At 42.1% G+C, this 129,233-nt stretch overlaps 4 protein-coding genes and 2 long non-coding RNA genes across 15 annotated transcripts in view; 2 read left to right on the top strand and 4 right to left on the bottom strand.

The window, feature by feature from the left end:
• The first annotated feature begins 8,701 nt into the window (after positions 1-8,701).
• On the top strand, positions 8,702-10,694 carry LOC119004872. Its single transcript, XR_005070335.1, has 2 exons — positions 8,702-8,808; positions 10,224-10,694. It is a non-coding gene; the product is annotated as an uncharacterized LOC119004872 (long non-coding RNA).
• A 15,814-nt stretch (positions 10,695-26,508) lies between these two features.
• LOC119004686 lies at positions 26,509-27,963 on the bottom strand. Its single transcript, XR_005070269.1, has 3 exons — positions 27,873-27,963; positions 27,345-27,518; positions 26,509-27,177 (listed from the first exon to the last, which is right to left on the bottom strand). It is a non-coding gene; the product is annotated as an uncharacterized LOC119004686 (long non-coding RNA).
• Positions 27,964-35,411: 7,448 nt separating this feature from the next.
• fndc5a (fibronectin type III domain containing 5a) lies at positions 35,412-64,515 on the top strand. 3 transcript variants are annotated; one of them, XR_005070311.1, is made up of 7 exons: positions 35,412-36,258; positions 51,462-51,577; positions 53,376-53,574; positions 61,403-61,492; positions 61,628-61,761; positions 62,176-62,680; positions 62,867-64,515. XR_005070311.1 is itself a non-coding variant. In XM_037072013.1 (6 exons), exons 1-6 carry the CDS (start codon positions 36,201-36,203, stop codon positions 62,230-62,232), a joined length of 654 nt encoding a protein of 217 aa, XP_036927908.1. In that variant the 5' UTR covers positions 35,412-36,200; the 3' UTR covers positions 62,233-64,515. The 3 variants fall into 3 exon arrangements, 1 of the variants encoding a protein (XP_036927908.1); XR_005070312.1 differs by having other exon boundaries at positions 61,628-61,827; positions 62,176-64,515; XM_037072013.1 differs by having other exon boundaries at positions 62,176-64,515.
• A 4,857-nt stretch (positions 64,516-69,372) lies between these two features.
• LOC119004796 lies at positions 69,373-75,020 on the bottom strand. 3 transcript variants are annotated; one of them, XR_005070309.1, is made up of 8 exons: positions 74,848-75,020; positions 74,120-74,165; positions 72,120-73,021; positions 71,883-72,022; positions 71,439-71,539; positions 71,226-71,326; positions 70,565-70,664; positions 69,373-70,444 (listed from the first exon to the last, which is right to left on the bottom strand). XR_005070309.1 is itself a non-coding variant. In XM_037072011.1 (7 exons), the coding sequence occupies exons 1-7, from the start codon at positions 74,926-74,928 to the stop codon at positions 70,315-70,317; spliced, it is 1,500 nt and encodes a 499-aa protein (XP_036927906.1). In that variant the 5' UTR covers positions 74,929-75,017; the 3' UTR covers positions 69,373-70,314. The 3 variants fall into 3 exon arrangements, 1 of the variants encoding a protein (XP_036927906.1); XR_005070310.1 differs by having other exon boundaries at positions 71,226-71,323; XM_037072011.1 differs by lacking the exon at positions 71,226-71,326 and having other exon boundaries at positions 74,848-75,017.
• Positions 75,021-84,913: 9,893 nt separating this feature from the next.
• Positions 84,914-118,763, bottom strand: ldlrap1b (low density lipoprotein receptor adaptor protein 1b). 4 transcript variants are annotated; one of them, XM_037071773.1, is made up of 10 exons: positions 118,403-118,763; positions 102,849-102,991; positions 101,926-102,038; positions 99,086-99,200; positions 97,834-97,906; positions 93,695-93,790; positions 91,175-91,308; positions 90,746-90,780; positions 88,324-88,355; positions 84,914-86,565 (listed from the first exon to the last, which is right to left on the bottom strand). In XM_037071773.1, the coding sequence occupies exons 1-10, from the start codon at positions 118,485-118,487 to the stop codon at positions 86,519-86,521; spliced, it is 873 nt and encodes a 290-aa protein (XP_036927668.1). In that variant the 5' UTR covers positions 118,488-118,763; the 3' UTR covers positions 84,914-86,518. The 4 variants fall into 4 exon arrangements, with proteins under 4 accessions (XP_036927668.1, XP_036927669.1, XP_036927667.1 ...); XM_037071774.1 differs by having other exon boundaries at positions 91,214-91,308; XM_037071772.1 differs by lacking the exon at positions 88,324-88,355 and having other exon boundaries at positions 91,214-91,308; positions 118,403-118,762.
• A 3,559-nt stretch (positions 118,764-122,322) lies between these two features.
• maco1b (macoilin 1b) overlaps positions 122,323-129,233 on the bottom strand; it is a 12,735-nt gene continuing 5,824 nt past the window's right edge. The window contains exons 6-11 of one of the 3 annotated variants that reach the window (XM_037072610.1): positions 128,427-128,985; positions 126,712-126,870; positions 126,107-126,289; positions 125,850-125,970; positions 124,671-124,845; positions 122,323-124,565 (exon numbers count right to left, since the gene is read on the bottom strand). In XM_037072610.1, coding sequence (XP_036928505.1) covers positions 124,363-124,565; positions 124,671-124,845; positions 125,850-125,970; positions 126,107-126,289; positions 126,712-126,870; positions 128,427-128,985 — 1,400 coding nt within the window. In that variant the 3' untranslated portion in view covers positions 122,323-124,362. The remainder of the gene's footprint in view (positions 124,566-124,670; positions 124,846-125,849; positions 125,971-126,106; positions 126,290-126,711; positions 126,871-128,426; positions 128,986-129,233) is intronic. The other 2 variants (XM_037072612.1, XM_037072611.1) reach the window with 2 other exon arrangements.

Raw genomic sequence — 129,233 nt, 5'->3', positions numbered from 1 at the left:
AAGAAAAAGAAAGTGACCAGTGCCGAATGGAAAATATCTGCAGCGTGATATTGCACACATTGAATGACCAGAGCCTCCTCATCTTCTCCTAACTCCTCCATTATTAAAGCCAGACCTCCTACATGTCCCTGCGCTACATGGGAGCTAAAATACCATTGTAAAGGTTAAGTTAAGAGGGGTAATAATTCTCAGGAGGGGAGCTCCTGAGCTTACAGTAATGTGTCCCAGGAGAATGTTGCTTGCATCGCTATTTGTCACAATGTGCAGTTCAGGTGATGTGTTGCAGCTGAGCATTGTAGTAGAATGTTATTGTATAAACACTGTAGTTTGATTGAAGATTACTGAAGATTATTAAGAAATACTTGGATTTGTTGTACATACTGAGCAAAGACACACCTTTTGGTCTTTGCTGATTTAATTGAAGACGTTTCTTTTCAGGGTCTTGTTTGTGTCCTTTAATGGAGGAAAGTCAGCTTTTAGAAGCAGTTCAGTTCTGTTTAGTTCAGATGGGAGGCAGCTCAGAGTGCTTTAAACATGTTTCTGGCATGAAACTTCACCTCTTTCACATACATTACTTCAGGGTATGTAAAGGCACACAAGCATATTAAACTGGGAAAATGTCTACAGTTACAGGCAGAGGAGCAGAGGAGTGGGAGTAAGTGAGAAGCCCTATGGAGAAATCATACATAGAGAAACAACAGAATATCCCACAAGAGATTTGGTTAATTGAATAAATCAGCCCTGCAGCCAGTGTTGTGTGCTAACAAAGGAACCTTGAAGTTTTGTTTCTGTATAAAGAGGTCACATGTCCCACCAAGCCTCAGAGAAAGATTGCATTATATTTTTTAAATGTTTCTTATTTTCAGTTATAAAGTAAGACATTTCAAGTACAAATGGAGAAAAGTTGCCAGAGTGGTGCAAAAAATATAACAAAAACAAGTTTCAAAGCTTGAATTATCATCAAACAGCTACATTTACAGAACATTACCAGCTAGAGAGATTATCAAAAAAATGATGGTCAATAATACTGTGAATTGTCCCTTTTCCAAAATAAATGAACCAGCTGAATGACACCATTAACGCAGGTGATAATAATGCAGTTTTATTGGTGGATTCATGCTCAGAACCGATGTCTGCTGGGAGCAAATTGCTCGCTGGGTCTCCACGGTGATGAGAGAGAGTGTTGAGGTATCCATGGGAGACAGTGGGCGTGATGGGATCCCAAGGGAGCCTTGTGGAGGAGGTGAAGGAGAGCATAACGTCTCCACTGTGAGAGGGGGGGACATCATTCTTGTCAAAGAATGTTTTGCAGTTTTTTGCAGGGTTAAAATACCTGTCAAGATTTCATTAACACTATTGGAAACTATTGGTGAAAACCAATAAATGCAACCATTATAGTCATGTATGCGAGCCCGGTGTTGTTGTCCTGAACCATCCATTTCTGTTAACAGGTTGCTATTCCACTGCCAATCACAATTTCTGGATTGGGTAGCTTTACATTGTTTACAAGTTTCTAGCTGTTTAGCCATTTGATATTTGAACATGTTCATGTTGTGTTGTGCTGCTGTGCTTGACATAAGGCAAAATATGCCTCCAAATCTTCACTATGCATCATCTTTCCAGTTGATGATCAGTTGGGAAGTGGTAAAATGATAAAGATGTGTCAGATTTCTTATGTTTATATGACAACCCATAAGCTAATAGCAGCATTCAACCACTTGATTGAGTACAGTGTTGTCTGATAAATCACTTCTGTTGATATCTTAGAGTGAACTTATGCCTTTCCTGTATTGCATTACACTCATACCCATAAAACACTCATAAAATAACATTAGCTTGGAAGTGGTTGAATGCTAACATCAGCAATTGTCTAATGGAAGCTAATGGTTGTCAAATGTGTTGCTTTATCTTGGGATAAAACCAATGTCCTACCCTGAGTGTCATGTGGCCTCCAGGTGAACATGGTTTAATGGTCTAGTTTGTTAAAAAACAAAATCTCACCCTTGGGATTTAAAACATCTATCAAAAGCTCAATTCTGAGGCTTTTCAGCCTCTTTTACAGAGACAGATAATCTAGCTGGTTGAAAGGGTACAGAAACAGATTAAAGTGTGCTCGCTCACTCCCACTGATAATTCTCAGTAGGTTTGTCACAAGAAGCTTACATATTACATATCAATCAATCAATCGACTAGTGCAGCTTTAAACTAACACTGCCATTTTCAGCTGCACATCCACTGTGTAGCTTATCTTGCCTCCGCCTCATACCGACACCATCCCGCCCCGCCTCACAGCACACGCTCATCGGTGGCTCTGTCAACTGCTCCCTTGGAATCTTGTGTGTCTTGGTTGCGAGTCGGGTCTAATTGGCTGCAGTGTGTGTGGCTGCCTGCACTCTCTGGAGCCCAGAGAGGTCAGCGGAGTCTGGGTTCATTAGCAGCTTATCCACTGCCATATTCCCTCAAGTATCTGTAGGTTCTTCCACATTTCTTCATTTACACCTCACCAGCCACTTACGGATCATGCAGGCAGAGAGGAACATAGCAAGACAGAAGACTAATCTCTGGTTGGTTTCAGAAAAAAGGTAAGGATTTATAAAAATGACTGTCAGTAGCAGTGGTTACTGTGTCGATTGTTCAGACCCTGATCTTTGACCTACCTCAGTGAACCTCATCTAATCTCTCAAACACACTGTACCTGGCTCCATCAGGAGAGAATCAGTAATCACTGTGATACCTTCTGCGATAACACCCAGCCCTGTCCTATTATTAGTTTTCTCATTTTTAGAGATTGGGATGGAGGGGATCCCAGAGGTCCCTCACTTTTCCCAAAGTCTCTCACTGATGAGCTTCTAGTGATGGATGGGGTGAGCCCAATCCAGAAGCAGGGAGAACGAAGCTTTCATTAGGCAATGTAACCAAGCAGTTATGAGCCATCTACAGAGCCACTCTCCCTGCACCCAAACAGCAGTGCCTTTAAGGTGGAATCAATGTGTTGCTCTCTTGCAGCCAGCCCTGCATTTTCACAAACTGAAGCTTTGAGTCAATTTCCAGGACTGTCTGTGATTGAGGCCTTTAAAGGTGCAATTCGGAACCTTTGGCCACCTTTCAAATTCAGACTTAACAAACAGGGTGCGGCATATAACCAGTGTTACCATTAAATGTTGCTAGCTGTAGCTACCAGTAGCTAGTTAGCCCAGTTAAACGTGAAACTACAGTAGAAGTCCAAATTGGGAGCTCAGGGAGCAGCTGGTGCACAGGAGCTTTGAACCAGGACATTACATTTACGTCAAAATATCAAAAACTTTGCTTCGCATTGGCCTTTCAATTAGTTTATTCAGTCATGAAAACTCGGTGAGTTTGTTTGTTTAGTTTGTTTAGGCATAAACAAATGACTCAATAAAGATCTTTCTCCTCTGGTTAACATTTTCAGAGTGCAGAGGCTTGGTAAATAACTGGCTCTCTGGTCTATGATTACTGATGTTAGGAACAAGATGTCCCTTGGGGATACAATCAATAGGAATCAGGGAGTAGGCGAGGTGTTGTTTACCTCCACACATGTAAATCTGATGTGAGAAAGGGGGCTGAACTTCATGTGTCTCATATTGTCTGTCAGGATTTGAATGCAGGGGTGCTGTATCCTAGTTAGAGGCATTCACAAGGATACAACTGGAGATTTCACCCTCTGTCTGGCGACATCTCCGTGCCCAGGGCTGTTTTTGTAGCTCAGTTTTAGCCACTCATGGTCCTCCCTTCCCTTCCTCTGTGCTTAGTTTGGGGTCCTGTTTCATCTCAGCACAACACTTCATGAAAGAAAATTTAATGCAATTTTTTTTTCCTCGACGGCCTCGCGGAAATGTTCCTTGTGCCTCTATGCCAGGCATTTGTAAGTGCCCCACGAGTTCAAGGAGAAGGAAGTGTTTGGCAATATTTTCTAAGAAGTGGAAGGAAAAGGCTTGTATCCTCTTGCAATGTTTCTGAGAAGAGAAGAGAAGAGAAGAGAAGAGAAGAGAAGAGAAGAGAAGAGAAGAGAAGAGAAGAGAAGAGAAGAGACTGTAATGTCACTGGACATGAAAATGATATTGTTGTTTAATTGCTATGGCTGCAATAAATTATTCAGCATACTATAAAAACATTAAAACCACATTTGGAGAATGTTTTTACTATTCTATCTCTTCCCCCCTCAGTCAGACAGCCAATAAGCGCTACTTAAATATTGATGATAATTTCCTGGGATTTGCTGGGTTCATAAATACCTTTGATCTTCTCTCATTTGCCCTCTCTTGGGTTCCCTCATACATATTTCTTGAGGGCAGCTCATGATGCAATTTTGCGGCTCTAGGGCATCATCTCCCACATGTATGAAAGGTCAACCAACCTGTAGGTCATGTTGACATTTTGCTTATATGGTGTTGCTGTAAAATACAGACAAGTGTGTTAGAGTGTGCGGGGGGTTAGGTGGTTGAATTATGGTGGGTGTTGCAGAGGCAATGAGGCAGCGTGGACCTGCTTTATAGGTCAGGCCCGTCGCTGGGGACGCATTTCAATCAGAAACATTTGATCGGTGAAACGATCACAACGGCGGACTCTGCCTGTCAAACACAGGGTTTCATGTAATGACCTGATCATAGACAAGACACCTCACGCAACCATCGATAACGAACACGGGTGCCAGACATGCGGTCTTTACTCCAGGGCCATAAATAATGACTAATAAACTTTAGAGACACACACACACTGCGGTGATGAAAGTGTCATAAAACACACCCTCAATGAAGACTGCATTTAGTAAACATGTAATAAATCTTCGTAGTGCATAGACATACTCGGTTGTATACTACGTGGAGGTAATAAAGTGTTTTATTTATGTTATAGAGCAGAATATAGGTCACCTCTTCGGACACTAACACATTAATGCATCCTTTTTAGTAATTGCCTGAGGAAAAATGTTAGAGACTCTTGCTGTAATAAAAAGTATCTTTCCGACAAATCAATAAATTGCTGCACGCGTATTTATAGAACAACCTCTCTGTCCTCATCGTCTCTCTTATGGACCAGGTTGCAAAAAAGAGTAACTGTATTACAAAGTTAGTGTGTAAGGACCTTCTAAAGTGACAAACGTCTAGCTAGTTTCATACTCATAATTCCTTCATTGGGTTGCACTGTTAAAACTTCTGACATGTCTTTATCTAGTTAAGACTTTAGTTATGGTTGAATTGTTTGCTAGAGGAAAGTCTCAACGTGCTGTCAAATAAAACATACACACATTGTTACAGGTGAAGTCACTGTGCACCACCTGTAAAGATAACTGTTTTATGTTGCCAAGCAAATAAATTAAAACATGTATACTATACATGACAATATAATATACAATGAATTTAAAACATATAAGTTAAAAATATAAAAAACATAAAACAACTTCCTCATAGCATCATTTCCAGCCATAGCAGGCAGCTCTTTGAGCAGACATGTTTTAAAAAACCCACTATGCCCAGCACCAGACATCAGACAGACACTAGCTGTTGAACATATGGAGCGTTTAGCAACTAAAGACATTAATATTTCCCTCAGGAGCTGGTAGAGACCAAAAACCAAAAAAAAGAGAGAGGGAGCGCTAGATTTAAATTCATCAGGTGGACAGAAACATGACTACATTAAATAATGGTGTTGCACCATAAATGCTGGATGTTTCTATGAGCAATGTTTACAACTTGTTTCAGTGGTTAAAAAATCCTTCGGCAGAAAATATTTTATGATGCTAGCATACCAACTCACTTAATTTATCTGCATAAGAGTTATATATCACTGAATTGTACTTGTTTAGCACCAGTCTCTATAAGAAGTCATCTGTGTGGCACAACCAGTTTAAATTTGTGAAATATATGATACATCTAAATTTTGTGTAAAACTGTCACTTTAAATAGGCTAAAATAAAAAAAAAGATGGTGCAGCATGCTGAATACTTAAATTTTCTGCGTGGGCATGATTTACAAAAGGTGAGCCACGAACTGTTTGTTAGCAGTTTTCATGGCGCAATATGTCGCCCAGCTCTGTCTTTCTTTCTAGTGTCTGAACTCTGGTGGTTGTTAGATGCAAGCAGCTGGTGGAGTGTTAGACTGATGAAAGAGGGATGACAGCGGGATGGAGGGATGGGAGATGACTGTGCGGGGGGGAGGTGTATCAAACGCTAGTCTAATGAGCCATCTGTAGTGGCAGTCTGACCTGCTCACTGCAGAAATTGTTAGCCACCTTCCTGCCGCCACATGTATGTCATTCTTGGGTTTCGGTGCATTATGTTGAGCTAGTGTTACCGTTATGGCTCTGTCCATGGCGCTGATGTAGCAGACGGGTTCGGGTCATTCACCTTTTTCCTTCTCCCACTTCTGTCTTTCTGTCAGTTTCATCTTAGATCTAAAATATTCTCTGCCTGCAGACTTCCTGTAATATTCCTATGAGATTTCTATAATTACTCAGTAGGATGTGTGCTGTTGAAAAGACCCCCAAAACCAAGAAACCTCTGTAACAAAATATTTCGGGGGAGACATGACTACGGATAGAGTTTTTATAATAGGTTGACTGTAGGCTGTAGTTATGTCGATTCTCCTCCCCGGTCCACTCCCTCGTGCAGCCCTACATGCAGTATATCCATCAGCCTAAGTGAAGCAGGTTAACAACCCACTGCCAGAGGATCATTTCTCCATTAAGGTCTTAATAATCATCCTCTCGGACATTGATCTGACAGAATGTGATATAGAGGGAGAGACAGTTGGTTCTCGATACACATACGAGGCTCTTGTTCCTCGTCAATCATAGCAGCACGAGCATAACTTCAGGGACTGATGTGCATGTAGGTGACTGAGTTGATGGATGAGGTCAGCGGGTTAACTTTAGACAGTCCAAACTGGCAGCGAGTGAGTGTATGAACGTCAAAAGCTGACTAGAAGTTTGTGGTAGAGCGCAGCCCCATGAACCCATGATGCATCTCCCTAAATATCAGCTGTATCTATGGTTATCAGCCATCCCTGCTGTGCACGTGTACACAGGCAGAACTAAGCATCTTCTCCCAGGGAAGCACAATGAATAGGAGGAAGCAAATGTTCGGGTTCTGTGCTGATGCAGAGCTGAAAACACTTAATGGAATTATTGTGCTTGACACCCTCCAAGAACAGCCTGCAACTACATTATCAATGCTTAGGTTGAACAACCCGGTGCTATGTTCTGTCCAAAGGCTGCATACCCCAAAGCTATGGAAACGGGGGGGGGGAGGGTGATTACACACAATGTGGCATAAAAGGATGCTGAGTCTTTTCTACTTTCATCTCGAGCCAGGAGTACAGAGAGAGGGAGGAACGGGTGAGCTGGAGGCTAAGGAGTCGATTAGTCAACTGGAGCACTGAATGGACGCCTCATCGATTGAGGAATTGTGATGATTACAGGGTCCGCTGCTGTGTGCTAATGCAATAGGCAAAGCCATCACGGCCTCTACCGTTGCAGGCCGAATGATTTAGCTGCCGCCCCGTTAATGACAGCCATCCATTCTGTTCAAATGGCTGGGAATTTATTAACATGACTCACACATGAATAAACAAGGACGCACACACACACATCCTTAGAGAAGGTATGAGTGGGTGTATGTTTTGTGAGTGCTGACGCTGCTTCTTGCATCCAAAAAGGCAATCCAAGAAGTCGCCATCGCCCCGCAGTTTCAAATGATAATAGGCACTGAGGGAAATTTACAGCAGGCAGGCTCAGGCCGTGCCTGAACATCCACAGTGCAGCGGCTCTGCTGCTGGCACCATTTTATCAGGGTCAGTAGGAGCGCTGAGTTGGTTTAAGAATACGATGAACGATGATTCCGAGCAGCCAAACCTTTCACACTTTAACATGATTAAACACACATCCATTTGTTAAACAGCCCCCTCACAAATGAATTACCTCGACCGCCAAACAGCGCAAGCGCTCCCTGAAGAAAGACGAAAGAGAAAGCAGAGTGGAGGGCGTTCAAAAAAAATGACGTATCTGCGGCATTGCTATTCACGGTTTACACCCCGTCCATTAATTATGCTCCAGAGCGGCTCTCCAAAACCGAGCCTGTGTGAAGAGCTTCTCCATGTTTGACAAAAAAAAAAAAAGAGTCCTTCTCAGTATAAAAGCATCGACTCACCACAGTCCACAAAGTAATTAGGGCTCAGACATTAATAACTCTGGCGAGGGGAAGAAATTAAATGAAACACAGAGAGGATTTATTTCCTCATTCTAGAGTGAATCTTATTTAATCTCTTTCGTAACAGTGTCCATTCGAAAAATTGCTCTCTCTCATTCTGTAGTGCCTTTAAGGCACAAACATTCCTGATCAATAATGTGCCAGCAGATAAAAATTATTTATTCTTTCTTTTTCTGTTTTTTGCCTTTACTTGCAGTTTGCTCAGATCAATGGAATTCAATTGCAGAGGCGAGGCATCTCTGTCTGGGGCTGTAACACTCCCACAGCCAGGGCAGAAACACTGGACTACAGTGGTGGTCATCTGGATAAATGACCACGAGGATGATATACAGCTCCATATATACTGTACTGCCCTGGGTCTGAGTAGAATAAGAGTGTGGTTAATAGTTTTGTCCTGAGGGTTAATTTACTCACCATCAACACAAAACTCCCCTCCCAGCTGAAGCACCTTTATTACTGCTGCTGTAATAAGTGTATAGTGAGAATAATGCCGGTGGCGATGCTCTTTTGTCGCTGCCAGGAAGCGTGGGGAGTCGGTTATTATTTTGGGGAGCTGTCAGCTTGGAGTCCTCCCATCACAGGGCACTGTAAGTATTCCTGCGTTGGCAGTGATTATAGGGGGAGTGAGAGGGTGGCCTGGGAAAATGCAGGGGCAGCCCAGAGAGTTAATAGGTGCTGACTTACAGCCAATGATGAAGAAATTACAACATTAGCTGACAGAGGGTCTGGGACAGATTCCAGCTTGATTGGATCAGGTACACACATTCGGCTTCTTTAAACAACTGGTGCAGATGACGATTGAGGAAGGTTTGTTTACAATTCTGCATTTCACAAATTTTGTCGAAAGCCATCTTTGCGTGACGGTGCAGGTAGTGGCATGGCCTGCAGCGGGACAGGAAGCACAGGTGGGAATGAGCATATAGCATGTCAGATTTCCAGGCAGGAGACTGGAGTTAATCAAAGACTTGTTATTAGCATTTCCTTTTATATCTATTAAAATCACTAAGTACAGTCTAGAGGTACTTATGCTTTACTTGACCATTTTCATTTTCTGCTACTTTGTAACATTAACATTTTTGAAGCAAATATTGTACTATTTACCAAATACATTTCATTCATTTGATCATTCTAATCAGTAATTACTTACAAAGCTGCATAGTAATTTAAATGATTCATCTAAATGATTTGAGTTTATTGGCAATCAAATTTTTGAAAAAAAACACACAAACAAAGAAAAAATTATAATAATTAATCTCAAAAACCCCCAAAAAGCCCTGCTGATAAATCCATTGCTAGGCTACAGACAGACGACATTGCCATTGCACGACCTAAACATTACCACCTCTAAGCGCTTATTATACCTGTTTACTGGAAACTGGCTGTGTTGATTCACTCTCACTGCTCTCATAAGCACAGTTTCAACAGTTGCAACAGTTTTCAACAAATAAAAAAGCGACTACCTGGTGAGCTGTGGAGTGTTTAGCAGCTGAAGATACAGATAATTCTTTTAAGAGTTGGTGGAGGCCAAAACATAGGTAAAAAAGGAAAGTGAATACTGGACTGACATTCATCAGATGACAAAAACAGGATTCTAGGATTCATCTTAATAGGACCCCAGTTGTTATGTCAGCTTGAACTGTATGTCAGTGCTATGTAAAATCTTTTTCCTATTCAGAAGAAAGTGACTTGGAAATCATTTTAAAGCCTGTTTGCACCTCGGACTTTGACTCTAGTGTGCCATGTGTTCAGCCTGAGTGTAAATGTGTGAGTGGGATAACACAGTGTTGCTCATAATCTCTATCACTCCTTTCCAAGAATCATGTAGTGTGGATAAACAGCCATTCAAATACAAAATGTTTGAGGGAAGTGAAGTGAGTTAGCTCAGTTAGTTAAGTTCAAGGACACAATAAATCAGTTAAGATTCTTGAGTTAACAGATAATGTTATGGTTATGGACTCCATTTATTATTCATTTGATATTATTTTCTGTGTGCTTGGCTGAGTGTCGGTGTCTGTTCTGAGTCTCCTGCTGTGGCTGGGCATGGCGTCCTTGATTGGCGTGAGCTCCTGCGGCTCACTCACCTGCAGCTCGTCTCCTCATCAGTGCCAGCTCAACAGAGCCGGTCTTCTCTTCCCGGGCTGCCAGAGCATTCATCTCTCTACGTAGTGGTATTGATGGCTTCACTCTTCCAATAACCTCCAGCAGCCTTCTTGAGATTTATCTTGTTTTTTCTGAGACTAAATTGTACCGTTCCTCTACGCTCCAAGAGTCTGTCACCACGAGCTCCAGCACATCAGTAACCAGCAAAGCCACCTCAGGGATCCCCCTCCTCGCCACACGCTCACCTGAGCCACCACCAGAGCCCCCTGCTGAGCCACCACATGGATTCCCAGCGAAGTCAGCAGTCCAGCCACACGCCAGCCTCTGCTCTAACTACTTGCTTTGTTTTTACAATAAAATCCCCTAAATGTTTCCCCTGCCTTGGTTTTCGATTTTGGATCCAACCATCACCGACACGAATGGTAACAGATAACATACAGTAGCACTGTGAAGTCCCACAAAGTTCAAAAATATTACGAGATCAAAAATTTGTATGTAGAGTTGTATTTGATGTGCCTCCTGCAAAGCCACCTGGGTGTAATTCTATTTCCATTATGCTGTTCTATCTTAAAGATATGTCTCCCCTGTTAGTGCACATCATAAAATGAAACTTCTTAACATGCGCATGCAGGCACGTGTTTATGAGTACATCAGTCAAAACAAGAATTAGAGTCGCACAGAAGTGTGCACACGAACAGATGTTCACACTGACAGAGCCGTAATTTACTGAAATAACATGGCAGAAGGTAAACTCCACTGGGTTGCAATACAGAAAACGCATACACACCTACTCATTATATATCGACAACAGACATGGTCAATTTCATAATATTTTCCCCGCTGCTTCATAAAATTGCACCAATGATCACAGCTGCTGCAGTTCAAATCATGTTAATCATTCTACGAGGTGCCTAGCACACAGAACAGCTTCAAGTCTAACAAACTAATCCTCTGAAGCACAGTGTTAAACACTCACCTCTTAATATATAGCAGTAACGTTACCAGTTACTATTGTGCAAATGACATTTTTGAAGTTCATGTTACTACAATCTGGAACATCCTAGATACACACACCATTCACTGTTGTACTAATGCGAAGAAGTAAACGACTCTATTCCTAGACAGTGCTCGGTATCAGATCACTTAATGTGTATGCAAGTAATTTCCCCGAAAGAAAATGACCTGACTTATATAGGCTTTTTTCTCTTGATACTGCTTCTCCTGACTTCCTCTTCTCCAGCCCCAGTAGTTACCATAGTCGCAACAGGCGGTCACCGAACAAGAAACATCAATAAGCTTGTAATATGCTCCTTTCATAGCAACACTTCCATTGTTCAATTCAACCAACCTTTTTTGGGGTCATTAATTTCTTATTATTTAAGACAAATCTGCCCCTTTTTTTTAAAAAAAAAAAAAAGAAGACAGAAAGAAAGAAAGAAATCTAAACAAAAATCCTGCTTGGACGCAAAATAATCCAATTTAAGAGGTCCCACCGCCTCCAATTATTTATCGCTTGTCACTGTGAACAGATACAGTTGACACACCGACACCTCTGTATGACTGCCATCAGCAGCAGCATTTTCTTCAGGCAGTGGCCACAGCACAGCCTTCCTCTGGACTGCAATACATAAAGCCAGGCAGAGTTGCGGGCCTGGTGGAATCATTAAACCTGCTCTCTTCTAGCTGCTAATATGCCATCAGGCTTTGCCAGCTAAATATGGGCATTACACAGCTGGCTTTCACACAGCTGGCACATGAGTGTGTGGAAAAGGGAAAAATTTGCACGCCACTCATTCACTCACTCGTGGCAGCTAATATTCATGCATGTCACGTGGGTGCAGGTGGGTGCCGCTTGTTTGTAGTCAAAGCCATGGCAAATTCACAGCTGAACTCCTTTTTCGTCTCAATCGATCCTTTCCCCTGGTGTGTGGGGCCCATCAATAAGGAACCACCCATCAGGTCTCCATCTGGCCTCGTGGCCTTTTGACGTGGTGAGGAAGAGGCTCCTCCATCAGTGACAACCGCTTCAGTGTCACCTGCCACTCCTCAGCTGAAGCCAACAAGTGGACTGGTGTAGTAGAGTCAGAATCAGAATACTTTATTGATCCCCAGGGGGAAAATTGTTTAAGAGACGTTGCTTAATAAATAACTAAAATAGACACAGAAAAAGCAAGATGAAGAAAAAAGGAAAAACGTTGCAATCTTTGCTCCCTCTGAAAATGCACTATAAAACATGCTTCCATGACCATCATCCTTGCAGCAGCAGAGAAAAAAGGTACCTAGAGTAAAGCTACTGCCCTCTACTTTGTCTCTATCATCTACCTTTTTAGATGTGTTCAAATGCAACATTCTCATGAACTTACTTTGAAACATTCAGAGAATGAACCCTCAAACTGGCATCTTCACTGGGAGCTGGCTCCCACCATAATTCGATGTCACTGTCCAGGCAGATATCTGTCCACTAATAGGGCCACTTAGCTCCTAGCTAACAGCAGCAATGATAGCTACAGCAAAAAAGTGAGCAGCAGCAAGAAGTTACTCTGCCACTTGTATGTTTAGTAGGGGTGTAAAGATTCACTGATACGAACCACAACTTGGCCACAACTCGGCAAGGTCCAAGGTAATCACGGCATCTATAGCCCGTTTTATCGCGAAGGACTTCCGACCTTACAGTGTTGTTGAGAGTGATGGCTTTCGAGACATGAACTGCTTATTTTAATTTATAATGGAAAATGAATGTCTACATTTAGCAAATGTTAAGAAGTGTATCAGATTGCATCATATCGTACCGAATCGCATCAAATCGTTCCGTATTTAAAATGTATCATCCCTGAATCGTATCGTAGCCCATGTATCTAGATGCGTATCGAGTCATCTTATGAGGGAGAGATGCACAAACACCCCTAATTTTTAGAGCTGCCTTAGAATTCTGTTGTCAACGGGCAGAAGTGACTGTTTTAAGTTTTTTATATTGTTTTTTTTTAATTATTTGTACGAGTTTGTTTTATTGCATGGTGTTAATGCTACTAATTGGTTTGTCTGCACTTGTCACTACTTGATGTCTGCACTCCCCCTTACTTCACTCGATTGCTTGATGATCTGCACCTGGAGACCTGATATACAGCTCAACCTACCCCATACACAGGGTAGGTTGTTCCATAAATCCACTTTTTATGGACATGCTATATTATCAAAATCAGTTTTCTTTATACTCATTCTGTTTGTTTGAAGGGATGCACAACATCCTGAAATATATGCAGATATATTAATTAGCAACAAATCTATGATTGCCTTGATGTAGTGATCCTAAATATGAAAAATGTCTCATCTTACCCCAGTCTCCCCTACAGATTTAAACACGGAAGCTGGACTGCAATGGTGGTCAGTGACCATCAACAAGAATGGAAATACTAATGCATAGATAACAATTCTTTCCATATCTTTAAATAGTTCAGATATTATGAGATGAGGGACTTTTCAGTGTGTGATTACTGCACACAGTAATGCTTATTGTACCTTCTGGACCTCATCCTTTCTCCAGAGACGCTTCACCCAGCTGTCAATCAAGCCAACCTCATTTTCAACTTCCTTCTCATTCCCAAGACACTCTGCCACGTGCCTTCTCCACTGACTCTCCCTATTCCAGGCTTTTCCCTCCCATAAATCATTTTAAGCATGAGAGAAAAGTCTCATCTGCCTCGCAGACAGATATAGTCTATGCCGCCCCCTCCGTGTAATCCCCTCACTGAACAGAAAGGCACTAATCCTGCTATTGTGTCACATGAACTGAATAGGGAATAGTCCATACTATCACATGTTCAGCCCTGTTTCCTGTCTTATACAGTTGATTTGGATGAAACTGTGTCAAGACAGTTATATAAATGTATTTGCATTAAATGCTTTAAAAGTGAACAAGTGCCTGTTGCTTCAGCGGAATTTAGCTCATAAAAGTTCTTTGTTGATCTTTATTTGGCACATTTGTGGATGTCTTCTAGTAAATGTTGCCTTTGGTGTTCATGTGGATCATCACATTCTTCTGAAAATACCACAGCGTACAGATGTTACACGTGTCAAATCTCCCCTCTAGCATTACAGACATGTTAATACACTCTTGCGATACATACGTTAAGATGATAAGAGGCTGGGGAGGGGGAAGTATGACAGACAGGCCCAAATGATATGTTTTGTTTGAGAAACATTTTCGATGAGTTTCATTCATCTCCTCATGGGTGATTTATACTGCAACTTCAGGATGAAAACAGCAAAAGCTGGCAGTGCTTCTGACTATGGCATTCAGATTGCAGTGGCTTTGCTTTGTATATGGTATGGGCTGAGACATCATATTCCCCGAGCGCAGAAATGCCTCATTTGCAAGTGAAAAAACACATAAGGAAGCAAGTTTTGGTCCTGTAGAGTATGTCATTAACACTGCCAGGGTTAGTGGCTCACCTCTTACTGGGAGCAATCACACTAAAAATGCATGAGTTATGGGTTCTCTGATGTCGTAGTGTAAGCCACATTATAATCACACTAAAACAGTCCCAGTTGCTGTTCCCTTGGTTTAAAAACAGCAACCCAGAAAATGGATGTTGCTCCCTCCGCATTTGCATTAATGTTTTGACAAAGACTGTCAAAGTGAAGCATCATGCATTAAAAAGCAAGATTGTGGTCTCGTTACAGTTGCCGTCTTCCTACCTCATTGGCCTTTTTTTTTTTTTTTTTTGACAGGCAGGGGTGCCCCCAGCTTGGAAACATTGCTTTTGTTACGTTTACTCATCATTTTCCAATTTAGATAGACCTACTTTTACATAATAGTCAGAAAAAGTGTAGCATTTGATGCCAAATAAAGAACAAGAACTGGAAAAGACTTTGCAGCACAACACATTAATTATTGTGGATTGGACATCGTGCTATGCCTTAATATAATCTACACAAAGCCGTATGGATTCCAGACTGTTTGTCAAATATGTAAGGCCACACGTGTTCAAAACACCGTGTGCGTGTCGAGCTGCATTGTGCTCCACTGTACTGGTAGTTAGCGTGAGCTCTGTGTTGTACTGAGCACAGTACAGTTTGTGCTGCTTGGGGCTACCAGATGGAGAAGGCAGCACAGCAGTCTCCCTGCTCATGAGTGCAAAGTAGCCAGAGGACACCAGCAGATGCTAGATTCCGATTTTTTTTTTTTTTCGGATGCTCTGGGTTACCCCCTGTCATAGCCAGACAACACTGTTAAGCCTCATTTCACAGAGCTCTGCTAACGCATGTAAGTCAACCACAACCGCTGTGATCTCGAAAGTTTTTGCAAAACTTTTTTTCCTCCCGGTTCAGAATATGCCTCAAGAAAAGCATGTGTTTTTGTTGTGGATTTTGTATGCAGTGCTGTGCAAAATCACATTTCACAAGCGCTTGCTCCAAGTTCAGTTCAAGTTCAAGTTCACAGATTAGGAGGAACTAGATGCAGTGGTTAGTGCAGTTTCCTTACAGCAAGTAGGTCCTGAGTTTGAAACCTAGCTGTGAGTTTGTATGTTCTCCCCTTTTGCAGCTTCTCTATGGGTACACAATTCAAAGACATGCAAATGAGGATAATCAGTCTGTCTAAATTGCTCCTAGGTGAGAATGTGAGTCTGACTGGTTGTTTGTCCCTGTGTGTCAGCCCTGTGATAAACTGGTGACTTGCTATAAAAGCAGAAAATGAGCTTCTCCCTTAATTTAGCTGTGATGTTTTTATTCATCCATTATGAATTAAATAATCAAACTTGATAGCCCTGTATCACTCTAAAATTGAAATTAAAGCAATGTTGAAGAAAGAGAGAAAAGATTCCTGGATCTATCCAGATACATCCACATTTTCTGGAAATCTGCTCAGTAGGTTTTGTACAATCCTGCTGACAACTCAACCAACCAACAATACACGGGCGAAAAGATAACCTCTTAAGCGAATGATTGATATGAAAAATATTGATTATAGGTTGTACAACTGTAAAAGAATCAGATCATCATAAAAATTCACCAATGTCAACTGGGATGGGCTCCGGCCCCCCAGCGCCCCTGCAAAGGAGAAGCGGTTACAGATGGTGAATAAATGAATGGCTACACACCCAGCAGGTCGTCCTCCTCAGTTATCACCACTGTAGATTTCAATCTGTGATGCATCCCGCTGCCATGTTAAAGTGTTCATACTCAACACACAAAACCTTTTTTACATCACACACTGTTCTCATCTCCTTTCACTATCTGCAATTTGCCAAACTGCCCTCTTACCTCCTTCAGACTGAAGTCAGCGGGTTCCCCCTCCCTCTGCGGGATTAGATTTAGCCTGGCATGTCACTCCCGCTCATAAATCATTCGCTTTATCATTTCGACCGCCTCAATAAAACTCCTCTAAATGGAAATGCACCGCCATCGTCGCCTGGGCTTACTTTACGAGAATAACCATATAAATCAAGTTTGTTTAAAAACCCAGCTTCATAAGTTGGGGTAAGGTTCCACAGCCTAGAGATGGTCAGAAACACGGACACACACACACACACACACACACACACACACACACACACACACACACACACACACACACACACACACGTACATATGTCGGAGGGGACAGCTAGTTATCTGATGTCCCTCTGGCATCTGTCCATACACAAGTGTCACAGTATCTACTGGGAGCTCAATCAGAGAGACAACATATGGCTGCAGGGAAGGACTGACAACTCTGACAACATTAATGTGTGTGTGTGTGTGTGTTTGTGTGTGTGTGTGTGTGTGTGTGTGTGTGTGTGTGTGTGTGTGTGTGTGTGTGTGTGTGTTTGTGTAGAAGAGAGAGAACATGAGGGACTATATTTAGAGCCACAATCTGGCATGAGTTGGGGTAAGGTGTGCTGTGGATGGGGGTTACATAAATGATTAATAAGCTCGATTATCACATTGAAACTGCGGTAAGTAACATTCTTCAAGGCCACTTCTCAGAAAGTTTTCCCCTCATTTAAAAGGAGACACATCTCAGCTAATCACTGTGTCTGGGTAACTCATAGGTTCAGTTTATTCATTCTATGGTTCTTTTCGTACCTGTATAAAAGAAATGAAAATAATCTTCCATACTGCACCTGCAGCAGTGACACAGTCCATTCTTTGATAGTGAATGAATGTGACTTCCCCAGGTGACACAGAGCAAAACAATAGCTGCCTGTGCAAAGACGTATACATTTTGCATACATAGGTGCACAGGCCTCGAAGCACAAAGGAACCAATCAGTTAAAATGAGAGCTTCATGCAGAGCTGGCATACGAGAAGAAAGACCTTCCGGAAGGGAGGAATAATTCACTGCTTGACCGTTTATAACAGAGCTGAACGTCAATTCTGCAGAATGCCTGGACCGACGTGTCCTCTGAGCGTGCCCGAAGTGGAACAAAAGAGCCACTTTCATCAGGGAAAGAGTCTCTTTATTAGTACAAAGGGCCCGCGCTCATCCACGCATTCCCCTCCTTCTCCTCTCGCTGCCCTCCATCCTTTAGTTCATTAGCTGCCGGGTGTTGATGAAATGACCAGTCTGGACTGAGATTTGGCCTGCGGATGCCACCAGAGGGGCCAAAGCTTTTTTCTGAGGCTGATTAGGCCAGTGTGGAGGTGGCGTCTCCGAGGACCTCAGAGAAAGACAGGCTTCATTAGGAGCACTGAAGCAGATGGCTGGGCGGCCAAGCGGTGGGCAGGCAGGGTCGAGGACTTTAGAGGTAGCCAATCACAAGCAACTCAAATTGAAGAAGGTCTTATGTCCCAAAATGAAGTGCAATCATATTTTTTGTATCACAGATGAACTGTATCAGGATCACAGTTGAGCTTTGGATTTTCGAATGATCCTTGATGGACGGATTTCATAAAAAAAGATGAATCACTGTAGATCAAATACGGAAAAAAACAAACTTCAAGTCACCACCAAACTAATGCAGCTTTGATAAAGCTGTCAGAAGACAGGACCACCAGGCATCAAAAGAAAATCCTTTTGTTTTGACAGACACCCTCATTAAACTCAGTGAGTCACTCAGCCACGAGACACCGCCGTCCTATTGAAGTTTTCTGCTGCTCCCCTGTGCTTTAAAGAACACAAAGAATGAGACGCCCGGAGCACCTAAACTGACAAGACAACACCACGATGCCATGAAGAAGATTGTTTTCTTGTTCTATGATCAGCAATCCTCTTTTCCAGCCCCAGCGAAGCCCTTCTTGGATGTGGCCTTCCGCTTGGTTCAGTTACAGTAGCAGCCCTCTCGGTGGTCGGCAGCGCTCTCTTTCAGCTGAAGAGCCAGGAAAAAAAAAGAGGTCACGCGGGGTTAACGTCGTTCGACTGCCAAATTCCACTTTGCAATTGTGTTCCTCATCAGTCACGCAGTAGTCAGAGTGCACTACAGTATATTTTAGCAGCGACGACGACAGGTTGACAGTCTCGCACACTATTTCAGCAGCGTGCCTCTTAGTCCTCCTCAGAGGGTTCAAATGAATGACAAATTGATCGCCTGCCTGCCTGATGGATGTCATATCCGTACTGTACATAGTTTATGACTCATATCAGGCTGAGATGTGCTGTGATGGTTAAGAACAGCCTTTGTTATCCATCACCTGCTAATGAATGCTTTATTGAGCTCGGACACATTAAATAAGAAGTACTTCATCTTTGCTCTGATCGATCTGATCAGACTGAGTTACTTCACTTTCTTAGTTGCTTCAGCACTTCTATGTATTTGCATATTTCTGAAGTGCATTTCTTCTCCTAATGGACGGAAGTGTGTTTACAGCGCTAACAGGGTTCAAATATATTAATGCGACAGGTATTTAGACTAAAGGCCTGCTGCCAAAGAGAAACTCCAAACAGTGAATCAAATTTTGGGCAGCATTCTGTCACTCTGGTTTAAAGTTATATTGACGTTTCCTGCAGGGGAGGACATTTTTTTATTCACTTCTGTCTTTTCAAGGTTCAGTTACATTTAGTACATTTAGGTTATTGATATTATTATATGATAATTTTTCCATAACTAAATAAACAAGCTGTTCTTGGAGGGAAATAAGGTTCCCAGAACACTATTTGAAGCTGGAAAGGTGGCAGGGTCCACTTTATATAAGCAAAGTAAAAACATTATGAAGTGTGTGTGTGTGTGTGTGTGTGTGTGTGTGTGTGTGTGTGTGTGTGTGTGTGTGTGTGTGTGTGTGTGTGTGTGTGTTGTCCTTTAAGGTCAGTTTGTTTATTCAGTCATGAAAACAAAGATAGTTTATTTAGTTTGTCTGGTCAGAAAAAAAAAAAATCGGTGAATGAAGATTTCTTCTTCAGATAAAAATGACTTCCCCCAAACATAGTGCACTTTTAATTATAATCTTGACTTCACTACAGTAGTAGAAAATGCATATTTACATTAACACTGCACAGGCATATGCACACAGATCCATCTAGTATATACAGTATTTCTAGTCTACTTTTTCTATTTGAGTAGATTTTATTTCAATCTTTCAAGTCAATTCCTTCCTTGCACTGCTTCTTTCTATATTATTTCCACATTGTGTATTCTCCTTTTGCTGCTGTGCCAAATTGAATTTTTCCTACTGGGAATGAATAATCTAATCTAATCTCATTTTACTTTACCTTACCTTACCTCCAGAACTTGTAGTCTTCAGACCCAACTGATACTGACTCAAATGACATCACTTGAGGCAGTTTATCAGAGGTTGCACTGCCCACTCGGGAGAAAAAAAAAAAATCTGCAACAGTATTCCAGAACACCTGTAAAATGAAATAAAGTTCCCCTTTAAGACATTTAGTCTGATTGCTCTCACACACATATCAAAAAGGATCACCAATGGTGTTGAAAAGGCAACAAAAACGGTGAAACTTGGTCCATCACTGTCTCTCTCCCTCCCAGATAACACACACACACTCATGTTGGTAGTTATGTTGCTGTTTCACTGCATGTGTAAGTCCTTTCAGTGCTGATAAAGCTGTGCACGTTGTGTGTTCACATGTCAGACACACGTGCTGCACAGAAACTTCCGCTGACCCGACTGCTCAGGTTCATCTTCCACACCCTCTCCATCCCGCTGTTTTGGTCATCCCTCACTTCCCAGCTGCCATCATCAGTATATGTCACTTCAAGAACAATTGCCATCCGCCCATTTTTCATTGTCGCCCACTGTCTGTGTTCATCTATCACTGTCTGCTGCCCTTCGTCTGTCTGCACATGTACTGCCATCCTTTTGGTCGTTCAAATCTGTGTATTTGTTCCTTTGCCCACTGAAGCTCTTTCGGCCCTTTGTTCTCTGGCCAAGCAAAGGAAATTATTTGTTAATGCTTCCATTCTTTCTGCCTTTCCCAGTTTGTGCGCACATCATCCTGCTCTAAATATAAAGATCATTTATTGTGTGACGTCTATGTGCGAGTGCATGGCGTTACATCAGAGAGAAGGGACTGGAGCAGTGCTCTGTGGCTGTATCTGCATGCAGCAGGCAGGTCTTTGTCAGCCCCATGCTGAATAATGTTTTGTATGAATGACCTGGGAGACACAAAGACAATGAGGGACAAATAGAGGATAGAATGAGACTGACAGAGGTAGAGACAGATACAGAAAGTGTTTATTTGGCCTTGTAGTCAATTACTACAACAATGGCTTTATTTTTTACATGAAAAGCAGGTGTTTATTTTGAGTAGATTTTGATGCAAATGTAGGGAAAAAGATAAAAATAATGGAGGAGAATTGGGACAGAATGTAAAAGAAAAGAAAAAAGAAAAGCTGTTAAGCTAGTAAACAAAAAAGTGTGAAATAACTCTAAATATGTTTCATATTTTAGATTCCTCAGAGTAGCCACCCTTTGCTTTGTTGACACTGCAAACCCTTGTCCTTCTCTCAACGAGCTTCATGATGTAGTCACCTGAAGTGGTTTTCACTTTCACAGCTGACAGTCCTATTTGACAACTGATAGAATTCATGTTATGGCAAGAACCAATCAGCTAAGTAAAGAGAAACAACAGTCCATCATTACTGAAGAACTAAAGGTCAGTCAGTCTGGAAAATTGCGAAACTGGTACACATGAGGACCACCCCAGGAAAGGAAGACCAAGAGTCACCTCTGCTGCTGAGGAGAAGTTCATCCATGACACCAGCCTCAGAAATTGCAAGTTAACAGTACCTCAGATTAGACCCCAGATGAATGTCACATAGAGTTCTAGTAGCAGTCATATCTCTACACCAACTGTTCAGAGGAGACTGCGTGAATCAGGCCTTTATGGTCACATAGCTGCTAAAAAAAACACTACTTAGGAAAAGCAACAAGCAGAAGAGATTTGTTTGGACCAAGAAACAAGGAATGGACATCAGACCAGTGGAAATCTGTGCTTTGGTCTGATGAGTCCAAATTTGAGATCTTTGGATCTTTGTGCGACACAGAAAAGTTGAACGGATGGTCTCTACATGCATGGTTCCCCCCGTGACACATGGAGGAGGAGGTGTGATGTGTCAGGGTGCTTTGCTGGTGACACCGTTGGGGATTTGTTCAAAACTGAAGGCACACTGAACCAGCATGGCTCCCACAGCATCCTGCAGTGACATGCCATCCCACCTGGTTTGCGTTTAGTTGGACCTTCATTTTTTATTCAACAGGACAATGACCCCAAACACACCTCCAGGCTGTGTAAGGGCTGTTTGACCAAGAAGGAGAGTGATGGAGTGTTGCGCTGGCCTCCACAGTCACCTGACCCAAACCCAACTGAGATGGTTTGGGATGAGATGGACTGCAGAGTGAAGGCAAAGGGGCCAACAAGTGCTCAGCATCTCGTGAAAAGGAGGAAAAACCATTAAATGAGAAGGTGTGTCCAAACCTTCTACAGTGGTACCTTTTGCAAACCTTGCACAAAGCACGCATAAGTTTACCAGGAAATGTGGCATTTGACTGAGGTTCATCTGGGTATAAAGCGAAAATACATGGTAGCTGCTTCGGAAGGGTCAATCAAAATGTTTCATCTTGCCAAAACACTTCCATATGTACAGCTTGTATCACTACTAGTCGTACAACTGTGCGATTGTTATCATCGTTAGTTCAATGAACAAGAGGGTGTAAAAGAGTGTAGGTGTGTGAAAGTGACCTGTTACATCAGTGACTGGACTGTGGGGGCGTTCAGCTTTCGATTAGAGGCCAACGTTCAACTCACATTTTGAAGTGAGGATTAGTGTTTCGCCCGCTGCCGCTCCCCAGTGGGCTGGCATCCTTGAATACGCAAATGCTCCTCCCTCTCTACTATACACAAGCAGAGACAAACGCATACACACTGGTTTCTGCACCTGAAAGCCACAGAAGGAAGGAGAAAAATGAAAATGAGGCGAGGATGAAAGAGAGGAGGTAATATCAAGAGGCAAATCATGTTCAATCAGTTTGAGGAAGCCATCCAAGACAAGTCATCTAATACGCATGTCATTTTGGATTCGAACAGTGTGCCTCAGCTCAGCTGTCGGATGATTTCACACAGGCTTAAAATCCGGATGTTCAACTCATTGGCACAAATCTAATTAACTCTTCATGTCTGCCTAAGCAAACACACAGGGAGTGAATGAGATCAAATGAGACACAGTTGTATACCTGAAAAGGCAGGAAAACAGACAAACAGAGGAGGTGGAAATTAAAACATGACACACGAGGAAATACTTTCAACATGAAATCACAAAAATAAAACCCCAAACCATGAGACAAAATTAGAGTTCAACTTAATAAGACTTGCATTATTACATGTTGTCACCTCTGAGCATCTAGATGGTGTTTCCAATTCAGAATTGTGAAGAACTGAATAGAAGAACTCACGTAGCTATGGCAAGGGTCCTTTTTCTGAGATCCCAACACACATCCCACACACATTCATTTAAGCATGAAATTAAAACGTACAGGATGTAAAGCTTGCAATGTGATGCCTACATGAATTATGTAAATCCCAGATGTCACGTCAAGAGATTTCATGCACTCCCTAGACTTTCCATAAAGCCTACACGTCAACAGAGTTGTAGATCTCAAAGATCATCAACATTGTGGACGTCCATGACGTGGCAGATCTTCAAGAAAATCTATCATTTTTGAAGAATATGACAATGAGACATAGGGTTAGCACTGAATACCTCTAATCATTCAGAAAGCATCTGAGAGAGTGGAGAGCTGATGTTTAGTGCTTGGTTGAATCAAATACTCCAATGAAAAACAATGGTAACGGTTTCTATTTTGCACTCATACTGAGTTTGTCTGTCCAGGTTGAATATAATCACAGACTTTGTGTTCATCCTGCACCAAGACTGTATCCACACCGTCGACCTGCATGTTGTGTTGCTTATTGCTGGCATTGACCTATGTGTCGTCTTTCTGGACACAGTATATGCGCCGTATGGACCTACAAGTTGTCTACGTCATAAACGCCCATAGACCTTGTGTATGTGATAGTCAGCATCATTACAGGATGCACTGTTTCACGATAAAGAATGGATGTTAGTTATAAATGAATGGTCAGGACGAGTGATACACATCTTTGGGATGAAGCCAATAATTGATTAAACTACTTGAGGATTCAAGCAGTCAATACATTTCCAAGCGGAAAGGGATGCCAGAGTTGCTTATCTCGGATTCCTTCTGTGTGTGTCAAGAATATTTGATCGTCATCAGTGATGTTTGCTCCAAATGAAGATCCGATCAAATATGCTGCAGTTGGGCCTGTTTCATTGTAACCGCTGTCAACATGCAACATTAAGAATTAGCAACAAAGGAAAAAACATTATGCATGCAATCCTTCCCCTACTTTCCATTTCCCCCCTTTTAAATTTCTGCCCTGGGCAAACTTACACTTAAAGGTGCTGCAGTAAAAGTGAAGCATCAAAAAAAAAACGTGTCCATGGTTCTTGTTTTATTTCTGCCTCTTCAGCTAAGATGATTGTTGTGGCCACTGTGGAGGAACACTTGGTGCATCTGTCTGTGCTAATGTCATAACATCAGTACGAAGCACAAACCATGACACAATGCAAGCTGAAACCATTACTGACTTGACAAGTGAGTGTTGATGGGTTTTCTTTGTACTGTAGATTCCCATTTCTTCCAGAATACATTGTTCAGGCTATGCTTTCATGAATTTGCAGCTGTGGTTGAGGCCTGTGACTTAACACAAAATGTCAAGTTTTGAAAAAATGGACCCAAAGGCAAGACACTAACTCAGAGGCAGGTTACGGATACAAAGTGGGCTAATTGCAAGCAATAAAAAGGACGTGAAAAAGAAATACAACGACTGAAGACGAACCAGAAGGTCAAGGAGAAACAAACCAGGAACACAGGGAATACATGGGAACAGATGCTGGAGACGCAGGATGACGACAGACAAATCAGCAACGGGTGAGGTGAAGACACAGGCTTAGTCGGGGTGAGCCCACACAGGATCGTATTTTCCCATGGTTAGACAGCCGTGAAAAGATCAGCGTCACCAAGGCTTGTAAGTCAGGTCAGCTGCTCCTGTGTGACCGCAGCTGTAGACAAATGCAAAAACACATGATCCAACAAGGCAGACAAACATACACAGCATCCCTCCACCCTTTGGCTCAGCTCTGCTAACCCTCGCCTTGGAGGAAATCACTCCACACAGATGAGCGCTGGTGCTTAGTGGTCCATTTAATTGAGAGAGGCGCTGAGTGACAGGTGAAAAGGATGATGGGGAGGCGGCTGCATGGGTAAGGGTGGATATGTGGGGATCCTGCTCTGTCTGGATGCCCTCAATTTACTGACCCGCCACAGCCACAAGGCAGGGAGGGAAATGGCAAACACAGAGGCTGCTCCTACAGCTTTTCTTTGAGGAAGAGACTTGTAATTTGAGCCATGCACAACTCTCATGCAAATAAAATTGCTTTTCAGTGTCTTTCAATCATAAAATGTATATGGTGGGTAATAACTACCAGTGTAAACTGATTGATGGTAAATCCATATGTGGAGGCTTAACAATGCTACCGCTCAGCGTTTCCATGCCTGAGATGGACACACACAAACACACTCACAGTTAAAGGGCAGTGTTGCTTCGAGTTTGTTGGGCAGCTCAGCAGGGAGACGAAGCATGATTTTGAGAGAGAGGCAGAACACGGCGGCCGATGCACCGTTTCAGGAGGCAAATGAGCGCTGTGGTTAGTCAGTGATTGAGCTATTCGAGCCAGTGAGTGCGCCCACTCAAGCTCAGTGTGACTGCTTTACAGTGCAACACGAAGGGGGCATTTCTATTCTCTTGTTGCTATAATTTGTGCTGATGCCTTCTGTGTGAGCCCCCAGTCCCCGCCTCTAACCCTCAGCTTCTAGTGTGTGTGGAAGTCAGTACTGGCAAGGCTGGGAGGAGCCTTAAAGGAAATTCCAGTTTGTCACATTTAAGGTCTTCTCAATAATTAATTCCAGCCCTATCAGTGGTAATTGTACTTTACTCAACGAGTAAATTGCAGGAAGCATGGTGACAAATGCTGCAACAAAGTCAGGAGCACATGTGTTTGTCATCAAGCCAACAGTTTAGATTACCCAAACCACGTGGGAGGTATAACCTGTGAAATTGTGAGAAACAGTTGACAGAGCCACCGGCGAGGTCAGCCATTAGTTTCTGAAGAGCCTCAAAGTGGGTGACTCCGGCCATCTTGGTAGGCAAGTTTGGCTGCAGGTTCATTGGCCCAAACAACCAGAATACCTGACTCCACATTTGCAGTAAGCTAACCAGGATTTCTTGTTGGCGATACCTGTAACTTGATTACCATGAAGTCATAATTTACAGAAAATGATGGCTGACCAAACTAGTGTCAACTGAGAATTTAAAGATGTACTGTTGTGTCTTTTCGTTAAATTGAGCCATGTAGATTTGCCATTCCATGGTGCTTTGTTTGTGGTGACTCCTCAATAGTACTGTTGGCATAGAGTTAGAGTCAAGACAAACAGTCATAAGACACAATAGTGGGCTGCAGCACAGAGTCAAACCAAGACAGAAAATGTGAGGGGGAGGGGGAAAAAAAAGTGCCATATTTAGTTTTGTGGAATATAATTGAGAAAGATCTTCATCGACTAAAGACTGATTGTTATGATTAAACTGAACTCTTTGCATTCATGGCTAAATACACTGAACATGGCAAGTGTAATGGGTTTGGTTTGGTCCCAGTGGCAGCACAAATACAGGCAGGTATCGTTGGTAACAAACTTTATTAGCACATGTGCAGGAAACAGTGACAGTAGGCAAAACTGACTTCTAGCCGCTGGCCTTTAACAGTCTCTGGTGGGGGTTGGCATTCAGCTGAACCAAACCAGGACACTGGTGAGTAATGTCCGTGAACCTCAGTCTCGTACTCCCTCAGTGAAGGAATAATCAGAGTCACAGAACTGCAGGAAGAGACAGGAGTAACACTCTGTAGAGATGAATCAGGTAATCACCAGATAGCCAAGGGAGCAGGCAGGCAGAACCCAGAAAGGGACAGGTGAGGATTGTGGTCGGGTACGGAAGGCTGAGGTGATTTCCAGGAAATCGGTAAGGCAGGACAGTCGGAGGCAAGCATGGTCAGAACCGGGAGATCAGGCAGAGGAACGCTGGAGAGCCTGGTGCAAGCATCAAGAACAATCTGCCAATGAGTGAGTGTGGAGCTGCAGCCAGAGCAGCGCAGAGAGCACAGGTGAGAGGAGTTGGCTTGATGAGAGGGGTGTGTCTGATTGGCAGACTGAAGCAGGCAGGTGCAGAGTGGTGAGGCAGAGATGAACTGTGACAGCGAGGAGCACTAAGGGCAGGAGGAGTGGGGGAATTCAGGAGGGAAGCCGAACAACACCACCTGGGGACTTGGAAGCCCGAGAAATATTTGAACCTTCGAGTTTGGTTGGGAAATAGAAAAGGACACACAGGGTGTTATGGTTTTATTTTAAACAATAATCAGTAACTAACTGCTGAGAGGGAAGCAAGTGGCAAAGAAAAGTGAGGTAAACCAGTTGGTCTTAGCAAATTCTACCTTATATATGACTAAGGAAAACTGACCTAAACATGGAGGGCAGGAAGCAGAGGCAGAACAATGGCACACAGGTGTCTCACGGCTTGGCCCTGATTCGGGAATTTATTGGTGGAGGAGTCGATTCAACGCTGCATTCACCAACACTACACTTTGCTCTGTACTAGGGGAGTATACCCCACCACATGAATAAACCAAGTGACCTGAAAGGACAACACAATTTCATACTTTTTACTTTGTTCATATTTGGCGGATGCTGCCACCTTTCTAGCTCCAAATGGATCATATTTTCCTCTGAGAACAGTGTGTTTGTTCTGTTATAGAAAAACATTCTGAAGTTTTATTACTGATACTGTAAATATTTAGTTCTGTTCTGTGTTTGAATTTATTGCCCAAAAAAATTGTGCCCCTTTGACATAAAATTGTGTCCACATGTGTACATGTGTGTCTTTTCCTGACTGAAGACAACATAACTAGTGGTCTGATCGGCCAAAGTGCATTTTTTGAGACGCGTGTGAGGGTGTGTGTGTGTGCCTGTCGGACGCAGGTTCAGTTACCTCAGATCCAATGAGGGTTTAGTGGCATCTCTTCTGTCACAGACCTCTGAGACATTTATCAAACGTGCACTTTCATCATGTCTTCAACTTTTTTACCATCCCATGGTGACGCCCACTCACAAATAACACCTCTCCTTCCACACCACTCCTACTTAATGAATATTCATCAAACAGCCGAAGGTGATGTCAGCCTTTTTTTTTTTTTTTTTTTTACCCCAGCAGCCGCAGTAGTTTTCCTGAGTGCTTTCTTGGAGCGCTGGAACTTCAATGACATTGCAGATCAAGAGTCGGAGTTGCAGAAACCACATGCAGGAGCAGCTTAGGGGATTTTTCTCAATCAATCGCCTCTGTTTCATCTCAGATGATCTGTGCACTTCGAGCTTTTAGAAGTGGTGGATTTCTATGGTGCTTTGATTAACACGAGGGGGGAATTTGCAAATGCCGATTTCAGTTTGGATGTTTGATCATCTTGCAGTGCTGCATGTAAGCAGAACACTGTAGCCCAGAAAGTGAGAGGTTTACTTATTGGGCTATGAATCAGAGAGATCGGTGCTTGCACGCCTACAGAGAGTTACCCAATCTGTTCTGTTTTTTTGTTTTTCTTCCCCTGCTCCTCTAATGATGATTCTGGAACATCTCTGTAGGAGACTACAAAGTCCTACTCACAGATGCCAACAAAAAAATAAAATAAACGGTGAATGAAATAATCTCGGATTTTGGTGCAGTTAAAATCAATAAAAAGTCCAGAGCTTGTCTACCTTTCCAGACAGCACATTACAAGTAATGGTTTACTATTTTTCTCTCTGATACACAGCAGGCAGGTCATTTCCCTCACTTCCCAAAGTAAACATTAACTCCTCCCCAGTAATGTAAAGACAGCAGTCTTGATGAATAGGTGCCGCAGCAAGAGTCAGAGAGCTTTATTCCAATGAGGCCTGCAACCGCCTCTCATGAAGCAGCAATGCAATTGTGCTCTATGATGCAAAACGTGGCCAATTAAATTGACTTCTCTGCCGAGTAAAAGAAATGCTCCCTCTCCGCTGTAACTATTCCACCAAATCAAATCATTCAGCTCAGGCTAACCTGAGAGCCGGCGCCTGTGACACTCATTTCAACACAAACAGCCTCCACTGTGGTTTTATCTTCCTCTCGTCGCGTTAGTTAAAGGGGGAAGTGCTGACTGTAGTGCTAAATCCAATGGTTGTCTCATTCATGGTTTGTTTTATGGCGGCTGTTATTTGGATGTTCAGCCCGAACAGCCCCGACCCGTAGACATTCACTAAATCTCACAGTCTCAAATGGGCAAACTATTAAAGATTAGCATCAAAAAAACTGTTAAAAAAAAAGATTAGGAAACCAAAACTGAAGACAAGCCGGGCAATGAATAGATGACGCAGGAGGAAAGACTGCATCGAACAAAGACTAAACCTAAACAATAGCTGGAGAGATCTTGTGGTCAAGGGGGAGAGAGACTGAATGTCATTAACCAGCCTGTAATTCCTAACCTTCACCCCTGTTCAGCTGTTCACACAGCGGCTGCTAGTGCCCTTTTTTTTTTTTTTTTTTTTTTTTTACCACTTCCCTATAGACAACCTGAGTCAGCCGCTATTTGTTGGATTGGACAATTACAGTTCAGGGAGTGAAGTGTATGTAGAACTGAGCAATCACACACATAACACTGACTGTATAGAATAGTTTATAGATCCATCTGCTGTCTTTAAATTCATGAAGTAAATGAATGTTACTATATGGTATTTTTCCTCCATTCAGCAGTCAAATTTGTAGTTTTAGCACATTACTTTGGATCTCAGCACCTCTGTGAGTCCTTGCGAAAGGCGAGAGAGAAGGTAAATCCAGTTTTTAACCCCGAAAGTTTACAGAACCGACTGTACTCTCCCTGTGTTTTCCTCCAGAAGCTCGCAAGCTCTTAATAATTAATTAAGCATAATCTTCGGTCAGTGGAAAAGCTTCATCTTCCATTTTCTGCCATAAGAAGCTTTGAGTCAGTGAGCCGCTGCCAGTTCAGATTTACCCTGTTTTCACATAAAGCAACAAATGAAGTCTGAATCCGCAGCGCTGTGATGGGATTATGAGCAGGAACTCAATCATCCAACGTGTCAACAGTGGGTGCCAATCAAAATGTTCAAGCTAAGACTGAAGAGAGGGAGGGAAAGCAAATGCGTTTTTTGAACTTATTTGTGAACTATAATTCTTCTCTTCCTCTTGAAGGTTTAATCACACCTTCGCCTGCCGTCACAGCGCCGTGTTTTGTTGTGTGTCTTCTCCCTAAGCAAGAGTCCCAATCCTATCAAGTTGAAACAGGAACAAAGACTGTGTTCCCTTTCTTCCCTCACCATCCATCCCTGCTTCCACCACACACAGATCTCTGAAAAATCCCCTCTTGGTCCTGGTCCTCACCTCTGAGCGACCTGCCAGAGCTCATAATCCAAACTCATTTGGAAAGATTTTGGGGGGGATTTTTCATGTCACGGTCACGTTGCTGTTACAATCTGTGTTAAAGAAAGAAAATGCTGCTTCAGGTTGTTGATTTTTGCAACTGTTTTGGTGTTTTGAGTTGTATCATCCTCTGTGGCTGTAGAGCTAAAAGTGACTAAAAGTGATAATGGCTGAGCTTCATGCCTCAGCAATTTAAAATTAAATGCGGAATGCAAAACGTCTGAATTGTCTAAGAAAAACCAAAAAAAAAAACAATCTGTGCCTCCTGACTGCAGTATACATGGGATTTTTATTTTCCGTGTTATATCCATATTAAGTAAAAAGTGAACGTATGCACTATTCTAAATGTATGATTGAGATTATTTGTTGACATTTGAACAACCACCTCGTGATGTTGCCATGGTGGCACAAAATGATTTCAGACAGAAAATTATTTCTGTGCTGGTTTGCCCAGAATAAGTGCCCAAGGTCGTTACTAAGATCGCTGAAGAGTGGCACGACCAGGACTTTGCTTCTACAAGCTTAGACTGCAATATTCCACTTGATGCCCAGCATCCCATCCCTTTTTCCACTGGCAAAAAAACATGATTACATGGACTAGACAGATCCTTTTCCCTATTCAAATAACCAAAAACTGTTGTTATCTTATTTATGAAAATAAAAGACACTCCCAACCACACACTCCCTGAGATAAACACCATCTTCCTGCACTGTACTGAAGCTCACAAAATGATACATGAAGTAAACATCCATAAACACATCAGATTAATTGCTGATATTCTGTTTGATCTGAGTTTAATGTTGAAGACTGTTAAATATCGGTGAGGCCAACTTCCAGAGGCAAATTACTCACTTGGGCTGAGTCCTTTATGTGTTTGCTGAGTGCTGAATTTAAAGACGATTATCATTCTGTCAGCCCAGTAATTTGAGAGATCGCTGAGAGAACTACACTATTGAAAAACTGTTGACAATTCAGCGGGCTGTTTTCATGCTGCCTGGGCATTGATATGTCATGAGACAGACAAATTCTCAGCTATGTGTGCTTCTGTTCTTCGTAGACATTTTTGAATTGGAAACACTGTCTTGATGCTCACAGGCGTCTGACTTAATCCAGCACTGGCTACATGCAAGTTAAATACAGGGCAACAGTCACAAAATCTATTTTCACAGGTTTTTACAAAAGAAAAGGTAAACAACTGGCCCCCAAACTGTTATGTGAGCAAAAACTCCCCACACAGTTAGTAGAGCACCAACACCAGCACTCACCAGCTGACACATGAGAGTCTTCACGGGTTGACATTACTTTATAACAAGGCTGGTGGTAGCATTCATTTTAGTTACTGCAGTATGTTAATAATAAATCAATAAATTGGTGCTACTGCAGTGTATCTACCGGCTAAATGCATTCCTGTGAGCCGTTCACTGTCCTGTGTCCTCAGCCATTTTCCATTTCTCCAGTGAAACAGAAGCGCGTGTGAAGTGGCTATAGGGTCCAGCTTGACCGTGCAGTGAGGGTGGATTTGGATTTCGCAGGACGAGCATCGTGTGTGTGTGTGTGTGTGTGTGTGTGTGTGTGTGTGTGTGTGTGTGTGTGTGTGTGTGTGTGTGTGTGGATACACCAACCTGCCTAGCCAGCAATTTTTTTTCCAGTGTTTCCAGTTAGTCAGTGGGCACACATGAATACAGGGTGAATGCCTGTATACTCTTTGCATAAATTGTAAGCAGAGCTGTACTCAGATATTTACATATGTGTTTTGGCCAAATGCAGCTCTGCATTCTACCCATGAGTAGAAAATATCCATATCCAAAATCCATCAGATCTCTTAAGGTCGTATTGATCCTGCAAAATACTGGTTTTCCTGTTGAGAGCCAAGATCGACAATCCATGTAACTAGTGAATAAGTAGGTGTTGTGTGTCTGTTTACGTTAAAAGTTTCCAATTCTTCTTTCCTTTCAAACATTTAACTAGGATATGGCTGTGCCCTGAAGGATACTAACTGTTTATTGAGCTCACTGAGTCAGTGAAGCACCAGTAACAATGGTCTTCATATTGAATGCCATCTTGCCACCATCCTCAAGACCTAATATCAACAAAGTCATGCGGCTGACCTTAGGAGGCTTGATTAGACATTTATAAGAGAATCTGGGTGAATATGCATCTTCCTCTTGCCTGGAACTCATCAACCTGTTCCAAAGGACAAGAGATGATCACGGTCATCGTTTGGTCTCATAGTCATAACATACAATCTATAACAACCTCACTCCGACCGTCACTGCAGTCTTCATATTGGAATTGACAGCACACCATTCTTTCCACCTCCTGCAGCTGAGAGGGCAGCAGGGCCCAGTGGTGCCATGGTTGCCACACTGAACCTGTAGAACTGAGAAAATTCACATGGAGCACTCCTGGATGCTACCGCACAGATCTCTGCCGGTGGTTCTCCCCTTAAAGCAGCCTAGGAGGTAGCCATACAGTACCTCGAGTGAAGTGTGCTACCAAATGAACAATCTGTTTGCTGTAAGTTTGGGAAATGGTGTCAACAGATGTTGTTTGGATACAGGATGCCACAATTTATTCCAACCACAGCAATCAGAACAGCTGTGAGTGTGAGTGTGTCAGTGTGTAGTGTGAGTGTGTAAGGTGTGTAGTGGACACAGTGTCTGCAGGTCTTCTTCCTCTGGGTTAAATGAGTCTCTTAAATTACAGCTTAAGTACCAGGGGACGATCCCATGTATGGAGCTCACAGTTTCCTGCCTGCCAGAAATGGCCACTGTAAACACTTTAACAGTGCTTGATGCCATATCTGAGGCCAAAAATGACTTAAGGAAGCATAGAACCATCTGGATAGGCCATGTGGCTGGATGTGGCAGAAAACACCTGGCTCTTCTGGTTGTAGCTAGCACATGTAAAAGGTGCTCAAGCATTTTTAATGGTCAGCACTACAACCTTTTTGATCTTGCAAAAAAAACTGTTTTTGTTGGGAGCCAAGATCAACCATTTAACTAGGTAATTGGTGAGTGCTGTGTGTCTGTTTGCTTTTAGAGTTTCCATTTCTTCTGTCTTTTCACACATTGAACCAGGCTTACCTGTCGGCTTCAGCTGCCCTCACAGGTGTGTCTCAGGCCCAGGTAACCTGCCCACACCTTTCTGTGTGAGTGTGTAGAAAGCAACACACCACATACCTCATCAGCCTAACAATAATGATAATGATGATAATAAACTTATATAATAATATAACATAACAGTTTACCAATTGCTTTGAGGAACAAGCAAAAGCAGGAACACCAGGAAGACAATATAGCTAATAGATAATAGATAATAGCAGATAAATAGATTAAGAACAGTAGAAAGAAAGAATGATTTTGAATTAATTAAAAGCACTTATAGATGGTAAGAAAATCACATACAGAACTGGGCTCAGGAGCCTCTACGTCATGACGGAGGCAAAGAAGTCAAAGAGGACACTTGGCGGAGGAAGCAAAAAAGAGAAAATAGGAGAGTGAGTGAGAGGCGGGACATGAGTTAATCCCAGCATTTGTCATTGGTGAAATCTTCTCAAAATAAAATGAAAAGACAACAAGATGGATGAGTACGAAACATAAACATAGTAACACAGTATAAAGTGAAACAATATAAAACCGTGTTCTCCTTTAAGGGCTGTTGTTCTGTTTATCCAATCATGAAAAATAGTTTGTTTTTTTTACCCTGTTTAAGCATAAAAAAATCAGTCAATTTAGATCATTCTCTTCTGATGAAAAATTAAATACTGCTCCTTTAATCAAAAATGTCACATAGCCACCAGTCAGATCATTGCTACCAATCAGTCACACACCAACTACAGCTAGTCTCACCACAAGGCGGTCCGTTTAAAATACTTCTCATTTACACCCTTCCAGTGCAAATGCTGCCACACACTGCTGCTGCTGGCCAGCTCGCCGCCAGCACCACAGCCTCCACCTTGTCTAGTCCGCAGTCCCATCAGGACTCAAGGTTAAAACATTACGCTTGCATTTATGGTCTTGCTCAGAGCTCCCTCTTGTACACCCTGGGGGGGTCTTCTGCATTGCACTCCCTGTTTTGGCTTGGCATGCTGCTGGGTCAGTTCAGGGAGCATCCTTAGAGTGGAGCCATCAGCACATCTGTATAACTGTAACTTTGCAATAAATGGTTAATACTATGAGGTTAGTGTTCTAAAGTGACTAAAATCGGCTTATCCTGGATATAACTGTATGCAACAGTTAGCTCTACTTTAACATTCTTTAAATGCACAAATTGTTTTCACCTGTAAAAAGGTGCTTTTGCTTTATTACTACATTAGCTCAAGTAAAGGGTGTGAATACTTCCTCCACCTCTGCTGCTAAAGGATGGTGGGGATAGAGGTGTTTGATAATGGCTGCACAAACTTCCCTCTCTCTCACTTGCACAAACACACGGAGGGGAGAGGAGTAATCGTACAGGAGAGCGCAGAATGCATACAAAACAGCACAATAACCCCTCCACCACCTCCAGCACCACCAGCAGCACATCTGCAGCACTTCAGAGGCAGCAGGCTGGGAATCGAGGTGCACGGCAGGGTGAGGAAAACACTTCATGGGGACACAGCTAGGGGACGGTACCGGGTCTCCTGAACTTCTACTCCCCTCGACGCACACGGACACACACACACACACACGCACACATCCCGGAAAGCTTCCAAGTCCAGAGCGCGCTGCGGGGACACCGTCAGGTACTGTACCCAGACTTTATCTACTTTTGCGGCCGCTTCATCGTGCGCGCAACGCCTCTGAAACAGTGTGGCGAGGAGCCGGGGTCAACTCAGAGCTGGAGTCAAGAGGCACGTGTTTGATGTTTTTTTGTTTGCTTGTTTTGGGCTTTTTTTTTTTTTTTTTTTTTTTTTTTTTTTTTCCAAAAGCTGAGACTTCATCTTTGAACGGGCGACTGTTTGCGTGGGCCGGTGTATGCATATTTAATCGAGGAGTGGGCAGCGAGAATCCAGAGTACTTCTCACCAAGTGGGCAAGTGAAGCAGGGGGATGAGAGAGAGAGAGAGAGAGAGAGAGAGAGAGAGAGAGAGAGAGAGAGAGAGACGTGCTTGGATTTTTCTTTTTGTGTGTGTGTGTGTGTGTGTGTGTGACAAATTTGATCTGGTGAAAGAACTTTGCATGCTAAATAATTTCAGCTGCTATTGTTTTGATCGTGTTTTTCATGTGAAATATGGGACTGAGATGGTAGAAGAGAGAGAACAGTGGAATCAGGCCTGTGGGTACAGAATAACAAAATCATTTTGGAATATTTGTATTGGATATTTATTGACTTATATTTTACGGGTTATCGCGCCAGGTTGTCTTGCACGCCTTGCCGCCCTGCTCCCTCACTGTAAAAGCCTCCAGGAGTCAGTCAGTGTGGCAGGCAGGGACTCACATCCAGGCGCTCATATACAAAGCCAGCACGTTTCACTCTGCAGCAGCAGCAGCAGCAGCAGCAGCCGAGCGGTGCTGAAGCTGAGCACCACCTCCAGCATCACACCAGCGAGCAGCAGATCGGGGAGGGTTTGTCAGGCACAGTTGGAGGGACCGACGGAGACAAACCAAACAAGCTCCGGACTCGAGCTCCGGTCGACGATCATGCTCTGTGGCCGGCGGCGGCTGCTCGCTGGTCGCCGGCGGCTCGCGGTCAGTCGGGGCTGTTGTGTGAGCGGAGGTGTCGCTGAGCAGCGCTGTCCGAGGTGCTGAGCAGCCGCCGACAGAGCGTCGTTCTTCCGTTACCTCCAGTCCAGACAGATACGCATGAACTGACGTGAATGCCGAGCGGCTCAACGAGGCGCAGCAGCCCGCCGGTCAGAGTCAATGGGACCGGGCGAGCGTTAGAAAGATGGAGAGGTTCGTGCTGCTCGTCCTCGGCGGTCTCTGCGTCTCTAGAGTCACAGCGGGTAAGTTTATGTTCGTGTGGAATCAGAGTGGATGTTTTTTTTTAATGGGATCTGAAGCTTGCAGCGGCTCACAGACTCGCATCCTCTCGACTAATTTAAACGAACCGTGGAGGGATTGCAGAGGCATGTGTCTGCGGGAGAACCTGCTGTTTTTTAGGGGGGGGGTAACATTAACCGGTGTTGTTGGGAGACGTTGCGTAGTCTGTGGTGTTTGTGGAGAGGCTGGCTGTGTTTCCATGCTGCTGGAAGCATCTCTGTGTTGTCAACACTGGGTGGCAAACGGTGGTTGGGACTGTTCACCTGCGAGGCAGTTGCAGTGTGCAGTGATCGAGATTAGTGGGGCTAAACTGACCTTTTAACAAAACATGTTATTGTCAAGCAAAGCAGTGTGTGTGTGTGTGTGTGTGTGTGTGTGTGTGTGTGTGTGTGTGTGAGAGAGAGAGAGAGAGAGAGAGAGAGAGAGAGAGATAGAGAGAGAGAGTAATGGTGTGATGTGAGCCTAGCTGACCTTTGAATCTCAATTTCAGGCAGGTACTATAAACTGCTCCACAGACAGGTGCATATACACGCACAGCCTGAAGCTCGATGCTGACCTGAGCCATGTCCCAGGGTTGTCACCTCACTCCCATATAGCTACCTATTACCTGTTAAAAATGTAGTCTTTAACATAATAAGTGTCACAATATTAAAGTCATGTAACTTGATTGCTTTCCTTTACTTTTGGATTACCTCGACACCAAACATAGACATATAAAAACAAGAGGAAAAATCAGGAGGTGATTTTATTTAATCTTAATATTTCGCCCGAGACCAGAGTGATGTTGCACTGGGACTCACTGGGAAGTGTTTTCACTAAATGTAATCTGTAATCAAGTTACATCCTTTTTCTGTAACATCAACAGAATACAGTTCCCTATTTTTGTATCCTCATTATGTGATCCCATTACATGTATCCAGCTACTCCCCAAGACTGTTACTAACACAGTCTGTCAGTATTGAAAATCAGATTTAAAAAAAAAAAAAATGGAAATTTGTTATCTTTTTATCACTACCAGATGTTTTTGTCCATAAGTGTTTATAATGTGACTGTAATGAACTGCCGCTGGCTGCTGGGAGCACATGACTGGACTGCAGAGGAAGGACAGTGGTGGTCCTCTCACATGCATCCATGGAAAGGCCACTGGATGTACTGTGTGTGTGTGTGTGTGTGTGTGTGTGTGTGTGTGTGTGTGTGTGTGTGTGTGTGTGTGTGTGTGTGTGTGTGTGTGTGTGTGTGTGTGTGTGCGCGCGCACGCTGATGTCCAATATATACTGCACGTGTGCATCTATTAAGCATGCCTTTTAGAGTCAATACTACACCCGCACCACACACTCCTGCTCTCATAATGCACCTCTGGTTTGCTCGGCATCCTCCCACTCCTCGGCCTTTCCACTGACGAGGGATTGCTGCGCTGCACACTCACACACACACACTCACACACTTACCCGTGTACAGTTTACAGACACGCGCAAGTGACTTGCACACACTCTGTGCTGTGTGCTCTCTTTCTTCTACAGTAAACAATTCTGCTCTCACAACGTAAAGAGGCTGTGTTACAAAGCGATGTTCAGACACAGCGTTTCAACTGGCAGGTAGTGGCATATTCATAGTGAGCACCGGCACTTCATTGTAGCAGCTCCACTGTGTTGGAGAGGTGAAGAGAAAAATGTCGATCATTTATTAAAATAAAGCAAGGCTGTCTAAATGTTTTTCAATTTTAACTGTTTTTCTTTTATTGGTAACACCCTATTCTAGCTATTACATCAGGTCATAGTAATGATACCAAACAGTCCATTTAGTAACTATTCCGATGTCAATTTATCTTAATCGTGACCCAATCGTCAGAATTAATTTTGAGAGAGAGATATGTACAGTTAGGGTTAGGGTTTGCTGATTCAGACTATTGAGTGTTGATAGACTATTGCTTGTAAACAGTCAGAGTGTTGTGGGTGGAACAGTTAGTAAAACCATGGAACAAATACTGCTGATTGGCCTCAGATGCCTGGCCAGCGACCTTTGTCACATCTTGCTTTTCATTTCTCTTTATCTCTTGAATCTTGTATCTGAATAAGAAATGTAAAAAAAAAAAGTTCATGACAACCAAGTTTCCCATCATCTGCTGATAAAGACCATGTGAAATGATCAAAAGCTCCAGAACAGCTACTCAATGGACTTTAAGGGGAGATTGTCAACTGCTGCATTAAAGTTCCAGAAAAGAAAGATTAGGAACCTTACCGAGTTCAAATGTTTAGAAGATACAATCAGTTAAGAAAGATTGTGTTTAACTGCATCGCTTTTAGATTCACAGTTCATCTCGATTTAAGTTTTTGTGTTTATTTTAGCACTTAGTCAGACACCTGCGCCAAGAAAACCAGGCCAATTTGATGTCGAGGCGGAGAGGTGGACTTGTAGAAGTGAGTGGGTGCGCACCAAGGCAACATAAAATGTACACTGGGCTGACGTCTTTACAGCGTCTGTGTTTATAGAGACTCATAAACAGTCGGTTGATCCTGGGAAAGGAAAGGTAATGTTTCCATTTAAAATGTAAATCGACTCTCTCACACATTCAATTAAATAAGGCCATAAATCCCTGCAAGCAATTTTCTCCGGTCCCCAACAGTTCTGAGTTTTAAGAAAGGAAATAAAAGGAAAACATCAATGAATCAATAAGCATATTGAACAGTGATGCAAGTGATGCTAAAGCTCCAGGCTGAGGACGGTGTATTATGTGTCAAGTGTTAATAATACCATCCATAGAGATTCCAGGTTCCAGGCCTCAGTTGTGAGAGCCAAAGTTTGTAAAAGCTACTCATCTTCTCCTCTCTATCATTAAATTCTCATCAGACAAGAAAGTGACTCACAGTGGATATATTTCTGAACCGACCTCTGATAAATCAGAGAGGCAAAATCAAAATGAACATGGTTTCATTCCGTATAATTTACTTATTTGTGCTTTAAGAAGAGCTCGGTAGACATACTGCATTATGCATTTTATAAAAACAGCCTTCAGGTCTGTGATGTTATTGTTTCCAGATGGCAGTTTGTTACATGCACAAAATGAGTGAACAGCACCGAACGCATTCCATCACTGGTGTCAGAGCACGAGCAGACACTGAGGGCTCGTTTCCATGGTCCCATCGTGAAACAATCCAGTCATCACCGGCAGTGTTTTCAGTCATCTAAACGCAACACTTCTGCCCTGATTTTATTCTAATGTGCGTCCTTTAGACCTGCTGGGTATCTGGGGCAGCCTCCTGATTGGAGGACTGAGTCATTGCTCTGTAACAGGGCGCAGAGAGGCTGAGAGGAGGTGTGAGTCATTGGGGATGCATAATTGTGTGAGTGCATGATTATCTGTTCATTATTTTCCCTCTAGTCAATTGTGTGAGCACATTAAGCTCTTTGTAATTATTAGTTTGTAATCTCGTTTGCACGTTTTTTAAAAGAACATGACTGCACTTCTGTTGCAAGAGCCTATTACAGTACGGTTACAACTCAGCACTAATGTGTTGCATAGGATAGACCAGAATTACAGTATTTTTTTTTACTTTTACAGCATTTGTTTATTTGACAGCACTATTTTTAACACATTATTTACAAGAAGACATAAATACTCTTTGGCAAGCTGCCACTGCAGTAGACACACACTGCAAGGAAGGCTGCGTCCCATAAATTCACCAATGCATCTCTGCCGCTCTTTTAAGGTGCACTATGTAGTTTTTGGGGAAACAGTTATAATCATAAGAGAAAGATCTTTATTGACTGATGCTTAAAGACGCTAAATAAGTAAACTGACCTTCAGTGACAACAGAATGTTGTTGTACTTTGTTTATGCTTGCAGACCGGGTCACCATTCCCCTGGGGACCTTATTTTCCTCTGAGAACAGCTTGTTTATTCAGTTGTGGAAAGTCTGCATTTCTTCTCCAAAACTACGTAGTGCCCCTTTAATGAGCAAAGCAAGTGATGAGTGATGGTGATCTTTATTGCTGCTGTACAACAGAATCTGAGGGCAAAGGTTTCTAAATGTACAATGAATTAATGAATTAAGTTCTATATTATTGTTACATGCCGAGACACCAGAAAAATCACAAAAGCCAGATCCGAACTTCTGCTCATACATTTTAAAACAACATTAAAAAGGTGAAAAACATAAAGAAACACACATTTTGATACTTTTCCAAATCTTTCCAAATATTTTCACTGGCACAGATACATCCTCCTTGAATATTCTTTATTCAACCAAACTCAAAAGCCAGAGGAAGAGTATCAGCTCTCAGCTTTTGTGTAATACGAGTTCACACAGTGATATGTATATTGGCATTCTATTTTTGTTTGTTTTTTGGCTGCTGGCACATAGGTATTTTTGTTGTGTGTATGTAGATATGTGTATAAATACAGAACCAGCTTAAAACACAAAGGTGAAGCTAAAGCTAATTTATAAGCCTGACTCAACAGAGCAGGTGTATTTCTGGAACACAGCGCTGAGGCTCAAAATAAACAAATAACTACATTTAAAAAAGAGTAAAAGATAATGTTTGGGAAGTCAGTCGTCTCTGTCGCTGCGCTGTCATTGTTGTGTCAGCGCTGCCCAGATGATCTCTCTTGATCTCTATCGCACCCTGTCACGTTTTAATTGTCACCTGTCGTCTTACGTGAACGTCATTGCTGCTCGGTGTTATAAACAGCTGTGGCGCCGCTGCTGCTCTTTCCTCTGGCACCTGTCTGCCTCTTCTTCATTTCAAAAAGCCTCTTCAAGTTCCACTTTGAGAGCTCGCCAGTGAATAAGAGCGATGGCCTTGTGGTTGATAGCGAGGGCTCATAGATGCTTACGCTTTTAGATCTTGTGTATGGGAGGGGGGAGACACAAATCAGTTTGCAACAATAAAAGCATGCAATACAACTCAGGAGCAGCAAAACACAGCAAGCAACAATGTGAAATACTTAAAAACTGTCACCTCTGCCCTCTGACACTTGTGGCAACACTGAACTGCAAGCAGAAAGAAAACCATTTTGATCGTTTTACTAAGAAATTGTTGTTTTTTTTTTATGTAACTGTTCTCAGGAGCGACAAGTGATTGCAGGCTGGTCTTTTTTTGTGTAGAAAACAGAATGAAACAGGCTTTAGAGGACAGATTGGAGCAATCATCTGGACACCAGGCATGTGGGAGAAAGAGACGGGATGCCAAAAGACTGACGTGGTGGCGGTGGCTCGCTGACGCAGTCTGTCATCTGTCCAGTTCCACCTCTGTCACGTCATGTGAGCAGGTGGAGGACGGTCTGAGCTACCATTTGGAGAAAAAAAAAAAAAATTGGCATGTATGTGAAGGAGTTTGTGGGGTTATTCAGTGTTCAAGACTTGTTTGTCTCTTCTGGGATTTCTCATCTATTAAAAGCATGTTTAAAACAAGTTCTAAAAGTTCAGCTGTTCTTAATCCACTCCAATCTAACTCCTTGTGCACGTATCGGATCTTTTACATGCAGAATCGCTATCAGATGTCATGTACTGTACCTTTCAGTCCAAATACTGATGTTTTTATTAAAACATGCAGGTGCTCTAAACAGATGCCCCTGACAGTTTGACCAGAGTCAGCAGTTCATAACTCCTCGCAGCGTAAACTTCTGTAATTAACACAGAATGAATAGATTTTATTAGCCATAGTTGTACCCTTCCTTTAAACATTTAACTCCAGAACTGTTCAGCCTTTTGCCCCTTTATGGCTATTTTACATTGCAATGATGGAATGCGTTGAAGAGTTGCCGTCACTTTTATTCTGTTTTTTACATTATTTCATCTAATTGATGTCTTAGTTGGTGAAACTGATACTACAAGGCAGTGAATAAATACATAATTCCTTTATTTTGTATCATTACTTTTCAGGGATGTTTCTGTATTCTTCAGTTAGACAGATGTGGTGATGTTCCATTAGATGATTGTCAGTTCTGTGGGTAAAACATTACAGTAATATATTACTTGACAGTGACAAGGTAATTTTACAAGTTTCTAAGGATCTGCAGTAATATTATTACAGTCACTCAGTCCTGTAATGAGTTACCACCTGAAATTAAGACTAGTTAAGACAGTGGCAGTCCGTTTAAGCTTGTTCATTCAAATTTGAAATCATGGTCAGCAAAAGAGATGGAAAAACGTGGTGACATGGAGCAGTCATGAAGCACTAATTTGTATCTGATCTTTGTATAGGTACGTTCCTTTAGTCCATAAGAGAGCACTGGTCACTGGTTTTAATCAAGTTAATCCAAGTTGTGAATACCATCCTGTGAAGTCCATCGCTCACTGTCTGCCAACTTGGTTCATGAAACGTAAAAACACATCTATATTCTTCCCTGCCCTTGTGTTGGGCATGTTAACTATCTTCATGTTGCTGCCTACAACATGAAAGCGTCCCCACCTCTTTCTGGACAGTTTTCACCCCAGGACAGTCCATGCAGTCCTGCAAAGGCTCCCAGTTTGGAAGGCTAGTTGGCTCTGTTCAGACAGAGTTCCGTTTTCTCAACGCAGCTGAATGCAAAACATAAGGAAAATAAACTGAAAACAATACGTTCTAAAATGATATTGACTGTAATGCAGCAGTTCATTATCAGTGCAAGAGGAGAGCTTGTTCACCTGTTTTCCAAAGACAGAAACAGTCAGTTTCACATGATTGACCTTTGCTGGGAGTGTGCTCGGGTGTGGGACCTTGGTATTCAGTCAGGGGCCAGTAGTCAGTCACACAGCATGTGTTTCTCTCAGGGGACTACTTGCTGGAGGGAGAAGGGGGGGGTGAAGCAAGGGATGGATAGAGAGAAAGCAAATGGAATGTAGGCAAAAGGGAGATGGTGCTGGTGGCAAAAGAAGACAGTGAAACATGGAGGAATCACAGAGAGAGTGTTATTCACGTCCCGTCCCTCCTCACGCTCCCACTCCTACTCCCACTCCCCCTTCCACCTGCCTGCATGTGAAAGCAATCCTCCCAGGCAGCTACTGTAGGCGTCACATTACCAGCTGTCCCCAAGTCCTCAGCAGGACTGTGAGACCTCCACAGAGAGACGCTGCAGTCAGTATGAAGTGAAAGACAGACAACAGAGGGAAGTTCTAATATCATATTCATAACCTTAAATCAAGCTGTGAGCCCCTTTAGCATCGTCAGCCTCATCCCATATTACTGCTGTTTCCCTGCCCGTGTGTGTGTGTGTGTGTGTGTGTGTGTGTGTGTGTGTGTGTGTGTGTGTGTGCTTGGGAAGAGGGCTGCAACTGATGTGAGAGTAGATATCATTAGCAGTGGGCTTGTCAAATAATCAGCCTCATGGCGTTCCTCCCTTGCCTTTTCGAATTAGCTGGCTTGCATTCTGTGTGCACACAATGCTGCATTGATTTTCATACCGTGCCTTTTGACATTTAATTAGAGAAATGTGTTGTGTGTGCGTGTGTGTGAGTGCGTGCATGATGGAAAGAAAGAGAAAAAGATTTCGCAGCGTTCTCGTTGCCAGTGGGGTTGGAAAATTCATTTCCTTGGAGTAAATAACTCATTTCTCTACAATGGGACAAAAAGACCCTCAGGTGTGATTATTTGACAGTGTTGCGCTGCTGTGCATGGAAGCTGAGCGGCCCACGGAGAGCACACGGGCTCCATTCGGCATGCAAAACGTGCAGAAAACACGCACGCCTCCCACACACGCAAACAGGCGCTCTGTGACAAGAAGGCGTCTTTAATGAATTTAGAAAATTAAAACCTATAGAACAGGAGGCTCAAAACTGTTTCAAGCAGCTGATCAGCAGCCAGAGTGTGAGTGTGAGTGTGAGTGGCGTGAGGCTTATCAATAGCAGAATAGTACATGGGTGAGTCAGAGCTAGGCTCCTGTCTCCCCCTTTCACCCACCATCGCCTCCCTGCACCCAGATTCCCATTGAAGTGCCACTTACAGGCAAGACCGCTTTACACACCAGGCTGTGGAGGAGCTGCCAAACAAGCCCCAGTGTGTAGAAGCTATAGAGAAATATATGGCGAGACGCGTCAGTGAGACAGCGGATGAGAAGAAAAGAGAAACAAAAACAGATAGACGGCGTGTGTGTGTGTGTGTGTGTGTGTGTGTGTGTGTGTGTGTGTGTGTGTGTGTGTGTGTGAGGGGGAGGTTTAGCACCGAGTGTCCGTTACAGTCACAAAGACAGAAAGTGAATGGAAGAGGAAATCCATGAGGTGGATTTCCTCTGACAAAGAAGAGGTAGCGGATCCAAAAGTTCTTGGAGCCGTATGAAACAAATGGCGGAGCAAAGATAAAGGAAAGCAGATCTCCGTAGGGGAGCTCCGTTTTGTGGTTGTGAACAGCAGGCAGTGTTACAGTGCAACTCCCATGTGAGCACATACGTTTCGCTGTGTTTTCTAAATGATTCCCCAGATGCTCTGGCCTATAAATGAGGCACATTACTGCCTCATGTTTGTGTGTGCAGCTATATGTACATGTGCACCACGTGCAGAGGTCCTGCCTGACACATGTAAGGGCGATCTCCAGATCAGCACAAAGTCCTAATGGCTCTACTACGGTACATTAACTATGAATGGGGGGGGGCGCTAACGTCCCTTTCGGCTTGTGTGTATGCTAACCCCAGACAGCCAGTCGTAACCGCAGATTACATGGCTGCGAGGCTCCATGACAATGACAATGTTGGCAGGGGAAAAACAAGTGCCGGACAGTTATTATTGCGCCCGAGAGACCGTCGCGCTAATCAACATGTGCACATTTGTAGCCGCTATCCCCCGCGTGGCCCCTCAATTTCTTGCTGTTGTGGCTTTAGCACAAATTTTTAAGTGTTCCTTCAAACGCACACCACTTTGATATTCAGCCCACCTGCTGGTTATCACGCCACACCTTCCATACAAAGTGACTGTGGGCTTTCTATTAGCCGTGAAATGTGCTAAAGCTGCTAAACATTAATTAGCAGGAGCAAAGCGTCCAAAGGCACTCAAAGAACAGGAACAGGAGGTAACAAACACCCAGGGCCTGTGTCCACAGCTAGTACCAGAAAACAGAGGAATAAGATGTAGCTTACAGGAGCTTAGTTTTCATATTACTTCACAGGCTTACCAACTCACTCACAAGTATCCCAGGTGGAGGAACCAGTTGAGGGTTCAACGGTTCTATAAAAAGCTGGTGGAAACACAGACTGGTTTGCTAGATGGCACAAGGGTTCCAAGAACCAGAGCGAATTTGATTTTTCACATAGTATTAATGTTGCCCCTGCTGTTATAAAGCCAACTGCATCAGTTCTGTTTTCCTGGATTATTGGTCGGTCGGTGTGTCAACAGGATTACACGGGGGGGGTGGGGGCTCTCAGCCAATATAATGAGTGGACACAATTTGATGCAGATCATAGATTTGACATGCTAAGATCATGGTGAAGCAGTTATTGGTGGTGTTAAATTTAGAGTAATGTTGGGCTATTGAGTTTGATATTGGATTAGGCTTGATTCAATTAAGGGGGACTGTTGGGCTTTGGTGGATGTTTGCTCTCTGCTGTGGGCCGTTACAGTTTATTCATTAAATCTATAAAAAGGCATGAATTCAGATAGAAATGAATGCAGACTGCCAGCCTGACTGGATCAGTCAGCTTTCATTTTCCTGGGAGATTTTGTGCCTGATGGCAAACTAGCATTGTAGCAAAGTTCACAGGAAATCACTTGCTGATAGTGTCATTATTCTATAGCCATTACAATGTGCAATCAACATTTTCAGCAAAAAAAAAAAACCCTCACATCCCACACTGTTAGCAAATTCTGCACCACTAATGCACAGTATGAACTAAACATTGGAGACCTTAAAGTGAGCTCTGCTTATTCATCTCACCTTCAGGCCCAATTGTGTAAAAATGGCCCTGTATCAAAAAGGTATCTTTGATACCTTCATTGTTTCAGCTCTAATTTTGCTTACGTGGTGCATAAGCCTAAAATGATTTATGTTTGTTTAAACTACCACAATCTAGCAGATGCACTCAGGAGTACAAGTTGTTTTTCAAAGCTGCCGTGTGTAGCCTTACTGTGTGCTCTTTACCTGATGATCACAGTGCAAAGAGATGGGGACCCACAGCTCAATCGCTCCCTGGGGCCCTCTGGTGGGTGAAGCTGTAACTGCCTCGACCCCACTTAGACCTGGAATTAACGTATGGTCATTATCAGGATACATTTGCATTTACAACTCATATTCAACATCTCATGTTACCTGAAGTGGTTCCCCGTCTATAATTCCACTCAGAAAATTCACTGCCTTGAAAGCAGTGAAGTGCTCTTTGCCCAGCTATGGGGAGTGTGTGTGCACGCAGAACAAACTGAAAAGAGATGCAGAGGAAAAGGAGGGATGACAGCAGGCCTGGGGGAGGTGTGGTGGGAGTGATCCTGTCTTTCTGAGGTCGACGGAGAGATGAGGAGGACGTTCATTTAATAATGACAGGCTTTATGGCACAAGACTCCTCATTGCATGTGTCTATGTGTGTGCGTGCATGTGTGTGTGTGTGTTCGCAACATGTCCATGTTCTGAAGCAGAATCTTGGCTTCCTGTCCTTGACCTTATGTAGTTTCACACACACACACACACACACACACACACACACACGCTTTCTCCCTCCCAATGAGTTCTCTAATGAACATGGATATTAAGGAGCTGTCACCCTTTGCACCTCTCAGCATGGGACGGAAAACTAGCTGTCAGTCTGATCATCACTGGGCCAACAAAGACACACACACACACACACACACACACACACACTTGGGACATCCGTCAGCGTCTCCTCAAAGTCACCCCTATCTCTCCGGGTGAGGCCAACTGTGTGCCACTGCAATGGGAGAGAGTTTACGAAGACATCTGTCTGGTGTTTCATTAGAGCTGACTCTCATGTCATGTGGATATTTCAGGCCCACGGTCGTGGCCAGCGTCCGCTCATGTCGTCCCTCGGCGCTGTGCAGTTGTACAGGGGGAGAGGAGATGAACGAAGACAGATAAAAAGTGACTGGAAGCTGCGGGACGTGAGGACACTCAGAGAGAGGGTCCAGCTTTTGTTTAGCAGAGGGAGAAATGAAAAGGGCGTGTCGTTCCTTTAAGCTCCGATCCCTAGCTCGTCACAACCTCCTGCTTATTTGATTTTGCCGTCTCAGAGGGATCAAGTTCTGTATTCCAGGAGAGATGATAATTCACTTAGACATTCAAACAGGCAGTCAGCAATATAAACAATAAAGGGAGAAGAAAACAACAAAAAAAAAGTGCTACACTCCAACGCACTATACAGAGTGATGAAATATCATATTTTAAGATCATCCACTGGGAAAAGTATTTGCAATTTCAAAGGGCTTTGCAGGAGGCTGCTCCATTTTAAGGCGCAAAGAGAAAGTGCTCTCAGCAAGATCACAAATTTAAAGGCTTCAAAAGCTAATTCAATAGCCAAATTATAGGATTTCAATAGGATTTAGGATTTAAAAGACATGAGGTGTGTGGCACAGAGCTTCACAAGTACAGACTTATAGATCAGACTGTGGTGTTGAGAAGACTGAGCGGAGTGATGCCAGACTGTTTCTATTGCCACCTCTTTATGTTAGAAGTCAAATCAGCTCCTCTTTCAATTACTAACTTCTTATTCTCTCCTTTTAAAGTCTATTAAAAAGGCAGCTCAACAATTTTATAAATGAAGTCGCAAGGAATTATGCCGCCCTGAACATAAGGATCTGAAAAGTAAATAAAGCTGTCAAATTAACATAATGATAAAAAGTGTGAGCTTTCCCTCTGAGACACAGTGTGAAGGGTGGCACATAATCAACACACAACATAAGTCAAAGTACCTCAGAGTTGCACTTGAGTAAAATAACTTGTCAGTATGACCTCATAATTACTCCTCTTGGTTCATTTACCATAGATCAGTATGAACAGGAATCAGAAACTAAGAGACAAAATAGTTATTTTTTCTTTCCTTTTGTCTGGACCAGCAGAATCAAACTGCAGGTGTGAAAGCGACATGAAACTTAGGACATCTCACTCTGCTGCACTGAATTTGACCATTGTTTTTACTTATTTATTTTTATCCAATGTCCCCCGAGTTCATGGAAGTGTAATAGTAAGTCCCTGGAATGAGTACCTCTTTATTATGCTCGCTATTTAGCTTCTGGCTCTTTTACCAGTGCTGAAAGAGAAGAGAGACAGATATTAGCAAATATAAACAACATATAAACACATGCAGACAAAGCAATGGGCTGATGTCAGAGTCACCGAGTTCACTTCCCATTTACATCTAAATGTTAACTGTCTCTGTGTGTTTGAGAGCAGTGTCAACACATGGGAGAATAGAGCCGACTAATAATGAGGTTAATTTGTGACTACTTCAGTCCCATTACCCCCCTCCACCTAAGACGCCGTCCCTCAGGCTTCTCAGGAAACAGCAGCCGGTAAAACAAAAGCAAAGCCACTTCAAACACCCGAGTACCCGCTGATGAAGAGATGCAGCAGGTCTCCACCCTGTCGTCCCCTGTTAGTCAGGCCATTCATCAAAACATCAGCGGCAGGTGGGTGGAAACGTAACACCGAGGCCTGCGTGGATACGGCGCGCTGGTTTTGAGAGTACATTATGTCAGTGTGTACACAAGTGCTCCAGAAGCCCATCATCCTGTAATTAACCAGCTGTGTGATTTGCACCCATCGAAGGGCAAGTGAGCATTGACCTGTTCAGCAACTCATTTTCTGCATTTGGTGGGCAGAATTAGATTTATATTCCATTAAAGACAGAAGAGTCGCATCACTGAGAGTGACAGAACCTCCTCGTCCCTATTCATCTCTCTCAGTTCTGCTCCAAGTTACAACTATCAATCGATCCCAAAGGCCAGTGTTAGCTGCAGCATGAAGGTGTGACCAGTCTGTCATGGTTCAGTGTGATACAGGATACAGGCCTCTGTGGTTCAGCACACCGACAGTATATGAACCTAATTTGAATAAAAGCAAACTGTAGCAGTGTTTTTAAAAAATCCTCGTGTTTCCTACATGATAAACACATGAAAGTGTCCCAGTATACTGATAATACAATAATGGTAATAATAATACTGACGATAACCGTGATATTTAAAAAACAAATATTGATATTGTGCAAATTATTCATATCAGATATCACCTAAGTGATAACATCATGTGAACAGTGCATCCTTTCTTAAAACATTTCCATTTCTAGATTTTTCAAATTTTTGATGGATATTGTGATAATCTCGTCCTTATAAAATCTTTTGGCCACACTAATGGAGTAGTGAAAGTTTGATATTGTGACAGCCCGACTTAGAGTTATTCAGTTGTTTAATATTTTAACAAAATCTGCCAGCTGGTGTTTCTTGCCCTTCTTTTCTTTGTGCAATATAAATGTCAACATTGTCCCTTTCAACAGTTAAGACCTCTGATAACTTACAGTGTATAACATTTCATAAGCCACTCAGGCATTGATTGCATCTAAAGAAAACAAAAAAGTCCACGTTGGAAGTCATAATAGATAAGCTTCACATCAAATTCTGATCAGTTTTTAGCTTGATGCCGAGTATAGAGTTTCAGATATTGTTAAGCCTGTACTGCAAAGCTGACAGAGGACAGCCAGAACTTCTTTGTCCATCATGGCTGACACAGTTTACATTTTGAATGATTTTCACAAGAAAAGAAAACATGCAGAAGATGAGATCATCAGCATGGAAGAAAGATCCATTTGATTTAAACTGTGGTGTTTTCCTCTGCTGCACTTGGATCATCTGATCTGCAAACGCAATTATGTAAAACTGTAACAATTAGCTGCATGTGTATGCGAACTTGTGTGATAATTATACAATAAAACCAAGTCTTTATTTTCAGATCTTGCATTTCATTCTCAATCAGAACTTCCCAAAATATTTCAAAATGTTAAAACAGGTCAGTGCACTTCCAGGAGAGGGTCAGCAGTAGTGTTTAATGAGGACTCCCCGTCGTCAGTTTGAAGACTTTCATTTTGTTCAACTATGAATCAGCCCCACCAGTTTCCATTAAAGTGAGGCGATGATCAGCTGATGAAGCCATATTACTTTGGATACCACCAGGGGTCTCGCAACATGAAATTAAAACTAAGATTTGAAATGCTGAGTTAAGTTAGAGTCTATGAAATATTCAGGGCTATTAGATGAGTTCATACAGAAAGACAGACCAAATATCAATGAGAAACTGATGAATTCAGAGTACAGTACAATGAAATGTCATTGTTTTTCATCGGCGCAAGGTGCCTGAGAGGTGTTGTGTTGAATGTCAAAACAATAAGACTTTATTGAATTCCAATGCATAATTCACAAAGCAACTGAAAGCCAAATTCCATGGCTCCTAGAACTTAGGCACAACATTGAGCTTAATGACGTAAATGCTAATGTCAGCATGTTATCACACAGCTGAAATGTTAACAGTGTTTAACAGCTTAGGTTAGCATGTCAGATCAACTAAATATTTGTTGGTTATCACTACACACTGAGTACAGCTGAGGCAGATTTCATAAACCAAAGTATCAGATTTTGTCAGACAATCTCCAAAGTGATCACAGTTCACCCTGAGGGGTACAAGAATATCTGCACCGCATTTGACAGCAATCCATCCAATTGTCATCAAGATGTTTCCCTCAAAACCACGAATGTCGACATCATGATGGAGCCCTCCTTAAAAGTCAGGAGAGCAACAAGCTCTGTTGGATTCATCATCTGGGGAGAGTAAATTCATCCAATAATCGTTGAGATATTTCAGTCTGGATCTGACAGGTGGGCTGACAGACCAACATTCCGATACATATAGCCACACTGTAAGAATTGCCTTATCCTACTTTTAGACTTCCAAATACTATTTTTAAACTATTAAAGATTTAATTTCATGAAAGGCGAGACAGACCTGATCCTGCAACTCCATGCTAAGCCTTGGGCACAACCACTGTAGCACTGAGGAATTGTTTTGTGTGTCTGTACTCTACCACTGCTTCCACCTTTCATAATGGATTCAGCGGAGCCATTTACTCACACTGCTGAACTTGGCTTCCTGCCATTCTGGTGGCAGTATCTGCGCTCCGGCAGAAACACAAAGGAGCTGATCTTCTCATTTGGTTCATTTGGCAAAAGATAAAACAAGCTTTTTGTTTCTCTCTCTCTCTCTGTGTCTGCAGATAGCTTGTCGCCTCCCGTCAATGTGACCATCAAAGCGGTGAAAGCAAACTCTGCCGTGGTGACATGGGACATCCCCGAGGGAGACCCCGTCATTGGCTTTGCAATCACACAGCAGGTGAGCAGTACACACACAATGACATATCTCCCATTGCATATATATGTAAATGTGTATGTACCAACCGGGCGAATGTAGATGCATATGCAAGTATACACAGACATCGACATAAACAATAATTCAATTAGGTTGTGGTTCATCACTAGTTGTGGATGCCATGTCCAATTTTGCTTATGTTGTTGTTGTTGTTGTTCCCCTGCTCAGAGTCAGTTGAGCATAATGGGAATTATCCGAGGGTGCTGCATCCCGTTAGACCCGTCTGTCTTCTCCATGACAACAGCAGACTCTGACAGCTCTGTGGAATGGGGGGAAAAAAAAGTGATATTATGCGCTGCTGTCAGGCTCAAATAAACATACAAACTCACACACACGGACGTTAATCACATCACTTTACAAGCATGGCTTTACGGACACAAACACACGTACGCGCTTGTTCACAGGAGAGGGGAGTGAGATGAGTGTGGAGGACAGCTGCAGGGTCAGCGTGGGTCACTTTCACACAGCGGCACCAGGGTGTGTGTGCAGAGGAAGTCGCTTCTACTCATTCTGCTGTAGAATTGTGACATTGTGAAAGTGCAAACAACACATGTCAATAATTTCTTTTAACCAAACTAAAGTAGCACAAGAAACATACATCTGCCTGTTGTAATTATTGTTTTTACTGATTTTACTGATTTCCCTCATCTTTCCTTGCTGTCTGTTGCAGTACTTTTGTCAGTATTTGCACAGTAGTAGATCATATTTTTAAAGAAATAGTTTGACATTTTAGGAAATAAGCTTTTTCACTTTCCTCACAAAGAGGTAAGGACAAAAAGACTGATGCCAGTTGTGGACATGTATTGATCACTTTTATACTGGCCATGCGTGGGCGAGTTGTATTGTGACGTGAGGTCTAGAACACACTGCTTCTAGAGCCCCTCTCAAAATGAGGCTAGTTCAACCTCGCATAAAGCCAAAGAAGGGAAAATTAGCCTGGTTCTGTGCACAGGTAAGATAAACAAATAGCTTTCAGCCCTTTGTGCTAAGCTAACAAGATTCTGGCTCCAACCTCTTCGTCAATCTTTGCATTTATCTCGAGGCAAGGAAGCAATTAAAGGGGCCCTGTGGAACTTCTGCGTTGTGCTGGGAGCAGGTTTACGTTCTCTGACTCCATTTGTTAAACTAATGTTAGTTTCCTTTTGCTTTCTGTCAGCGGAGCAGATACAGGCACTGAGTTTAAAGTACACAAGAATGTTCACAGGCTTTTATAGGCAACCAAAAGAGATTGGGATGGTGTTTTTATGTTACCTTACAATCCGCTCACATATAGCTGATTAATAAATGATTAAACATGTAAATTGCTACAAATTGTTACATAGAGGCCATTTAAGCATAGTTTATAACATGCTGAAGAGTGCTTGGACAGGGAGGTGTTTATGAACAACAGCATGTACAACAATAGCATTAAGCTCAGTGACAAAATACCTCTTTACATGCATTAATTAGTTCAACCAGGACTCCCTTTGCTATAAAAGGACCCATCAATAGCTCATTTTTCCTCAAAGTTGCAACAGAAGGCCTCTTGAGCAGCCAAATGCCCAGTCGTCCCTCCCAAATTATCATGTTTGTGTGAATATATGCCAAGAATCCTCTCAATGGTTGTTGGTGCCTTCTGTATTCTCACCATTGAGTCGTCACCAGTTTTGTAGAGCCTGCTAGTTGACCACAAAACATCTGTCCTTCTGCAAATAATATTAGATAAAAATATATGTAATGTAAATAATTAACACATGACGTTTCCCATGTCACACCCTGACAGAAGAAAGACGTGCGCATGCTTCGATTCATCCAGGAGGTCAACACCACCACACGCTCCTGTGCATTATGGGACTTGGAGGAAGAGACAGACTACATAGTGCATGTCCAGTCGATCAGCATGTCTGGTACAAGCCCGCTGAGCGAACCCCTGCGCTTCCGAACGCCGAAGGAGGCCGAGACTCAGGCCTCTAAAAGTAAAGGTAAAGTAAAAGTGCCACAAAGAGACTCACACAGACAAGTGCAAACACTTGCTCAGTCATGCAACATATCTGCACACACTCCGATTCTATCCTTTTCAAGACAGTAAGTGCAAAAGGGACTTGGCCTTTTGACAATATCTTGACTGATTTTGTCTAAAGACCAATAGAAATCAATAAACACAAAGCGTGAAATGAAATTTCACAACAGAGTGCATCTGAAACTCGCCCCCGCTGACCACACCTCGGGAATAAAACGTCCAAGGGGGGTTGCATGCTTTATTGTTTATTGATATGCCTCGCCGGGCCTCTCCCTGCAAGTACCCAGCGCAACTGCACGGCAAACCAAATTGAGGAATGGCATTTATCGGTCACAGAGAGAAGGTAGTCAGAGGTGGCAAATCAATGTGCCTCTGGCTCAAGCCCTGCTCCGTTCCTCTCAGTTACACTCATCTCTCATGTGAGCTGCTGTTATACTGTACTTCAATGTGCTTCCAGGCTGTGGAGCCAGAAGAGTCTGAATTTTTGTTATGGTGGCGAGTAGGCCGGCAGAGGCATGTAGAATATAAACATGATCATTGCAGTGTGCTGAAGACAGGATCTTCTCACTATTGAGGATCCTGCAAGGGGAAGAATGTACAGAAATCAATAACTCACAGGATCAAGATGAACAAGTGATTTTTTTCAGGATTCATCCCTACAGTAAATGCACATATTTGTTTCCTTGAGGTTGCAGATACAGTTGAAGCCACCTCGATTTTTCTCTCCTATCCAAAGGCCTCTCAGTTGATTCCCAGCCACTGGGAGTCAACCCCACTTTCTGGGGGTATGGCTAGATTCCACTGTAAACATGCCCATTCATTCAGCTACAGGGTTCCCTGACAAAACAACACATATACAGGATACATACCCTTTAAACTTAAACCTTATTCTGCTTACTCTACTCTACTCTTACTCTACTTATACTTTATTCCAATTTGTTTTAAAGCTCCAACTCATGCCCATTTCAAAAAAAATAACTGAAGTGGCTCAATACCACTAACACACACAAAAAAAAGACACAGATATAGCAGAGGGAGACTTGTAGCCAATTTTTTATGACGGAAAAATCATACATTTCTTAGAGGTCCAGACTGAACCAACTGAATGTCCCTATTGTGGCCCCTTAAAACATAAAATATTACAAACCGCACTTGTAAAGCAAAAGTTTGGCATTCACATTCTTGCCAAGAGTTACTGTTACCACCCTAAACATGGAGTTACAACCAGCTGCTGTTTAACTTTTTTAGCAGTAAGGTTGGAAACACCTAGCCTAATTCTATCCATAGGTTACAAATCCACCTCCAAACAGTGCCAGACTAGCTTTGGAAGTGCTGGAAGGCAGATTTTGTTGCCTGTCTCTCATGTCTGTACAATTACTATGAAGCTACAGTCAGCCGCCAGCAAGCTTAGCCTAGCATAAAGACTGGAAACACGGGGAGTGTGGGAGTGTGACAAAATCGGGGTGTACCAAAATATCAATACTATGATATATCGCAATATTTTAGTCTCGAGGTATGTTATCAATACACTGGTGCCAAATACTGATATTTAATAACAGTCAATTTGCCGTCAGTGTGTGAGCGTTAAGAATAGCCACTTTGCAGTATATACTTTGTTTTACTTGGCTGTCATTCATGTGAAATTGATTGACAATGTTTTGTAACTCCTGTGAAATGGATTCAGTACAGTCAATAAATTCTGAATTTCCTCAGCGACACAGATATCGTGATGTATCGTGGATGAAATTTCTTGCAATTTATCGATTATCGCAGAATTGTTGTATCGTGATATTATCGTTATCGTGGACAAAATATCGTGATCGTATCATATAGCAAGGTACCTGGTGATACCCAGCCCTACAAAAGCCACCTACCAACTACTTTAAAGTCCACTCATTTTTATGCTAGAAATAAGTTTAATCTTGTTTGTTAAGTCTGTAGAAAAACCAGGTTGTAATTTAATTTGCAGGGATTTTTTTAGCATGGCTCTGTCCTTCTGATGTTAATCAGTTTTGCTCCAAACAAACAAACAAGACATAATGCACTAATTAATCAGATTTAAAGGTGCTGGTCAGCAGATTTTGTTACTTTGGGCCAGAGTCAGGCTACCCTTGCTTCCTATTGGTAGTAGCTTCACATTTAGGCGCGAGAGTGGAATCATTCTTCTCATCTAACTCTTCAAAGAAGAATAACCCTACCAAAAAAGTCCTTTGAAATTACTCGAGGAGTTTGAGCATTCAGCTCTTCAAGACAGGTTGCTGAGTCATATGAAAGTAAATGCTTTTATGAATGTCTGTTTGCCTGTTTTATTTGGAGGGCTGTTAAAGGAAGCAACGCTCTCTCTCAGCTCACTCACACACAAAAATGTAAGATCCTCACATATTGGCAGGCTCTGCACCCACACAAACGCACACACACGCACACACGCACACACACAAAGCAAGTGAAAGTCCTTATTCAGTGAAAAGAAGAAATGATTACCCCACTCCTCCACACATTTCCCACCATGCACACGCTTTTACAAAGCAAATCTCCACAGAGAGCAGGTCTGTGATTCATCATCCTTCACTCACACTCAACAACTTTGCAGTTTAGCACAACAGCACACATCATTCTCTTTCTCATTTGTACCACTTGCTCAAGGATGTCGGTTTAATTAGCTTAGCTACGTCGAAACAATGAAACCTTTTGATGATAGATGAGCAGATAGTCTCCAAGTGAGTAATTCCATAAGAGACAGTCATTTTTTTGAATAATTTATTGCATGATGTAGTCAAATAATAGGCGATTACTATTTCAGACATTTCTGACATTTTAAGAGATTAATACAGCGATTCAGAGTGACATTACTCGCTCATTGTTCTGTGAACTGCATCAGCAGATTTCATATAAAATAAGGTAGAACTTAGTCTGAAGGGAATTCTTTCACAAATAGAGTAATGATATAAAGTGTCAAGGGAGACTGACATCAGTGCCCAATAGAATAACAATAAAAACAGATTCAGGAAGCAAGATAAAACACATTTTAAATAAGACATTTGGGAAAATAAGTCAACTGAACAAACTTTGAAAATGACCATGAGATAAAATAATAATAATAATAATACTGTCCATGATAGATAATAACAGCAAGATGACAATATATTTTGAACTGATGCAAAATTGGTAAGATTACCTTTCATAAACATTAAAAACAGATAAGGTACATTCATTAACAACCAACCCAAATGGTGGGAAATGAGCTGTGTGGTAGTGTAAAGGACCGACACGCAAAAGACAGAAATGGAGTTTGTCTTTCACTGCAGATAATTCACCGGGCAGAGAGTGTGGGAGAGAGTCTTTCAGCGCGGCTGTTATTCCATTGTCTGGATATGACAGGCGGATGTCTGCAGAAGAAAAGGGAGGCTTTCACCATCTTCGCTTAACTGCTCAGCCCTTCTGTTCTGCCATTTCATGCTGATTTCAGTGGAAAGGATGAGCCTGAAATGCTGGATTATTCCACATTTTTTTTATTTCCTCTTGCACAATGGGTTTAAACTTCAGGAGATCAAAGGAAGCGAGAGAAACGGAGGGGGGGAGCGCAACCTATCCACAAAAAAAGGAGGGGAAGACAAGGAATCCGAGCGAGGGAGGAAGTGAGAGAGAATGCAGAGGTACAGGACAATAGGAACGCCTGTCAGTGAGCAACAGGCAATTAAATTCAACAGTTCACTTGAAAATAGACGTACACTATCTGTTACATGAACCTTGACACTGTGAACTTCTATAAAAAGGCTCATTGGTCTCCTCAGATCTGATGCAAGGAGAACTTGTGTCTCTTTGGCCCAGAGGAAAAATAAAGATGTTTCTATGTCCGTCTGTCACATAGCAGTTTCATCTCTCTCAAAACAGGGCTGCAATGAAAAACTGTAACACATCATCCTTCAGCTCTGCTACGTCCCATAGGATGAACAAGTAGAAGTAGTAGTCACATAATGACAGAGGGATGATCCTCTGTGTATGACTGGCACCATAAAGGAACAACTAAACATTTGGGGAAATACACTTATTCCCTTTCTTTTTGAGAATCAGGTGAGAAGATGATTTTTGATCTCATCTCAGATCTAAGTCAGGACACATTCAGCCTAGCTTAATGACTGGAAATGGAGAAACCCCCGGCGGGCCCATGCTGTAGCTACCACTGAATATTTGAGTACCTGTGTGTTTGCAGCCATGTCACTCACTAAACTCAGCACTCACTGGACTCTACAGTTCTCTCCCTTCATTTGCCCTCTTATCTCTGTAACTTTATGCTTATGAAGCAAATTACATGTCTCATCAGATGGCTGCTGGAGTCAGGTTAAACACAGGATTGAAGCAGAATTGGATGGAAGTCCAGGTGTTTATACCTCCAGGAAGTTTGGCTCTGCACCCAACACTCAATAACATCTTCATTTTGATAGAGTGACCCCTAGTAGTACTAGTACTCCCCTAATAAAAGAAAAAGTCCTCAGTATCTTTTGTAGGATATGGGGACCTGATGTGCAGTATGCATTTTGCAATCTTTAGCTCCACATAGTGGGTTTTTAAAAGAAATGTTGATTTGCTGTAGATTTGACAATTCTCACCACAAGGAACATTTTGAAAAAAAAACATAAACCATACAATTTATTCCTGGTGGAATGGAAAACACTTTCACATAATGTAGAGAAACTTTTGTTTATGAATAGTGGAATAAATTATAATAATTAATTGAATGAATTAAACAGGGGGAAGCATCCAAATGAAAGGAAAAAAAGAAGACCAAAGAATTTCCAGCTGAAATGATAATTGATCTGGAGGTGGAGGGACCTGCATGCATCAGAGGTGTAACATCTGACCAGCGTGCCCGCTAGCAGCAGTGTCAGGCACCCTGGGCTGCTGTGCTTTGATTAGTTAATAGAGGGCAACAGATGCCGATCGATCGGCAGAATTGCTTGTTGCTAAAAGCTACTGGGGCGTTGGGTTCCTGCCACACTGGGCCCTCCAAATGTCACCCACTGCATCTAACAAAAGGAAAGCGTTCTCTACGCTGCAGTGAACTTTAGATCAAGCCTCCGACCTCCACAACCCTCAGTGGAGCAAGAAAAGTTACTACAGGTTGTTGCTCTGCTTGATAGAAACCTGCAGGCATCGGCAGGCAGACTGCTGCATCTGCAAACAACAAGGAAACACTCGCAACTCTCTTTGATATTCCTGATATCTCCTGACAGCTTCAAAAGTGATGATGGTGTTTTATTTGACCTGATCCTGACCGCTGTGATTAATTTGTTCTCTCTCTCCATCGTGCTCTAGTAAGCACGATCTCATGTGGCCTAGATTCAGCTTTAACTATTTTCTTCATGTTCTACCACTATGTGATATTTTGACTCCAACAGCTGCTGGCAGAATCAGGCCTATTAGCGATCACGCAAAACCAGCTCTATACCTATTCATGTATGCATGTGCTGCCTGCGTTTTTAAAGATACAGTGCCTGCTGTGTGAAGGCTGTCTTGTGAAAATCATGCACCAAGGTTTCTATCAGCACCTGTGCTACAGCTCCCTACTTTCCTGCACCTGAAAGTTACTGTAAGACTGACATCTGGACGAGGCAGTTCAAGATCTCAAGAGTAAGAATACAGACTTTAAACGGCAACTGTCTGGTATAAAGAAGTGTGTCAACAACAACGCAACTTTGATAAAAATGATGTAGCAGTGTTATAGTTTAGTCAAGTCTGCTGGTGCTCAACAACAACATGCACTGAGAACATGCAAAAAAAGAAGAAACTTATCCTCACAGGACCAGCAGAAAACACAGATTAATGATAAAAGCATAGCTTTGTGCCTTATTTGTGGAGATAAGTACAAACAGAAACAAGTGAACGCTGTGCCCGCTCCACACCAGGGATAATTACCAATACTTCAGCAGCAGTGAAAGCAATATCTGAAATGTTAAATAATTTATCCAATTATGCCCCAATATCTCAAACTGTAGCACGCAGCCATTACAAGTATCTGAACTATTGGTAGAGACACATAAATCTGACTCTCTGATATCAATAAAATTCCATGTCTGTTATGTGTTTGGGAAAATCCAACCTTGAAACAGACAGGACTGTTGTCCCTCTGCATTTCTTCAAGTTTGTTTTTACAGTGAAATATAACAGAATAAATTAACTTAAGTACTGTGCCTAAGGACAAATTCAACTTCCTTCTACTTCACTTAATTATATCCACCTCATGAGACTTTATACTGCCATGACACTACATTTGTCTGACCACTTTAATTACTTGTCATGTTTTAGATTACAGTTTTTCACATCCTTCCTGTCGAGGGAAATGTGATGATTTTGAATGTTTGCGAGAAACTGAAGGATGACGTTTTCCTTCATAGGTTGAGCCAATCCCTCTCCTTCTCAAACAGAGTAAACTATTTTAAAACCCTCCTGGATTAACTGGAAAATAAATGACCACAAAGCTGAAAACAGGGTCGACTGTATGCAGGACCGCTATAAACATATGATGATGTTATAGAATATGAGGCATGCTGTAGATAATATAAATATATATATATATGCATGTGTTTGTGTGAGTGTGTGTATAAATTTATTTGTATTTTGGAGAGGGTTAACAAGGTGGTAAAAAGTTAAAACAAGTTCCCCTGCTCTCTTAAACGTCAGATTACTACTTCAGCGAAAAGTAAAACCACACGCCCCCCTTTCTATTAAGACCCCCTACTTCTCAAATTGTTGTCAGACAGTCCTTTTTATAAGCATAAGCAGAGGGAATAGATATTATAATTTGTTTACTGTGTGATATCTGGACTGTATATCAGCAGTTTCACACATTTTAAAGTTATCTAAAATACAATCCTCTTCTCTGACACGATATCCTGATCTCTCAACCGTGTCATGGTGGATGCAGAGTTGTTGATGCACGGGATTGTGCTCATTCTGTGATATATCAACCAGGCAGCTCTTATTACGAGAGACCTGTATTGCGTAAACACACTGATGCAGACTCATTTGCCTCCGAGCACGGCGCACTTTAAGTGTCAGTCATTAGGGTCGGTGAAAATGCTGATTTTATAGTAAAGCATTTTTGCTGATATTTTGTATGATTTTGCTTTTTGGCAGCCAGTTAGCTGCTGTTCGTCTTCCAAACGATGGTTTGCCTCAAGACTCAGAAACTCTCCTCAAATGAATCTGCAATGATGCAATAACTTTATGACAGGCTCTTGGGTGTGAAGCGGAAATTGTTCAAACTCCAGGTCAGGATAGGCCAGCTGAGACAGTGAGACAGTGGACATCACTATCATCAAATCAAGAGAGATTTTAATTGAAAAGCTGCAGGTAATTATGGGTTCTGATGAAGCTCAGCAGCACACTGACCTTGGCTCTTTTACAGTTGTGTGATAGGACATATTAAAGATCCCATATTGTAGAGAGTGGGATTTCCATGCATGTATGAATTAGGTCCAAAGAAACACTAAAACAGTATGTAAGATGGAGTGTGACTAGAGGTGCTGCAGCAATTGACAGTATGAGAAATATAATGTTAAAGCACACACACATTTTCTTGTAGATGCCCAAAATAAAGCAATTTATCTGAAAATGTATAATAATGGTCCTTTAATGAAAATGGTGAATGTGTTTCATCATCTTATTAAATGATGAATAATGAATAATTGTTTATTTCTCTGCTGTTTTTCCACATATCACACAGACATTTCTGTTCAGTCCTAATCTCCTTCCAGTAACCGATACACATGTTGCACTTTGACTCCTTTCAGACGAAGTGACAATGGAGGAAGTGGGCCAGACCACCCAGCTGAGGGCAGGGGAGCTCATTATCATCGTGGTGGTGCTCATCATGTGGGCAGGTGAGCTCAAATCTGTTTACTGAACCAGGACCACACAGCTCCACACATAGCTCTCCTGTCATTGAACCCCTGCAGTGCCTTGGTTTGTGTTTGGTGGATGACCAGAGTTTGAATATCACCCTCTCCTCCTCCTAGGTGTGATCGCTCTTTTCTGTCGCCAGTACGACATAATCAAAGACAACGAGCCCAACAACAACAAGGACAAAGCCAAAAACTCCTCAGAGTGCAGCACTCCTGAGCATCCGACAGGGGGGCTGTTGCGCAGTAAGGTATAACCCACCCCTCTCCTCCTCCTCCCCCCCCCCGGGTGCCTCCCACTCAGCGGTGCCGGGCAGGTGAATGGTCCCGGCCACTTCTAGACTTTTTCCATGCAAAATCATAGCGTCATCTGAACGTCAGCTAAACTCTGCATCAACATGACACCCATACGTGCATGAGCCTGCAGCACTCACAGAGCAAACACACAAGTCATGGCTTCTAATAAGTTACCGTTTGATTAATGCACAGAGCCGCGCACCATATCCATTTCTTGTGCTGCAGAAAACAAAGGTCAGAGCAGATGCATTCTGTTGACTCTCTTACTGTACAGGGGCTTCCTCATGCTCATTGAAGATGCTCATCATGTGATTCCTGTGAGTCCTCCAGCCTTCTCACACCTGTCATCTTCCTCTCTCCTCCCGCAGTTTCCCAAGAACAACCACAACAATAGGATGCCATCTGTCAACATCATTGAGGTGTGACTGCCAGGACGTCTTTTCTTTATCCGAAAGACTTTGCGTTCTCACAAACATGTGAGCTCCTTTTTAAGCCCATCGGCTTGTCAGGATGAGGCCGGGCCTCCGGGCCCCTCGGCTGCAGCCCTTACTCCCTTTTGACACGGGACCTCGCTCTGAGGCAAAGCTGCAGGACTCCGGGGGAGGGGTGTGGCACTGCCTGGCCAGTGCTGGTCAGAGAGCAGAGTTGGCAAGAGCGACTGCGCCATTGTCAATGACTACTGTACCATGGGGCAGCAGAGATAAGGGCCAAATGGCTCCGGCTAGTGAGGGGTCTGTAGATAAACCAACCCATGGGACCAAAGAGACTTTTTTTCTCTCTCTCTCACGTCGGCTGTCTTTGAGGGCGTTATCAGCGACCACAGACCAGGATCATCCTATTTTTCTTCACAACCTGTTTTCTACTCTTTTCAAGGTAAACGCTGTAGATCATTCAGTTCTAGATTTACTTATCAGACTTTTAACAAGGTGCCACCAGAACAGTCCTGCTGTTCTGTCCCAATTTTTTTTTTCCATTGTCCCCTCGGGCAGAAACTCTTGTCTCTTGTCTGCCGTCCTGCGGGAAATGTTTTCATTCTGACGAGCTTGTTTCCCCCCTCAGGGAGTCCAGACTCCACCTGGCTAATGCAGGAGCCACTGCTCAGATGTGCCGCGATGACGCCAGAGCAGCTTAGAGGGATCACTCAGCTCACCACCGGGCATGAATCATCCAGTCTAATCGGAAAACACACTCACTCATAGTGAAAGGAACACATATATTCATTAAAGTCAGCACTTGTGAAACTTATTTCTTGCTTTTATCACATAGCAGATTTCTGAAGTGTTACATTCCACATCCTGGACAAGCCCTTTAGTATTCCCTTGTGTCTTTCTCTGTGAGGGTGTTGGATTTCAAAGCATTCTGGGAAGCAAAAAAAGAACTTCACTGATGGAGTCCATTGATCTACTTAATGAACTTTTTAAAAAAAGGGGCTGGACTCTATGGTAGTCTATGGAGATGTGAACTTGCCTCTGTGGAGAGATCCCTTGTATCAGCAATAACAGCCTTTGGAGGAGCAAGGACTCAGACTCTGTAGCCTCTGCGTCTAAAACTCCACCTCCCAGCATGCAATGTTCAGACAGCTGAACAAATTGGACATCCAAAACGAGGAGAATCCTGAGCCTCGTTTGCAGGTGATCCATTCTCCGAAACATTCGGAGAAAAGCCTTTCAGCGCTGTTGTAGAAACTTTTATTTCTGGTGGAAAGCATGGAGAAAAAAAAAAGCCTTTTTATGAGCCCAACTTTCAACCCAGAGACATCCGTCTGACATCCTGAACAGAAGGGCTTCTACCAGAACTTTTTTTCCACAAAGTTAACATTTGTGTTGAAACCCTGTGGCTAAAAACAATGCTAAGGTATCAACATGTGATACTGTGCACTGCATACTGCAAGGATTTTATCAAGCAAATGGTGTTTTTGAGGGCTGATTCAAACTCAGTAGTGCTGCCTTAAATATATATCTGACGAGTTATTTAACAGGACGGAAGGCCCTGTGTCTCACACTTCTGTCACATTCATTAGCTTTCACGTGATATTTAAACATGTGTGTGCAAATTAAAAGGAAACATGACAGATTGATGACATGTAGAGTGAGCTGAGGTATCTAATGTGTAAATACATTTCATATTTCATTCAGCCTTTCATGAAACAGGAGAAGGGTAATGTGGAAAATGTATAGACGGCTGATGTAAAAGGGTAAAAACGTGATTCTTAATACAATGCTTCTTTCTGTAACACTCATGTACTATCATGTATTTCTATTACATCATGCCATTGTGTTGTTTATACGCAATAAGAAAAGACTCTTTTTGATGAGGAAACTGGAAAAAAAGAAAAAGATAATCGTTGAAAGCCATAATCTGGCAGATAGTTATTTATTGTCAACTCAAACAGGCACTGAAGATGGTTAGTAAGTTTAATCCATGGTCTAACACAGTGTGACACCAAGTAAAACGCCCCCTGGAGAGATTCATTTTTCTGACCGCTAGCTTATGTAGTCTTAGCAACCTCAGACAAGACTGCATGATAACAATAAACTGTAGTCTATGCCTCCAACCAAGAAATCGCCGTCAAAAAGCCACTCACAGCCACAAATAATGCTCAGCACCAAAGCACCAAACTTCAGCAACAGTCCCAGCACATAGTTTGAGGCATCAAACATCTGCTAGCATAGCCGGAAAGTGAACACAGCTCACCACTCTCCTGCAGCAGCTTGCTCATTGTTGAGAAGCCCTGTGAGTCGAGTGCAGTAGAGTTTCGCAGCTCAAGGATGAAATTGTGTGATTATTACTCCATGGAAATGCAATCAAAGTTCATATGTGTCTTGCCTGCCAGTTTATAACACTTATTATCGAGAGCAGACAGGGAAAAGAACGGAATTGAGCATTTCTCTGTAATCGACTCGTCAGGGCTTCCCCTCAACGACCAAGCTGCTGCAGGAGAGCGGTGAGTTGTGTTCTCTTTTCAGTAGAAATCTGGCTAAGCTAGCAGATGTTTGATGCCTTGAACTATGTGCTGTGGAAAAGCTCAAGCTTCGCTCCTTCAGTAAGCACTGATTCATGTCAGAGGGAAGGGCGGCTTGAGAGTAAAGTCATGGAGTGGGGAAAGGGAGAGTTGCAGGGGCACCTCTCCTCTGACTGATTAACACAGACACTCAAGCTGTTGCCAGGACAAACTTGGTGAGGCATTGAAGCATTGTTCTGCTGCGTTACACAGCACTTCACTGAAAACTTCTGTGGCCAAAAGTTGAATCAATTTCTCCACAAGAACACTGCACCAGTAGCTGGCTCCTCCGATCAATAGGCTCCTGTCCACACAGTAACAGCTCATGATGACTGTCTCCCCAGGTGATTTCTCTGACCCAGGACCACATCTTCAGTTTGCCAGCTATTTATTTCTCAATAGCATTCCCTGTATGCAGTTTAGTATTTACATCACTCTTTTTTTCAGCTGCTTAAAGGAGTGCAACTTTAACTAAGCGATATAGTGAATTAACTTTTAAATCTGAGTGTTTCCAAATTATGGCTCAGTCCTCTGTGCTGCCCCTGTACATAATGTGTTCCTTGTTCATTTTTTAAATGTAAGGCTGTTGCGAACATCTACTTTCCAACTTTACTGTTAAAGGAATAGTTTTACATTTTGATAAATATGCTTTCTTGCAGAGCTAGATGAGAGGATTGATACCACACTCACATGTGGCTAGCGTAGCGTGGCATACAGACAGGAAAAAGGGATCTTGTTACCTTTGGGCAGAGTCAAATTAGCTGTACATTAACTATCCCCACTTCAAGTCCTTATGCTAAGCTACAACTTTGTTACTGGCTTAGGCTTCATTGTGTACGTGTGAGAGTGATAGCATCTCTTTTAACTCTTGGCACAAAAGCAAAATGTCAAACTAGTCCTTTAACTGCATAGAAATATTGTGTTTGAGTGAGCTCTCCTATCGAGCTGTTTGGTTTTACATGGATGTGTGTTTAACCATGTTCAGGACTACACAGACATCTTGCATGTTGGGTGAATTATCTGGAAGACGTTCCACAGCCCTCACATTTTGCCACTGGTGGTGGAGTGAGACCCATTTCAGACCTGAAGATACATCTGTCCTGAGTGATCTAATCACAGTCGGACAGCTACAAGTCAGCAGCTCCATATGCAAATAAACATGTACATCACAGGAAGAAACAGACCAAATATTTTTTACACAAAGAAATAAAGAAGTATAACAGCCAAATGTATACAAAAGCCCAAATAATTAGGAATTTGTCCTAGACACAATCACCAATTTTGCAAGTTTTTCCCAACTAAACAAGTCACAAAAGGGAGTCTGGGGACTATATTGACTATTGTTTATTTATTTTTATAAATAAATTTGCCATAAAGCAATGCCACTACAAACTGACACATTTTACAAGGAAAGAAACAATGTATTGTGTTGATTATTAATAATAATTCATTATTGCAATGTATTGTATTGTATTGTATTGTACTGTATTTAATGCAGAATTTACAAGAAGGTACAAATGATTTACATTTGGTTGTGTCCATTACGAAGCATTTTTTGAAAATTTCTATTCATGCAAAAACTCAAACTTGCCTGATTTGTTAAAGGAGTCTGGGGATACATCGAATGGTTAGAGATGTAGAAACAGTGTGTTCACAAATGTTTGCCACTAACATCGCCAGATTTACAGAACCAAACATGCAACTCCAAATATAGTGAACCAATTGGAAGTCGGACCATTCTGCCTGTCGTTGTGGCCTCTTGTTGTTTTACAAAGGACATCAGATGAGCAGGCAGTCCTTCAGTGTAGCCCAGGACACATGCGCACACACTGTTAAGAGGATGTGGTCACAATCATCACAACGATTGGATCTCTAATGCATCCTCAATGCTTGTTGGAGCGCTTAAGAGTTGGCCACTTGCAATCGGATCACTCAGGACAGATGCTAATACCAGGTCGGAACAGGTACTGCTGTACACAGACCTAACTGTTCCTGCTGCTAAAGAAACAAACTCATAATTTGGATTCAAGATGTTTCTAGCCGAGGACATCCAGGCACATTTGGTATCTCTGTTTAGAATAGGTTAAGCTGTCAGTCACACATGAAAACCTTTTCCTTAATTAAACTCGACTAAATGGTGACGACTGTATGAACTCAACATTCCACTTCCGCCGGGTGGTAGCAAACCACTTTTAACACACTGCAGACTTCCTTTCAGTGTGACGGGCCCAAGACGTTTCCTCATGATACAATGCCAGGAAATACTGTTTGCTTGGTAGCAGTGATGAACTATTTTACACTAACACAGCAGGACAGAAGGGATTCTGGATTTTTCAAAACTGACATCATTTGCTTTGTATAGAAATGTGCCTGGAAACCAATAAGCATCATGGTGATATTAAAGAAGTTGGACTTTTTTCCATTATGGTTTCTTGAAATGTAGGAATGAGATTAACAAAGACGCATGGTTTAGATAAACAAACTGCTTTATTAGTGCTATCATGTTTATAGTCATTGTATGAAGTGTACAACAGTCATTGCTTAATGAGGGCTAGCATGGTTTAACTATTATGCACAAGGTTACTCGACTTCAATTCTGAGGGTTATGGTGTGTTATACTTGTGTTTGCTTAAACAAAATAAAAATATTTTCCACAAAATTCTGCTTAAATATAGTTGTGATCAAAAATGTTAAGTGGAAACAGTCGAAACAAAATACAATATTGTCTAAATCAGGTGTGTCAAACTCAAATACACAGTGGGCCAAATAAATAAATAAATAAAGTTGAGAGCCGGACTGGTTAAATGTTGATTGAAAACTTACTGAAATGACCTTATTGCACATACTGAACATGGAACTAAAAAAGCCTATAAGTTATTGCCCATAAAACAACAATAATCATTAAATAAATGAAATAAAAACAAAGAATAACTAAAATCAGTTGCATTTATTTTTTATGGCTCTATTTGCAGGGTTTTTTGTTTTGTTTTGTTTTGTTTTTTCAGAGTAGATTCAAATGAAAACATTTTTGTGCAGGCAAACAACAGCCAAAAAACTCATTTCTCTCAAGGAAAAATCAAATATCCTGTAGTAGCGAGACAAAAAAAATGCAAAAATGAAATTGCATTAAAAATTGAAAATGAGTTAAAGCTCAGTTTGCTGTTCTGTGATGCTCACCAGCCTGAGCCAGATACTTGGTGTCTCATCTTAAATACATGTTCACCAGTGTTTGGGGTCAGGCTCTGAGCTGAAGATCCTCAAGAGTGACAGTGTTCATCAGTGAGACGACTCCTGTGTGATGTTGTGTTTATCTTCATCAAAGAGAACAGATGTTAACACAGGTATGTGCTGCCAAACATAGCGAGCGTTTGAGCTGCTGGGATGAAGCGTGGAAACTCTGCAGTGCCCACAGACTCATATTTTGCCTGAAGTGTGTCACTACACTGGAGCTCAATCAGCTCCAATTGGAGGTTTGATGGTACTCAGTACATTTACATGCACAGCTTAGTCGACCCAGCTGCAAAAGGATTACTGAGCAGTTCAGAATGTAATTTTGAATATCCAAAAATACATTGTGACTAGTAAAAATGTCATTACAGATATCTACAGTTCGTATTATGACTAGTAAAAATGCAGTTGTTGTACATCTGTATATATATTGTGGATATCCATAATGAGTTTGACACGTGGTCTAAACCGTTCTGGATATTTAAAAATTAAAAATTAAAAAAAAAAAAAAAAAAAAAAGCATGGTAGTGAAGTAGTTTTTATAACAGTAAGTTTTACAGACCTCAGGAAGGCAGGTATTCTTTTTAGTGAATAATAAATGTGCATGTCAGACTTCAGGTTTCAACTGTCAGTGTTTTCCAACAAAAAAAATACAAAATCACAGACCTAGAATTGGTCCTCTTACTGTTACTGCTGAGGAATGGAGTTTAGCCTGTCCTGAAAAATTCACCCAACAACATGGTTTAAGGCAACTAAGTACATTTATTGTCAAGTCAGCACCTTGTTTAAGAAAACGTGACTGACTTTGTAATGACTTAGAAAATCAATGAGACCTAAATAGCAAAACACAACAAATCACTTCGATCTCTCTCTAGTCTCACATTAGGCCATGTTTGTTTTGGCCATGCATCAATACAAGAGCGATCGTTTGCTTGAATGCATGGCTGAGCAGCAGAAATGAGGTGCAGTGGATTCTGTAGCCGACATGCGCGACATTTGTCTTGCAGTCCTTTGTTTTTTTGTAAGTGCAGACTGTTTTGACAAAATTCAACACAGCCGCTGAAGAACTGTGAGGCATGTCAGATAAACAAACGCTGTGGCTGATGATCCAGCTCATCGCTCCAGAGGGGAGGAGGAAAAACTATTTTGCAAGGTAGAGAGAAGTGCTCTGGCTGCTCAGTAGCACACGTGCCCTGCAGTCTGCACAGCATGTGTCACGAGGCCATCACTGACACCCACGCACCCCTGCCTTCTGCATGGCTGGCCAGGGACAGCATTACTTTAACAACCTGCATTAATTAAATGCGAGCCATGATGACAAACCTGTGCACAGTACTCAGATACTGCAAAGCTGAAAAAAACAGCATTATTTATTGAACATTAATACAGCAGTAACACAAACATTGCTGCTCAGACTCAAAGTAGATAATTAGAAAGAGATAACCAGTCAACTTATCTGGGACTTTTCTTACATTGCATAAGACTGGTGCACAGAGGACGTTGTGGTCACTGCTGCGCTACAAACATTTTTGCAATCCAACCACCTAATAGTAGTGTTTTGTAGTTTTAGTGGTCAGGTTTTGAAATGTTGACCAAAGCCATCTGCTGAAACCAAACAAAGGAAGATGACATGAGTTGTCTGTGGCCCTACTAACAGGTTTTTTGAAGACTATTTACAGACCTTGTTGTGAACAGTTTTCCCATTTTTTTCCCCCCAAAATGTATAATTACAGTAACTGACTTATAAATTCTTACATGACGTGGGTGAATCAACGTTTATCACCTTCTGCCAATACAAAACGTGTATATTATACCACAACATGAATTACATAACATTAGACTGCTTTACAATGAACTATTAACTTAACCATGGATTTGACCTTAACACTTCAACATGTCTGCTAAATTTTTATTGCAGATTCCCCCCCCCAATACAACTACCCATAACATGAGTGCTTAACTTCTTTGAAATGTTCAAAATGTACTTAAATACACAATAAAAACAGACAGGTTCAGATAGAGTAAAAGGCAGGGTGCTTGAAACCCAACAGTGCTTGCTCCTCTGCATAATTCACACAACACCAAAACCCCTTAAAACATGCAAATATTCACACACAAGAACATGCATAGTTTAAAGAATTACATGGAAAACCCAAACTGACAAAAAAAAAAAAACTACAGACCAACAAGAAAAAAAAAACAGTACAAACACTGATGGAGCCCTCTATGAGGTGAAGTGCAATTGGTTAACAGTAACAGAAGAATTACAACTCCTAGTTTATGGAAAAGGACTCCGTTGGAAAATCGCTGGAACCTTTGCAAAGCGCTTGTGCATTTTGTTGTTCTTGGCCTGCCATTCATGGAGGGTCATTGTTGGCATCATGTTTCCAAATCGTCGCTGGTAGTTCCTGAAAGTAAGCACAAATCGAAGGGACACATTTTACATCATTCAAAACAATTCTGTTTTAAGACTACTTTAAATCCACACATCTTCATAACTAGAGAGAAAAACGATCTGAATGAAGTACCTGCTTGTAAGGTCAGAGGGATGCTGCCACTGGGTGCCATTAGGGTTTTGTGTCTGGTCAGCAACATGGGTCATCAGGTTTAGCAGCTCCGTCATGACATCTTCAGGACACAAATGTGCTTTTGGTAAATTAATGTATATTTACAATCAGTCTACTAAATGTTGTGTCACCCCTAAACCACAAGAACCCGAGGACAAAACTAAACACGATTCACAAGAAAACAAACATCATCGGGCGCCATTTTCACATTATCAGTACATCATGTAAAATCCAATTAAAGATGTAGCCTGTAACAATTTTTGTTATATTTGCTAAAATTGTCATTATGATCTGGCAGTAGAATGAAATACAAGTCAACTGTCTGTGGCTCCACCCAGTGGATTTAATTGATTTGGAAGAATCCACTGCTCCACAATCAAAACAACCAATTAGAGCCAAAGGGAGTGTCTGAGAAGTGTCAATCATTCTCGTGCATATGCTGCCTCCCTGCCCCACGCCTTCTCTTACCTGGTCAGATAGGTTCAAAGCTCAAGCCCAAATTGTAAACAATGGCGGAGAAGCACCTGAGCAAAGAAATGCCCCACCACTGCCAAGTCAAAGAAGAAATAAGAGGACTGACAAAGAAAAGCAGTGTTACAGAAAAAAAGAAGAAGAATTGGACCTTGCCAGAAAGAAATCTTGGATAACTTTCGGGGCATCATATCAGAGGTGGAGGGAGCTGCGGGACTTGTACTCAGGGATGCAAAGTTGGCCGCTTTTCTGCTGGAGAAGTAAGGCCCGTTGCTTGATATATGCTTATTTCTGTTATTCAACCACAAGGCTATGATGGCAGCAGTTACAGTAATACTCAAAATAGCGCATAACAGGTTCATACCTTGATCTGCTCCAGAATTCTCATTCACGTGTCTGGTGACTGAATGGAGATACATCCGTTTATAACGCTCCAAATCAAAGTCTCGGTCCAAGTTCACTGGCCTGGGTAACAGACAAAAAGTAAGTAAGTAAGTAAGTGAGACAGAAAGAAAGAAAGAAAATAAAGAATAAATAAATAAATAAATAAATAAATACCTCTATATGTGCACTGTTGACAAAACTAAGCCAGTCACAAATCTTTCCATGAATGTAGTGAAATCAAAACCAGTCATATACAGTTAATATGGGCCTATAGACAATGACAAAAGAGGTGGACTGGTGAAAATATGAGCCTCATCAAGGACTGATAACCTTACAACCACTGCAAGCCACCACCAAAACCTCAACATTGGACTTTACATGGCCAGATTGCTCCCCCTACAGTTGACAGACACCACTACAGTACCTTTGTCTCCTGGCACTGTTGACACATTGGTTGGTCCGGCAAACTCTACCCGCCTTTGGGCTTTGCTTGGCTGGCAGAAGAGGAGCTGCAGTTTTACTGCCAGAAGGCTCCTGACTGACAGGCACGACAACTGACTTCACCTTGAAAAAGCAGGGGTTGTGTGTGTGTGTGAACATTAAGCATGCACACTACTGTACAAAATGAACAAGACAAAGACAACTGCTTGTAACAGCTTACCTGTACATTAAGAGGTAAAGTTGTTTCATAACTGGTGTCCAAAGAGGTCTCCTCTTCACCAAATGTGGCCAGACACACAGGTAAAGGTTCCACCTCGCCTCCTTGCACCTCCTCTGACACCTCCTCTGACACCTCAGTAGTCCGCTCACCGGCAGCATTACATTTCACAGTGACATTGTGACACAGAGAAGACTCGAAGATAGGGAGACCAATATTCCACACTTCAACGTCATCCTTTAAATGCTCTACATTTGAGTGCACTGATGGCAACACTGGCCCACTTACAACAGGATCCAAGTCATTGATTGCGAAGGAGTTGTCTGATCCAGACAGCGCAGCTTGTTTATGACAACTTGGCAGAGATGAACTTTCAGAATGGGACTCCTCCAGTTGAGGCAATATTGACAGAGATAAATATCCCTTGTCATCTCCTCTATCCAGCTCTTGTTTGTGTTCTTCTGTGACTAAGAGTGCCTTTTGAACCACGTTGCTCTTTGGACTTTTGCATTCCTCTGGATTGTCAGACGATTTCCCAGAGGAACCAGTGATACAGGGATTGAGGCACAAGATGCTGTCAACGTCACCATCAAAATCAGGCTGTGTGTGGAGATGCACAGTTGGTTCCGTCTCAGTAGCTTCTCTCTGCAGTGCAGGCTTAGCGATGGAACTAGGAGAGGCAGATTTTTCTCTGTCAGGGGGGCTGCAATAGTCCATGTAACATCCCATGTCAGGGGACAAAGCCTCTGGACTAAAATCCTTTTTGGCCGGTGTCAGGAAACTTTCATCAGCCTTTCTTTTCTTTGCATTGTTGTTTATCAGCTCGACTTTGATATTAATGAAAGGCTCACTCGGATGCACACCAGCATTTTGATCACATGTGATCGTCCTTGAATACATCGGGTCTGTTAAGAGGAAAAAAAAAAAAAAAAAAATCAGATCAGTTAACGACATTCTATAATATATGAGGCTACAACTAACAATTATTTTCATTGTCAATCTCAATTCTTTTCTTAATAAATCAATCAGGTCTCAAAAATGGTTCAAAAAATGTTGATCAGTCTTTCCTAAATGTCAAGCTGAAGTCTTTAAATGTCTTTACTTTTACAGAGAAATAAAGAAACCAGGAAATATCAACATTTATCAAGCTGAAATCATACAATATTTACTTTTCTTTAATAAATAAATAAATAAATACTGAAACCAATTATTCAATTATCAAAATAGTTGATTAATGTGATGTATAACAACTTGGGCCCTTGTTCATATGGCATTTCTTTCTAGCAGAAAAACACTAGCAGTATGCTTGGGAATGCCAGGTTTACGTGCTTGTGCAGTCAGACAGACAAAAAAAGAAAAAAAGAAAAGAAAACACTGCTGGTTGGTTTCGAGGGACATTGACAGTAACATTATGGTAACGGCGCAGACTACACAATTTACACCAAGCTCAAAATGCATGGGGTGATAAAAGCATAGAATTAATCTGCAACAATTAATGCCTGATCAATCTGATCCCACAAATAAGTTTTTATGTCTCCATAAATTGACAGAAACAGCCAGAAACTTCACGTCAATATTCTGGGTTAACAGGTACCAGTGTGACAGATGACAAGTCCCACCCCATGTACTATATGATTGGCTGCCTGGAGAAGACCAACAGCAAGACAGTTTTCTGAATAATTTAGAGATTTCAGACTAGAAGTGCTCAGAGCAGATGCGCAGCACTGTCTCTTGGCAGTCACATTCTGCCACTTATACAGCCTTTCCTCATTGGGAACAAGTGAAAAAGACTACAGTGCTCATAAAAAACATCTTGTGGACATGCAAAATCTTATCTTTTTAGTACTATTTTAAACTAAGCCACTGATAAGATTTTAATAGTAGCTCAAAACCAACAAGTTCAAGAAAAGAAAAAAGGATATTTCTGTTCACTACAACCCACACAAGCCTCATCAACATTTTCCCCCAATAACTGAAGGCATCATACAGCTTTTGCTACTCACCCTGAACTGTTTGTGCCATGTCCATCATGTCCCCGCCACTCAGCGCCTGAAACAGATCAGGAAACCTCACTCAGTCTCACAACGTGTCATCTACTGAGCAACTGAAGGGGTGTTTACTGCTTCGTAAAAGGGGTTTTCTAACACCATCTTGCTTTTTATCGTTCTATTAAAATGCATCTTCAGACAGACTAAGTAAAATGCACCGATAGTTTAGGTCACCAAGTTATACATGGACTAGTACTCATTAGTAGCAGACCTCCTTAATAAGTACATGACTAACCAAAAGACATTTGGCGGCCCATTTGAATGACAACAAAGACTCTTTGATTTGAAAATTGTCAGCAGGAACTTGCAATGAGTTACGCAAAGCATTATGTTCCACAACATTTTAGGACACAAGAAGTCCGCAATTTTCTGGAACAGAGCTAAAAGTCACAAGTTAGCTAACTTTCCAGGGGAGTTAGCCGACTGGTTTTTAGCTTAATTAATTCCCTAAATGTAGCGTTAGCAATTAAAAGTGATGAAAAACATCGAGTTGCACTTTATAATTACAATAGCTAGATAATATTATCACTCTCCAACTCTCAGCTAAGCAAACTAATGGCTGTTCTCAACGGAAGTGCTCGGCGGGCATTTACGCTAACCTTACCTAGCAGCAGCGTTTCCTTCAGAGCTAACGTTAATGTTAGCTAGCTACTTACGGAAAACTGTACGCTATGGTTGGTTACCTTAAGTCGACGCCAGCCAGCTGAAGTTGCCAGTCCTCCACCAGAATGACACACTGCCGACCAGAACAGAACTGCTGTCATTCATTAGAGAGCCCTGCTGCTCCCTCCGAGCCGGGGTCAGTCGGCCACGTGCTCAGGTGCGTCAACAGCGTACGAGCGGAAGTTAAAACGCGGTGGGGGCGGGGCACCGTTCAAGTTCAAACCGCAGGCTCAGGCTTTATCAAGGTATTGCCATCTTTGTTGTTATTTCATTCAGTTCAGCGATTAGCGACCTCTGAGTTCACTTATGAAATCATATTTATTCTCTTAAATTGAAAAGAAATATAATCTCTGCCTCATTAATCTTATTGGGATGAACACGGTCTAAAACAGATCACACAGTGGTACCATTTTATTCAACTTGACAGGGCCTGAACATATGCTGGCTTGAGCCTGTGATCAGATCAGTCTATTGCCAGCAGATGGCAGTGAAGTCTCTCAGTGAAAACATAAACTTGCCACACAACATATTAATGGAGCCATTGCTGCTCTCATATTAAAGACAAGGTCCACAGAAATGACAAAGAAAATTTGAACTGATTTGAATTGGTTACAGGCAGTGAGGCTGAGTGTAGACTTTCAGCCTACTTCTTATGACAACTACTTTAGCACTGTGTCTAATTTTGAACACGTGATCTTAAGTTTACTTCAGTGTTACTGAATCAGAAACTATTCCCTCTATTTAAGGTTTATGTAATAACACTGTTTGCATGCCTGAAGGATTACAGGTGAGAGATTTAGATTGTGTTAATATTTTGAGAAAGTACCAATAGTCATCCCAGCATCCCATATTTTCACAATAGCTTTATCTTCGTAGTTTAGGAAGTTTATTTGAGGAGAGTTCAAAATATAGAGATACATACTGTGTAACCTAAAACTATTAGAATACTGCTTTAAGACCATGTTAACTAGCTCTTCCCTAAACTCAAACTACAGAAGGTCTCACATGACCTACAGTAACCCTGACAGAGCCATCTTGAATTTCACTGCAAATGGAAGTCCCCTAAAATCTGAACCCGTTGTGTTCTGGTAAATTATGAGACTGTTGCAACTCTTGTTTGTCACATGACAGGACCCATTTTGATGAACAGCAACACAATACACCTCCCTCACTAAGCTTAGTCACCCCTGAATATATGATCATACGTCACAAGGCATGGTCGTGTGAACTGTATGCTTCATTAAGAAACATGGTCAACAGCATCCTGTGTGCTGTGACCTGTTTGCTCCTGTTTAACAAAAGCTTCAGTGACCCCAAATCCAGTTTATTTACACACGAGACTGATCACCATTACAAAACTTCCCATAAAGGGTTTCATTTCACTCATCTTAAATGTGTTAGGATACTAAAATAATTGTGAAATGAGGGTCAAGATACATACAGTCTGCCAAGCTATTTAAAGACAGCCCAGGATGAAAAGGGGATAAATTCTTCAGTATGATCATTGAACACCGATAACGTGCTTTACAAGCGGAAATTCCCTTTGCACTGCCCAAACTCCTGTTTTGTGGATAAACATTGGTGTTGTCTTAGCAACCAGCGGTAGACAGTACGAGCAAGTCTACAGTTCACTCTGTGCTGTACCTTGGCTTTATCACACGCACTTCTCACAAGCTGGATCTTACTTTTTTCTGACCTCCCCCTACCAGGCTCTTTGTGTTCCTATACTGGCCCAAATAAACTGCACGACCCGGGCTTATCTCTGTCAGCGGCTTGTAGTGTACAAGCCTAAAATAATGTTGGCGTAGCTCCAGAATCTGCATAGAATCATCGATGAGACAACACAGCTTCAGAAGTCAAGTCCGAGCTATAGCGCCAGAGCTGAGTCAGCCCTGGAAATCGATGAAACACAAGGCTACAAGATGCCGGTGTGAAACAGGGCTGAAGTGAATAGAGTAGTCACGTTATTCTAGAATGTAACATTAAGCCATATGTTTGAATGGACATTTAACCCAGGGCTGGCAGAAATACAGCATGAGTCTTATGTCCTTGGGTTATGGTTAATGCTGTGTTAACAATTTCTGTGTAAGTTATACAAGTTAAGTTATCCCAGGTTACGCAGGGCACTGGCCCCATGCTTCATGTCCATTCATTAGGATGATTTTTAATCAAAAAAGCTGTGTTCAATGCCAACATCTTACTTGCTGCTAAACCACTATGATGGTCATGGTAAACATTTCACCTGCTGACCATCATCATGTAAGCACTACCACTGTCAACATGTTAGCGTGCCGACATTAGCATTTACATAGAGTGTTGTGCCTACACACAGCCAAACTATTGTCATGTGTAGTTAACTTACTGTTTATGATCAGAGCCACATAATCGCAGCAGTTGTAACGTTGATTGAAAACTGAAAATTATACGTACTAAACACAGTCACCTTCTGTTGTTTGAAATCCAAATAACAATGTTAGGTTTATAACATCTGCATATCTGATCACTTTCCTTACTTTGAGTGACAGATGACATCATCATCATGTTGTTTGTGTTAGTGAGGAGTTCCTGTTCTCAATGGCTGAATTGGTCACACCATCATGTGAAAGTTTTGCACACCTGATCACCTAGTAGGTGTCACACAACTTGCTGCTAAACTTCAGGTCATGACCCCAGTGAAGCAGAAGGGGAGACATTTTTCAAGTAGTATCTTCTTGTTTCCTCATCCCACCTCATTATTGTTCACTGGCTGAAGGATATCCAACAGATTTTAGGACACACTAAAAAACTCTACACCTACTGTTATATTAAATCGGACAGCATTAACAATAAAAGCAACAGGGACTTTCAAATTTTAGCATTTTATTGTTTTGTTTTTTTTTAAGAAAAAAACAAGTAACAGTGAAACAGCTTATACACAGTATTGATTGGATGAATGATTATGATTAGTGAAATAAAAAAAATCATAAAGCAGTTCATAGAAGGACTCATGATGAATAATTTCAGACTAAAGGGTGAAAAATGACTGGACATGGCCTCCTTACAATTAATGCAATCAGTCAAAATATATCTTAGCTGTATGAATATACATACTATAAATACTAGGTATCATTAAATGATTTATAGTCTGTCTTTTACACAACATTATGAAATATAAAGTGTATATAACATATGTATTACAATATAAAATAATAAATAAATATGATATACATCTGATATATTTTAATAATACATTATCTCTGATAATCATCTGCACCTGGCAGAATATATATATAATACCATCTATATTTCTCTGTGCAGGGAATGAGTGAGGTATGTTAAGGCTTCAGGTTAACATTACGAGGGGTGCTGTAATGCTGTAAGACACTGAAAGGGCACTCCCTGGTGCTGCATTACAAGTTCCACAGCTTCCACAGCTTCGTTTCAAGTAAAGACCAATGAGGGAGTCCTGACGGTTCCTGGGGAGGTTACTGCATTGCTACTGGCCCATGGTCCTCAAAGTGCACTCGCTGGTGCAGCAAAGAGTCTGAGAGCTTCCACAGCCTCGAGAACAATTCAGCTGTGCACCAATTCAACTACTGGCTGTGAATTTTTTTTATCAAGGCTGAACCTGTTAAAATACTGTGCTACTGAGTTTTAAGTGCTTATATGTTAAGTGTAACCGAATTTTTATCTTGAAGGTGGGCAGGTAAAAGTGCTCTAATGCTTTTTTCTTCTAAACACAAGTGGACAAAATTAGCTAAGGAGAAAACTTTTTGGGGCATTAAGTGTCTCATATTCAGTCATATCTATGGTCAGGCGACTGAGGTGGATCAGGCCAGGAAAAACAGTGAATGAAGCATACAGTGCTAAGCTATATGACAAAGTGTCACTGACAGTCCTTCACAATCATGTAAGTCTCTGCTTTGGTAAAGTGGTACACCATATATATTCCCAAATCACATTACTACATATGCTTGTCCAGAACTGATTATATTAATGAACCAATTGTCAAATATATATGTTGGCTATCTAATAAAAGCGGTTCCCTTTAACTGTATCCTACAGCTGTAGCTTGTCGACATTAGGGTGGTGAGGTAAAAAGAACAAAGTCTTTCTACTCATTCACCAGCTACACACCAGGGTCAGCAGTCTTCGCAGCAGTGTACATGCACCCAGATGAGCTCCTGCTGCTACAGCTACAAATAACAACAGAGCATTATTACAATCATGTCACATGAGGGCAGTGCATGTCATTTTGTAAATCATTGAACTCAAAAATACCTGGGAATTTTATCTCTGAATATGCAGAGCAGGACAACAAGAAGCAACACCAACACCACCAACAGGAGAGGGAGGACTACAACAGCAGCAGTCGGGAAATTGTAGCGGGAAAACTCTGTTAGGAGCAGAGAGAGTTTGACAGTAAATCTACAGTACTACATCTACAGTAAATCAGACACACTATTTCACCTGAAAATGTATTTGTGTACTCAACTAATGTCATTATTGCTTAAAATAATTATAGTCTGTAGGTTTGAGGGGGGACACCATCCTGCTTGTTAGCAAAACGACCAAAGTACATCCCTCTTGGTAAACACACAACTCCAGTGTGTCCTGTCACAACTTTGGTCCCCTCAGCTTTAACCTGTTGTCTTTGCTGTGGAGTAGGATTGTAGGATTCTACAAAAGTAAGAGTAACAGTTTTACCTGATAACTTCTTAAATCACAACTAATTGCTGTCTGCTATTTGTGAATGGAAAGTGCTGTGTCTGTGGTGAGAAGTAACAGGAAGTAAAGACGCATGATGTAATGTAACAAAGGCACTGCTGGCCCTTTTGCTCACTTGACATCATGTCCTATGTCTGATTCGTATCTCCTCAGCTATTCATGTGTTTTACACATAATAACATAGCCAAAACAAAGATTAATTACCATTTAATGTACAACTTGCACTGTATTCCTACCTGTGTTTTTCCATGAGTGCACGTTTTCAGTGTTGGTGACTGTAAAAAAAAAAAAAAGAAAGAAAGAAATCCTCACGTCAATACGTTGGATAGATTGGAAAACATATTTCAAAAAGGAAGACACTGATAACATCAGAGGTACAGCTGGATAAGTGACTGAGACAGAAGGTAAATGTGAGAATTAAAGAAAAAAAGATAACTAACTTGGACAGCGAGCGGTGTAAAGGTCCCCCTGCAGAGAGAAAACATAACAGTAAGATTATTATTGTCTGGAGACTGGCGGAAAGCATTTTCAACTTCCTATTATTAGCTCCATACTCAATCTGCTCTCTCTCTCTTCAGTCTGCTGAACTCATACTATTATTTAGACTGAAACAGTTCACCTCACAAAATCAAAATAATGTAGTAATTAACTGAATCATTTTTACAGCTCTAATATTTATGCATGAAAACAGTTTAATCTCTGAGTTTGTTAGTGTAAACCGTGCCATAATATAGTTTTAGCCTGTTATAAGTGTAATACCGTTGAGGCAATGAATCCTGTGAAGATAATCCCTTCAATGAATTTAGAGGTGCGGAGGGTGGTGTTGGTGTTCTTCAACACCAGTCCACCGATTTCCTGCCGGTTATTCGCAATCACGTGATTCTAAAGTCAAAACAGAGAAGAAAATCAATGAACCGCACAAACCAAACTAAAACAAACCCTCAGGGACATGACTGGCCCAGTGAAGGCACTGGGACTTAAGAGCAGTCGTGTTGTTCATCATCAATAATGGCCACACTCAGGTGTGATAGTGAAGGGCCCTGCTGTGAGAAAAAGTAAACTCATCTGGACTGTCCAACTTACAGTTGAGTTGGACCATGTGTAGTCCCAGCAGCCAGCTGAGTCTGGAGGCCAGTCTGAGATGACGTACGTTGTTCGGCCATTCTCCCCAGTGACACTGCAGTTGAGCGCATCGCTGAGTATTACAAGGCAGCCTGGGGACGAAACAACACACACGTCACCAGGAGCCAAGGTCTGTGGGACTTTATAATCTATACTTGTGATAACACGATTATTTAAAATGTTCAACCAGACACTTGTAAACCATGACAAGAGTTCACAATTCAAGGGAGAATGTGAGTGACATACACTATATTACCAAAAGTATTCGCTCACCCATTCAAATGATCAGAATCAGGTGTTCTAATCACTTGGCCTGGCCCCAGGTGTATAAATTCAAGCACTCAGGCATGCAGACTGTGAAACAAGACATTTGTGAAAGAATGGGCCGCTCTCAGGAGCTCAGTGAATTCCAGCGTGGAACTGTCATAGGATGCCACTTGTGCAACAAATCCAGTCGTGAAATTTCCTCGCTCCTAAATATTCCACAGTCAACTGTCAGCTCTATTATAACAAAATGGAAGCGTTTGGGAACAACAGCAACTCAGCCACGAAGTGGTAGGCCACGTAAAGTGACGGAGAGGGGTCAGCGGATGCTGAAGCGCATAGTGCAAAGAGGTCGCCGACTTTCTGCACAGTCAATTGCTAGAGAGCTACAAACTTCATGTGACCTTCAGATTAGCCCAAGTACAGTACGCAGAGAGCTTCATGGAATGGGTTTCCATGGCCGAGCAGCTGCAGCCAAGCCACACATCACCAAGTGCAATGCAAGGCGTCGGATGCAATGGTGTAAAGCACGCCGTCACTGGCCTCTAGAGCAGTGGAGACGCGTTCTCTGGAGTGATGAATCACGCTTTTCCATCTGGCAATCTGATGGACGAGTCTGGGTTTGGAGGTTGCCAGGAGAACGGTACATTTCAGATTGCATTGTGCCAACTGTGAAATTTGGTGGAGGAGGAATTATGGTATGGGGTTGTTTTTCAGGAGCTGGGCTTGGCCCCTTAGTTCCAGTGAAAGGAACATTGAATGCTTCAGGATACCAAAACATTTTGGACAATTCCATGCTCCCAACCTTGTGGGAACAGTTTGGAGCGGGCCCCTTCCTCTTCCAACATGACTGTGCACCAGTGCACAAAGCAAGGTCCATAAAGACGTGGATGACAGAGTCTGGTGTGGATGAACTTGACTGGCCTGCACAGAGTCCTGATATACTGATGAACCAAATAACTTAAATTAGTGTAAAAAAAAAAAAAAAGTATTATTCTAACTATTAGTGAGTATCAAAAGAAATGCCAAAAGCGGCCAAATTGTTTTTACATGCATCATAAACGGGAGATCTTGAAACATACACTCATTCACCTACCTACTGCGTGTGTGTGTGTGTGTGTGTGTGTATGGGTATTCCCCCAATCTCATGCCTTGCATCACCCCATAAGACCCGACACAAGCCCCGCCCCCTCCCACCACGTGTGTGTGTGTGTGTGTGTATGTGTGTATGTGTATCAAACAAGTCGCTGCCTCTCATTTCCATACTGTTGAGTTAAAGCTTCACCTGGTTTTTCGACATAAACGTTTAATGACGACGCGGTATGAATACACATGTACTCTAACCGCTAACTGGTAAACGCTCAGCGCTCCTCGGTCGCTACGGAATACAGAGTGGTTAACACCCGAGTGCCCAAACATCGGCGCCGAGTAAAAAGGTTTCCTGCCACAATATACAGTACAATACATATTACAATACAACATTAATTTCACGTCAGTCGTTGTTCACAGCGCATGAGACAAGCTGAGTGTGTCATTCAACTAAACTGACGCCACAGGAACTCGCTACAAAGTTCTGAGTCAGCGGAGAAACCTTTAAAACTGAAAGTCTCGAGTCTCACTAAAGGCGTTGGTTTCATTGAATCATACATGAAACACCACTATTACTCACATGAAAGTAAGACCCGCGCGTACAGCATCTCGGCACCGGCTCCTACCTCATTCTGAGCAGTCTGACTCCTCCCCTTTCTGATGAGCAGCGACGTACTCTTCCGCTTTCAAAATAAAATGCATGACTGAATCAGCAGTCGCTCCATTGCAGACATAAGTTACATCGGGCATCAATAGTCGTACCCCTACATCGGCGTGAGTGTATAAAGCGCGGTTAGGCTAGTCATTTCCTCTTTCAAATACATATTCGTCTGCTTCTACGGCTCATTATCATTTATTTTGGAATATTAAAACAGGAAATCACTAGCAACAATGCCAGATGTTGGCAGGGTGATGCAAGTACAAGTAACCTCAGCAACTGGATGATGAAATATACTTATTCTTACTATAGTAACGTTAATTATTTAATTCTGCATATTTTGAAAAATGGGCACAATATCATTATTTCCACTTAATGATTTCAACAAATATCTGATCTAATCTTCATCTGAATTACATGATCAAATAATCCTTTATTCCCCCCAGTGAAGCAACAATTGCTTTGCTACATGATAAAATCTGTAAATGTCTAAGAACTACTTTACACATTGTGACAGGCCCTGATTGTTAAGATGCATTTAAACACATAAACACAGTCCACATTAGTGTAGACACATTACTTTAACAATGTGAATGCACAGTGTCCTTGGCCGCATGACAGTACTGTACTTCCTACTCAACTGACTGTGAAAAAAAACAAAAAACAGAAGGAAGCAGTGATGACAGGAAGAATGGATGACACACTCTGATTTCCATGTTTTCAATGTAATGCTGACTACATGTTTGGTCTCTCTTAACCTGCCAGTGCTATTATGCTGAATATGCTTATAAACTTCCTGTTACATCATCAATACGACCAATGCAACGTTTAATTAAGTTAAATTTAAATCAGTAAAACAGTTCATTTCAATCATGATGTAAAATTAAACAACAGGAAAATGTGACAAAATAGTTCTCTTGTTCGCTTTGTTATAAACACATGAAAATACCATTATATGTGACAGTTTACATACACCCGTAAAGTACATGTACATGTATATCATGGCAGTCTTGAGTTCCAATGATTTCTTTTTTCTTTTTTTTTTACAGCTCTCATTTTTCTGTGATGGAAAGAGTAGAACGCATACTACTTTGTCACAAAAAACAATCACGAAGTTTGGTTCAATAACAAATTGTTATGGGGGCTGTTTTGCTGCCAGCAGATCTGGTGCTCGAAAGAAAGTCAGTGGAATAATGAAGAAGGGGGATTATCTCCAAATGCTGCAGGAAACCTGAAATCATCAGCCAGAAGTCTGGCTCTTGGGTGCAGTTGGGTGTTCCAGGGGACAAACCAAGGGACATTCATCCCAAATATTAAAAAAAAATAAAATAAAATAAAAAATGTTTGTATATTTTTGACCCAGCAGAATTGGTCACATTTTCAGAAGACCCATAATAGTGTGTTATTTAAGCAAATTTTATGAATATTTTTTTGTGACAATGTAGTGTCTGTCTTTCACTCATTCCATCACAAAACAATGAGAGTTGTAGAAATCACTGGAACTCAAGACTGCCATGTTTGTTCTTTACAGGCATATGGAAACAATTGATCACGACTCTACATACTGTATTAACACATGGCTCACTGTCACATCTCTCATTCAGTAACATGGTGCTAACACAGTGCAAATAGGATGAGGATGTGAACACGGTGGAGTGGATGACTACATCAGCTTCTACTGCGAAGAAGACGATGAAGCACAAGGATCAATCAGCAGTGGATTGAAAATCAGGGATTTTATCTAGACAAGTCACAAGTGTGTTAATGGTAAATTACCTTCAAAGTGTATGCAATAAATAAATAAATAAATAAATTTCCATATTCTTTCCAAACATGTTGGCTGGTTCCTCACTGTGCTCGACAGATACTTCAGAGGTCCAGCAGATGGCAGTGCAGTCTCTCACACTGCAACAAAAAGCTGTTCCACAGTCATCATATCAACTGATCCACACAGTTTAGTGCAGAAACTCCAGAGTAAACTGAATGTCAAGCAGGATAATAGTTGCTGAGACATTATGAGCCAAGGAAGAGGCAGACTGATGCCTTTTTCTGTATTACATTCATATTGTTTTGCAGTGTTAGCCAGACAAAACAATCTCTAGAAATGACCAGTTTTTTGTTGTTTTTTTTAAAGGAAAATTATTGTTTTTACTATTTTATGACCTTTTACAGAATGCCACCGTATTGGAGTGTCTGCGGGAGTCTCAACAGCAGACACCTCAGGACTTCAAGAAATGAAACTCGAATATCTGCATAGAAAGGTTTATTTGCCTTTGCAATGCGTGTGAACTTAGACCTTGATAGCAGAGCCATGGTGGAGTTCACTTGTTTGTGTGTACGGTTAAAAAACCCAGAAAGTAAAGAGGTACATAGAGGTACATCAGAGTTTACAAGAATTAAAATGATCTCACTTTGGAATAAACATCACACATACACACTTTGCCTTTGATTAAAATTTATGGAAATTAATGAATTAAATTAAAATTTATACACAAACAAATGCCAAAAATAACACCGGAAAAAGAAGTAAACTAGCAAAGTCAATGCAACAATATAATTTAACATACAGCGGTAGAGTGCAGATAAAAACACATTTTCCCTCTTGGACTTCATGTTTTGCTCTTCAACTATGAATTAAGTGACCTTGCTGATGTGGTCAAAGAAAACACTGTCATGTTAAAGGAAAAAAAACAAAACAACTCTAGGCTTCCTTCCCCTTTCCCATCCAAGTCTCGCCCATGAACCAGAGAGAGAATCGCAACCATCTCACTTAGATAAATGTCATGCTCTTTGGAGATTCAGTTCTCTACAATGATGATGAAACTTGTCATTAACCTCAGAGTGATGCGATTATTGTCATTCAGAGTTGTAAAACAATAGAACAGTAACAAGTCCAGAGGGGAAGTTTGAACAGAGACACTGAAGATGCATGAAAATAATGAGTTTAAGTTTACTGACATAAAATTCCCTCAAATAAAAATATGTGCTTTTAAAAATGAATGAATGCTGAGTGCAAAAATAGATTTTGCATTAGGAAAAAAATAAGATTGTCATTTTGTTTCATCTTCTCACACGCACACGCACACACTTTTTTTTAAAGCTTTTATTGCCCAACAACAGGCTGAATCCTTGAAGCACATAGGTAGTAACTTTTCTGCTTTGCCCAACACTGAACTGGTGCATCGCTGCACCGTTGAGTTTTCCCTCTTACCCAGTTACGCTTCTCCATCTGTAAGTAAATCAAGTATGTGAGAGCACCCTTCTTGACCTTTACCTTATTGACACTTAAAGTAACTGTTCCAAACTCCTCTCACACCATAGTTCTTGTATCTCACATATACTGCACATTCACACCTGCGTACGCACACACCCAGTTTTGTTTTACGCAGTGTACACGAGCACATACCACAGTAACATATTACAAAACAGTAAATGCGTAAACAGACACAAAAAAGGAAGTTATACACTGACTGTAACAAACATTAAATGACTGCATGTCGTTTCATAGAAAAGGGGTAAATTGGTTTGTATTGCTTTGGCCTGTTCTGAGGGCAGCCTGCTTATATTGTCCTTCTCTGGTTGTGTTGATGCAGAAGCATCAGAGAGCCTCTGAGAGGACCTGGCAGCAGGGAAATGGTGGGAAACCCTACTGATGTCACAAATGTCTCTTTTGTCACTCCAGTTTCCATCCATGCTTTGCCACCATCTCACCATCTCGCATCACTCCCTGTTTTTCCTGGCAGAGGCTTCACATTAGAACCCAAAAGTGTCTTTTTGTGCAGTGAAGTCTGTGTCCTCTTGGTCCCATTTGCCTGGGGACAGGCACTCTTCAGTGTTTAAGTCCTGAGGGTTTACCCCAATGTCCAGGACCTGGGGGTTAGTGCGAGACTCAGCGAGTCTGGAGGAACAAAAGAAAACAGACATTTTATTAACACTGCTGTATTAAAACCTGGTTAGTGATCAAGTGTCCCCTTATAATGCAATGGAAAGAGTCATGAGAAAAAACAAAGTCACATCCAGTGATAAAACTGATTCCTTTCATGAACTCAACATGAGACCACATTTTATATTCTAGAGGTCCCATATTATGGTAATTTTCATGCTTTTATTATGGGTACCTAATAGAAAATGTTTATATATTTAAATATTAAATATTATATTAAATATTTGCTGCAGGACCTCTATTCATCCTGTCCCTGGTTTGGTGCCTGTCTCTTTAAGGCCCCCTCCTGAAAAGCCAAGTCCAATCTGATTGGTCAGCTCTCATGGGCCTGAGAAGGCACTGACCACAGTGGGTACTTCTCATTTCGCCTAAATTGTTTCCACGTTTCCCTCACTTGCGTCCTTTCCTTGCGTCTTAGTCCCGCCCACTGTGGATACGTGGAGAGACGCAAGGAAGCCACGGGAGCTGAGAGGACGGAGGGAATCTGTTTTGAGACAAATTAGACGTCCATTCCTCTATAGCACCACATAAAGGGACATCCGTTTCTCATAGCGACTGCAGCTGATCACAGCTAGATCAGCTGTCAATCACCTTTAACAGCTGTAGAGATATCAGATAAACGTATGCCAAAAATGCCATTATCTATACATATTTACCTTATAAGAACTAAAACTTGGAGAGATTTAAATGATCAGTTAAGATTAACTGATGTGCCATATGCAAAGTTGAGCAGAACTCTGTTAACGGAGAGAGAATATTGTTTCTTATAGTGCAGGTAATGAAATGTTTATCACTCATTAGACATGGATGTGATTTCTTCTGATATCCTGATGATTCATTTTCGTGCAAACAAAGCTTCTGTCTACACATTACACTCACTGATTTTGAAATCATCATTTGAGATTAGTAGAATGAGATTATGGTGTCTTTTGTTGTGATTGTTGTGCGTCCAAATAACTAAGGGGCCGTGTCGGCAGGAAAAAAAACTTCCAAGAAGGCTGCCCTCGTGTCCTCTCTTCTCCAGCCAAACAACAAATAAGAGAAATGAGACGTACCCTCTTTATCTGCATCAGTTCTGCTGGTGTTTTTGCAACCACAGCTGAGCTGAAGACGATGACTGCACAGACGTCAAAACCGTAAATGGCTTGTTTAAAGGCACTGTTGCGAAATATGGGCTGTGTGCATTTCTGTGGATTGGACTCATTACTTTCAGTGTATTTATATAGCATCTAGACCTGCAGCATAACAAAAAAAATGACTTGGAAAGGAAATCTCACTTTCTGAAATATGGGACCTTTAAACACAAACATGTTAGATCTGCATGTGAACACACACACCATATTCATTCACCATGACATCTTTTATCCAGCGTCACAGCGCTAGAACAGTGCACAGCTGACGGATGTGAGGCGGACACACATGAAACATTTGTGATGAAGACGTGGACACAGTGGTAGACCACATCAGGCTCTGTGGGTGTTGTCTTATGAGGCTCAGGGATGGATCACACGGTGACAATGACAACAAGGAAGTTTTGCCCTCTGATGTAGCTCTTGACTTGTTAATGGAATATGGCCATATAAGAATATGTGAAAGGACATGAGTCTTAATAGATCTGGTTGAACACTGATATCCAGACAGATGAGCAGGTTTGAATAGTGGGCTGACTTTGGGAGAATGGAAGTCACTAGATCTGGTGAATGACATTGTTACCTGAGTAGGATTCAAAGCTATCCAGACTGCGGCTGGGGGTGCAAAGGAAACATCACAAGTCAGGCAACACTTAAAGTCTGAACTATTCTGTACAGCATTATAGAAAAGCGAATGGATACAGTTAACTTCCAAATTCTTATGCTTAAAGCTACGCAAGTAAGGCCATAACATTAATCTTCACAAGAAACCTAAAAAACCAAATTGCACATTACACCAAAAAAATGGACACAGCCACAAAAATGTAAGTTCCACAAATATTCTTTGTTCCTCTTTAAAAGGGTCTTCGTGTTGTGCTTGAAGCCAGTTGTTAGTTTATGTTAGACTTCATTTCTAAACTAACATTAGCTACTGTTGCTCTCTGTTAGCTGAGGGAGAGAGGCACTGAGCCGAGGCACTCCAATACATGCATGAAGTCACATACAACCAAGAGAGACGTGGGTGGGCTCATTTTTCACATCACGGTATCATAGAGAATTATGAATTCACATGTAAACTGCTACACATTATTACATACAGCCCCTTTAAATATTTCACAGCTCTAATATTCCATCTTGGACTGTTCAGCATTTAAATTTGGTCAGATCAGATCACCCTTAGAAAAACAGTAATGCCACAAATGACAGCTGTAATGTTTATATTCTACAACATGTGGGCTGTAGTTAATAAAAACAAAAGCCATATTTACTCTAAAAATGCAATCAAGTAATATCTGTCATTTCTAGCTCCAAATGACTGTAACAGTTTTCAAGTGAAAATTGGTTTGAGTATAATTACCTATTTTTGTCATCTAATTATGTTTTCCCTGATACGTGTTGTCTGCCTCTACCAAACCCTGCGCATGTCATACTGGTCTTCCTCTGTTATCAACAGATACTCTGCGTCCTCAAGCGTTCAACACTCTACCACCAGCAGATGGCAGTGCCGTCTTTAAAAAGCAACACAAATGATCTCAACATGTGAATTTATCTGCAGTTCATAGTGAAGGGCGGTAAAACTGCTAAATCTAAGAGAATTTAGATGGCACTCGTCAAGAAATGAAAATGAATTTAAAGTTAGGAACATTCGCTTTGAATCACAGGATTGAAACGTTGTAGTTGCAGTGAGACCAGATTTTTCTGTCACATGTTGAGAGACAGAGAGGTGATGTTAAGTTTACAAAAGGAGAACCCTCATCAGATTTAGGAGTTGCATAATCTGTCACTTGGGAAGCATGAAAATAAAACAGTTTATGGTATATGTGTTTCTCAAGATGAATAGAAGTTAAACCCTCTGAGCCCTCCGCTGTTTATAGTCTTTTTTTATCTAAACTACTCAGAGGGACAGTCAGGACAATACAGGGTTTTGCAGCTGAACTATAAACAATCCATAAATCAAGCGCTTATTTTAATCTTCAGACTAGACTGTATGTGCCACACACCAACTATCAGGGATAGCGAAGATAACGCAAACACCTTCATTCTGCACTATTCTCATTAAGAGAATGTGACCTCAAAGTCAACCTGTGCAATCAGCTTTCCCTGATGGCCATCAACCTGTCCCTCAGGCCCCTGACGTTCCTTCAAATACAGAAATCTTCATGTGGGTGCATCTCTGCTCTGGGAACATCCTCATTAATCACAGAGCAGGGGGGATTAACGGCGTCAGCGCGCAATTACAGTGTGTAGTCAAAAGAATTGCCTGATAATAAGGCTAAAATGGCCTCTTAGCACTTGATTACAGTGACTGTAGAGTTCACTCTCCCATTCACTCAATGAGAGTGAGAGAATAAGAAGCACCACTGTTGAATTAGCAGGGGCAATGAAAAGCAGAGCCAAAGGAAATAAATGCACTCGTAAAGTGCTGAAAGACGGTCCCGAACAAACAGCTGTAAACAGTTGCACTGTGCAACCTGACAGTGGACCACCGCAGCTCATCTGAGTGTGCTGCTGATACACAGCAAATTGAAACATTAATCACAGATGACTCCAGCTCCATGCTGATTAGATTGTGGATGGCGTAGACAGAGTTTAAGGAATTCCAATCAGCACGGGCAGCTGGCTTTCCACTCTACCATCAACCTTGAACCCAGAGAGCCCAGAGTCGTGATCTTCTGTCAGAGTTTTTCTATACTTGTTTTTAGTCCACTAACACTCTCTAAAGACTATTATTTACCATAAAATGACCTACCCTCTGCAGCACCCGCGTGTAACCACAGGCTTAATGAGCTCATATAAAAATCAGTGTGTGGGCCTGAGATGATGGTAAACTGAGCCTACAAAAGCAGCATGACTCAGGGTGGGTGTTGGCTGCGACCTGGCCTGTAAACCAAGCCTGTCTCCTGCCTGTGGGAGTGTACCGGGCAGAACTAACCACAGGTGGTTATTTTCAGACCAGCAGTCTGTGTGGCTGTTTAGGGAAAACTCAAAATCACAGTGAATCTCACCTTGAGAAAGCCTCGTCCAGACCGTCCTCCAACTCCTGCAGGACAGAACATACGCATGATGGTTAAAGATAAAGTTCATGTCTTGAGGGATAAAAAGCAGAAGTGTATTTATACACAAGATGCTGAGACACAGTCCACTCTTGCTACTTTTGTCCAGTCTCAAACAGTCTTGGGAGGTTATTCTAAACTGCCTGTCGCCCCACACCCTCTCCTGCTATGTGACCATTTGATGAGGCCAGTTCTGTTCAATGGGTTATTGTCTGACTCTGCATAGCAGCTGCGCAACTGTAGAATCCACTCCTTGAAATACAGCAGGTATAGTACATCACCAGGATAACCGATCAGTGTTTCCTGCGTGGCATTCTCCTCCTCCCACCTTATCAGGCCTAAGCAAACGAAACTTCCTGACCAGCCCGGCTCTCATCTTACCCATACAGTATTGTTGTTCTCTGTTGCGTGATTATGCACCATAAAGGGATCCGATTCAGTCTGCTTTGTTCCTGAGTGGACCAGCGCCACGTTGGCTCCCTCTGCCAAATCCAGGAGTTTTGCTGTGGCTACCTCTGTAACACAAAACAAAACAAGCAGCACTTTGAGAAAATCTAACATAAATATACAAAACTTGACATGCAACCCTTCACATTCACCACTGGATTCATTATGAAGATAAATGTATTTGAATGGATCCTCTGATTATCATACAGGGAACAGGAGCGTAGGTTCACAAAGTTTATTAAGCCATGGTGAATGTTAAAGCGCACTTGAAGGCTCAAATGTATCTAATGGATACAGCCATCTGTGAATTGTCACTTTGTGATTAGTGAGCATGGAGTAACCCTCTGACTCACACGCCTAACCACAGTGACACCACTGATCTGTAATGGGATTGGCTTGTAATGGTCTTGGCTGATGATTAATGCGTGTCAATAACTAGTGCGAACACTAATTTCGGTCTACTCTTCAGGCTAATGTTGTCCATAGAGACCTGGAAAAAACGTAAAGACCCTTCTAATGATAGCACAATCCTACACTCACTCTTCAATGCTCAAACTTAGTACCGTTAAATGACCTTTTTCCTAATTTTCTACATTTTAAAGAGAGTCCCTTCAACCTGTCCTCTCAGTCAACACTGGCTTAACGGCATTTATTCTGCTGTTGTGAAGAAGGCAATATTGTGGGACTAGGACTGATATCCAAGAGGAAAGGGGGGGGGTGTCAAGGCTCATCTGTTGGTAATGCCTTTCATTTAACAGCGTAGATTTTTTGTTAAGGTGGAAGTAGGGCTATGGGAGTAAAGCACAGCTGGCACAATGTGACTAGAGCTGCAATGATTTGCAAGTAATGAATGAAAAGTAAAGTAACCTGCGTACGGATGTACTGGTTTGCTTTGTCATTTAGGAAAGTAAAAAACTGTCTTTCTATTCTGAACTCATGGTCAGACAAAAGCAATGCAAATATGTCACTTTCAGCAGTAACGGATTAATGATTAATAGTGGAAAAAACTAGCAGATCAATCAATAAGGTGAACAACAGTTGCAGCCCTGTGACGATGAGGGGACTGTGTAAAGGCAGTCACTTTCAGGCAGGCAACAATCCTGCAACAATCAGAGACTAACGCAAGAAGAAGAGTCATTTCTGTTTTCCAGCGACTGTAAGAGGCCTGGCGTTGGGGGAGCGCTGAAGGTATCATGTCTCACACATAAAAGCTGACTCACCTCTGACAACGCCACTGATCCTGAGAGGCCCTCTGACTTAGCAGCGGTGGCATGCAATCTGATCAGCCAAAGTGAAGGGTACATAGCTGTGACCTACTGATAGCTCTGAAGTCCTGTTGTCCCCAATCACTGCTTTAGAAAAATGCCTTGCTTGTTTCAAAAAGCATTCAGAAGCATCCACTATGCTTACATTTTTTTTATTTATTCATTTATTTATTTATTATAGAAATGCAATCCGCTTGCAGTTGAAAGACCCACCACACACCAATCCTCTCTGTCACCAGAGTCTGTTTCCAAGTCCTACTTAGTTGACTCTTCTAACCACGGATCATCCTTAAAATCTGTGTTGGCACTAAAACGATAAACATTCAGGGCCACGTATAGTGTCAGAACAGATTTGGAGAGATCCCTCTCTGGCTGGAGGCCACCAGCAGTGAGGGATACTCAGTACACAGCTGATGTTTTCAGATGTTTGTCTGCAGAAAAAAATAAATAAAAATAAATAAAAAAGGACTATCTCGATCTCAAAACCTCCAGCAGCAATAGGAGGTTTTTCAGTCCTACAAAGTCTGACAGGAAAATGGCCCACACAGAACGGTCTAACAAAGAGAGAGCATTATGAGGACTAAGTGTACAGCTATTGTGCTACAGGCAATAGGACGTTCAGATCTGAGGCTGTGGACAAAATGTGGAGCTAATAATGCCTTCAGGTTGTCTGGCTCACTGGATATCAACAGCATGTCTAAAAGGCCTGACCCGCGCTTCAAGCCCTGGAGTCTTATAAGTCCGATCAACAAGAAGGTCAAATGAAATGATGGTTTCATGATTTCATGACCACAAACAGAACCATAACTGGACTTCCAGAGTCAGACTGAATATGACAGGTTGTCCATGAGGAGCTCTCTATCATCATAAACAGTCATGCGGATCAGTTAAGAGAGATTTGTTTTTAATGGACCTATAACACAGGAAGGGAGCTTAATGTTTTCAAATTAATGAGAGATATTATCATCACTCATAATCCCTTTAAAAAATATCATTGGCTGCTCACTGTAATGATGCCAGTGAGAAAGAATAACCTCCCAAATCCAGGTTGTAGTCAGCTGACCCGCAGCCTCAGTGTCAGCCAACCTCTGACAAGTGGATGACGAGCCATCTTCCCCCCGCCCCGAGGATACAGCTGCTCGATGGGGACGGCGAGGGGGAGACAAAGATGTGATGATGGGTGACTCACCTCCTCCCTTCAGGCTACCCAGGCTGGCTGAGCTGTCCGACTGCGAGCTACTGGCTCCTTCCCCGTCTGAACCCGACTTCACTCGTTTCTCCTTCTCTGCGCGTGGACGACACACAAGTAGAGGAGGACAAAGAGGGAAGGGAAGGAAAAAAAAAAAGAGTCAGTGGAGACAAGCTGTTACCATGGGGTGAGTGCACTCACAGTGCACCTATAAAGGAACTGTTTACTTTTCTAGCTGCTGTAAAAAGTGATTATGACGTGTTCCGCTAACCAAGCATATAACATGTGTAAACAAATTACTCAAGCCGTCTGTCAACTGAAACCTACTGTAGAGGGCCAGGCCTTCAAACATTGTAACACGTGTTTTACCTCATACAGCACCGAGTACAGTAAATAGGGGAGGCATAGCATCTGGGTCAGATGGATAATAGGCTCGGCTCACTCCAAACACTCTCACCTGCTGGGGAGAAGGTTTTTTCTACACAATGCAACTAAGAGTTTTCTATTTGATTCTCTCAAACTCAGTGTGCAACAGAGCAGCTTCATATTGCAGTTAAACAAAAAGACAGTGGTAAAATCAAATTTGCAGGAAAGACAACTCCATTATCGTTGTATGCAAACAAGTTAATTAGATCATCTTCAAAGGTTATACTATATTGATGGGGTCCAAAAGGCTGAGACCACTAGAACGCTTCATTTTATGTCTTTCTTATTCTTCAAACGCCCGCCTACATGTTCAATAGGGTTGAGGTCAGGTGACTGTAGCCTTCAAGTAGCTCTTGCAAATGTTTGAGGTGTGGCTGGGCTCATTATCCTGCTGCAGTATCAATCCTTCTCAGCATAAGAATCAGAAGTCCTTTAATGTCCCGCAGACGGGGAAATTTGTTTGTCACAGCAGCGACAGAATATTACAAAAACATAAACATATGACAACAACAGGAACAATAGTAAAAATAAGCAATAAAATTTAAAAGATAAGGATGTTCTGATGGTGTGGTCACACTGGGTCTGCCTGAATGTGCTGTGGATAAAGTCTGATACAGCTTCCTGCACTCTGCCCTAAAAACATTTGTCTAGCCATGATCTGATGCCGTCATAGCTTAGAATAACATTATAACCTCTAACAATTTCATTTACTTTCTGAATCCTTAAACTTGTTCCTTAATTCCAGGTTTTGTTACAAGAATAGAGATTTTGGTGAGAACATTCTTTCGAAAATACTTTGGTCTAAGACTTTCAGACCCTACTGTATCTGCAAAGAATACAATGAAAAATGTTTTCAAGATATAAATAATATGCAAGTTTGTAGACAAACAAGCGCACAAGAAAATCACCCCGATAAAAGACACGTATTTCACAGGCACACAATACAAACCCTTGGTGTGCTGTAGAGCACCTCTAGATGTAAAACAAGGAATCTTCTCTTCCACATTCCAGTCTACAACAAAAGATCTTGCATTTAACTTTCCCTGACCCTGAGCAGGTGTTTTTGTGCCTGAACCGAACCAGATCTTAACCACACTAGTGTTACAATTAAACATAATTTCAAAGTCTATGGTTACTACCCAGCATCAACCCTAATCACCTCTCATCTACACCTCTTGTTAACCTACATGAGTGGTAACTATACAACATTAGTAAATTGTTACATTGCATGTATGTAAAGAATATTTTAGACCCTGTTAATATATTTGCCCTGATTAACTTGAGATGTCCTTCATCATGGGGCTGGGAGACATGATTGTGACCGAAGATGCTTCTGTCCTCTCTCAGTGTGCGTCCTCATCACGCACAATGTGAAGCACATAAGTGTCAGTTAAGTTTGATTCATTACTTCCTAAATCATTGGCTCTGACAGAAGCTGCCTTCTCCTGGTTACAGTAAAGTGAAATGCTGTGAAGACATCAGTTTCTGCAGGGACAGCAGCCTTTTTTTGGTTCAGTGGATCCCACTGCAGTCCCCTTTGGGACTAAGTGGAGTCTATACACAAATGTAAGCATATACATCTCCGCCTTAACTCAAATATCACAGGAAAGTCACTCAGGAAAACATGAGACTGCTGTGATGAAACGTGACAAAATGCTAATCCAGTCTCACTCAGACTTTCAATTCTGCGGCTACAGGCTAAAAGTCCATTTCTGTCCATGTGAAGGAAACCTGCTTACACCAAGTAGGTGCTTTTATTTCATCACCATCCTTGGGGGTCTAAAAACCTCCAAATTCTCATGAGTCCAGGTAGCTTAGTGATGGCAGAGCTACAAAAACTTCCCCAGGCACACGTTTTCCCGCATGGCCTTTCCTGCGCGTAGTCTTCCGTCTGACTTGAGGATCAAACTCCCGCTAAACATGGAAGCAACCTAAACATAACCCAGTTCAAAGCTGGCTGTAGAGTTTACAGAGAATATTCTATGAAAAGGGACAGGAACTGTAATATACAGAGGAATGTGGGTCAGGAATGTGTGGTGGGCTGTGGAGAAACACTGTGGGTGGTGGAGCAGAGTGTGTAGGAAACAGAAGCAGCAATACTAGACTAACATAAAGTAGATAGCCCCCCTTCCTGCCCCTTTCCTCTGGGTCTTCTAACTTTCATGAAACAGACTCAAAAGGATCCCCCCCCCCCCCCCAAGCTCTCTCTGTTCCTCTCTGCCACAACAGAACACCACTACTTCTATTTTGAAAAATAATCCTCCGTTCCCCTCCACAGCCCTCCTACCAGCGAGGCACTGGTTCCCCTTCATCAGTGACATCTTACCGAACTAGAAGGAAAACAGCTCGGCAAATTAAAACAGGTCACTGTACTTGGGCGAAAACGAAGACGAGCAGAAGTGAATGGTGAGGGAAGGGAAGGAGCAAACAAGGCAGCAGATTTTAATATTCGACTCAAAAGTACAAAACAACCTAATGAAGAGGCACGAGGCAAGGAGGCTGTGGCCTTGATCTGGGGGAAAATAATCCCTCCCTTGAATGGAAATGTGCCCACATGAAAACATTCCTGAACACCACAGTTGTTGAAGAGAAAGAAGAAGAAGAAGATGTGGAGTAAAAACAAAAAAAAGGCTGAATTTTCATACAGTGTGTGTCTCCAAAGGACTGAATAAATAAACCCGCCTTCACATCAGACAGGATCAATGGCACCAACACTGAATCTGTCAGGGGGCTGAGCTCCCACTGACACACGCGCACAATCATTTTCCTTTCTCTCTTACACCCCGACACCCCTCTCTGCCCCGCCTTTCATGCTCTCTTGCCCTCTCTTCTCATCCCCATCCCCCTCTTTCACTCACCTCCTCTTTGCCCGTCTCCTTTTCATAATAAACCGAAGCGAACGCTGTGATGGGGGGGTTGGAGGAGAGGGAAAAGAAAATAACTCGACAGGGAAGGGTGGGGGGCGCCAGGTGCAAAACAAGATGGACAGCAACAATGGATAATCATAAAATTCAAAGAGCACAGACACAGCAACACCCATGTAAATACGGTGAAGAAGAGCGGGAGGTGGTGGTGCAGATGCCACTATTATGTGGCAAGAACCGCTCATTTACTCTGGAGTCATACATGCTGTACAAAAGACTGTGTGGCACCGTCCTTCCACAGCACTCTGACTGCCTCAACACGCCCCGTCTGCTTATCTCCTCTGTGTGCTCGGACATTTCACGAGGTTGAAAGGTTTGTAAGTTTGACAAGAAAAATAAAATAATATATAAATATAAACATAACCTGAGCTACCCAGCTCCCACACATGACTGCTCTTCTCACTGTAAAAGAACAGAAGATTTACTCCGTGATGGGGGGGGGACTGGTTAAATCAATGGGGACATTCCTCTAATGTATACGAGTGTGTGTATGTGAGATAAGAACAACGCTGACTGTCTAGAACAGCTGAGCGGCGCTCCGGTGTTTCACATGACCCCGTCTTGAGGATGTCAAGGCCAAGGCCAGAAAGAAAATGAATGTTTGTATGCTGTGCCAGAAACATCAGGATAAAAGACAGGATTGCTGTTCGGCTGCTAAGAAGGAGGAAAGAGGATGTACACAATAAGTGGAGGGAATAACAACAGTGGGGGAGGAGAGGGAAGAGGAGAAAGACGTTTTCACTCATCCGTCACACTCCTCCGGTCCCTGGAAGAGGTGACCATGCGTACCTTCTTTGGCAGCCTGCCAGAATTCAAACGCCACTCTGAAGGCCTGAGCCACTGTTAGGGTTACTGCCTGGGCCTGTTGGAGAGACAGACAAGAGGGAGATGAAGCGAAGAATTAAAGGAAGATGAGTAATATTCATATGCATCTCATCCGCCTGATGGAAAAAGGAGTCAGGAAGTTAACAGTGAGTTCAAAACAGGAACTGGTGACATTCACACGGAGTTCCTCCATAGACACTTGAAGAGGAGGAACAGAAAAACCCGTGAGCTCCATGACAAGTTGTTTATGTAACTGGGAGGATACATGGCCTTTTGGCCAGAACTAAATTGGTGAGGGGAAGGAAGAGGAGGGAGTGGCTCACTCGTTCCTCAAACCTCCGGGGATGGAGTGAGTGCCAGGGAGAGATGACAACCTCCCCACCCTTCGAGCTCTCACTCCTCCTCTTTCTCTTGACTTAATACCTAGACATCTGTGCGCATACAAGGAAAGTGTGACTCAAAATGTGGCAGTACAGTTGTTCTTAGGTCTAGTACTTTCTGCAGATTGCCGGGGGGCGAAAGCTGAGTCAAATATCCGAATGCAGAATTCTGCAGAATCTGTAGCCTGTATTGATAGAGACAGTCTGGGGCCTTATTTCACTACACTTGTATTCATATGAAACTAATGGTATTAAAGGAATAGTTCAAATTCTTGCCAAGTGTTTGAGAAAACAGATACCAACCAGCAGCCAAATAGCTTAGCAATGGAAAGAGCTAGTCTGAAAGAAGGCAACAAAAACCCCCATCAGCTCCTTTAAAAGCTCGCTTATTATTAACACGTATCTGCATCTTGTTTGATTAATCCAGTTGTTCGGATGTTGTTTGTGTGTGGTTTTAACTGGCCAAGATATAGTCCGCCCTATGGATTAATTCAGCTTAAACTGAGCTGTAGAAGTGATGGTAAGCAGATTTTGACCTTCAGAAAAAGACACCCTAGCTCTTTCCCCTTGTTTCCAATCTTTATGTTAAGCTACGCTAACATGCTCGCTGTAGCTTCATATTTACTGTAACAAACAGACAGCATGGTCTCCATTTTCTTATCTTACTTTCTACAAGAAAGCAAGTAAGTTCATTTCATGTATTCAACTGTTTCTATAATTAAAGGGAAACATTATATCTAAAATTGGATCCAGTTGGTTTCGAAGTCTTTGTCCGCTCACAGTAAACTGCATACTTGTTTACACAGAAATGTAATCCCACAGACTCATTTTCTTACCATTTTTCTCTTGGGGCAGAGGAAGGCGTGACACTCCAGAGTCTCATTGTGTTGGCTCTGGACAATGTAGGCAAACACTTTGTCGTGCATCTTGTCCGCTGTGCAATATGATATTCTGCATGGAAAAAAAACAAACAAACAAAAAAAAAAACACACAGATGCACACGCTTTAATAAAAAACTCTAAGACTTCACAGGGGTGATCACAGATCAAGTGCAGCCGTCATGCAACTTCATCTGCACTAAGCCCTTAAGCTTGTCCAGCAATCTGATCCAAACTGTTCAATCCAGCATTTCTCTTAAATGTTCCCGGCTGCACTTGTAATCTCGCTGCTCGGCACACGATCAAACACACACCCCAGCTGTGCACAGGTACCGAGCTCAACAATGTCGCAAATTTGAACTGAACACATGCACAGAGGACATCTGTGCTGTTTGACGGATGCCACTTCTTTTTGCTTTTCAAAACACGTTACAACATCACACTCCCACCGTGTCCACCTGTTTTAAAGCTTTGACACACCGAGAGTTTTAAATTAAAGCTGCACGTGAAAAGATTCGTGCAGACAGAGGCAATTGTTCGTCATCGTGTTGTGGTGCAGAAGGTCATCTTCTGAACAGAGATTGTGCTGTAGCCTGTGTGAGAGAGGTATCAGTCTTGCTTGTCAGTCTCAGGTGCAGTAAAGGAGTTTGAAATGAAGCTGTAATGCTCCACAAATAGATTTTTCGGCACCATGTCATCATCGTAATGACAGGGACACTGGCCAGTTGGGGAGGGAGACCCAAAACGATGGAGGAAGGCTATAATGAATGTCTGCCATCTGTCCTTCCTCTCCCTTTGAACATCAGCGCTGTGCTCAAACTTCACTGGGGGACAGTTGCACACTTGGTTAACTAATGAATAGAAGGTGTGGGGATGCTAAATCAATAAATAAAAGCAAGGGAGGAAAAGTTTGGAGAGGTTTAAGAATCACCATCTGCGGTCTGCACAACACGGTGGATATTTACGGGCCTGTGATGGGGAGGGAGGGCGTCTGGGAAATTGGGTGTCTAGGCAAATCCATTTCTTTTATTGGTCGTCCATCTTCCCAGCTGATGTCTGGGGAGGAGAGCTCCAATGGGGTGCGAGATACAACCAGCTGCTTTATGTCTTCACACCATCCCGAGGTCACAGCTGGACTCACCACACGCAGTCAGCCTTTTAACTGCTGTCGTATTTTCCCTCGTATTCTTCAAATGAGAGAATCCATTATCAGCGCAGCATTTTACCGGAGTGGCATTCCAAGATTGCACTTTTTTTTTTTGCACACAAACTAAAAGAAAGAGCAGCCGCAAGTTACGGTAAATTAATATCTGAAACTTGTGGAGACATCTTCAGTAGAGCTGAAGTGATCAGGACCCCCTTGGAAGGTTTTGGAATGTTGAAGGCTGGTTCGGAGGGAGAGACACTGGGCAAAGATACTGTGTGAGGTGAAAGATACAGGGGCATGCTGCTGATATAAAACAACAGGTTTGACCTGCTTATCTGGCCGTTTGCCAGGATAGTATGAAGCAATGCCTGTGACACACAGCTCATGAACACAATTAGGTGTTATAGAGTTGTAGTTCAGTCAGATTTTGCATAATTTCTATGGTGCAAAATATGGCTCCAGCAAGCTAACTGTAACACAATCTACAGAAAATGAAGCAGCAATGTTGGCCACACTTTTTTAATTATCTTATCAAGCAAAAATGCTAAACTTGCTGTGTCCTGCTTCTAAAATGAGATGAGCAACAGCTACTGGATTGGCTGCAGACGGTCAAACAAAATCAATTTGAACAAGGCTTTAAGGAAATGTGAAGGATAATTTTCCATATTTAATACCAAAATGATGGATCAAAACAATTATCACCAGATTAATTGTTAGCTATATCTCAATATCTCTATATCTCTCTGTACACCATGAAACCAGTGTATCACTGCAACCCTGTCTTTAACTGATGCTGACCTTGACCCCCAGTTTCTGCATCAGTTATATTTAGTCAAAGTGTCCCCTCCTCTCTGTTATCGGATTTTGGTGTGCAATGCTCTCTCGGGTTGAATCTGACAAAAAAAAAACACCTGTGATGTGGGAACCTGATTTTTAATATAGATAAATGCAGTATGTCTGAGAATTTAAGTCTATTCTGATTGCTCTTGAGCTGTACAGCTGGGTAGTAGTTCAATAACCACCAATGCAAAATTGAATAAAAAAGTCAGTGTAGACAACCTGTAAATAAAACTCTTCTAGAATGACTTTCGATAACTGCCAGCAGCTGAGTTTTGTCCTCCATCTGCCAGCTTTTAGAAGAAATAATTTAACATAAGCCTATTCATGCTTGGAAAAATGATGGAAAGTCCCATCTCACCTCAATGCGTGGACTCATAAATGTGGAATTTTAGAAAAGTGATTCAAGTTTGGCTCATAAGCTCGAGGCCAATGGAGGTTAGGCAGCTTTGAGCTTGCAGGCTGTGGCAGGCAAGTGGGATCTGCAGGCATTTACTAGAGAGAACGTGCATGTGTATGTGCGTACGTGTGTGTGTGTGTGTGTGTCAAGCTCAGACATACAGCTGTTGTAGTGCTCCCAGGAGAGTTGAGAGTTGAGATTGATGACAAATCCTGCTGATAGACCGAGTACTCCCTCTCTCTTTATCCCTTGACTACCACACCTCCTTACAGTGATGGATGAGGGAATAACAACTTTTGTTTTATTGTAGGTGATAAGGACAAGTTTAGGGTGGAAGTGTTTCATAACTGGGGCCGCCCAACTGAGTCAGGGTCACTGAACGTATCAGGAATAGTGGCGGATCGGTGGACTGACCTGTATATGGAGATGTTTTCTATCAGCTGGTTGGAGGCACTGTCATAGAGGATGATTCCTCGCGGGGAGACCTTTAATGTGACTTTCTGGAGTTTTTTCCCACTAGCTTTCGCCTGGAAGGACAGAAAGAAGGAGAAAAAAAAGGTGTGAGAGGTATCAGCATTTTATTTATGCAAATTAAAACTCACACGGCTACTTTTTGATCAGGCAAGCCGATCAAAATCGACACATGGGATACGTCAAAAGATGCCAATCATAAGAGAAGTTAAATCTGTGGATATATGATAAAGCATCAAAACTAACATCACAGAGGCATCATGCTGACATCATATTTAACAAAATGTTACACAGCGTGACAAGTTAAAAAATATCCCATTCAGCAGCCTAACATCCTTTTCGGAGCAACACCAAGGGCAGCCAACAGATTAAACCCAATCAGAGCCTCCGCCTTGCTCTCCATACATCACCATGTCCCGAGTCCCACCATTCTGCCACCGCTAACTTCATTATCCACTGAGCTGCCAGATCCAATAACATTAAGCCTTTTCTACCACGATTAAGCTGGCTGAGCTATATACTGAGCAACAGTGTCCAAACTAATTGCATCCTCCTCTAAATGTCAGCCTGGGCCTTGGGGGGGCAGTAGGAGGGCAAACAGTCACATTTCACCGAGGTGTCAGTCAGGTCATAAATAGGAGAGAAAATTACTGGATGATGATGATTTCCAACTAGCAGTGGTGATCATGTGGGGAGGATATTATATGTGTTTGAGAGAAACTTTCTGGGAATAGCTCTCCGAGTGTGTTTAAGCTATTCCAGTTGTGTCCAGTGTGTGTGTGTGTGTGTGTGTGTGTGTGTGTGTGTGTGTGTGTGTGTGTGTGTGTGTGTGTGTGTGTGTGTGTGTGTGTGTGTGTGTCTCTCACCGTGGCCACTATTCTCTTGACAGCCGCCGCAGACAGCTCCTCTCCTTTGGGCTGCTCAACCATCGTGACCCCCAGGTACTTGAGCTGGAACACCATCCCCTCCAGCAGGGTCTCCCTCGTGTCTGTCCAGTTCTCTGGGAGCTCTGCAGATGATAGACACACACCCCACCAGTGACACTTCCACTCACCAACAACCCTCACTGCTTGTACTGTGAGGTAGGCTAAGAGATACTCTATTAGACATGTGTCAGTACAGCACACTTGGAGGATTGTCTGACTCAGCTGCTTTAGATGTGACAGCAGCAGCCAAAACATTTCCTCATAGCCTATGGGTGACAGTAGAAGCAAGTAATCTCAATGAAAGTATGTTTCATAGGCTAAAATAAATGAGAAATATGTTCTACTGTAAGTTAAAATAATTCTTGGATATCTAATAAAAATCCAAACTGTAGTTCTGCTCGTCTGGACTGGATTGTACAGTGAAGGGGAAATAGCCGGGGAAGCAGGTGTGTGGATTGTGAGGGCTTTGTACATAAAAGCATAATGATTCCAGTTTTTGACTAACATGTGTAACCTTTATATTTTGATAACCAGATTTTTATTTTTCAGAAAAAAAGGATTATCTGGCAAGAACCCAGAGGGTCATTTAACAACATCTATTGCTGTTCCGAAAGTATCCCAAATCTTAACTGAAAATAAAATGTGATTTATTCGCCCATTCCTGACATATTTTTTTTCCAGTTTTCATACAAGATAAATCTGGCCCTCTTGACTGTTTGCCAGAACTCATTTGCGATCCTGTCAACTACTGCCGGTGGAGTCGTTCATAAAAGATAACCTCCTCCAGCATCACAGATAATCACACTTATCCGGTACTCAATAATGTACATTTTTCTAGTGAAGGAAACACTGAGGCTGTAGTTTTGTGTCATTGCTTTTCTCACAGGAATGCTGGGTGAACTGCTCTGGGCAGTGTCCTTCTCTTCATATTATATCAGTATGAAGACAGCCGGAGGTGCCTGGTCACAGGACTACACCATAGAGAGGGAGCGATGATGGAGAGAAAACTTGTGCAAACTGGTCTGCCTTGAATAACCCCAAAAACCTGCAGCTGCACATGTTTTCTGAGACAGCCGAAGCAGAAACAACATTTCAGGGTGGAAGTTTGGATAAGTCGACAACAAACGGCTTCGGCCTTTTGCTCTGAGAGTAAACATGCTAACTTCTCCTTGAAGCTCATAAAATGTTTATTGACTTAGTACTATGAGGTGGTATTGAGTGTGGGGCAGAGAGATCCATTTGTCTCATCAGGAGGTCCATTAGGAAACACAAGCAACAAAATCACACCCTGTAGAAGGATCCAATTAGAGGTCTGTGGTCATCACTATTGGGTTTCTTTCTAAGGAGATTTGGGACGTACAGCCAGCTAGACTTTGCAAAAAAGCTTCTGATCATGAGCTTTACAAAACTATCAATGGTCCTAAATATTGGGTTCAAGCAAAAAAAAAAAAAAGAAAAGAAATGTATAGAGACAATGAGTCTTCATTGAGTGAATATACTTTGTTGCTTAAATTGACAGATACATTACTGGTGACAATGTTGATAAATCACTTAATTATCAATTATATATAACTATAACTATAATTGTCAATTCTCTGGTTCCAGCTTCTTATTTGCTGGTTCTCTTGGTCTTATATTAGCCTGGGAACCAGACAAACCTGCCAAGCTCGTGTGTTATTTGTTCTGGCAGATACATCTGGTCTCCCCCCAGTTTCAGACAAATTTCCATCCGTTGCCGTCCCTTTTAAGGGATCACAGCCCTAAAAATGGGGTGAGTTTCATATGAAGACTGAAATACGAGCGTCACTGGTCCAGATATGAAAAGTCGCATGTAATTTCATTTAGAAAAGTGATTCAAGCTTGATTGATCTAATCCGTCCAGCGTAATGCACCAGGCTCTGCAACTCAGATCAGATTATGTTACTGCATGGACTTTTTCTGCCCTCAAATGTTCTCAAAACACATTTTTAGTGTACTGTTGAACTGTCATACGAGATCATTTTTGAGTAGGCTGACATTTCTTATCCTGCTTGAAAACAATCTAGGCACCACACCAACTTGCATGTGTTGCTCAGTGCTACCTCGCTACCTCATTGCTCTGTTTGGATGGAGGTGTGTCCGATTATTTTCAGAGACATTTTGCATTTGTGAATTAGTCAGGCGATGCATGGCGAGTCTAACATGAAAATAAAATAATTTTTTTTTTTTTTCCTTTCAGAAAATTTGAAAAAACTTAATAATGAAGCTGATTAATATGTCAAGTGATCAAGCACTCAAACAAAAGTTCAAGTTGTTTTCCACATTACAGCTTGAGTGCTTTCATTTTCTCTTGGACAGAGGATTCTTTAAACACTTGTTTGACTTAAGCAATACCTACTGTACCTCGATGGATCTTGTTGCTTGCTCAAGTAAACGTTTTAATTTGAGCCTTCACTGAGTATTGGTTTTAGCCTTGTAATAGCTTTAATGTCTAAACAGTTATTGATTAGCATTTCCAGTTTATATGGATCTTCCATTTATTAAATGTACAAAATGAATAAACACATAATAACAGACCTATTCTAAGGTGTGTTTTACTAATCACCTGCAAAATGCCAGATGTCAGCCCAGATGTTGGATGTTACACTCTGTGATCACTGAAACCACTTGGAGGAGGCAGCGGAGGCTAACCTCTAATATTGCTTTCTCTTCTAGCCAAACCAAGGCAACTGTGAGTGGTTGTGGAGGAGGGTTTACAACGGTCTAAATGTAGCTCTAACCAAGCCCATACTTAAGTGATGGGTGAGTCTGACAGTGAACACCCACTCCAGGGTCAAGGTCTTTGCGCTCCTCAGTGTGGGGAACACATCAGCCCGTCCTCCTCTGCCGATGTTGTAGCTACATTAGTGCTCAGCTAAGTAGCACCCTGGCTGTAATATAATCTGCAGTGAGGAATCATTAGCTCCTATTCATGACTTAGATCAAGTTACCAAGTGGACGATAAATGTCCATTACAAGGTGTAGCCACTTAGGACATTTGCAGACGGTTACACAGATATGATAGTGATAATTCAGGCTTATCCTCACCTTGCATGACATCTCTTACCATTCCTATTTGCTCGAGTCAAGAGTCCTGTCCAGAGGTATTTTGTATTATTTACTAAAGGCAACATGGTGGACAGGTCTGCTTCCACAGATTTCAGCAATCTTTCAGATGTGTTTTGAAAATGCTCTGTGTTATCCAAGGCTTAGGAGAGATGTCATACACCTAATAAAAACAGTTGCAGCAGCAGGCTTGTGCTGGTTCAGTGGAGCTATCAGAAGTGAGCCTCTACACATCAACTGCCCATACAAATGCTCGCAGCAGGCCAGTCTCTGGGGATGACCAGCACTTCACACTGAATGCATTTTTAGGAATCCCATCATCCCGAGAGATCCTGAGGAAGCTCCCGCAAGACCAGACTACACAGATGACGGGAATCTTTAAAAATAGATGAGTAGATTAATATTTCACTTGTTTCACAAAAAAATAAAACAAAAATATCTGCAACCTTGCAGTCGCAGTTTGAGGGAGCAATGAAACAACAGCTGTCTTCAAATACGGACACAATGACGCGTTTAAAGGAGTGGAAATAGCTCTGGTTCGAAGCTATTCTTAGACTGGTGCATATGCACAGAGTGCTGTTTTGAATGGAATAATAATCCAGCTTCATATTGGTCACATTTGCATTTACACAACCAACCCCCCATCCAACACCAGCAGCAGCAGCAGCAGCAGCAGCAGCAGCAGCAGCAGCAGCAGCAGCAGCAGCAGCAGCAGCAGCCCCCTCCACGGCAGCTCTCTGCAGCTGCAGTGCTGATTACAGCAAACTTCAAAGGCTCCGCCGGAGCTCTGGCTGGTCAGTGACACTGCCCGCCTGATTGGTTGACACTGCCTGTAAATGAGCCAGAGAGAGCAGGCAATGGAGCACTGACGTTTGCCGAGTGGAAGGAGATGGGATTGGGGAGGCAGGTAGAGGGCCGCAGCTGCTGTCAACATCGGTGAGTGTTGAGACGTGAGGGTTTGTTTAACCAATCATCTTCAAAGACTAATAGGGATAATGAAGCAGTGGGGTTCATCTGGTCTTTCATTTGGCACCTTCTCAGGCAAGTCTTCACAGGACCAGGTGCCTGCACCAATATCCTGTGGAAAACCTATTGCAGCTTCACAGCTCGCCACTTCTACAAACACCCCAACCATGCCATAAAGGAAGAGGGAAATGTGTGTTACTGATGAGGACTCAGTGAACAGAGACAAAAAACGCTGAATGAGGGGGGATTGAAAAATAACACTTCCCAGCATCTGTCAACATTGGATTAACTTCCAGATTCACTCTCAGTGATGGGTCTTCTAAATAAAGAAACACTAAAACCCTCACTCACAGTAGTGACAATGTCCTTTGTGCTGTTGTCGTGCTTTTGAGAGAATAGGAAATCCACTTCAACACACAATTTGTACAAGTTTTTTTCAGATATCCTTTGACAAACTGTACAGTATAAGTACAGTATAATCAATTTATGAACATTTATAGTATTCAAGAAAGCTGGAACACATGTTCTCCTGGCAGTCAAACTGCTCACTGTTCAATCCATCTGTTTTATCAAGGACACCTCGAGAGCCGACTTCTGTAATCTTGGTGTCAGCAGGTATTGAAGCATGCATTTTGCCAAGAGTTCATTGGAAAAGTCTTTTTTTTGCAGTCGACTGGGCCGTTAATATTATAGAATTCTGGCCATGTGGAATGAAATCTTGACATATGTTTTAGACAGCCATGTATAACATACATTTAAACACTAATAAAACACTAAAGCACAAATTATATTATAAAAGCGATGATTTGTCATAACTGCAATCTCAAATACTTGTGTAGAACTAGTCTATTCTATCAAACTGGTCCAGAGATGTCTACTTTGCCTCCAACATTTTGGACTTGAGATAACTGTAGTCAATGCAAACTTAGGTGACTTATAGGCCACACATTATTAGGTTGTTTAATATGCTGTTAATCAGTTTATTTATCAGACGTATTTCCAACCTGATATTTTGGCCGCTGTTATTTTCATCTGCCGCACAGCTACGCGTGATACTCGCAAAAAGTCTATATACATAAACCTTGGTTGTGGTATCATATACAAGACCTTGTTATATTACATTAAATCAAATCAAATCAGTTTCATTTATATAGCCCCAAATCACAATGACATTGCTTCAATGGGTTTTACAATCTGTACAGTAAACGACATCCTCTGTCCTTGGACGCTCGATTCGAGTGACGACAAATTAGTTGATGGGAAGAAAAAAAACTTTTAACAGGGATTAAAAGACAAAAAGACGAGACTAAAAAAAGACAATAGAAGAAACCTCAGGAAGAGCCACAGAGGAGGGATTTCTCTACCAGGATAGACAGACGCGTAATAGATGCACATAAACCAAGCTCTCTATGACAAAAAGGCTCCACCAAAACAGAGCACACGACAGTCACGGAAGAAATTTCAAGAGGCGATAACTGATGTGATATGATGATAACTGTGGTTTGGGTTCCTTCTGTGGGAAAAGAAAGAAAAAAAAAAACACAAAATACACTTTTGGCCTCAATAGGACATATCAAATGCCGTTTATGATAACAGTCATTGTAGCAGTGTGCCATACTCTCAGCCTCCGGACAAAAAACCCATTGGCAGTCACTTATTGAAGCGTAATCAGCCTTTAAATCACACGCAGCCAGTGGGAAGTCCACTCTGCCAGTCAGATGGAAACTCACTCCGTCTCCTCCTGCCTCTGACAAGTCTGAGCACTCCACCACCAAGGCTCATACCAGAGGAGAGGAGAGGAACAAAGACAGTAAATGCAGCTACTTCCTCACGCTGCGGTCACCTCATCTGAACTGTGGTACAAGTCTACAAACCTCTTCTATCTCTATATCACACTGTCAACTGATACCAGCGTAGAAAGCTGGAAGACAGCTTTAATAAAACAGGAACATCAGACTTCTGGATCAAATGTTCCTGTAAGTAAGTGCGATGAGACATCATTAAGGCAATGAAGTTTCTTCACCAAGAGTGCGTCTGGTGTCTTTTTAGACCGCATGAGACTGTCTGAATACGTGAACACACATTTCAACTTCCTAGAATTTGTGGTATTTTCGATGCAATTACCATTTCAAGAGAAGCAGTCTGCACATGAATGAAAGAAAACTTCTAAAATCTAAAAGGAATTATTCAAGATTGCACCTACAACATATCAGACAACCTTTTCCCATTTGTTTGATTTGCCAGAATTTTCTCTGATACGGTAATGAACACCAGCAGCCAAAATAGCAGCCAACCCTACACCTTCAGAAACCAGACAGGTTACTGAAGGTGTGGGGTTCAATGAACCTGTGAGAAGAAACCCAGAGAGTCTGATGTCAGCGTGTAAAACCAGGCTGTGGTCATCCAACTCCTCTGGTACAAACTGGAACATCTTAACTTCTTTAAGGTCAGATCATTTGAATTAATGCATAAGGACTGGGCTTTTCATGAAGTTTTAATGACGCTACAACTACAGAGGCAGTCGGGCCGCTTTTGATGCTACAAGAGATTTGGAGAGGCAAGAGAGCGCGGAGGTCTCTGGCATTATAATCAAAAGGGGTTTGAGAACTGAGCCTGTGCAGCAGCGGAGCATGACAAGGGGTGGCGGATGCTGTGGGTATTTTGGTCAAAGACAACACAGAGGAAATGAGGCTGGTGATTTGGACGAGCAAGGGTCAGACAGGAACAACATACCTTTCCCCATCACCAACCAGTGACAGAGACGGTAATGATTAGAGAATACCTGCACTTTGTGGCCTTGCCTCAGCTTGAAGGAGGGAAGATGACAGACACTCAGAGGAGTGAGGGAGGCGAGACAGGCGGAGGCAGGGACACATTCATAGATGAAAAAACAAGCGGTTAAAAGAGAAAGAGGAAGTGAGGTGATCGGTGGAGGCGGGGGGGTAAGCTGAGCCTTCATTGCCCGTTATCAAGCTAGAAAAAGTTAGTCATGTGAGGAGTTGCGATTACCCCATAAATGATTATTTTGGGATTCTCAGGAAGGGGGAGGGGACTTTAACTTACAAACACAAATGAAAAACTTTTAGGTCAACAGTCAAAGCCCCACCACCCACTCTACAGCTCCAGCACGCTCCACGAGTCAAGCCTGCTGCATCAACAGTTTCCCCTTTGTTAAGATTTGAAAGGCGCTTCTGAGCTCTGAGAGCTCTCCGCGTGGTGTTGCAGTGCTGTTTCTGAATGAGTGAAGAGGAGAGAATCCAAGCGCATTCATCTGACCCCTCTAAAAAAAAAAAAAAAAATGCAACTGAGAGTGACTCATTGTTTATATACCTGCCCACCTGCATATCTTCGCCTAAACAAGATGGGAAACGATCAAATCTCTAGTGGCGCTTCACACTGGCTGTGAAACCAGCACCCAGCACAAATAACAGGGTCCCCGTTTTTGTTTTGTTGGGGATTTGCATCACCCAGGGATATTTGGAAAAAGTGTGTACACTGTGCTGCCATTCATGCGGTCCTCTCAGAGGTAACACCATCTGCTCACCAGGAACGCTTTGGGCGTCACCGACGATTCTCAACCCCCCCAAAATTGCCATGGTAGGAAACCACCTGCTGTCAAATCATGTTTGGGTGCAAACAACAGACTCTCTTAAAGTGGACATTTGCTTAAAAGCTGGGCACTGTAGTTTTTGAGAGGATGCAAAGTGCATTTGTTGCAGACTATTTTCGGTAATGGATTGATTCACATTTTATGAGCTAGTGCTTGCACAGCAGGGCGGTGTATTTGGAATCGACTCGGCAAAACAACACGCTCATCACAGAAGTTTGCAGAGGAGGGGTTCACTGAAGTGTTTTATTATTCATTGGCCATCACGGCAGTCTGTCAGAGACAAAGATACACTCACAGTCTTCAGTGGGATCGATTCGTTGGTTTAGCTCTTTTCACGGAATCTGATGACAACAAGAAAAATATGGAACAACAATTCAGTGCAGCAAACCTCAATGTTCACATTGGAGATATTTGCTACAAAAACTGCTTGGTTAATCAATTATATAATTCAAAACCATTAAGATAACTGTGAAAGTAAGAAAGTGGGTTTGAGACTTTCAAGAGGACGTCAACATCGAGCTGAGATTCATACAATATAATTGGATAACAAGAAAGTACGTCTCCGCTGTGAAGTTAGACAAATTTGATCCCAATATCCCTGACCAATACTGTAACTGCAACATCCATTAAAGGACTTTATATCACTGCTAATTGGATGTGAGGAGATTCAAGGATTTTGAAGGTTAGTGATGCTATAAACTGTGTCACTTATTTTCAAGTGAAAATCATTGTTTTATATAATGCCATGTGTTTACACTGAGGGAATGTTCAGTTCCCTTATGAACAACCTACAATTCATAACCTGACTGGTGCTTTACAATAAATCACAAACAACCTTTGAAACAGGGGAGGTTTTCAAAGACAAATAGTACCCAATTACTGTTATAATCAAACTGCAACCAAAGTTAAAGTTTGCTCATGCATCCTTGGGTATTTAGGGCCTCGGCTGACCTGTACAGAGATGACCCTCCTCTTATCTGACAACAACAAGACGCGTGCAGTGAAGACCTATTCCAGCATTATTAGATTCCAATCAGGACACTTTAGGCTAATTTAGAAACTGCCGACTCAGATGAGAGGAGACGCCTGGAGGGATACACAGAGACACAGCACAAAGCTTGTTGAGGGAAGAACCTTAGACAACCTCTAACTATGCCACAGAAAAAGTTAAGTCCTACATCTCTATTCTTCTCTGGTTGAGTCTCACACAACCACACGATGCACCTGTGTCACCTCACCTGTTCTGTTGATTTCAGCGCAGGTCAAGGGGGGAACCATCATCATTACTTACATCTTGAAAAGACAAAGCATTACAGGAAAAGGCTGAGAAGGAGCACTGTTAAGAGGAGAAAGGCTGAGTGTTATTCCAAGGGAAAAAGTGTGTGTTACTACACATGGGGGTGACTGTCACCGTCTGTCTGAGCCTGGTACAGACATTGTACGGTCCTATTGTTCCCCCTCTTAACTTCAGCTTGTATGGAACGGATACAGGAAATGTTCTACATATTATAGGAAACCCAGGTCTCTGAGCAACACACAGACACACCAACAGTATTAGATACAAATGAACACAGAGACATAAACTAGAGGCCAGTTCACTAAAGGAGCAATCGATACAAAGTAAGTAAGATGAACAGTCAGTGGGGATCCTTTATGGCCAGCAGCATGTGACCTCTTCTGTCTCTGTCCTTGGACTCCTTTAATTTCACTCGCTGCACATGCAGGCTTATGATACTCTTAAATATCTGAGTTGGACTTTTCCTAATAATACAAAAGAAGTGTTGCATGACTGTGGAGCTATCCGCGTTTAATTTGATGACCACCCAAAACAATTCCAGTTGGGTGAGGGAAAGGATTTACAGAGGATAAGAGTCTTACAGTCGTGGTTTAAGTTGTAACACGAGACGCGCGTCTTTCAGTATTGGTTAAATCCACTCAAAGAAGGAAAGTGATGAGAGGGAGAGGCATGAGAAATGAGAGGTCATGCCAGTGAGGGGATTACAGCTGATGACCAGCTGAGGCCAGAATGTACTCTCAACAAGAAGCAGGGTTATGAAACTGATCCTTAAAGCACAATGGGCACAGCCACACTGAGCAGGAGGAGACAGCTTCTATTGCAGTTCAAATGGCAATTACAAGTAATGATACAGTATTTATAAAGTATTCATCAAGGTGGCATTAATGCTTAGCTGGTTCATCATTTTGTCAATTCAAATAAAATGAGACGCTAAGAATCTTGATAATTATTTGTACAGGGGTCACACCTGATTCGTATGATCAGCTCTTCATCAAGCTCTGCTGAAGCCACTCCTTTGAATCAGGTGTGTCAGGGTATGGACATTTTAAGTAAAAATGTCAAAACATTTGCTGGTTCTATCTTCTTCAATATAAGGATTTGCGATTTGTGATACCAAAGGAAGAGTCAGTGGGTTTTGGACTTTGTGATGAGCATTTTTCCCTTTTTTTTTTTTTTTTTGACATTTCATAGACTAAATAATTAATCATTAAAATAATCTTAGGGATAAATAAATACCTACATACTTCATAAGTATAAAACTCCAGACCCGATCTGAAACAGACTTGTGAAAACCCTATCCAGATCCAAAGGACAACTAAGGACTACCAAACAAAACCAGACTTTTAGACCCAATCCAAAATGCCACTGACCCAAAAAGCTTAAAGCAGAGACAGACAGCCAATGCTGGCAACAAGATGCACAACCATCTTCTGAAATGTTAAGGTTTTGCTGCTTGTTACTGAAAGTTTGTAACGCCTTAATACGACACAAACATAAAACATATATAGTATTTATGAACATAAACACATAAACACCCAGGAAACAATACTATGATGCACAGAGTTCAACATCAGGTAAACATTGTCCATCAACTTTAACTGCATGTGATTACCAAGCATTAACACTTTGTTGGCACGGAACACGGGCTGCACATCGAGTGCAACAGCTTGAGTGTTGCGGTTGTCACAACTGTCTCTGATTGTCCCACCCTTTCCATATTCCTGTGATCAGATATTAGCCTGGAGCAACATGGATTAGCACAACTCTCTTCCTCCCTCGGGTGGTGCGACTGGTCAGGCTGGATGGTCAAATGATGCCCTGGGCACTGGTTGTTCAAGACAAAAAACACCCACTCTTCATCTGATCAGTGACACATTTCTTGGTGAAAAGAACAAACACTTCAAGGTAAAAAGGCCGCTGCTCTTAAGTCAAACCCCGCACTCTCTTCTCCATTGTTGATGAATGTGTTTTTGCCATAGCCAATACATGTTTTCAGCAAGATAACTGCACTGATTATAGCACACAAACAATGAGACCCTACATGGATCCAATTATAGTCAATCAAATTTGGATCTGGCCTGACTTGGAACCAGAGTCAAGTGTCAGAACTAATAACTGAAAAGAAAACCAGTACAACACAAAAAGCATAAACTAACCATTCAAACAAACCATCCCATTGGGTGCAATGTTTGCTTCTCTGACTAGTCACATATTACCCAAAGAACTGATGAAACTCTGTCTTGTTCAACCTGGTAGTGTTAGACACACAGGACCACAGGTTTGCAAAATCTCGCCACGACCGATTTCAGAGCTGAGCTTGATACACTGATGCACGTCTTAGCAGAGACACGTTTCAGCTTGTTATTTTTGCCAAACAGATGGAGAAAGACAGTTCAGCGAAAGGCAAAGAAATCTGCCATTAAACAATCCCCTCTGCATTCCAAAAGTCTTAATACACAAGATGCATTTAGGGGAAAAGGTGTGTCATCTGAGGATCTCATAAGATCTCACAACCAACAAGACAAGGCCGCAGCTCACAGGAATGTTAGAACTTTAAAAAGGAAAAGAAAAGACAAGTTTTGGAACAAGCATTGCGTAGAGGGTGTAGGAGAGGGGGAGTGGAAGGACAAGTTGATTCATCAACTACCCGAGTTTCACTCTCACCTCTTTCAGCCTTACCCAGAAGACATCCATAGACCGCCACAGCTTGACTAACAGGTTAGAGAGAAGAAGGCTGTTTCTGCTGCGAGTGCACAATAATATCTTGCTCATGCTTTAGGAGCTCATCATGCCTGCAACAGCGTCTTGTATTAACTCACTTGCCCAGAAGAGTTTAAAACATGGGAAGAAGTTGCAATTGCAGAGGACACTAAAGGTCCAATAGCCAGACTACTTTCAGGCTGAGATGGATGTCTAAATATCCTGAACCAGGATTTGTAGGCTTTCCCATCGCTGAAAAAGTCTCAGATGGTGTTAATTCAGGCCAATCGACCAAGTCCACCTACTGACAATGAAGCACAAAGAACTACCACACTGACCATATGTCTAAACATATGGCTGAAGGAGATTACATCAATTATTTCTCACCAGGAAGGTGAACTGGTTAGCCACTGAGTATCCTGCCCAGACTCCCTTCTGCATTCACAGAATGGTGTACCGTAGTCTTTCAAAGTAGTCTCTACTGTTCTCTACAATTACAGAGAAATAAAAGATGATGCATTTCCTCAATTACAAAAAAGTCCTACAAATGTCTCCGTTTCCTCATAAGACACTATTGAAAACTGCAAGAAAATAAAAGACACAAAAGGTTTAGAACATACATCTCCCTGTCATTGTTAAAGTATTTAGATTATATTTTTAACAGATTAATTTAATCAATGTTATTGCATTGCATTATGTGCATTTTCTGTGAGTTGTATGGTTGGTTGATGTCTTTTGGAGTCAATTTAGCAGTGTAAACAAAAAATGAAATAGTGTTTTCAATGAATTCATAAAAAATGGGAACCAACATTTTCTATTCTGTATCAACCGAATGTAATATAGCTTAGTGAACAACAGATGCAAGTGGATGGTCTTCCACGTCACAAATTCACCATCCTGCAATTTCCAGCTCAACTTAGCCTGTGCCAGTAACTGGTGTAATGACAGAAACTCCGATGGTTAAGTAGTTTCCTATTTTCCCTGCTGCGTCAGCCGAAACAAGAGAAAGTCAAACACTCATTTCCCTTCGAGATTAAAAACCGTCCTCAGAGAGGGTATGGTGACAAAGCATGATTGTGCAGTCCTGTCCACGGACACATGTGACTGACTCCATGTGCACAAGCAGCCTACAGATACAGGAGGATCTAAGAGGACTGTAAATCAGCATGGACTTTACAACTCCATAAAAGAATCCAGCGGGAAGCAATCTCCATTAAGGCAACCCACACTGGATGACTTTGTGCAAGGGACACAGTGCTGGCCAGCCGGGGAAGGGCCAGAGGTGGCAGCACAGTACACACGGTGAAACATGTACATGTAAACAAGACTGCCATAAAACATTATGCCAACTAAATTAAACCTACTGATGTATTATTTAACACCAACCCCATCTGACAACTGTCAGTGCACTGACTCTGTTATCTGAATAATGTACTAAATGCAAATGAGTCGATGGCTGCATCAACTACCATCTTCTCTGGCAGTATCGCAAAACTGAGTCACACATTTTTGGTGTTAAATGTGATGCAGCCCAAATGGTTTAAGATCACACATTCCCAATTAGCCATCTGCATGGGTCGCCTGACATCCTGATATGTAGCTGCTTCAATATTGACAACCCCAGAGAAGTCAGCTCCTTGACCAGGGACGTGGGAGGGAGCTGCCTCTCTTCAATGCAGACAGGGATTTTCAGCCTCCCACACTTTTCAGCCTGGTTAAGGAAAAAAAAAAAAACAGGGGCTTTGTGACCTATAAAGAAGGCTGATGTTACATACCAATTTTTCACCCTCAAATTCGGTACTATTTGGATGTAATTGGAGGGGCAGCGCACATACCAATTTTGATAACTCCACAGATTGCCAGAAAACAACTGAGTTGTTTTTAAAACTATGCAGGAAATGACACTGTGTACATAAGCTTGCACGTGCAGAGGCAGAATACTGCAAAAGCAGGGGAAATGTCATGCTACTTGACGTGCAGCGATCATTAAAGAGAGACACAGGGCGGTTTCATGAAAACAATACTGGAACCTGTTAAGATCCAACACTGACAGTGGGAGCAAAGGAATGTAGCGCTGATAGATGCCAAAAAAGTGAAAAGGCAGCTTTGATAAGGCCAAGCCTACACACATGAGGGACAGACAATCTTAGTGGAGACATGAATCAAAACTTTGCCTCAAACTTTGCCCATCTAGGTTTGTTGTATTTTGAGGTAATATATTCCAAACCATGAGACACATTATTAAAAGGACTTTCTATGTCATAAATTACGGCCGTATGTGAATGCATCTTGTGCGGAAAAACCCGGTCCCCTTTGGTGCAAAAGCTTACTGACACTACAGGATGAAACAAGTTGCCTTCTTATTCATGTCTCTGCAGTTCACTGGGGCCTTCTGAGACACAGTTAAGCCTATAATTATAGAAACAAAAAAAGACAGGATGAACCGCTAACTTGATTGCATATGAAACAGGAAGCTCAGACACATGAGTAATGTGGGTGAAGAAATGATACGACAGATGCCGAATTATTGACAGGACCAGCTTCCCTCTATTTGACTCTCTCTTCACGGATGGCGGATGATAGGACTTATTTAACATGAAATCATCGCCAAGCGTCGCCATCAGCCAGAGCGCCAAGCACTGTGGACCGACTGGTCGTTGTTCAGCCCTCTCTGTGACCACTGCCTGATCAGATGTGGAGGCATCACATCCCCCCTCCCCAGAGAGGAGGAGTGGACCAAAACAAAGCATCAATTGCACTGTCTGGCACGCGCCACATCTTGCTGCCAATTGCTCTATTGTCTATGGCGTAAAAAAAAATAAATAACAAACGAGGGGGGTGCATGGAAGCAGGGGACAGTGCCCCTTTGTGTAAGCAAACATAAAACAAAAAAGATGTGCATGTGAAAGCCACACTAGCATAGTGTGTGCGCTCATGATCAGCTGTCTACATTGGAGGTTGCTAACCCATCATGTGGAAATCCAGCAAAAAAAACAAAAACAAAAAAAAAACAATGGTGGCTTTCATGATAATCAACCCTCTAATACGAGCTTGGCACCAGGACGAACTATAAGATTTAGGCTTTGCAACCACTCCTTACACAGCCTCTCTCTCTCTCTCTCTCTCTCTCTCTCTCTCTCTTTTTTTTTTTTGGTTTCACACAGAGCATCGCCTAGCAACAGTGCGTTGCGAGGATCCTTCCTTGCCAGGAAGCGGACCACTCGTGTCTCCATGCCTTTTACACTCCCGTGACCCTCCTGCACCCATCTGCAGCCCACATCGCAGTATTGTGGCTCCCCGCTGAGACGCTGTCGTACACATTTCCGACCCGGTGTCCGTCAGTCGGCTCAGTGACGTGGCAGACAACAACAGCATGCCACAGGACTCGCAAAGTTTGGTCGTGACATGCGGTCGCTTCAGGTCCGAGTGGCTGACAGTCAGGCAACTCGTGAGACTTCGTGAATCCGGGGCGACCAGTTTGGGAGCTGGACACGCTAGAAAAAGCCTCAACCTGAGTGCATTTTCAAGCCGCGGAGCGCTGCTGTCAGTTTAAATGTCAAGTTCACACATTTCCGACCTCAAACACTCCCTCTAATGTTGAAAATGTTCGCTTTTCCAGTTGCGCGGTCTGACAAGCACCCCACACACTGACCCCTCCACAACTGTAGCGGCTGTCTGTGAGACGAGTTGTAAAGTGACGCTAATGGTGAGTGTACGCCGGGTGTAGTGTTAGCTCCTTATCAAGGCTAGCTTGTTCAGCTAAGTTAGCCTTGCTTTTAGACACATCGGCACCGGCTAACGCCTTCGCGGTGGTGTATTTAACAACAGCGTACTCACTTTTATGTCTGCCCGAGCCCCACGACTGTTTGGCGACGCTGGGACTCCGTATAATTGCCCTTCCAGCGGATTTCAAAGCGTCCATATCGTAATCCAAAAGTGGGGCAAAGAGCCCGACAAAGCGCCTCTTGGTTTCTGACGAAACACTTCGCTCGGTTTCAAACAACCCTCCTCCGTCCAAACTTTTTTTCTTTTTTTTCAGCTGTTTTTTCTCCCCTCCGCACGGTTTGCTTTCAGTCGATGGCAGATTATCATGTTCGTCCCCCTGGGCGGCGTTATGTATGTAAATTAACCGGATAATGTGCGTGACGCCCGTTTGTGGGATCACGCGAGTGAGGCTGTTGCAGCGGCGCTCGCATCCCTGGCGGGCGGTGCTGCTGTTTCTGTTGTTCCTGTTAATACACACACACACACACACACACACACACACACACACACACACACACACACACACACCGGTGTTAACTCCCACCCGGCGTCTTCTGTGGCAGATGATTCGGTAGTCACATCACGGGGCTGTGGTTGGACCTCTCATGTTTAATTCAGCCGCACTGGCGGCTTCTTTATTGGGCTTCTAAGTTCACCGTCGTTTCAGTGGAAATGTCAGTAATGTCACCAAAGGTAGGCTTGAGGGTGGAGCTACTTCAGTTCGGGGGAACTCATCTGCTCAGGTTGATGTAGCTCTTTAAAGCAGCCAAAATTGATGATAAGGCATCACAGTCAAATCTAATGTCTCACCATTAGATTGTTCAAAATCATTTTTATCAGTGGGTGTTTTATTAATGTGTTGTTATTGGGCTTTCCGTTGGGAAACAATAACTCCAGTCCTACAGATTGTTGCAAAAATATCCTCTCAGTGTCTATTATTTTTATCATATACTCACTTGATATTATCTTATGAGTGATCCTGTTCCCTCTAGTGTACGTGCCCCAGCCCCCCTCAAACGGATGATGTTTGACCTTTTACAGTCTCACTTTCTGCACTTTTAGAGGAAACTATGTATATATTGTTGTTTAGTGTTACAGGCAAAGTCAATTTTACAGACACCATCTCACAAATGAATTTTAAAAAATGTATCTAATTATTATTGGGTTATACTTCAATACCATTTGAGTGCTGACAGAAAATATGTCCATTACACATTGTGACTTAAAGGAAAATTCACCCAAAAATGAGAACTCTGTCACTATCTGCTCACCCTCATGCCCAAGTAAAGCCAGGTTAAGTCTCGTAACATTTCTGGAGCTTCACGGCAAAACAGCATTGCAGTGTTCTCCTTTACAACTATAGTAGATAGGGACTATTTAGATGGATCTTTGTACAGCTTGTCCAGAGTAATCCAAGTCTCTAGATCTCTAATTGAAATGAAAAGACATTATTTACATGCTCAAAGCAAACATGCACGCCCACTTCAAATGGGGTGAGTGTTACCACTTTAAACTTTGCAACTACGGTGAAGATTTCAGCCAAAAAAAGGTGTAAATAACGTCTTTACAAATCAAATCTCGGAGCTCCCAGAGATTTGTATTACGCCTGAAGAGCTGCATGGAGCCATTATATGTGTGGGGGGTTTTTTTGTTTGTTTGTTTGTTTGTTTTTTGTGGTTGGTTTCAAAACCTTTGCATCACGAAACATTTTATCACACCAAGCCCATGTTCTGGATTGAATTTCAATGAGCTTACATCATCACCGATCAACTGAATCACCCAGAGGAATGGCGCTCAAAAACTCTTGCGGGACCGGATCTCTCAGAGGTGACGAGCCTGGTTACAACAGTGCAACAGGCTAATACGTCACCAAGGAAATATTAGGCAACACCGCTGCTGTCTTCAATGTGAAGCCCAGTTTAGCAGTGACATAGTAAAAGGTGTATTCTGTACAAAGTAACTCCAAGGGAGAAATATCCCCACATCTGTGCTGCAATGTAAAATAAACCACCCCCCTGTACTCAGGCAGGTGCATTGCTTCTAAATCACTGTTGCTTTGTTGGCAGCTACAACCATGCTTCTCTAAGAGGCTTGAGACAAAAGAGCACACCCTCTGCTAGTGAATCTGCCACTTACTGAAGCATGTGAGACATAGCTTCACTTTTAAAGCACAAACATGGATGATAGTTAAGGTAAGTGTGAAGTGAAGGAAAATCAATGAGTTTTGGATGGGAAAGAGAAAAACGGCTCAACTGACCTAAAAGAGGGGGGGGGATGATTAAATAGAGATGATTCTTCAGTCTGGAGGTGAATATGCAAAAACAAAATACACATGATTTATTCATACATGAAGGCAAACACAAGTAAGCTGCCTAATAGCATCAGCTTTGGGAGAATATCTATACACGTTTATTCAGAAACAGTGTGTCTGTTCCACCATTTTCTTTGTTTCCCAGAGGAGTAAGTGCAGCATCAGGGGGGTGGAAAGTGTATTTCCACCATGAAAACAACTCATGGACTTTGTTAATTGAGTAGGTCAAGAGAAACCATATAATTTCTTGTTTGAGAAATTTCTCCTCAAACAGCTGGATTTGCTGTAGATTATTCTGGGCCTAATGCCGTTGCAGATACAGCTGTGCCAGATGCAAACTGCTGGAGAAAATCATAATCTGTTAATTCCACATGCTTGACTCTGCCAAACAATGTGGTGCCAAATTGGAACAAGAGCAGTAATAAAATACAGGTGATTGAGTGTAAAACAAATTTATGCCCGACCTAGGCGCTGGTTAATGCTGAGGAAAGGAGCAAGGCGCTTCACCAACATTTGTCTCGCTGCACAGGTTAATCGAGCGTATTTGGGGAAGCCTGGCATGCGACAGAATGCTGAGCAGAGGGCTTCTTTCATGCATTGAAATCCTTTGTCCTTGGCAAAGGGATTCTTTATCTCCCTCCCAAAAAGTGCTTTAGATGAATGAATTATCTCTGAAATCAAAACATGTGGCAGCCCATAATTTGCTCCCTTGCATGGTTCCACCACTGACTGAAATCTCAAGTCCGGAGGTCATCAGAGCCCAGAAAAGTCCCTAATGGTGATTATTTCTGAATCTGAAATGCAGACATGGAGGAGAGTGTGAAAAGGTGTGCTTAAATGCTGAGTTTTAACATCAAAGGCTGGCATTCCCCTCCGGCATTATTTAAATGGTGCGCACTCCCAGCTTCATTCACCTACCAGCCCAATGCTGCTGGATAGCTTCATGGGAGCGCCAGTGGTCACCATGTTTTGACAAGCTGTGATTTGTAAAAAGCATGAAGAGATTATTCATAAAGTTCTTTTGTCAGGGCTAAATGGGATTTCTGGGTTTGAAAAGAAGGAATTAGCAGGTCTTGACAGAGTTAATAACCAAAGTCTGTGTGGACAGATTATCTCCATTGAGCTAAATTAAAAAGACAGACACTGCCTCCCTGTGGCAATGAAATGACAGTGCAACAAATGCCAGATTCTAGCCAGATGGACAAGTTTATGAACTGTTTGTAATCGATAGATAATATATATTGTTCTACCTCAGCGGTGCTTGATGTCTATCATTAACCAACTGCTATATAAGAAGAATGCAACAAAAGGAACTGCTGTTTGGGATGGCATAATGAGGGTTTCTGAATACTAAACCTTTATGTGTTTCATTTCCATAGAATTTCAATTTATGAGAGAGAGATTAATAAGAGAAAGGTAACCAGTGCTGAGATATCCTGGCTATGTCTCCAAAAACACATAATGCCATAGTGTGTCTTCAAATTCCCCTGCCTCCTGTATCCTCACTTATGTTAGACCCCTTTAACTTTAGTTTCTGAGACTCGCCCTGACAACAACGTTTGGAAAGCAAATAGACTGGAATTACTTTTTAAAATCTGTCTATACAGCAAACTAACAGTCAAAGTTGATCAGCTGTTTTGACATATTTAGACATATAGTTGGAGTAACAAGTAGAGAAAAGTGAAATTGCAAGAAAAAAATGTTTATTCCTTGTAAACCTCACAGAGCGAGAGCATAGCCAAGGTCAGACCTGGGGATAAACAGAGCAGTGACTGTGGGCATAGAAAACAAAAAACAAACAAAACACTTCTCTATGCTTCCAACAATCAGTTGACCAAACAACTGACTAAACTGTAATTTTTCACAACATTTTTTCCAGGACCCAATGACAGCAATCTGAGCAAAAAGAAAAGCTTCTGCATTTACAGTAGGTGAAAACCACACGCACAACAATGACCATTTCAGATGACGGTGAAACCCCATCGGACTCGAGCAACTTTCTCCCTGCAGGAAAACATAAATACCAGATAACAGAAGAACGGAAAACTGATTTTAACACCCACCGGCCCAAACAGCTGCAAATACTGAAACATTCACAAAAATAAACTTTTCTAGTCCCTTACTTTTAACTACACGGTCTACTACAAACAGGTGACCACTTTCTCTACCTGCTGAACTGAAACTTTCATGAAGTGATATTCAGCTGAATATTTGACTAACATGTCAGCCAATGTATCTGCTGTACATTCTTACACATTACTGGAGAAACAAGCGTTCCTGTCTTGGCACACAAACTGAAGTGGAGGATTAATTAAATAAGATTATTTAATTGCTATATTAAAGTTGGCAATTCTAAAGCTTTGTTTATCATTTACATTTTTTCCCTTTCAAACAGCGCGTTTTCTGTTTTCTGCAGTGCAACTTCAAATTGGAAATCGAAAAGAAACAAGCGGGGACAGCAGCTAAAACTGAGGGATTTGGGGGTTTAATAGCAGCAGAGATGAACTTCTGTGCGTAGACGTGAAAAGCCAGAGACCTGTGTGCAGTAGACTTCTTGTGAATAGGCAAATAGGAGTATAATAAAAAGTACTGGAAATAGTGCTGTCCATTGAATCTGTTGAATGTTACTAAAGCGAGAGACAACGTGGGCTGGAGTGGACACACTGGATCAGCTTCCCCACCAGTTGGGAAATCAGTAGGGATTCCACAAACCAAATCAGCATCTGAAAGCAACTCTGTCCCACGTCACTGTGTGAGGTCAAATTTGTATCCGATTCAGCTTAGCCAGATGCTTCCCCACTAATTCAGAAGGACTGGGTCGAACCTCATAATCAACTCATTATGTCCTCGACTCAAGGCACTGTGATCATGAGAACTGATGAAAGACCTGAAGAGTACTGAGAAGCTGGCACACTTGCACACACAGAGTTCTTCACTTACTGCACTCTTCAACGCAAAAACACATTAGGAGCTGCTTGGGTTTGTTTCATTTTCAACACAAGATCTCTTCCAAATTATTGCAACTAATACATCCGGCTGTTGAAACCAACACTTAAATCTAATAGAGTGAACAAATAGAACCATGTGACACACTTTAAAAACTATTTACCACCAAATCACTAAGCAGCTGAAAGCAGGGTTGATTTGGCGTTACTGAAACATAACAAGGGGAGCGTCTGTGCCAACTTTGCACTACATTCCTCTGGTTGTAAAGATGTTGCCTTAATACCTTGGGAAAAAAATAATCTGTCAAATAAATTGGGATAAGTAAGGCTGTATGACAGTATGATAAAGAAGAACTTTTTCAATTTTTAGGAGGGAAAAATCAACTGAAAATAATAAGCAGCTACTCCCCAGGACCAAAGAACAGGTAACTGCTTGAAGATGGTTGGCGATGGGAAAGGGAGAGCAACACCCTTAAGATGAAGATACATACCCGATTCTGTGAGGTTTCACTAGACACTTCAGAGAAAAAAAAAACCTGGGACTTCCTAGTCGACATGTGATGTCCGTTTTTAAGTTTTTTTTGTCTTTTGTTTTAACTACAACAAATACAGTCACACAATACAACATCCTTCTGACCTGGCGAGGAGGAAAATAAAAACCCAAGAAAAACAATGTTCTCAGCTGCAGACATGCCGAGCAGATTGGAAGGTGGTGGGCCTGCAGGAAAAAAAAAATGATGGGAGGATGGAAGGAGGCAAGAGGCGAGACGAAGCTTTCACTTTTTGAGTGGCTGGTAAACAGAGGCGTTGGGGTCGAGGCCAGAGGAATTGGTGTCCATGAACTTGGAGGAGTAGTGGGGGGCGACGGGGGTCATGCTGCTGGTGTCGGCTGTGTAGGAGATGCTAGGCATCACAGCCATCACTTCGGCTATCTTCTGCTTCAGATCTTTGATCTCCTGGTCCTTCTGCAGGATCTGACCTGTAAACAGACATGATTTTGAGAATATTGTTCAAAAGCAAAAACATTTGTCAGTGTGTTCACATAAAGTAATGAATAAATGTTGTTTAAGGCAATCAGGCTGACCTTGTGCAATCTCTAGCTGTCTCTTGGCATCTCCCAATGCAGAGAAGAGGTCCAGTTTGATCCTGGTCTCTGCACTCAGACTGTTCTCCAGGTGCTGGGTCTTGTCCTGCATGGCTGACAGCGCTGACATCAGCACCTCTGTGTCTTTTTCATTCTCTTTATATTTATGAAGCTCCTAGGAGAAGAAGAAGAGGAGGTACAGCTAGGGTTAAGTCAGGGGTACACTTAAGCACACTGGTGATTGAATATTCTGTTTGGCTGCTGTTTGCTTTTTCTTTAGACTGCTAGATGCAAGGGTAGGCACAGAAGGAATGGGACAGTGCAAAGTGAACTCATTTTCATAACTTTGGTAACTAATGTAAATAAAAAATCATTCTGACCTATAATGTAAGTTAGAGATAAGTATGTATCACTGCCATGTGTCAAAGCAAACAGACCCAATTCAATAGCCCCACCTGTTTTTAAATTTCACACTGAACATCTCTACTGTCCCTGGCAAAAAGCATTTCACACAATTAAATGAACAACAGGACATACTGTATTGACTCAAATATAGGACGACCCTGATTATAAGACAGACCCTCGTTTAAAGACTAATCTTCAGAAAAAGACTCTCATAACCAAAATTGACTTTGAGGACCACAAGAAGCTTTTCTCTTACTATTAGCGTTTTTCAGACGGTCTTTTTGGACCAGCCAACTTTGGACGTTACACTCCATAACTCCATATTTCTTGGCTGCCCAACAGTTGTTTGATGCCTTTGCGTCACTGACCACCATTATCGTAAAATTTGCATCATAGCTCTACCTCAGATGTCTGTTAACTTGCCCCACTTTTGATCCACTTTGCTCTGTAGAATCACCGCACCTCTCCATTTTTCGTCTCCTGTCACTTCCTCTCCGCTGTGACTGACAGATAACCCCAGCCAGTGTCAATGACGTCTCTACAATAAGCTGGCACTCTCTGCAGTTGCGGCTGTGTAGCAACCCCAGAAGACTATCAGCATGTGTGAACGGTTAGACCCCGGTTATAAGACGACCCCACTTTTTCAAATTATTTTCATCGAAAAAAAAAAAAAACAAACAAAAAAACCTTGTCCTATATTTGGGTCAACATGGTACATCACGTGTATCTGAATACTATGGTCACAATTCTCATAAATACTTAATAAAACCTTACCTGAACTTTCAATTCAAGCTCTCTGATTTGATCCTCCTTTAGCTTGATGTCCATTGTTAATTTCTTACACTCTGTTTCTAATTCAGTGATTCGCCTCCGCAGCGTGTCTGTACACTCCCCTCTGAACAATTAGAGGGGAAAAAGTGATTAATTTATATCAGTGCTTACAATAAATTCTAATGAGCAATAAATAAGCAACAAGACAGAAGTTTAATCGCTGTTGGAAACCAAATTTCAAATGTCAGCTGTATATTTACCTGGATGCTGCTGCTAATGCTACTGCTCTGGCTGCTGTGGCCTCCTCTAACTTCTTTCGCTTCTTTTCATCTGCGAGTTGTTTCTCTGCAGTGGCTCGAGCCTCCTGCTCTGCTTTGAGCCTCTTCTCCAGCTGGCCAACTGCCTGTTTGTCCTTTTGCTTTGCCTGCACAGCATTATGGAGCCTACATGTGCATGCACACATACAGAAGAGCACATTCACAAACAGATACAGTGCAGCAGGATCAGCACTTCTTACTTGTATCCATTACTGTTTGAATTGTCAATGTGTCTGAATCATAAGTATAGAATATAGGGAACAGCCCATCCAAATTGTTTGGTATTTTTGATTTTTTTCTCATTGGGCTTGTAAAACTGAACTCTAGTCTGCAATCGGAGGGACCTCCGCAGTCATTACCCAATTAGAATTTGGCCTGTGAATGCAAACCTGTGATGACTTTTCTGCAGAGAACTGCTTTTTCCCTTACAGGGTTAATGTATTCTGAAGCATGACAATAAACACCCCAGTCCCCTATTTAGTAATGACCAAAAACCAAAAGTATCAGAAGTGTGCCCGTGCTTTGATCCAGTTAGTCGCTCCACTCACTTGTTCTGCAGCAGCTCGTTCTCCTGGCGGAGTTGGCCCAGCTCAGTGCGTATGGAGCGCTCAGCGCTGCCCAGTGAGCCAATCTGGCTGCGCAAGTCCTGCTCAACCTGCCGACTTGCCTGCAGGTCTGCCTTCAACTTCTTAACATCCTGCTCCAATCTGTCCCAGGTGAGTGAGTGAACAGAAGAGACACATTCACATACTGCTTACATGATGACAGCCAACATGAGTTAAACAAGTACTTAAAAAGTGCACCCTCTGATTCCAAGTGATATTATTAAGATGCAGAATATGGATTTATTTCAGCAGGTACTAATAACCAATAAAAGTTTGTTTTTTTTTCTTTAATACTTCCTAACCTGTAGTTTATGAAAATCTAAGGGTAAGAAAAGCTTAGGTGTAGTGCACAAAGATGGAGGATTTAATGCTCCATGGGTCAGACTTTTCCTTTCCAATTCAACTTTAAAAAGGGTCAGACCACCACCTTCTGTGTTGTGCACAGACGCTGAATAATAAAAACAAATTGGCTTTGTATTATTGGCTCTATTTGTTGACTACAATTTCATTATGAGCCTACGGCCGATAATGATCATAATCATTTCTGGCCCCTTGTGTATTATATATTCTTAAATGTTGCACCTTAGTGTGGATACACGTATCCACATGAAATTATCCTTACTGCAGCCAAGATACGTTCATATTCACTCTATACAAACTATACGTAAAGACTAGTGTAAGTCTTCTATGTGTCAAATACAGTGCAACCAAGAACGATTTACTTTATGCTCATTAACGTTGTAAAATTGGTAATGTCCTTCATTCTTGCAGGATCTATAAGTAGATGAAATAATATTTTTTATGTCCTTCTTAAAAGGACAGAATATATTCATCCTGGACAGAATATATTCATGCTGGTCTATCTGCTGTCAAATGTGACAGTCAAAGAAAAATCTGTAACAAAAATCTACATTCAAGGAGCAAAACACTGACCAATTAAATTTAGAATGTCCGCTGTCTTTGATTTTTTTTAGATTGTCTGGTGCCATCATTTCTATACTAAACCAAAATTTTTACACTGGAAAAACAACTCCCATATAAAACATTTGTTATTTAATCAACATTCTGTTATGTTGCCTGCTTATGATTTAAAATATATCAGGAGTGAAATCAAATTTTTCAAACACCCTCGGTCCAATCAAATCACTCCAGCCAGAGACCCAATTAATGGTCATCGTTTGTAATATTCAATATGTGTCACAAGCTGATTAGAATATGGGGCCAATTCAGATTTTTGAGCCAAAAAAGCTAAATTAAATTTTTATCTTTTGTTTGTTTATTCCAGGTGCACCAGCTTAAAGACTTATGTTTATGGGTGATGCATGAAATAAACAAACTATCAAATAAACAGCAGCCGACCAAAAAGTTTCAGTTGATTCAATTTCAGATTGAAGCAGCAGCTAGCGAGGCAAGAAAAAGCAAACTCAAAAACTGACATCATTCCTTGAAAGTTCTGCTATTAAATGAAAGGTTTGAAGTTTAAGATTCTGTTCACACTGGAAACAACATGTTGTCCAGACATATTTTGTCTTAAACGTAAAAGGCGGAAGCCCTTAAAATGTCAAAATGTAACCACAATGTTTTTGTCAGTATTGTTTATTATTTGTTAGTGAGGCCTAGCAGTGGAGAACAGTCTGAACATCTCAAGACTTTCTTACCTAACAAGTGCTTCTGGCTTGCTCAGCTGGTTGTTGGGGATGCAGTTGTCTGTGGGATCCCTGTGGGAGCCACCTGATGTCCCCTTCCCCACCGCTAACTTGTGCTTCTTTTCATTCTTCCCTGTGGATGAGGAGGAGGATGGTGCAGAGGAGGGCACACTGCCGTTGGTAGCGCTATGGCCACGGGGCGAGGAGTTGAGTGTGGCGGCATTGCTGCTAGCATTTTTGTAGTTTTTGGAGGAGGAAGAGGAGGAGGATGAGCAGGAGGAATTGTTGTCCTCTTTAAGCAACAGGTTCTCTGTGCTGCCCAGCTCTGTGGTCAGTCTCTTGTTGTTCATATGGTTCTCCATATACTCCATCTCCTGGAGTTTAGAGTCCACTGATGGCAGGATGCTGTTGCTGTTGTGCTGTTTTTTAGCGTCCCCGCCGCCCCTTCCCTCTTTCCCTTTTTCTCTATACTCTAACTCAGGCAGTGCCGATGTCTTTTTATTGGCTGGGGCACCATTCTGTGACACTGGAGGTGTGTCCACTTCAGATATGCCTTTAGCTGCTGCTGCTGCTGCATGAATGGGGGGGAGGGGATACACATGAAATACATATGATTAACTGCCATGATATTATGTAACAGGTGTGAACGGTGACACAGGATTTGCATGTGCTGCTTAAGTATTACTTGTGTGTAATAACCAGATTTTACACAAGAGTGAACAACACAACTACATGTATAGCTATTGCTAGCTAAAATTGACAATGATCTTACTTTTTTTTTTCTTTGAGAAAACTACATCTCCATTCAAATCTTTGGCT

Source organism: Acanthopagrus latus, chromosome 16 (assembly GCF_904848185.1).
Source record: "Acanthopagrus latus isolate v.2019 chromosome 16, fAcaLat1.1, whole genome shotgun sequence".
Classification (NCBI taxonomy): domain Eukaryota; kingdom Metazoa; phylum Chordata; class Actinopteri; order Spariformes; family Sparidae; genus Acanthopagrus; species Acanthopagrus latus.
The sequence above is the reverse complement of the archived record's forward strand: the minus strand, read 5'-3'. Positions and strand labels throughout refer to the sequence as shown.

Excerpts from the sequence above, each read along its gene's own strand:
- fndc5a (XM_037072013.1), top strand. The coding sequence starts at position 36,201 with ATGGAGAGGTTCGTGCTGCTCGTCCTCGGCGGTCTCTGCGTCTCTAGA. Across the intron at positions 51,578-53,375 it reads GCTTTGCAATCACACAGCAG|AAGAAAGACGTGCGCATGCT; the intron begins GTGAGCAGTACA and ends ACACCCTGACAG. Across the intron at positions 53,575-61,402 it reads TCAGGCCTCTAAAAGTAAAG|ACGAAGTGACAATGGAGGAA; the intron begins GTAAAGTAAAAG and ends GACTCCTTTCAG.
- LOC119004796 (XM_037072011.1), bottom strand. The coding sequence starts at position 74,928 with ATGACAGCAGTTCTGTTCTGGTCGGCAGTGTGTCATTCTGGTGGAGGA. Across the intron at positions 71,540-71,882 it reads AACAGTGCCAGGAGACAAAG|GCCAGTGAACTTGGACCGAG; the intron begins GTACTGTAGTGG and ends TCTGTTACCCAG. Across the intron at positions 70,445-70,564 it reads CCCTCTGACCTTACAAGCAG|GAACTACCAGCGACGATTTG; the intron begins GTACTTCATTCA and ends GCTTACTTTCAG.
- ldlrap1b (XM_037071771.1), bottom strand. The coding sequence starts at position 118,487 with ATGGACGCTTTGAAATCCGCTGGAAGGGCAATTATACGGAGTCCCAGC. Across the intron at positions 102,992-118,402 it reads GGGCTCGGGCAGACATAAAA|AGCTCCCAGAGAACTGGACA; the intron begins GTGAGTACGCTG and ends TATCATCTGCAG. Across the intron at positions 90,781-91,174 it reads AGAACAACAATACTGTATGG|GAGTTGGAGGACGGTCTGGA; the intron begins GTAAGATGAGAG and ends TCTGTCCTGCAG.